Source organism: Aricia agestis, chromosome 4, assembly GCF_905147365.1.
Source record: "Aricia agestis chromosome 4, ilAriAges1.1, whole genome shotgun sequence".
NCBI classification, from domain to species: Eukaryota; Metazoa; Arthropoda; class Insecta; order Lepidoptera; family Lycaenidae; genus Aricia; species Aricia agestis.
Window position 1 is genome coordinate 9,858,216 of NC_056409.1, and position 144,179 is coordinate 10,002,394.

Here is a 144,179-nt window from a genome sequence, read left to right on the forward strand (position 1 = left end):
GGCACGCTGAGCCCCGGCACGGCCCGTCTCAGTGCGCTCACTCCTTAAGTGTATAAGGAGCATCTACTGCCACTTGTTTAGCGAAACGTTGTCAATCCTTACTCTTCCATGAGCAAAAAGTTGGTTTATTCTATAAAATGAATGAAAATATTTTCTAAAAATCATTCGTCGTCTTCATGAGGTACAATAACGACACAAAAACTATAAAAACAAATACTACAAGTCAAGGTATTGTGTGTACATTGTGAACGTATTATATGGCAAGCTAAGGTCTTCATTTCTTGATTCTTCGTTATTTACTGAAGTCTTAAGAGCAATTACAGAGTAGCTATCTGCTTAGTCTACCGGTTTTGCAAAATTTTCCTAAGGCGCCTGCTTATCCTGACGACAGTTCCTTCTCTTGGGGGGTTAGGACACCGCTGGAAGGCAATAGGAGCTTGTGAAGGGCCAGTCTCTGCCACCTATAGGAAGGGAAAAGAAGAGGAATTGGATTAAGCACGTATGTATTAGTAACTTTATGATAGTGGAAGAGGTAAGAAGGAAGGAAAGAAGAAACACAGAAACAGCAAGAAAACATACGCAAACATGCGAAATAGGTAGGTTAGGTTGGGTATGCATGCATTATAATTTTGCACATTAAATTATTATCAAGTTTTAGGTGATAGGAATAAGAATGCACTAAAATATGATGACGTGAACTATATTATTACTATGCAATATACTAAAAGGTATCAAAATATCATCGCGTCGTCGATAGTCGATGTAACCCACAAAGATAGGTATTTAGATGTAGGTGACGAGCTCCGAGTCCGAGAGTTCATCAATTTTACACGCACTTGTAAGTAGTAATTTACGTCTGTCTAGTAAATAATTAAAATAAAATATCTTTTTATTCAAAATGGGTATCACGATACACTTTTTGAAAGTCGAACGAAGAAACTACGTTGGCTACCACCTCTTCGGAAAATACCCCGCCGAGAAGAACTGGCGTAACAAACTCGCAAGTCGCAGTGCCTACGTAGTCGAAATACGATTCGATCAGTAGGTAATTACGATTTTTCCAGATACTCAAGAATCAAGATCCTTCTGACATCTGCACCAAGCACTCCAGATCAGGTAGTCGCAGACCGATTGTTACTTGTAGATAATAATAATGATACTCGTATATTTTGTGCGTAGAAAGGTATGTTAGACTTATGAATTATGATAATAATTATCTAAAAAATATTTTACATAAAAAGCTGCTCCAGTACGAAACGTTGGTCCCTATTCCCTGTAGAAAATGTTGGTTTGATTAGCACGCAAAGTTGTGCATTATTTTATTGATTACGTGTGCGTTTATTGTGCAGTCATCAAAACAAACAGCTCTCGCCGGCCGCTGGCAGTCGCGAGGTCAGTGCGATATCCTCAGATCAACGGCATATTATACGATCGATAAAAAAAATTGATTCACTACACGCTCGCTACTTCAATGGTCATTATTTTATTTCTATTTAAGTAATTACAATAATAATGAAGCAACTGATGTGTTGTATATTGAAAACGTTATTTCACCACATAACCTTTGCATGTATCGTGTTATCAGATAACGACAAACCTCGCTAATTTTATTAGGCCCACTTACCAGATGTAAAACGGTGTTCACCACCTCCCGGTTGGTTACCTGTCCGACTTCAATCAGTCCGATAAGAACTGCGAATTTCAGACTGTCGTTAGTAGTCATTCTAACTACTTCTTCAGGTCTTTTAATGTCACTAAAAGGCGGTGATTTAAGGTCCGCCATGGTTCACTTTGTCACAATGCACTGATACACAAATTTTAATAACACACGCGACGAAAATTCAAGAAAACATTATTTCCTTGACTCACATGATAACACACCGATGTCGCGTTCTGCCATTTTGGAATTAAGCAGTGTTGCCATTAAAAACAACACACCGTTTACCCGACCAATCAATATGGTTTGGGGAGAAATATTTTAAAATATTTTTATTTATTATGACCGAAGAATAACTTATAGTAAATCCTAGGATTTACCAACTCTGAAATCTCTAATCTAGCAGAAAGTTATAAAAAATTAACACTGAAAAGCAATCGTGTGTTACAAGTAAAAATGCTAAAATTTTAGCCTTCGATGTTAATTTTTTGTAGTGACATAGTGAATAGTGATAATCAATTTCGACAGTAATAATAATTATACTGTTTCGATGAAGATTAAGTATCAACATAGGTAATAGGCAATAGCGTAATATTACTAACTAAAAGCCAAACTTTGTTAGGGCTCGCGTCGTCAGAGTTGTGACACCTTGACTGACTGATGATAATAACACATCTACAATATAATATAAATAAAAATTACTATGTTAAAGCGCAAATCAATAGGTGTGATAGTTTTTCCGTAAAGTGTACCACAAAATGTACAGCGGGGCTAAAATGGTCGCTTTGAAGAATCATGATATGATTCATAATATGATTCATTTTTCTAAAATCGCAAAATGCAACACTGCTTGCAATTCATTTTTGTACTTTTGTACTGATTTGACATTTGTCAGTTTGACAGTTTTGACAATTCATTTGCTGAATTGATTGAGAGGAATTGCTAAATGTGACCATTTTAGCCCTGCAGGTTGCGGGATATACTAGGGCTCGCTTTGCTCGCCCTAATTATTTTTTTAATCATTTTTTTATAATAAACGATATTTTAAAATTATGAATAAGTAAATTGTACTTAACATGTGAGTAATTTTATAAATTTACCACATTTTATTAAAGTTTTTTTTTCAGTCGTGTATACTGAATTCGTGTTAAATTAAAACATCAAGATGAGAGAATGATTTATTATTAGAAATATGATACTTCGATCTTTATCTAAGTATGCAAGGCTGCAGCTTAAACCTAAGGTATAATCTGCATGGTACAAAATAAATATCCTATAAATTTCCCTAGAAATGGGAATGATACATAAATACTAGCAACCTTGATCATGGCTACCATCATCAGGAAATTAATGTTTTTTTTTTCAACTAATAGAAGGCATAGAGTTTTATTAATTAAATATTCCAATATTTAACAAAAATGCATAGTGATTAAAACTTATTATTAGCTAAATTTACGGTATTAGGTTATCTCTTTCAATTTTGTTCCAGTTCTCAATTGAATTTAACTCATAGCCTCTATGATATATATCATATTTAAGCACGTTTCCACCAGTCGAAAATAATTTAAATAGGTACCTACTGGGCTCACTAGGCTCTGTGTGTTCAATATTCATTTTATAACGTTGTTCAACCTGTAGCATGAAGTGTGATCCATATTAGCTGCCATTGTCAATGTCAGTGTCAAATTGCTGTCAATTCCCAATAGTTCATTGTTCACTTCAGTCTTCAGTTTCATTTGAGATTTCTTGAAACATGGCGGCGATTGATACCGAACCCGCTAAAGTAAGTAGATATAAAACCTATGTAAAGTTACATTATGCATGCTGAATGTTAAAGTTTAATCTTCATTTTTATTGATTAATGCGCTTATATAATATGTGTGGTTCCTACGTTCCTTGTTTGTTCTGATAATGTGCCCTAGTTGGGCGTTTAGACTGGTTTATAATTTTGTTTATAAAGTAATTAGACCGTTACTAAAGGCGAATTATAAATAAGCATGCTTGCCGAAGTTCCCGATTACTTTTAATTAATATGGAATAACCAAAATTGACGTACAAGTAACTTATACTTTCTATCAAGTGTGGCCTAATTTATTTTATAAAACAACTAGTAAATTATTTTTGTAGATTGAAGCAGCAATGCGCACCCTAAAACTGTCTGGTCATGTCGGCTTCGACAGCCTTCCAGAGCAGTTGGTGAATAAAAGTGTACAGAATGGATTTGTTTTCAACATACTGTGCATTGGTAAGTAATGAATCATTCAGTTAATCACTACCACACTCCCACACACAAGTACTTTTCTCTTCGTGTGTCTTGGATTCACTTTTAGATAAGAAACGCTATATCTGAATGTATTGTTCAGTTGTTGATATGGCATCAGACATAATGTTACTATGATTAATCATTCAATATGAGGAAGAGAGTATTGAAATTATTGTTTTCCTTGATTCTGTATACTATATTATAATATGTACGGTATTAGTGTTTTCTATAAAATAATTACTGTCATCAATTTATTCATTAACAGTCAAATTTAATATAGTAAGTATAAAATTATTATAAAATAATATACATATAGTTTGATAAAACAGTTACTTATATTCAAATTTCTTTAATTTAACTGTCCAGTAAGCAATATAGTTTTTATGAAATAGGTGAAACTGGTCTTGGGAAATCTACTCTTATGGACTCATTATTCAACACCAACTTTGAGTCGGTACCAAGTCCTCATAACCTGCCGACAGTCAAGCTAAAGGCTCACACTTATGAGCTCCAAGAGAGTAACGTCAGGTTAAAGGTGAGTTTCCTATATCTTAAACTTAAATATAGAATAGTAGAATCAAGTCTTCTTAGTATTTTTGTAGTGCATAGGGCCAGAACAAAAATAAGCAGTATGGTTTTGACAGTCTCTGTATATTTCTTAAATCATAATGTCTCAATTCGTAATTTTAAAGAAGATTATGGAAAAGGCCCAGCAGGCTTAGCAGGCTACCATAGAAAGATTTAGTCTTATGGTAAAGTAGAGAGTGTGGTGAATTAATGGAAGTCTGTCAGTTTGTCTGCAAAAACTGTCAGCGTTTCTATTCTTTCGCATTTCTTCTGTGGCCATGCTAAGTCTACAGGTAACATGGCGTATATTATATTCATAGATTACTGATTTACTAATTTTAAAATTTGACTTTTTTAGCTGACGATATGCGACACCATCGGTTATGGGGATCAAGTGAACAAGGAAGACAGTTTCAAGGCAGTGGTGGACTACATTGATGCCCAGTTTGAGGCTTTCCTGCAGGAGGAGCTCAAGATCAAAAGAGCATTGCCGCAGTATCATGATAGCCGCCTCCACGTGTGCCTCTACTTCATCTGTCCTACTGGTAAGTGTTTCTGTTATAATGATAAGAACCACGGTTACCATGACGAAAAAAAATTATATTGATATTTATAAGTCGGGTTTTCCTTCCTGATGCTATAACTCCAAAACGCACCAACCGATTTCCACGGTTTTGCATTCGTTGGAAAGGTCTCTGGCTCCGTGAGGTCTATAGAAAAAAAATATAAAAAAAAACTTCAATAGAAAAGCAGGAAAACAGGAAAAATAATTTTATGGCAAAACAATGTTTGCCGGGACAGCTAGTCATTTGTATAAAAAATTTATTCTAATTCTGAAAGCTACTACTAAGTAGTACTACTGAGTACTTTCAGTATTAATAGAATCTTGCGTGAGATATTTTTCTCTTATGAAAAGTAGCCTTAATCCTTTTATGATTTCCTTTAAACTTATAAGTAGCAATCAAAAACATTTCAGTAGATGCAAAACCTTCTAGATATTCAATTTTTAATATTAGTTTAGTTATACTTAAGTAAAAGATTAGTACATTTATTTGAACAAAAATTTTGATGCAAAATTCAAAAGAACTCTCAAATAAGAACAGACATGTAGTAATTAAAACAATCAGTTGCTTTAAACAAACCATTATATGCACTTTATGTATTGAAAGAAGATAATATTATGGTTTATAAACAAACAGTTTATGCACAACAAAAATTGGTACGCACATTGGAATGTAACATGCATAATTTATTTTCCAATTAACACAGTTATTGGTTTGACCAATATGTAATACTGATTTCACATTCACATTAATATACAATAGTAATGCAATAAGTCAAGTAAACAAAGCTACTTTGCTTAAATCAGGATTTGTGGAACAAAATGTAGTACAATATCCAGTGGTGGGACAAGACCTAAATTTTATGTGGGTAAGATAGATCTTGCTACTATTGGAGGATGACGCAAGAGGATGGATTAGTTGAGAGAAATAATTTTTTTATACTCAAACTTTTACGTTATAATATTTTTTATTTATGAATATTTTTGAGTATAAAAACTCGTAAATCCTTAAAAATAAATAGTCCAACGGGCGCAAGGCCCCTTAGGCCGCGAGGCCGTGGGCGGTCGCCCACGTCGCCTACGCCTTACGCCGCCTCTGGTAATATCTTAAACAGGAATTAAGGGTGTAACAAAACAAAGTGATAGATAATCTATACTAATATTATAAATGCGAAAGTATGTCTGTCTGTCTGTCTCGCTTTCACGCCAAAACTACCGAACCGATTGTTATGAAATTTTGTATACAGATAGTCTAAAAGCCTGAGAAAGGACATACTACTGGCTACTTTTTTACTGGAAAAAAGGGTGAAAATGCGTAAATTTGTTCAATTTAAGTTAGTTCCAAAAATCCATAATAGATGGCGCTGTACGTCTTCCACATCGCGGTGACGCTTGCCCAGACTTCTTTCTATAAGAGGTGGTATCATCTTACATTCGAGTTTCGATTTTTTTTCGATTGTTATTAGTTTTTTACGTTATCAAATAACTCAGTACTTTATCTATGCAGTGACGTAACCTTAAAAGTTAAACCTATCAACGATATAAATAGTTTATGGGTAAAGTTGTGTAATTATGAGCCTAAATAAGCTTACACATTTGGCATAAAATATAAAGTTTAATTTTAAAAAATGAAATATTATGTACACACTGCACAGCTGTTTTGATTTAAGAGGTACCAGGGTTTTTTTTATAAAAGCTTTTGACTCCAATTTTGTTGACATCGCGCGCTATAAACTGAAGTCCACGCGGACGAAGTCGCGGGCAACAGCTAGTAGTTTATAACTTTATACTTTAAAGGTGTGTATGAGTCCCCTGTATACTTTTGGTTACTGTGATTGTGGCAGCACTTAAAAAGTTTTTTTATTATCTTTAAAAGTTACTTCCTTTTTTTGGAAGTCTAATTAAAATTTAAAAACATTAAAAAATGAGGTTGATATTTTTACTTTCTCTATTTTGTGACACGGTGACCTGGAGTGTCCTTGAGCTTGCCATAATCATGGCTGATGTATTCAGAGCGCGCGCGACACAAAATCCTGTCCGCCTTATTCAGTGTAACTGTTTATGTCCTCTCACCTCATATTATTTTCTAATACCTTTTTGAATAAAATGATTCATCCTATGTAGGTATACAATATTTGGTCCCTGTCTGATATTTTAGAAAACCACTTGTCAGACAAGGACTATAACAGCTGTATACTTTGTAAAGCAGTGAAATATTTATATGTAACTGATTTTAATACATATGACATCAGTAGATAGGATTAAAATAATGTGATTAAAGACCTAAATACTATAGCCTTACACTGAGTAATGTGATCTGATTATGTTAAGGTTTAGAATATGCCTAACCTTTTAGATATTATCTTTTGCAATAATAATATTAATAGGTGTATAACATGCGTGTAGTATTGTAACAAAGACTTATTAATGTTTATTTTCATTCAAACACTTAAATTACTTTTAAAAGTGTCTACTAGAATCTACTGACTATAAAATTAATATTAATATTTGTATGAGTAATCATCTCCAATAGTTCTAGTGCAGTAGGAAGAAGTTCTTACTAATTGAATAAGGAGTAATTATCGTGTAGTGTAATAGATCCACTGTATAGTCGTTATACGAGTACAGTCAACTGTATAGTGGTATAAATATGCATCGTATCTCGTGGCGCCGCTAAGTAATCGATGATAAATTACTCAGCGATGCGCCGCCGTCGTCAATGCTATAATTATCGTATTTTATACAAATCTTGTAGAATTCGATCCGTGACCTGACTATAATTAAGATTCATCTTTCAAGTGCCATTCAGACATGATTCCACAGAACGTTATTTCAAACAAATCATCTACAATTATATGCATTTTTAAAAATATATTTCTTTCTCATTTGAAAATCTTTCGTTAATAGTTGCATCAAAGATATAAAGAGTATTCAGTAGAGCTGAATTAAAACTTCCTCTCTTGCCATGGCCGATCCAATATAGACCCTTCATAATATGCAATATCTATTATATTGTGCATTGATAAATTGCATAAACATTGTATGTAGGTATTTATGTTCATTTAAATTTCATTGTTGTCATGTTCATTTAAAGCCTTGTCGAACTGTAACAATATTAAGACTTAAATCTATTTATAATTCCTATTGTAAATAGATTTAAGTCATAATATTGTTACAGTTCGACAAGGCTTTAAATGAACGTAGCGAGAGGGGGAACTAGCGCTGTTTTCATACAAAAACGTCATTTTTGACAGTTCTTCTTTACCAGCAGCGCCCATTGACATATTCATTTAAAGCCTTGGTGCACTATATATGTTCAAATTGTAATTTTCCATCTTTTTAGTAAAAGATGGCCCCGTGCAAGTTTCTTACGCCGGTTCTTCTCGCCGGGTTAGTTCCCGAACCGGTGGTAGGCACCTTAGTATCGACGTTCAGAAATATTTTTGTAAAAAAATTACTCTGAATAAAAAATATTTTGATTTTGATTTTGATTTTTATGTATGTAAAATTCTTGGAAATTTACCATTAGCCTATTTTAATAATTCTTGTTATTATATTGAGTATTTAGCAAACTCATATCCACAAAATTTACAAAAATAAAATGACTAAACCTGTTTTTTTTTTTATTTCAGGACATGGACTGAAATCAATTGATTTGGTGTGCATGAAGAAATTGGACACCAAAGTGAACATCATCCCTATCATTGCCAAGGCTGACACCATCTCCAAAACTGAACTTCAGAAGTTTAAAGTACTAATATACTTATACAGTAATATTTTTATCAAGTCTAGAATAAGAAAAGTATCTAGAATAAGAAATTTCTACATACATGCGCGCACGAAAATATTGCGAACATGTAACATGTTGAACACGATAGCCGCACGCAGATTCATGAGTGATTAAAAGTAAACAGTGGGTCTGTAGTACGAATTTGCTGACATTCTCTGCAGGCATAATTTAATTAAACAAACTATCTCCCTTCACCTGAAAATATTCTTAGGGCCTGTTTCACCACTTCCTGATAAATGCCGAATAGGCTATCCACCACGTAACTTGACAGATAAAGTATGGAGAATCTGTCAAAAAAGTTGTGAATAGCCTATTCGGCACTTTATCAGAAAGTTGTGAAACAGGCCCATAGAGAAACAAATTATCTAATTTCAGTCGAAAATAATGCAAGAGCTGCAGGCGAACGGCGTGGAGATATACCAGTTCCCGGTGGACGACGAGTCCGTGTCGGAGGTGAACGCCGGCATGAACAGCCACATCCCCTTCGCGGTCGTCGGCAGCACAGACTTCGTCAAGATCGGCAACAAGACCGTGCGCGCTAGGCAGTACCCGTGGGGGACTGTGCAAGGTACAATTCTATTTATTGTCAAAGGATATAATATATGGAATTTATACCACAACAAATGACGTTTATCGCACGGGAACCGTATATTTTTCCGGGATAAAAAGTATCCTCTGTCCTTTCCCGGGACTCTCAAAGTATCTCCATGTCAAATTTTAGCAAAATCGGTTAAGCGGCTTGGGCGTGGTAGACAGACATACTTTCGCATTTATAATATTACTATATGGAAGTATGGATGAGATTTATGCCAGATGAGTCACAAAATTTTATACCAATTATGCATTGGTTTGTAAAGTTTTGTGAGTGTCTCCTAGTTTGAACCATAGTAATAAAATAAGTGTACCAAGTAGAACATTAGATTACAATTCCGTTCACTACTTTTACTGCAAAAGTATCTAAAGGTTCTCTTTAGAATAATAATTATAATACGAAAGTCTACAATAAACATTAACACAAATTATAATTAGTTTGAAAGTAGATCATTAGCCGAAAGTGCCGATTAATCGGTTATCACTACCTACGGCCAGATCTAAAGTCTTTGTTAAACATGCCTAAAACCAAAGCTTAGGTCGGACACTATACTAGGCATGACGCTGTTACTTACAGTGGAGAACGAGACACACTGCGACTTCGTGAAGCTGCGCGAGATGTTGATCCGCACGAACATGGAGGACATGCGCGAGAAGACGCACGCGCGGCACTACGAGCTCTACCGCCGCCGCCGCCTGCAGCAGATGGGATTCAGCGACGTCGACGCTGACAATAAGCCGGTACGTCTATGACTCTATGTCTTTGAAATGACTATACAAATATGTAATGATGTACAGGGTGTACCAAAGCTAAGTGATAATACTTTAGGGTGTGTATGTGTTCCTTGTAGAGAGTTCACTGTGAAAGTAGCCACGCTGAAAGAACAAAAATTTTTTTTACTTTTGTATGAGGAAACTCGTGACACTGGCGTGACCACTCTTCGTAGTCATACTATACTTTTGTAAATGTATTTATAATACAGCATAATATTTCACTACAAGTCTTATATTTAGACATTGGTAGCCCACAGCATATTATACTGCTTATGTGCAAGCGAGTGGTAGTTGCTTTCCATCAGGTGACTTATTTTATATTACAAAGATTGTAGTGGATCGAATCAATGATTATGCCACGAAAGTAAAATCTCGGTTCTTTACTACTTTGAGAAAGCCTTAGATGTTATTGTAACATATTTTTTAAATGTCAAGAATTTTATTGTTATGTTGTAGGTAAATAAAGGCTATTTCATTTATTGAACTTCAATACTAACTATACTTGTTGTATATGGATATGGGCGAACAGCCCATAGACGGCCCCAAATTGTGTACATTAAAAAAAAAACTATACTTGTGGTATTGCAGGTGTCGTTCCAGCAGACGTTCGAGCAGAAGCGCAGCGCGCACGTGGCGGAGCTGGAGCACAAGGAGAACGAGATGCGGCAGATGTTCGTGCAGCGGGTCAAGGAGAAGGAGGCCGAACTCAAGGAGGCTGAGAAGGAGGTGGGATTTGGACGATTTTTTCAATCACAAAAGTTTATCATTATTAATTTCTACTTAATGAGGCGCTATGTAATGCCAAAACGATGTTTGGCGCTATATTGTAGCGGTAGGGTTTATCGTGTCAAACAGCTGTCATATTATGTCACGAAATAGCTTCCACAATCTGTTCCACAAATGTCACGATTTAGCTGTCATAATATGTCTGTCTGACACGACATTTGACACAAAAGACCCTACCGTCACTCTGGTGGCGTGGCAAGTAATAATATATCAACAACCCTCATTAATTTATAGTGGACCAAAGTTATTTGTTTGGGTTAATCAAGTCTATGTAATAGAATACAGATCATCACAACTAACATTGACTTGACATAACCCAAACGAATAATCTACGATTTGCAAATGAGGCAACCAAATAAGAAAGATACGCCGTTTACAATATTTACAATAAATTAAATAGCATGCCACTAGTGAGGAAACACTTCCTTTGGGTCTTGCCACAATAATATTCTCTTAACTTCAATATCCTACAGTGATAGAAGAGAAAAATATCAGGTATACTAACTGTAGAGTGGAAGGTATTTTTTAGTTTTATTTCTTCAGTAGCGGTATAAGTTACAATTTATGTTCCAGCTTCACGCTAAGTTTGATAAACTGAAGAAGGATCACACAGAGGAGAAGAAACGTCTCGAGGAACTGCGTAAGAAGATCGAGGACGACACGATCGAGTTCAACCGGCGCAAGCAGCAGGCGCAGTCGCACCACACACTCACTCTCGGCAAGAGCAAGAAGAAGTAGACTCACACTTGTATGGCGTCCTATGGCGATGCTACACGCTCGATATAATCACGATATAATCAGTGTATGTAGGAGCATTGGATAACTGCGTTATCGTAACTATTTGATATTCGATAGCGTATTCAGAAGTGCTCGTTTTCTGTTGTTGCGTTTGGGAAAACTCGCAACGCTAAATCCGCACGCGCAGAAAACGAGCACGTTTGATGCGCTCTTATGATGACGCAGCTGCATAATAATTCCTGCTTACTCATTAGAATGCTAAGTGTGAGTTTTTGTTAGTACTCGCCGTGAAGCTTCGGTTTGTATGGCATATAATCCTCAATCAGTGTGTCTATCGGTAAGTTATAGAAAGTATTTGGATGCCGTACAAATTTTAGTTACATTGTGGTAATGGTGAATAGACATAAAATCACACTCAGCACTAAGAATACGATCAATGGCGTGTGTAGTATTAAGGTTTGAACAAACCTACGCGACCACGCGACTGCGAAGCGGGAGCGTCAATACAAAACACATTTGACAACTTGTCAAATGTGTGTTTTGTATTGACGCTCCCGCTTCGCAGTCGCGTGATCGCGTAGGTTTGGCCTAAGCCTTACGCGACTATTTACTTCCATCAAACTCAATATTCATTTCATTTTTTTAATGATGCAATATTATTTTACATGATGCAGAATAATTGACATCGAAGCCAAAAAAGACCACATCAATTGAAAAATAACGAAATCTATGCCGGTTCAAAGAAAAATGACCGTTGCCGGGCGTTTTACATTTTAAATACGGCTTCGGTATTTTGGTGTGTACGATAAATAATCGGCATAATTTAGTTTAAAATAATATTCAATTTAGATTATTACACAACAGCAAATTTTAAAAGCCAAAAGTTTAAAAACTAAAAAAACCTTTCAAATTTATAGGCAAGGTCCTTTCTACTCGGCTGCCAGGAAAGCTATTATTTTTTCGCATCGTGTCCATAGTGTTTCTAATGAACGAAAACTATGTAGTGTAAGCGCGTGTAGAATAGTACTGCTAGCGACAGTATGTACGGGCAATGAACTTGATTTAACGTAGATTTAGTTTTGCACTTAGCCATATCGTATAAATTTTATACCAAAATTTATTTATATTATTATTTAGGGTAAGTTAAGATGTGCTATGTTTATACGTATGATCTGAATTATAACGCATTATCATCCAAAAATAGATTCCGAGCAAATCGTATAATTTTAAATACATGGATCGGCCGATTGATTCGTAGATATAAACTCACAATAAAATAAATTAATATAATTAATACAGTATTAGTATGAGCACGAAGATAAAATAAGACTTGTTTACTTGCATTCCATTCACGGAAACTTTGATAGTTCTCGATTACAGTATTTGTCATTTCACACGGAATTATAGAATTAAAGCACTGGATTTTGGACTGAAGGCCTATAATAATTTATCTTTTTCTGTCAGATCGTCTTAATATTGTGTACTTTTTGTAACTTTATTAATTTTATATTTGATCTATGTTTATATGTGCTAGTAGTATTTTGTAATACTTTGTATTTTTTTAGTTTTATATGTTTATTGTAATATCAGTTAAAAGCCATGACAAGCTAGTGTATCGTAAATGGCAAAGGCGTGTTTTAGGGGTCATCAAATAAATAAACTTTGAGCTTATTATAATGCACTCAAATGTTGCCAATGTATCAATGATGTACCAGAAATTGTTCTATGAGATTACATAAATTATATGATATACTTACAGTTAAAATATTTTATATTTTAGGGGTGAGGTAACAGAAAAAAATGTAGCAAATACATGATTTATTTATCGTGTAAACTCAAGGTTTGGCAAAAAATACTCTCCTTTAGAGAATGTCAGACTCGAACTCTGTGGACGGACATACGTATCTTGCATTTATTTATTCATTCCTTTTAATTCGCGTTTGCCTTAGTATTATACTTTGTATTATAAAAAATATATAATGATTATAATATATGAAATTGTTTCTTTTCTAAATTTTCCCAATGTTCTTGTAGTAAAACAAACTCAATTTACAAATATAAACTAAATATACAGTTGTCCAGATAAGTACGACTCTAATAGACTTTGATTATGTTATAATATTTTTGTTTGAATCATCTGACTTTATACAGTGTGTAACAAAAAAAGTGATAATACTTTAGGGTGTGTACGTGTTCCTTGTAGAGAGTTCATTTTGAAAGTAGCAGCTCTGAAAGACGAATTTTTTTTTCACTTTTGTATGGGCAAGGGCCCGAGCGTCACGAGTTTCCCCATACAAAAGTGAAAAAGTTTTTTGGTCTTTCGGCGCTGCTACTTTCACAGTGAACTCTCTACAAGGAACGCGTACACACCCTAAAGTATTATCACTTATTTTTGTTACACCCTGTATTGACTGAATTTATATTGTACTCCTGGCGTTTTCCTCCTCCTTCCTTTCGAAGCGAACGATTGAAGCGATAGTGCAGTGGCAATTTGTATTAAAATCTTCCGATACCATAGAGTCTATAGAAGCTCACTTCGAAAATTTAACTTTACAATTCATTTCTTAGTACTTAGTTTTATAATTATTATTATTATTATGATTTTACTTTAAACGAGGGAGACTTTCAATGGGTGGGGTATTTCGTAGGAGATGGGCTTGAACATCTTGTTGTAGTAGGTGTAGCGGCGTCGCAGCGGCGTCACGGACGTGCGTACGGGCACGTACACGCGAACCGCACTCGCGGCGAGGCGCTTGAAACACTAAACAGAAAAAAACAACTGTCAAATGAAATTACTTGTTTTTGACAAAGTTTTTGAAACTTGGAGATATTTAGAATTTGGAAATCGAATTTTAAACTATAGATAGCGGTGAATCGCCTTATAAAATTCTTATTACGACAAGTTTGAAAGCAAAGTATATGATACGCACCCAAAGTGCTGAGACACCAAGCGTGTGACTGTAATTTACCATACCTAAATAAATTTGCAATAAAAGCGGTAACTAAGTACTTACGCTTTGCAGTGCTAAAGCTATGTAGCATCGTGTTCTCCAATGTTGTTTAAATAGTAAATGCCCAAATATTTTAGCTCAAACATTTGATTTGCAATGTGTACTCAATTGTTTTTTTTAGTTAATTAAGTTTATTTATGAATTATGTAAAAGCAAACTTAACTTTTACCATAGACAAATGATCATGGAAAGATTTTGAGTTGGTTTGTATTGTATGTTTGTAAGTTTGTGTTATTAAAACGACGTATAATAAATATGAAAAGTTTAATATCAACCGTACATCACCAAAATTGGCACATTTGAAAGAAAGCATCGTTTCTAGCGACATTATATTATTATCATAATTATTCTACAATTATAACACCATTGTATAACAGTACAGTGGAGTCTAAGTGAGACTTAATTTAATGAAGGGAAGACATGTTTTTGGTAAATTGATTAATGGGGCGTAATATTATTATGGAGTTTGTTGAAGATATTTATATAAAAGATGGTTATGTGAGTGTGTGCAACTTTTGACTTTGTCTTGCCTATTTTCAAAAGAACAAATTCAAAGACTATCACCGATAAGACGAAATAAACGTTTTTTTACAAAGGTTTAATGCTAACAGTCCAAAACTCATATAAGCATTGGTAATTTTTAAATGTAAAGATTATAAAGATGTGATAATGCATTAATTTATGTAATGTAATCAACAATAGTTACTAAATGTCAATGATTTTGATATAAAATGGTATGGTAACTAGTGCTTATTCTAGGTGCAAAAATATGGTCATTTTTATGAAAATAGACATGGACATAATTTGTACCCGATGAGGTCGCTTGTGTGCTTGAGGCCACATTAAATTGCTTATTAATTATAACATACGTGTTAAAGCCTAGCTAAATACAACTTGAATACTATATTTACTGTATCGGCAGGCATCTGTAGGTCTTAGCAATGTGCACAAATACTAGTGATAGATATAATCCAGGTGTAGTGTACTGTGTAGGTTACTAGGACCTACAGATGTTTTTTGTACTTATAGCTCTATAGACAAAATACGCCAAATGTGAAATAAAATAAAATCAAATAGAAAAATGTCAATCCTGATATTTTTAATAGTGAAATATAAATTAAAACGTTAAATAATAGTGAAATATAAACAAAATTAAATTAACTTTTCTAATAGTAATAAAGTAATAATATTTTTTTCATGTAAAGAAATCATATATTGAAATTAAATTAATTACATCAAAATACTTAGTTACAATTTTCTTCGATCGTGAAACAAATTCATTATGACTAGCGTTCCGGTGCCGGAGTATCAACGAACGTGTTATCACCTACTTAGTATAAAACGATAAATATGAGATTGCTTAAGAGATCTACGCTTACATGATATATCGAACCAGCGCAAAATACACAAACTAATTGCACTTTGTATAGTGATGATGCAGGGTGCTGGCCGCGCCCACCGCCTACCCCTGCGTACGTACGTCAACTCTTAAAAGTTATATTATGTAATAATATTATGACCTCTTTGCTATATCGTAAGCAGGTCGGAGGTTCGTTTCCCGCCAAGGAATTATTGGTATTTTGTGTTCCTGGGCCATGTGTATAATATATTAAATGATGATTAATATACGTAGTAGGTATAATAAAAATCTTAAATACTCGATTTAAACTTACTAAAATACCTAATACCCGCACCTGTGGAACAAGTTAAGCGGTCACTTAGTACAGTGCTCGATGCGGGGAGTAATAAGCGTCCGGAGGTATGATTATAAATTAATGGAATGAGTGGCGGTCGCGGAGTTATCTGGGCGGCACCTCCCGCGGCGGCGGACTCCGGTACTTGGCCTTGATGTGGAGGAAGGGTTTCTTGGCGGTCTCGTCCGCGATGCTGGCCTCCAGCGACAGCCGGATGCTCTCCTCTATGGCGGCCTGCGTGATCACGCCGCCCACCGACGAGCTCTTGATGAGCGGCTTGGACACGTCGTACGCCGTCGCCAGGCTCATGCTGCGCGTCTTCTTCACGGGACCGGCGCTCGCGAACGGCCGCTTGGGCTCGTTGACGGGCGTCGAGGCGAGGCTCTGGCTGCGGTTCTTGCGGCCGACGCCGGCGTCCGAGTTGGGAGCGGTCGGGCCCCGGTTCTTCTTGGCCTGGTTGAGGCGGTCGGTGCCGCAGAACGGCCGGCGATCGTCCTGCGCGAGGGCGAGGCTCATGCTGCGCGACTTTTTGGGTGCGTTGAGGTGCGCGCTGGTGAGGGACTTGCGAAGCTCGAGGGGCGGGGTGCGGGCGGCGCGGGCGGTGGGCGTGTTGGGCGTGCTGTGGCTGGCGGGGGCGGGCTGCCGGCGGCGCGGCGTGCGGTCGGCGCCGCCCAGCGGCAGCGTCATGGCGGGCCGCGGCCTGCCGGGCGTGGACGTGCGCCGCGCCTCCGGCGGGGACGTCTTGGCGGGACTCGCGCCCATTTTGGGGTCGACGGGGGATATTTTTCCGAGGGAGGACTTGCTGCTGGCGGGCGAGGCCGTGCCGGAGGAGGCGGCGCGGGTGGCGGGCGAGGCGGGCGGCGTGCGAGGCGCGGGGGAGGTGCGCGGCGGCGTGCTTGGGGAGGGCGGGGAGTGCGGGGAGGGGTCGCGCAGGGAGGAGCGGCTGCTGGAGGCGGAGAGCTGGCGCGCGCGGGGCGGGGGCGGGGCGGGTCGGGGCGCAGCGCGCACGCCCGGCGCCACCAGCCGCACCTGGCAGGGCTCGTGCCGCGACAGGAAGTGCTCCAGCGTGTCCCAGCCGCCTCCCACGCGCACCATCATGTGACGACCCTTCAGCAGCTGTGAACAATATAACAAATTATGAAGTCGTTGCACGTGCACGTTATTAGAATGTAAGTTATGTATAGCGATGGGAAGTGGGAACGTAGATAATTCAATGCAATAGAGTGGAAAAGCTTACCCTGATGAAGACGTTTCTGCCGGCGATGTTGTAGCGGCCCTCGCCCACCTTCTTGACCTTGAGCGACTTAGAGCAGCGGCCCGCGCCGCAGTTGCAGCCGCGCTGCATCAGACGCGTCACCAGTTGCACCTGGAAATTGTGATGGAAAAATAACACGCTAAGAACTTTAAGTAAAGTCCTCATAAGTCTTGTTATAATATGCTTAAGCTAAGAAATGTGGCAAATAATGTGATATCTTAGGTAAGTCCTATTGAAGGAGCTTTATAAACTAACAATCATTGCAGTAGATACAGCCTACAGGTGTCTTAAATTTCTAGCTTATAACGTTAAAAATAATTAAGCTGGCGCAACTGGACCTTAGAAATTAGACTGGCCATAGACGGACCGCAAGTTGCAGTCGGGACCGACTGCTCTAAAGCGTTGAAATTTGCACCAACCGCTCAAGAACTGCTCGAGCGGTCCGTGTATTACGGATATATAAAACTCAAAGGTGACTGACTGATTGACATAGTGATCTATCAACGCACAGCCCAAACCACTTGGACGGATCGGGCTGAAATTTGGCATGCAGGTAGATGTTATGACGTAGGCTTCCGCTAAGAAAGGATTTTGATAAATTCCAACCCCAAGGGGTTCAAATAGGGGATGAAAGTTTGTATAATATAATAATACTGCTTAACGCGAGCGAAGCCGCGGGCAAAAGCTCGTTACGGATATAAATTTAGTATGAAAACTGCAGATCGCCGTGCGGCGACCGCATCTTGCAGTCGGTTTCGACTACAAGATTCGACGGTCGATTTATGGCCGGCCTAAGAAGCGAGCTAAAACAACATACCCTCTTGTCGAGCTCGTTGGTCGGTCGGAGCGGGACCTCGTTGTCGGAGCTGTTCTCAGTTCCCCCGGACTTGGTGCTCTCCGCGTCCACGTTGTCCGGAACACACTCCTCCGCTGTTATAATTATACTTTTTAACACTATAGTTGCCTATTAAAATATTTATACTCTCGTTTATAGAGTAATTTTTCAAACGTATCAAAGACAGCCATGGGCGGGCACAGAATTTTTGCTAGGGGGGGGGGGGCAGCTGCCCCGTGACAATTGTTATTTGTACAATTATTACTAATAAGTGATAACGTCACGTCACTAAAGTAGGTACAAAATCAAAACTTACTCTCGTTAGAGTCAGGCGAATAAGGTGGCTCTTCAATGGCGGACCTAAAACAAAAAAGTACTAAAATTATTAAACTCACTTACGTCTGTATAATGAGAAGGTCACTTTGTACTTGATTGAATTTTCTAGAAATTTAAAAGTTAGGTAGGCATATATTATGATGTAAGTTATAATTATAACCTACTCCGGGATTTCGTCCTGCTGAGCCTCAATTTCACCAACGCCTGTTAGCGTTGACAGCTTGTTAAAATATGACATTCATTCATAAGAAAAACGAAAGAGGTAAATTAGTGATACTAATTGGAGCGTTAACTTTAACAGTCGTTGGTGAAATTGGTGCTAAACCTACTTGTCGTTAGGCACCGGCGAGGTGTCCCGGAACTGCCAGGCGCCGGACATGGCGGAGTCGAGGCCGGAGTCCCGCTCCTCCAGGGCTATCTCCTTCTCCAGCTGCACGAGGCCGGGCGGCTCCACCGCGAACCGCGTCGCCAGCCGCGCCACCTCCAGCAGACAGAGAATCACCTGCCGCGGCTGGTTGTGCAGCACTGGATATTGGAATGGAAACAAAACTAAATTATTGCCAGAGTTACTTTGGATAATTGCAGAACTGGAATGGAGAAGGTTTGAAATTAATTTTATACGTTGGATCAGTATGTTTTTGTAAACATGATATTATGTATGCAGCATTTAAAATCTACTTGTAATGTTTGTAAATTATATTTTAGTTAGAGCATTCTTTAGGTATTTACCGCCCGCTTCTATATCTAAGTAGGTAGGTAGGTATGTAGATAAGAAAAGTCAGCCAGTCCGAGTAGGTACATAAGAAAGTAAAATTAAAATAAAGAGCGGAAATCCATTTCTAACGTAGCCCGTATACCTAATATTTAGAAATTAACTTGGCACATGTTTCCATAATTTACTTAGAACTAGGTTCCTAGTTGACTTAGGTGCGTACCACTGGTATATTATGTAGTACTTTTATCTATAAAAATCAAAAATTATGATAACGAATTTTGCCATTTGTTTGAAATACTTACTTACTATATTTTTACAACTAAAAATTATATATTTCTTTTCTTTATAAACACCTAGCTTATAAAAATCTGATTTGCCCCCCCCTGGCCCAGAACCTAGGTAATTTGCCCCCCCAAGCCCAGATCCTTGGTTCCCCCATGATTATCAACATGATCTCTATTCTCTACAAACTACGTAGAGACTAGAGATCATGTTGATAATGAAATAATCAATGATAAATGATTCTCTTACCCAAATCATCGCTCTCGAACAAAAGGTTCTCATGTACGCCCAGCTCGCGGCAGAATGTGATGAAATTCTCGGCGTTATCTCGTGAGAAGAAACTGCGCCGGGCAGCGCGCTGCCAGCAGCGGCCGCGGATCGCTGGGACCGGCTGTTAAATTGAAACAGAGTAATTACTATTAAACATAAGGATCAAGGACCATCAAATTTTAGGTGCCATACCTACTAGCTATTATATGTATGTATATGCTAACAAGAGCTGTAAATAACCAGGGAGGCGAATTGATTGATTTTTTAGCAACGATAGCTTTCCAATATCTGTCTATTCACTTTCAATACCATGATTTCGCCTATGGACTTTTGGATCAAGAATACATATTTTTCTTATTTGTGCTTACCCCAACAATGAGACCCTGGTCGAGGGACTCCCGCGCTCGCTCGTGGATGACGGCGGCCAGCTGACACAGTTCCGCGCCATTGTCCAGCGCATCCAGAAAGTTCTCGCCAGTCAAGTATGTTATACCTGGAGACAAAAAACATTCTTGATTAGAAAAACAACATAAGTACAGAGAGCTTATCGAGGACAAATCAACAATCAGCTATGTAGTTGACGATTCGCAACATTATTGAAAGAGAATTTTATGAACAGTTCTTGAGATACAGCCTGGCGACACACAGACAGACTGACGGACAAACGATTAAGTCTTAGTAATAGGGTCCCGGTTTTACCCTTTGGGTACGGAATCCTAAAAACTGTCATATTCGGTAAGCTGGCTGCTCAGGGCCTGTAGACAAGTGGCAAAGCGCTAACGCTGACGCTAACGCTAGCGCTACAAAATGTATGCGATTTGACATAAGTCATCGCTTCGCTAGCGAATACTAATGTCAAATCCATATATTTTGTAGCGCTAGCGCTAGCGTTAGCGTAAGCGTTTTGCCACTTGTCTACAGGGGCAGTCAGCTCACACGTCTGTCTACGTATTCGTTTAGTTATCAAACGACAATATCTTCTTATTAGAAGATATAGTTGAACGATTAAGTCTTAGTAATATATAATATTATATTTAATATTATATATTACTAAGACTTAATCGTTTGTCCGTCAGTCTGTCTGTGTGTCGCCAGGCTGTATCTCAAGAACCGCTATAGCTAGACTTCTGAAATTTTCACAGATTGTGTACTTACATCAGTTGCCGCTATAACAGCAAATAGGTACTAAAAACAAAATAATATTAATATTTATGGGGGGCTCCCATACAACAAACGTGATTTTTTGGCCGGTCTACGGAACCCTTGGTGCGCGAGTCCGACTCGCACTTGGCCGATTACTACTTTTATGGTTGTTAAAGTAGATCCGAATGCTGGATTTACCTATAACGTAGCGTCGGAGACGGATACAAAAAGGAGAAAATTATAAGAAACATCGAGATGAAACTTGCAACTTAAAAACTTTATTTACAAATGGATTAAAGTTACATAAAACAAAAATATTGTGACGACTCGTTTAGCAAAATTGATTTCCACAATGTTTTCGCAATGCACACCTGCAATTATTGATCCATTGTCAATTTGCGACGCTTCAGACGATTTTTTACATTCGAATACGGAATTGACGTGCAGGAAATTAATTACTTACACTATAGTGTATAATTAGGAAATGCAATCTCGTTCTCGCGAGATCTCGGCCTTTTTTAGCGTGATTGATCTCGGACGAAAAAAAGGCGAGATCTCGCGAGTTTGACGAGGTTGTACTTGGGCATAAAAACGTCACAAGTTGCGATCACAGAGTCAAAACAAAGATGAGCTGGCCTGCTTAGGCCTGGCACTGTGACTTCTTGTTGTTTTGTTAGTTTTAAAAGAACTATTTTATTACTAGCTAAAATATATGTGTTTGATAGTGCGCTTTTATAATTCTGGACGTTCACGATAAAACGTTGTTGATAGATAGTAGATACGTATGTCAAAGTTTACTACTTAAAAATTATAGACAGATACATCAAACAATGTTTAATGCATAAAATTCTATTGAAAAAAATCGTGAAAATGAATGTTATTCTTATAAAACTTATAATATTTATTACTTGTTTTTCGTAATTTATTCAAATATTGTGATTATTTGCAAAAACTGCTAATCTCGCGAGATCTCGAAATTGGCGTGATCTCGCGGTATTGTATTCACAAACTCGCGGGATCTCGCTTGAGCCCCAATCTCGCGAGATTTGCATTCCCTATGTATAATTTATTGTATTTCAAGAAGGCTTTACCAACTCTTTGTAGTTCTTTTTTCATTTGGGTACATTGGCTACAACTCCTTATTCTGTTACTACTCTAATTCATGATAATTAGGCACCTTACGTTTAAGGACTTGGAAATTGGAATGTCAACGTATCATCTGAAATACTACCAGGATATTTTAGTATACTTTGTTGGAATTCGTAGAGTGCCTGCATACTTTAATTTAAAAAATAATCTCATCTGATAAACATTTTTTATTAAGATCCACTCGACGATCGCATCAAACACTTTCTGAAGGACCCAGAAATCGTATTCTATCAATCGTCATACGTGTACCACCATGGCACCATAATAAACACCACCTATGATAAAAACATTTCCAAGTGGTGCACACGATGCCGTTATAGCTGTACAGCCGTCACGGAGGTTTGAGAACACCTTAAAAACGTATCCCCTTATGGAAAAACGCCGACAGAGTAAACGGAAAACTTGAATCTAGGGCAGGCTAACAGCGCTGCCCATTGAATGATATACCATAGCAGGAAACTAGCTGAAACGATCTTATGTTACTTAATATGTATACATAAGTAACACCAGAGACCAGAATATAATTTATACTACGTCTCTGGTAACACCTATAGTTTGTAACAAGTGGATGTCCTGGATTTGGCTTCCTTTGACTTTAAGGCCGAAAATAAGTGCCTCAATTACTGGACTTCACAGAAAATTATATTATATATATTATTATTTATTAGTTTACTTGAAATATAGTATTCGTATAGTAGGTATGTAATAGTAATTATTATAGTATGTATTTATTACTGTCGATAAAATTGTACTTTGCATCTACCTCATCTTGTCTCAACATCACCCAAAGGTTGGCTGGAAGAAAATGCCTAAAGGCATTAAGCCCGCCTCTGTACCATTATGTGTGCAAGAAGTATAATAAAAAAAATATATATTTACGGTACTGAAAACTATAGGATTCAATGTCGGTGCTGTTGAACTCGTGAGTCGTGGCAACATCTGAGAAACTGAGCTCCATTCTAAGATACTTCCTAACTTTTAGCATTTTAGGGTTCCGTAGCCAAATGGCAAAAAACGGAACCCTTATAGATTCGTCATGTCTGTCTGTCCGTATGTCACAGCCACTTTTTTCCAAAACTATAAGAGCTATGCTTTTGAAACTTGGTAAGTAGATGTAATCTGTGAACCGCATTAAAATTTTGATACAAAAATGGAAAAATTATTAAAAATTTTAGGGGTCCCCATAGGTACAACTAAACAATTTTTTTTTTCATTTGACCTATGCATGTGGGGTATCTATGGATAGGTCTTTAAAAATTATATTGCGGTTTCTTATATAATTTTTTTCCAACCTGAATAGTTTGCGAGAGGGACTCTTCCAAAGTGGTAAAATGTGTGTCTCCCCCCTGTAACTTCTGAAGTACGGGCATGATAATTCTAAAAAAAATATATGATGTAAATTATTATAAAAACTACCAACGAAAATTGGTTTGAACGAGATCTAATAAGTAGTTTTTTTTTATACGTCATAAATGAAAAATTTTTTTTTCATCTTACTTATACGTGTGGGGTATCTATAGATAGGTCTTCAAAAGTAATAATAATAATAATAAAATTCTTTATTTGCACATTAAAAACTTTCGTCTTGTCCAAGTTCATCCCGAGACCGATCCGCCGGGAAGATTCATTTAGGTCGTTCAACATTTCCTGCAAGTCCTCCAACAATTCTGCCAATATGACGATATCGTCAGCGAAACGAAGGTGTGAGAGGTACTTGTCATTAACGTTTATGCCACGTCCTTCCCAGTTTAGGGTCTTGAAGGCGTCCTCTAACGCATTTGTGAACAGTTTCGGGGAAATAATATCTCCCTGCCTCACTCCTCGATGCAAATAGATTGGCCTTGTTGTGGCCCCCTGTACTCGGACGGACATAGACGCGGCATTATATAGACCTTTCAAAACTTCGACGTAACGCCAATCGACTTGACATCGTTGCAGGGCTTCCAGAACAGCCCAGGTCTCAACAGAGTCAAAATCCTTGTCATAGTCCACAAAGGCAAGGCAGAATGGCTGCCTGTACTCATGTGACTTTTGTACAGCTTGCCTTAAGGTGTGAATATGGTCTATGGTGCTAAAGCCTCTGCGAAACCCAGCCTGCTCCGGTGGCTGGCATTCGTCAAGTTTATTGGATAGGCGATTCGTAATGATCCTAGAAAACAACTTATATATGTGACTCAAAAGCGAGATGGGTCTATAATTTTTAAGAAGGGTGTTATCGCCCTTCTTAAAAAAGAGAACCACCACTCTTCGGGGGAAACTCCCCGTTGAAGGACAAAATTAAAGACTGTACGAAGCTCTCTAAAGACGGGTTCGCCTCCCGCTCTCATACAATAATACAATATCTTTCATACAATAATACATCATATAATATAATAATATACTTAATATAAAAAATAAACTACACAACATAATATACACGAATTAATCAAACAGAACAATGAAAAGAAGTAAAAACCACTGAAAGGGAGACAAAAATAAAGGGATTACATTGAGGGGGTAAGGCTTAAGTAATATTCTTTTAATTGTTTCTTGAAAATATTGATTGATTTAGATTTTTGGATGGTTTCGGGTAGTGAATTCCAAAGGAAATGGTGAAAGAAGAGTCATAGAAAGAGGTTTTATGACAAGGAAAAGCAAGAGTGAGTTTGTTAGCTGAGCGAAGAGTAGGATGGTTATGGCCAAGGAAAGAGAATTTTTCTTTGAGATAGTTAGGAGTTGTAGGATTAAAGAGAATATTATAGAGTAGGTGAAGTATGTGAGAATTTCGGCGTAATTTAATAGAAAGCCAATTTACCTTAGACCTATATTCTGAGATATGATCAAATTTACGGAGGCCAAATATGAATCGAATGCATAAATTTTGAAGACGTTGAAGGGAAGACAGAAGAGGTTATCGTTAAGGTCGCAGTAGCAAACATCGGCATAATCAAGAATGGGAAAGAGCAAGGATTGGGATAGAGTTATTTTAGTCTTAAGTGGTAGAAAATTACTTAAGCGTCTGAGGGAAGCAGTGGCAGCAGACATCTTTTTGCGTAGTTCCTCAACTTGGACATTCCAAGTAAAATTGCGATCAAAGTAGACACCCAAATTGCGTTAGAGCTATAAGGGATTATGGATCTATTAAGAGTTATGTCAGGTAGGTTGTTCCAGTCTACTTTAGATATTAGTTGTCTACTACCAATAATTATGCACTGAGTTTTCTTAGGGTTGAGGTCTAAGCCATAAGCCTGGCTCCATTTCAGAATTTTATCTAGATCGGCATTAGTTAAAGCAATTCCATGAGCAAGTAATGATAGTAAGACATGTCTATAAATCTGAAGGTCGTCAGCATACAAGTGATATGAAGAAGAGATGTGGCGAGAAACAGAATTGATGAAAATAGAGAATAAGAGAGGAGACAACACGCTGCCTTGAGGCACACCAGCAAAAATGTCACGCCAGGAGCAAAATATGTTATCAGATTTTAGACGCTGCCGGCGTCCTTTAAGGAAACTACGAAACCAGGCAACAACGTTAGGGGATAGGTTGAGTGAGCTAAGAAGAAATAATAAAATGTCATGATCTACAGAGTTGAAAGCATTACTAAAGTCGAGAAGAGTGAGTATGGTTAGATATTGCTGGTCCATACCAAGCCGGATGTCATCAGAAATCTTCACCAGGGCTGTGGATGTGCTATGCCCGAAGCGGAAGCCAGATTGTAACGGATCTAATAAGTTATGTAAATTAAGAAAAGATTGAAGTTGATGTTGTACTGAGCGTTCTAATATTTTTGAAAGAAAAGGAAGGATGGAGATTGGACGGTAATCTGAGAAACATTTAGGACTGGATTTTTTGGGAAGAGGAATTAAATTAGCATCTTTCCAGGACAAAGGAAAAACTGCGGTGGTTAAGGAAAAGTTACGAATGTGGACAAGAATTGGAGCTAAAATGTCCAGGAGTGGGACTATCATGTTTCGACCAATGTAGTCAGTGCCCACAGTAATATTGAAGTTTCTAATATATTTTTTTCTCACCTGAATAGTTTGCGAGAGAGACTCTTCCGAAGTGGTAAAATGTGTGTCCCCCCCCCTCTAACTTCTAAAGTAGGATCTAACAAGAAGTTTTTTTTATACGTCTTAAATGGTAAACCTTAAATTAACTTTCACTAAATCAACGCAGATATAAAAATAAATCAAAAACCTTTTAATTTCATAACAATAAACCTTATTGCTGCTGCGGAACCCTTCATGAGCAAGTCCAACTCGCACTTGGCCGGTTTTTTTAAACTTGCTAACAATATCTGCGTTGTGAAATATTTTAATGCACTTGGGTGTAAACTACCTGAAGCCTGAAGGTCGATCACTTTCCTGGCGGTAAAAATATTATGACCGTGCAAGCGATTTACAATTATGCACACATAACTAGTTTGCTCTGGGAACTTTGGTCATTTCATAAATATTTATGATTCAATAACGCAACGAGCTTATGTATGAGGAGAACGGTAAAAGCATCGAAATTCGGACTCCGAAGTTAAGTAACCATTTATCAATTGACTGTATTTTTTATGAGTTTAATACCGACATCGTCAAGAATTATGGTATTTGTTATAAGAAAAGTACTTTTAAGTCTTACGAAAAGCACAATAGTAAAGAGTCTTTATCCATGTCTTATTTAAATATTTGAGGTTGTTCATCACCATAATCAACTTATTTCCGACTTTATTTGAATCGTTCACCCTTATCTCAGGTTCAGTCCAAGGTATTTGTATATCTTTATTTATACTTAATACTTTTACTTTCTGCGTAAACAGTACATAAATTATTGATTATAATTTAAGCACCATAAAACAGGCATTAAAATTCGAGACAAGGTTAATGTACTACAAGTAATTAAACCGGTCGATATGAGCCGAGCCTTTACAAATAAATAAAGCAGAGCTAAAGAGCTTATACGTGTTGTAACTATTTTTAAATGAAATGGCAAAATAGGAAAGTGACGAAAGTATATCAACTCTACTTATTAAACCTATGAGCATGAAATTATTTCTTTCGTAGATACCTACTAGTTGCAGCTTCACACCTGATATTTAAGTATTAAATAAATTAATCGAAGCATTAAATACTTAAATAACATACTATTTAATACTTAAATTTTTACTCTGAGACTAAATATTGATATCGACATTCATGATCCAATTAGTGTGTTTTCGGATACTAAAAAGAATTTATCTGTTGCAGTTACCTAACATTTTATCTACAGTTTAATACTTATTAAAAATTAAAACATTATGTAAAGGATTTGCGAAATAATCGAAAAGCGACTCAGGAGTCAGGACTACAAAATAACGAACAGATAATGATAGAATTTTCGTTATGAAGCTAGAATAAAATAAATTAAATAGGCTAAAAAGACCAACATTACTTATATTGTTACGAACAAATTTAAATTAATATAAATTATAATACTTAATCAGATATAATATAATTATAATAAGTAATAACTAATGAATAATATTATGCATCACACCGTCACACGTTGCGGCAAGCCACGTAACGGTGCGGTTATTGCAATTGTGTCACCTAAATGGCTGTTTAGCGACACACATTATCATAATATCGGCAAAATGGACACGCTTAGTACCTACGCATAATATGCAGCTAAAACCATAAAGTTAATATACCTAGCGGAATAGAGACACAATCTCGAGCTGTCAAACGTAACCGAAATTGATTTCATCAGTGTGTAAAAATATGTGTACGTATCTGTACGTATACACTTACACAATCATGATTGAACGTGATTTATATGAGATTAAATTGTCATCGTGCGGCACGTGCCGACTGGACGTCAAAAAAAGAGTGCTGCTGTCATGTATCAAAATTGGATTCTGACAATTTTAATCGCATGTGCCAAAACACAAACAACAATACGACCAAAGCAGAGTAGACAGAATGATAGAGTATGCCGACTTAGAACTGATGTTGAAATTTTTAAATTTGACGTATTTTGACGAAAATCGTCGCTAGGGTTGTTAACTGTTTCCTACGAATTTAAAAATATGACGTATTCGATGGACGGGTTCCTCTTTGGCCTTATTGTTGTTTGTGTTTTGGCACATGCGATTAAAATTGTCAGAATCCAATTTTGAAATCTTTATTTTAAATATTTAAAAATAAATTATATCAGCCAGCGCGGGGCACATTCCGTTCATAATCCTAGTGAAACCCGACGAATTTGACAGATATTGAAACCTGTCCATTTCTTTGCAGTCGAACTACTGGTAGTTATGTCTATTGTGACCAAAGGGGACCACGTCCAGCGAATATGTCATAGTTTTAAATTCGTTGGTAATTTAACAACCCTAGCGACGATTTTCGTCATATTACGTCAAATTTAAAAATTTCAACATCAGTTCTAAGTCGGCATACTCTATCATTCTGTCTACTCTGCTCAGGCCTTTGTTTCTCTATTCCGCTAAGTACCTATATTAACTTAATGGCTAAAACAGAGCAACAATGTCATAGAAATTATATTTAAAATATAGTAGGCGAGGCTTTCCCAAAGTAACGAGACGACTCATGAATCATGAAATTTGGTGAAAATGGTCGCCTTTTATTTGTGGTTTAACAATATTTCCCTTCAATCTGGTCGCTGAAGCTCCTTACTTTTAAATCAACATACGAAACTCAGAAATTAAAGAAAGTTAATTAAATATTTGAAGAAATTACATGATAAACGAATCCGATAACATTATGTTCTTAACTCTCTACCATCCATCTCTCTAAAACCAACACACCTATAGATTTGACGCCATCGAAGAAAGATAGACGAATATAGTACCTCCTTTTTGGCAGTCGGTTAAAAAAGTTATGTCTTTCGAGCGTGTCATCATCGTCCCCTGCGATAAGTTGTCGGTCTTGATACAGTTACCCTCATGACTTGCGACAATCCGCATTGAATATTCATGTTACGTCTGCGACTCACGCCAACCAAATATCTGATACAATATTGTCATGATTATTATTTTGTAACTGCAGCGTGAGTCAACTACGCCCATTAAGGTACAGTATACGGAACGGAAGCTAGTTAGAAAGTAGTCAAAATAAACTCACTTCTAGAGTCGTTTGATACAGGATTTTCGCTTCCTTGTACTTACGTGTGTTTTCTTTCTATAGGCTCTATACTTCCTTAAAGCTTCCTTAGATCTCTATGTGTAGTTGCATTTAACCTAGAACTGTCAGCGCCAACTTATTGTGCCATAATTATATTATCAAAAAGTAAATAATTGCAGCTACATTTTCTACCTCCGCTACTGTTTTAAATATAATGCATTATTTCTCGCCCGTTTGGCTTGATTGCTCTTAAATGTCAGTTAATATAAAGGCATTTAAAATTCAGTGCAGTTATGCCCTGGAATTTACTTGCATAAAAAATTAAAAACAAACACTCGTGTGACGTGTACACTGTACAAGACCGGTTGGACTTTTGCTCTACTTGTGAGTTGTGAGTTGTGCGCTGGGGCCCTGGTACAGTCTAATCCTGGATGAAGGGTATCCTGTTTATAAAGTTATTACACGAGGTTTATAAATATTGCAGGAGGTTTATAATTATTATAGTGTCATGCTAGGCTTCTTTGACTAACTGTATTTTCTTGTTTATCAAATTATTCATTTCTCTCGTAAAGTGGGTTAACATTGAACCTTTCGTTTAAAAAAATAAATACATAATTGCTTTTTTGAAGTATTCTAGATGTTTTTGTCAGTTAATTCTTAAATGGTCAGTAAATCTTTATTTTCCTTAAAATTATGAACACTGAATTGAAATCTCTATAATTCTCTATCTACTAAATTATGCCACTTAAATATCTGCAGCCAGTATGTCTCGGTAGTCCAGTTAAGTGATACTATCGAATAAATTAGTATTTACAACCTGACCTTGAATACGTCCGTAAGTAATGAGACCAACTTGTCTGATGGTGGGCGGTGGTAAGTGGCCACCGCGACGCAGGATTCGGCCTCACGTAGATCTATAAAACCTATCGGTGTCCTTTTAGTAGCCGTTATTTTTACAACTTCTCCTTTTATGAGGAGCTATTATTTTTAAAGTGTCGTTGATATCACAAAATTTATTGCCTGTGGGAAAAAGCAAAACTTTTTTAGAACCAAAGACTCCTCGGGCAAATAAAAGAAAAGAAAGAAAGAAACTAAAAGTACTTTTTTATTGCTTTGAATCTTTGTCCCTAATGGGTACTACTGCTCGTTATTTATGACATAACATTAGGCCTTAAGGCTTTGCTATATTTTAAGGTAGTTTTTTATGTACGTGGTCGATTCTATCGCGAATTGAGTGGGTGGGACGGTTTACGATCGTAGTAACTAAATAGCTTGTACGCTATCTGCATCATAAATAGTCGTAGGTTTATTATTATGTTCGTATTTTGTACTTTTTGTTATAGTAGTCGCACCAGTAAGCACTAGCGCCAAAGCAATTAATATTTAAAGGTTTTTCCCCGACAAAATTAAGTAATCGTTCTTGCGGAAGACCGTAAGGCCACATTAAAAAAAGTCAAGTAAACATTTGGACTGTAGAAACCTTGTTAGTTACATGTGCAATTAGTTGTGGCTGCAAAGAAACAGAAAAAACTTGTATAGCCGGCATTAAACTTGATAGGAATTCCTACTAAGACTACAAAAATGAAAGCATGTCCAGTACCTCGCCCCTTACCTGTAGTTCAAATTAAAAGGTTGTCTATATTGTCTATACCACATTAGTCTATGTCTATACCAAAAGATACAAAGACTAATCAGAAAGAAACAAATGAAGACATAATTAAAAATAGGGGTTAACCCAAGCGGGCCAAGCGCAACCTGCTAACATCAAAACTATTTCTGAGAGTCCCAAAATAGGACAACTCGTGAGAAGTCTGAGAAGGCGCAACTCACACAAGGGTTTCATTGACAGGCCCACGCGAGTCCGCAGCGGACCACCGGAGCGCTATGATGAATGGCGAACAAAAACAAAACCAACATGGCCCGATGACACAATCGCCTCCACGTGCTTAGCTTTTCGCATAATTTGATCCTACAATGCTGTTGATTGAGGCCGGCTTTGAACGTGATTAATATTGAAATATCCATGATCAGTTGACAAAAAATCTACAGTGGCATTGTGTACACACTTTTTATGTTGCGATAGGAAGTTTACTTAACAAGAGCAGAGTAGAAAAAAACCTTAGAACTGTTCGTTAGTCCAAATTTTGTTTCTAATGGCCATAATACCTTTTTTTCCGACGGGAAATGCATTGAAGCATCCCGGTGGGATTGGGGACTCCCCCACGAGTATATGGGGCTCGCTGCGGCCGTAAGGATGGTAAGTGACCGCAGTCCTACCCACTAAAACCCGCTAAGTCAAAAAAGATATAATTGAGTAAACAAAGAATAATCGGCCAAGTGCGAATAATCGGCCAAGTGGGCTCGCACACAAAGGGTTGCGTACCATTATAAAATAGAGCAAAAATAGTAAAAAATTGTGTTTTTGTATGGGAGCCCTTCTTAATTACTTATTTTATTTAAATTTTATTATTAATTATTAAAGTATAAATACAGCTGAGTATTCTGTGTACATTTCAGGTGCCTACCTGCTGTCATTATTGATACCGAGCAAAAAATATTTGAAAAATCACGTTTGTTGTATGGGAGCCCCCCTTAAATATTTAATTTATTTTGTTTTTAGTCTCAATAATAGGGTCCCGTTTTTACCCTTTGGGTACGGAACCCTAAAAAACCAATATCCTTTGATACTTGAATTTCAGCCATTGCAGTAGTAAATTGCAATGCAATTGCAATTCCAACACGCAATGAAGATTGAAGTCCTCTACGACAGTCAAGTGGCTAACAAAGCGGCCATCGGGTGTGCGGGTTCGTTGACATCATCCTATTGTCAATCATATTTGGACGATAGTGCAATACGAGTTCACGTCGTGATGCGACCGTCACGTAAACTGTTTTTAAATAGTAATTCAATCTATGCACTTGAATAACTAAACATAAAATTATTCCAGTCAAACGATGGTTGTCGTATTTGGTGAGGACAAAAATGACTCGATTCACAATCTAGTTTGTCTTCTAAGAAGGCGAGTGCCTACTAAAACTTACCTATAGTTTTGTTGATCCAGTCCGCCAAGTCTTCCTGCAGGGGGAACAGCTGTCTCGCCTGCGAGTACAGTATCTTCTCCCTGTAGAAGTCCTCCTCGTCGGAGCACGGGGTCTGGGCGGCCAGGGCGCAGTCCGCCCGCTCGAAGCTGCTGCTCATCTTCCTGTTGACTACGATGTCGCCGTGGCCCACGTGCCGCTCCTCCTGCTTGCCCTCGAAGGTGCTCCGGACGTACTCGAAGGCATTGGTCCTCTCGAAGGCGTTGAAGATCCTATCGTAGTTGCCGCTGAGCGGTCTGTCGAAGCTCTTGGGCTCCACCGTGGGCGACGTCACCGACCAGGACGCCCGGCTGCCGATCGCCGTTGGACCGCAGCGGTAGTAAGCCATTTTAGCTCAGCAACCTGTAAAAAAAAACAAAATTTAATGACAATACAAGGTGTTGTAAATTTGCAGTGCACTGGAATTTAAATTGAATTCACGACATTTATGCCCAAAGTAAATTAATAATGTAAACGACTTGACAACTCAATTTACGTACTGCTTGCACAAGAACCATTAACTAAAAATGTCGAGTGCTCAAGTAGCAAATACGTCGTAAAACATACACTAATTAATTAATATTCGTTACACTATTATTGAACAATTACAATGGCTGGTTATGACTTATGGGAATGTTTGACTTTGAAATGGCTTTGTTTGACTCTCACAATGGGATCCCATTGTGCTCTCCTTAGCCTTGAATCTTGTGGCAGAATGGCGGTCACGACGACGCTCCACAGTCCCACAAATCTAAATTCGAGTTTATTTGCATGCCTGCGGGCTATTTATTATCCAATACGTATGTATCTTCAGTAGAATCTAAAATGGAAAACAAATTCGCTATCTGCTTTGGTTACAAATTAGTTTTTATTATTCGTAGCAAATTGTCCTTTAAAGATACGAAGCATGAGGAACAGCTGATTATTTTAAAGATTGAGGTAATATGCGTTTTTATGAAATATAATTACGTTCGGAATTTGTACTTAAAACTTACACAGGAGGTAATGTGTCATAATAATTATTGTGGTAAGGTGCAGATTGTGAATTCGTTTCCAAATAGTAATTTTGAACAAACCATATTATTCATATATTTTCCCCCTATTTTTCAAGGAAAATATTAATTATACAGGTGTAACAAAACTAAGTGATAAATTTGCTCTTTCAGCGCTGCTACTTTCACAGTAAAATCTATATTGAGGGACACATATACACCCTAAAGTATTTAAATCATTTATCACTTTAGTTTTGTTACACCTTGTAAAGTACATACTTACATAGGTACGCATTATAAGCCCTATACTAAACCGCGGAAGAATAGAACCTTACCAGCTAAGTATGACCCAATCTTCGATCACTAATATACTAGTGATCGAAAGACCCAATAATAATCTATACTTATAATAAAATCGTAGAGGTAAAATTTTTGTACATTGAAAATAAACTTGAAAAAACGAGTCAGGGGCATGTAAGAAGAGTAGTAGAACACATTTTAACTGTTTTTGAAATTTTTGTTTCTCTGTCTGTTTGTCTGTTTGTACAGGCTGATCTCTGAATCCGCTGGACCGATTTCAATGAAATTTGGCATGATGATACCTTACATCCCTGGTCAACATCTTAGATACTTTTTAACCGACTTTCAAAAAAGGAGGAGTTAATGTTTACTTTACTGTTTGTGGTCAGATTTTCAAAATTCTTTTTTTGTTGTATACATTGCCCGAATTTGATACCATGTTTACAATAAAATCGGCCAAGTGCGAGCCAGGCTCGCGCACGAAGGGTTCCGTACCGTTATAGAAAAAAAAAATAGGCCAAAAATTGTGGTTTTGTATGGGAGCCCCCTTAAATTTTAATTCTATTCTAATTTTATTATTTGTTAATAAATTACACATAATATAATTAAGAATTCTGTGAAAATTTCAACTGCCTGCCTGTTGTCATTATTGATATCGAGCAAAAAAGGCCAAAGAAATCATGTTTGTTGCATGGGAGCCCCCCTTAAATATTTATTTTATTTTATTTTCAGTATTTTTTGTTATAGCGGCAATAGATATACACAACCTGTAAAAATTTCAGAACTCTAGCTATAACGGTTCTTGAGATACAGCCTGGAGATGGACAACGGAGTCTTAGTAATAGGGTCCCGTTTTTACCCTTTGGGTACGGAACCCTAAAAACGGTGACTTGATAAGTAATGGAATTGAAGGAACTCCTCGAAATTAACAACGACTACCAAAGTGATTATCAATTCTAGCAAAGGTCGATCTTTAAAACTTTTCCTAATATTCGTAAATGATTATATCCAAACCCTGGATGGATAATGGATATAGACCACTGCGTATCTTAATTCGTTACCGGCCATGGAAATTTTAAATTCAAACTTTACGGATCTAAGTCACTAGCATCAGTCGAGCACATAGGTAGAAATGGTAGAATATGGACGACCGAAGGCAGTATGTTTGAATAAACCTCTCATCATGTTCTCTGGGAGAGTTTTTTCTGCCAAGACGAAAGAACTACAATGCTAGGCAACCTACAGTGTAAATCTGATGTCGCATACTACGGTGATATCGTGGACAGCGCTATAAGAACTTAATCCGTGCCTTCAAGCGTTTTTGTCACAATAATTATTATTGGCAAACAGTCCACAACAAATTCCAATATTAATTAAGACTGGGTTGCACCAACTAACTTTGACTTTAACCTTAACTATAACCGGAAAAATTGACAGATATCGTATGAGAATATGGGGTGTTTGGACGCCATATTTAACTTTAACTACAACCACGCCTCTGGTGCAACCCAACCTTAGCTATACCTACTGTGGCCCCCATCCCCTGTCCACGCCAAGCGGTCTTCAAAGAAAGGATTTTTCAAAACGATAAGTATCTGAGGTTCAAGTTTCCTGGGTCTTTGATGTAAATTAACAATTACGTGTGTAATATAGATCCAACTAAGATAGTCGTAGATGGGTGTTTAATTTTCTAAATCTCGATTTTAATAACATACATTCACGCGGACGAAGTTGTGGGCAACAGCTAGTATCTAATAAGACTACAGAACTAACTAAGTAGTATAGTATAGTATAAATGATGTACTTTTCATCAAAAATGTTTAAATCAGGGCGGATGGAACGGAGTGGCACCATGGTCGTAATCTATGGGCTCTTGCCACGGAAATATAAAAAATATTGATCTAATCAAATTGGGACTGTGCATGAAAATTGTTGAAAACATTATTATGTGCTTTACTCGAATGAAAATGAATTCAACGCCCACGTTTTAGGGCTTCATTTTGAACGTGGATTTTACAGGAAATATAAAGATGGCACGCAAAATGCAAATATAAAGGGTTGCCGGCGCTGCGGCGATATGGCTTCGATGCTGTGATATTATATCGATTTAAAGTTTACTGAACCTTTCTGTCTGGTGATTCTAAATAGAGCAATAGATATAGGACAGCTGTGTGAGTTAAATGTTGGCTTCAAAGTTCAAAGTAAGGTTTCCCTTTTTCAGTAAGTTTTTTTAAGTAGGTACTTCCGTAATTTTAAGAAAAATTATCTTGTAGTTAGACGGAGTTTTACATAATCACAGCCAACATTCTTCAAGGCTCTCAATCGGGCCTTGATAATGCCAATCAGTTTGCTATTATCGCAAAATCCAATTTCAAATAAACCAATAGCGTGACTGTTTTACGACGGCGAGGTAGAGCTACCGGTTACTACGGTCATATCATAAAATATAGTGCCTTTAGAAGTACCTATAGGTAGATGTGTGCATAGTTATTATGACGAAAAGTTAGTCAAAAGTCGTGCAAAACGTGATCCAAAATTAAACATAAAAATTGCACAGCAACAGTGAAAAAATATTAACGTGAAACATTGCAATTTGCAACCGAACGCTACCAAGAGCAATACAAAAGATGTTGAATTTCGCAAGAGTACTTACTCTAAATAATGCATTCCAACACATTACTACAAAGTACGCCCACCCGGGAGCGGCGCGAGCTCGGAGCACCCTTCACGAGAACGTCTAAGCAATAACGCACCGACTCGTCAACGTCACTCACCAAACAAAAACCTATTATACCCGGGTCAACTCGCAAAATCACGATCACGCGACTGACGCCTATATCAAAACGCATTAAGAAACACAATCGTGTGAACAATTCGGCATTGTCTGCCGGCCCGCCCTTTGTACTCGAAGCCTACGCGGACCTACGAATAGGTCAAGTTGAGCGGGCGCAACGAATAAATTTACGCAAATCACACGTCGCTACTGTAATTTATTTAAAACTCACAGCCATAATAAATCTTGTGCTTCTATATGGTAACGATGAAAAGGATAAATGTGGTACACGAGACACGAATTATTGACTGAAGCGGAGCTCTTGACTCCTGAGGTACTAACATGGGCTTAATTGCACTTAGCTGCGTAAACGCTGAGCAGAGCTTGCTATGAAATACGTCACATCGAAGAGTATCATGTTATGTCAATTGTAAAGAAAACGACCTGTGTGGTTTAATATACGTTTCATTAATTCCAAGCTTTAAATATTCCAACTACAGTCTACAGATCTGATCTTTAAAAATTGAACCAGGCAGATCATCATTAATCAAAACATAAGGCGTGCCTACCTCAGCTCACCGATCATTCCTTGTCACATGAAGCTTGTTTAAAGCCGCGGAAGATTTCGAAGTTAAGAAACCACAGACATATTTATAAGGATCGTGAAATATTCTCGAGCGTATAAGGAATGTCCAATCTAGATGAATGTACGGCTAATCGGCAGACAATCGCAGTGTCCGAGACATTCCCGCGTCTCCAGGCTCGAGAGCGTTGCTCCTGCCTCCAACTCCTTAATTGGATAATAGCATTCACTTCCGCATATCAGCACTGAAGTTAAGATTAATCTCGAGAGTCAAGACCACAATGAGTAATTTGGTACTAGCTACATGTTTGCCCGTAACTTCGTTCGGGCGAAATTCAATTATGGCGCGGAAAGCTTATATTTCCCATCTGTTAGGTACGTCATGTTCTCTCCTAGAAGTCAAAGAATCTACATACCAATACATCCAAACCTCAGCGGTTTCAGTGCGAAGAGTTTACACTTTACAGATAGACGGACATAATTCCGCACTTATAATATTACAATGGATTAGTGATTTCCTTTTGTCCTAATTAATGTCTATTCGTTAAGAACATAAGTAAAGTTTTCACAGAGCCAGTACTGGCTGCCAATAAGACTGGCAGCCATATTGGCTTGGTTTATGCTTATATATTATACTTTAGAACGTCTCACAACTGTGTGCACCCTCATCCGTGATATTCCTGAGAACCACTTGTACTCTCAGAAGGGAGTCATCAACAGTAACAGGGATATACCCTTCACTCTTCAGTGCTCGAGGATGACAATTGACAGTAACCAAGTATCTTTAAAGCCTCGCATAATAGACTTCTAATATAGATAATTGAAGGGGGCTTAAGATGACGTATCCTCCTTACATCGTATTACCTTCTACAAGAAAACATTAGCGATTCGTTGGGCTATTACAGCTCAATCTTGCACCGCTAGCTTGAGTTTTTTCTGAATGTAATAACTAATTTTGTTCTAGTAAAATAGGTGAGGTGCCCGCAGCCGGTTCATTTACCCACTTTTCACCAGATTTCTTGTAAGCTATTGGTGTCCGACCGCAGAACCGTTGTCGACACCGCATATTGTCGCTTTCATCAGTGTATCGGGTTACAGGCTACCGCTAGGTTATGCATCGGATGTCTAGAATTCTAGACAAATGGTAATTGTTTTCTTTATACTTCTCTCGCTCTACGCTAGAAATGAATTCTCTAAAGTTTATTAATAACTAGTGGATCGGCTGATGCTAGAGACATAATATTTAAAGATTGTACTTAAGACTCGTCGTAAAACCGGCTCGTTGAAAACAAAGATGAGGAACAACAAAAGCCAGCATTAAATTCATTATATTTCACAGTTCACACCGAAGTCTAAAAATAGTCGAAAATAACTTGTTCTCGCTAGGGGTATAAAACATGCACGTTACGTAAACGCATCGGGCATTGCATAGCGATAGCTCGCCTTTATGAAGCCGAGAATACGTTATATTGTTTATTTTGTTGGCTGTACGTGTTTGCTCTAGACACAATAGGGCGGGAGCGGTCAATACGGCACAAGTTACGAGATTGGGCGATGTGAAAATTCACAAAATATGTTTGAAGGTAGAGCCTAGAGGTAACTGTACGATTTTTAAATCAAATTGTACTGGTTGTTCTGTTTTTCTGTTGTTAGCTAACTAACTAGCTTTGTAAAAGGCCGGCGGCATTAGATTTTGGTTTGGCGTGAACATACAAAGTCTTATATCACCGAAAAAAGGATGTAGGTACCTAAACCACAAATGCAAGCGCCATACACAATCTTCTATGGCGAATCCAAGAAATGTCCAGCTCTTTGTACTGCTAATCTGATTCTTCTGTTAGACTTAAAAATACCGCGCAGAAATTCAGCCTTCAGCAGCATTGAATTTACAACTAGTGTGCTTGCTCTGTCATTCACGCTCCGCTCGCAACATGTGAGTTGTGACTTGTGAGACTTGTGACCTATACATTTTTTCACAATTGGTCGCTTAAGCTTATGCCCTGTCCCGTATCACAAGGGCGGTGCACCGAGCAGCGGAAGCGCTAGTTCATTGACGGATCGGGCACACTCGCCGACGCAGCACTCACTACACTGACGATGTATTGTTCAGCCCTTCGAAAGAGCAATTAATTAAATGGCCGGAATCGATAAAAACTGTTAGCGCAACTCTCAATTAACTCACAAATAAACTCTGGTGCAACCACCAGAACAAACACCGTAGTGATAATAACGTTTTATTTTATTGGACGTGTTACATACACGTCCAATAAAATAAGTCTCTATGAATACAATATAAATAATAATAATGAGTCTCTATGAATACAAATCTATACTAATATTATAAATGCGAAAGTATCTCTGTCTGTCTGTCTGTCTTGCTTTCACGCCAAAACTACCGAACCGATTGTAATAAAATTTTGTATACAGATAGTCTAAAGCCTGAGAAAGGACATAGGCTACTTTTTTACTGAAAAAAAGCGTTGTAAGGGGGTGAAAATGCGTAAATTTGTTCAAATTAAGTTAGTTAAAAAAAAAATCAAATATATACGTGGGAGAGCCATGCTTCGGCACGAATGGGCCGGCTCGACCGGATAAATACCACGTTCTCACAGAAAACCGGCGTGAAACAGCGCTTGCGCTGTGTTTCGCCGAGTGAGTGAGTTTACCGGAGGCCCAATCCCCTAACCCCTACCCTATTCCCTTCCCTACCCTCAACTATTCCCTTCCCTTCCCTACCCTCCTCTATTAACCTATTCCCTCTTAAAAGGCCGGCAACGCACTTGCAGCTCTTCTGATGCTGCGAGTGTCCATGGGCGACGGAAGTTGCTTTCCATCAGGTGACCCGTTTGCTCGTTTGCCCCCTTATTTCATAAAAAAAAAAAAAAAAAAAACAAAATAGATGGCGCCGTGCGTCTCCTACATCGCGCTAACGCTTGCCCAGAAGCCGTTCTATAAGTGGTGGTATTATCATATTGTCTGTTTTTTCGATTGTTATTTCTTTTATACGTTACTTATTTTTTATATTAAATCAGTACTTTATCTATGCAGTGACGTAACCTTAAACCTATCAATGATAAATAGTTTATGGGTAAATTTGTGTAATTGGGGGGCTAAATTAACTTAAAAAATTTGGCATAAAATATAAAGATTAATTTAAAAAATTGAAATATTATATGCACAATAATATATAGATAGATAGGAAATTATAAATACTAGCGGACCCAACCCAAAAGTCTTTGTCCTGTCTATCCATAACTAGGTACATACATTACACAAAAAATAATTAAAAGGGCATTTTCCAGTGGACCCAACTATGAATCTTAACCATTCTCAAAAGACACACAATAAAGAATCATCAAAATCGGTCCAGCAATTAAGGAGGAGTTCAGTAACATACACAACACACGCACACGAAAAAGATGGATCGCGTATCCATCTTTTTCGTGTGCGTGTGTTGTCCAATATAATTGGACTTTCTGAGATAAGAAGAGAAGGTAATAATATTGTAGAAAATGAATGGTGCATTTTTTGCTACTACGGTGAAAGCAAAGGCCAAAAAGGAGTTGGTTTTCTAATAAAAAAGGATTACAGAACAAGTATAATAGAATTTGTTGCCATCTCAGAAAGGTGGCTCTGCTTGTCATGAACATAAACTGCTTAATAATTTCACTTATACAAGTGTACGCACCCACAGAGCAAAGCACCGATACAGAACTTACAATTATAAACACAAAATTCAAGAAAAAAGTAAATCAAAGATGGACGTGGCTATCTTCCGACGGCTCTACTAAAAATGAAATAGATTACATACCATCAAACATGAATTTTACTAACATAGAAGTTTTAAGAAATATACCCTACCCATCGGACCACAGACTTTCGAGAGGCACTCTAGAACTACAAGAAAAAACGAAGAGCAGAAAATATTTTTCCAGACAAACATCTAAACTTGTCACAGAGGAAGAAAAGTCCAATTACCAGAAACTACTTAAAGAAAAACTAAGTAGAGATGCAAATATAAACATGCCTACTTCCCAGCTCTACAACGTCCTTGAACAATCAATTATAGCAAGCCTAAATGAATGCAAAAGCACAAAATTACAAGAAAAATTTGAAATGTCAGCTGAAACTAAGAAACTTATTAAAAGAAGACAACATCTGAGACTCTTAAATAACAAAACAAGTGAAGAAAAACTTGAATTAAAATATTTGTACAAGAATATAACATTAAAAATGCAAGACGAATATGACCAATTCAAATTTAAAAAATACGAGAAATGTATAGAAAATACACGTGGGATTAAAAGATGTCAGGAATTACTAAACAATAATAAACAATGGATTCCAAAATTCAAAGACTCTGAAAAATGCACTGGAAATAGAGAGGAGCTTATTTCTATTGTGACCAACTTCTACAAAAAACTATATAAGAGTAGACATAAGGAGAGTTTAGAAGCAAATATGACCAACAAAGACTCAAACACGGTAAACATGTTTACTGTCAAAGAAATACAGCTGGCTATTAAACGCCTAAATAACAACAAAAGTCCAGGCTCAGACTATATTTCCAATGAATCTCTGAAAGTAGGTGTAAATGTACTGGCTGACATTATAACATATATATTCAACAATATCCTTGAAGAAAAAACTGTTCGAATACAATGGACACTGTCAGATATCGTACTACTCTACAAAAAAGGAGACCCTACGAACCTAACAAATTACAGACCAATTAGTATGATGTCTTCTCTGTATACGCTGTTCTCTCAATGTATCCTGGCAAGAACTGGACCAAAAATCGATAGCAAGCAGCCAGTAGAGCAGGCGGGTTTCAGGTCTGGATTCTCAACAATAGACCATATTCAAGTTATAAATAAGCCAAGTAGTCGAAAAACACAGAGAATTTAATACGCCTCTTTATCTGGCCTTTGTCGACTATAAAAAGGCATTCGACACTATATCACACGAATCTATTTTAAGAGCTCTACAATATCATGGAATTGACGAGACATATATCCACATAATTATGAACATCTACAAAAACTGTAAAAGTAGAATCAAACTAGACAGAACTGGTCCGTACTTTAAAATAGCTAGAGGCACAAGACAAGGTGATCCTCTATCTCCAAAAATTTTCATAGCTGTACTCGAACTTATCCTACATAATGTAAATTGGGCTGAATCTGGCATAAAAATAAATAACAGATATCTAAGTCACCTGAGATTCGCAGACGACATCGTGATTTTTTCGAACAATGCGTCAGAGATAGAGGAAATGCTCAATACTCTACATAGAAATAGTAAAAACGTTGGCTTAGAAATCAACTTTGAAAAAACAAAAATAATGACGAATTATGTAGAGAAGCGGGTAAAAATAGACGGTCATGAAATAGCTTACGTAACAGAATATATCTATCTGGGAAAATTAATATCATTTCACGATACAGATAGTAAAGAAATTGAGAGAAGAATATCAATCGCATGGAACCGCTACTGGAGTCTTAAGTATGTTTCTAAGTCGAAAATGCCAATAAAATATAAAAAAGAACTTATGGATGCCTGTATTCTACCAACACTAACCTATGCTTGCCAAACATGATCTCTTACTGAACAAAACACGAAGAAGATCCAAATCTGCCAAAGAGCTATGGAACGAAGTCTACTGGGAATAAAACTAACCGACAAATACAGAAACACCTTTATTAGAGATCAGACCCAACTACGAGATATAATAGATCACGCACTAAAACTCAAATGGAGGTGGGCTGGACATATTGCACGATATAAAGATGGCAGGTGGACAAAGTCGATTACTGCATGGCAAGGACCTAGATGAGGGAAATGCCGACCAGGACGTCCACACAAACGATGGGCAGACAGCGTACGAGCAGTGGCCGGCAGTCACTGGATAGATGTGGCACAAGACAGGGAGTGGTGGTCAAATTTGGAGGAGGCCTTTACCCAAAAGGAGGTTCCAAACAAATAAATTAGTATGACGTATCACTATGTGACAAAAATAATTAAATTTTTAAATAATAATCAATAATTATGACTTTGCTAATTTTGTGACATCTTTTTATTTTAATTGTGATGTTTAATTTAAATGTGACAAAAATAATTAAATTTTAATAGTTTTATACTTATTAACTTTATATTAGATTCGTATATATGTTTTAAATTCTCCTTGAAATAATAATTATTAATTTTAATATTAATCAATAATTTTGACTTTGCTAATTCAGTGACATTTATATAATTTAATTGTACTGTAAATATTTATCACTTCTATTATTAAATTGCTATAATGTCTGAAATTTATTGAATATTGTAAATTAATTTTTTGTCATTATTATTGCTGATTCAAAAATGTAATTTATTAATTTGTTAATTGGAACAAATAAAAGGGTTTTTATTTTTATTTATTTTATTATTTATGAGGATGCGGTAACGGTTGAGGAACCCAAAATATTGCGGAAATTCCTCATTATGAGGAAGCGGAAGAGGAATTCTCAGCAACCCTACTGACACTGCACAGCTGTTTTTATTTAAGGGGTACCAGGGTTTTTTTTTATTAAAGCTTTTGACACCAATTTTGTTGACATCGCGCGCTATAAACTGAAGTCCACGCGGACGAAGTCGCGGGCAACAGCTAGTACAAAATATATATGAAAAGCAGAGATGAAATAAGCAATTATAGACCCATATCCATATTAACATCCCTATCCAAAGTGCTTGAACGAATTATGAATAGAAGGCTTATGGATTACCTTGAAAAAAACCACATCCTCTCTACATCTCAGTACGGTTTCCGTGCTAGAAGGTCCACTCATGACGCCGTTCATGATCTTACTGACCACATAATCAAAAAACTAGATGACGGTCAAAAAGTCCTGGGAATCTTCCTGGATATAGCTAAAGCGTTCGACACTATCTCTGTTGCCACCCTTATAGACAAGATGGAAATATTAGGCATTAGCTTCAACTGTTCAAAGATTTCCTAACCGGGCGCACGCAGAGCGTTAAAGTAGATGACTACTTAAGCAGTGAACTCGTCACCACCCACGGTGTCCCACAAGGCAGCGTGATAGCTCCGACCCTGTTCCTAATCTACGTTAACGATCTGTGTGCGCTCAACCTATCAAACGGACAAATTTTCACCTTTGCAGACGACACTGCTCTCCTATTTCACTCGGACACTTCGGATAACGTATACGAGCTCTCTCAAAAGGGCCTAAACACAGTATCAGAGTGGCTACGTAATAATATCCTGTCACTAAACACAGACAAAACAATATACATCCCTTTCTCTATACGCAAATCCCCTTCCCCCAAACCATCCCCCTGCCTCAAAGTACATTCCTGCACTAATCCTCCTACAATGTAATGTTCCTGCAGGACCTTGGTGTGATCCTAGATTCTTCTCTTAGCTTCAATACCCACATGGAGGCTCATGCATCTAGAATACGAAAACTTATTCCAATATTTAAGAATTTAAGAGATGTGGCGGATGAAGCTACAAGAAGATCAGTTTACTTTGCTCTCTGCCAGTCACTGCTCACATACTGCTCTTCTCCAACTGGAACGTGCTCAGAGAGCAGTCCTTATAGTTTCTTATGGCCTTCCATATCTTTCTCCTACCCAAGACCTCTACCAAAAGACAAGGGTACTAACAGTACGACAACTATTCATTCTCCACACAATACTCAAACAGCACAGTCTCCTATCTTACGAACAAACGTCATCCCAAGGGAAGAGACGACACAATCCCGTCAACACTAATAATAATAGACTTTTTCGTACCCATTTAAGTAACCATTTCTTTTGTTTTATTGGGGGATATCTATACAATAAAATAAACAGATGTGAAAAAATACACAACCTTACAAAAGCAGTTTGTAAAAACCGACTTACCAAATGGCTCCAAAATCTAAGCTACGACGATACTGAAAAGTTAATGGCAGTCCCAGATCTATAGACAGTAATTAAGTACACATTCCCACACACGCATGTCGCACACACTCACACAGGCACACACACACACACACACACACTACCTCACACACACCACATGCACACACAAACACACACACATATACGCACACACACAGATGCACATACACACACCTTCTTTACATTTTATATACTACACAATATTCATACTAACCTGACTTCACCATCTCTACCTTTAAAAATATTTTTTCTTATGTAATCTTAAACTGGAACATCTACTTCTAAACATAATTATTCTTTTGTAGAGCTTCTTAATCTGGGATAGAGGCCTGGTGTCCTGAAATACAGGCTCAAGCCCAGTTTAGGCACCAGTCTCCCACATGAAACCTACCGATAATGTGCCATTTGTCGAGCTATTTATGTCTACAATTATACTACTTTAATCTACAATTATAATCATACTACTTTGTGTCTATAATTATGTACCTACTTTCTGTCTTTTAATATTATGTGGTGAGAAATAAATAAAATTATTATTATTATTATTATTACATATATTGTGGTTATTACGATTTGATAGCTCAAGCCTAGATGACCCTTCCTTTGTTATTCGGCGTCTAGTAGCTATTTTGAACTGCCTTGTCTTATTTTGCATTGAAATTGTGACAATATTGGCGCAACATTGGAGTCGCATGTCGGTTGTCGCGGTTCGTGGTAGCGTGGATCTAGTCGCCTCCATCTCTATTCTCTACCACGCTAAAATAGCAACAGTCTCTTATTGTTACGACATTCCCTTCTTTACGTGGATTTTGGGTCATTTGGCAGGCGGCGTTTCCTTCTTTGTGACCATAATAGACACGAGAACCTATTTACATTTTTATGTTGAGAAATGTTTTGATGCTTATGCTCTACAGTCTACAAAGTTACATATATTGTTAAAGTCACCGTTAAAGTAAGTATTTTAAATGTGGCTTAAATCTCAGGCTATTATTTTCGTCTATGAAATAACATGTGCACACAGATCACAGTGCACACGAGTGAGAAAACATGTGAAGCAAAATTCGAGGTATAAGAACCTTATACCTCGAATTTTGCTTAAGGTAGAAGAATTTAATTCCCTCTTAAAAGGCCGGCAACGCACCTGCGGCTCTTCTGGTGCTGCAAGTGTCCATGGGCGACGGAAGTTGCTTTCCATCAGGTGACCCGTTTGCACGTTTGCCCCCTTATTTCATAAAAAAAAAGAATCGGGGCTCTTTGGAAATTCCTGTCAGTGTGTAGACTGTAGAGTAAGCAGTGGGTTTTCGCTTTATTAGACCACCTACACACGACAAATCTTCGCATTATCAAGTAGTAGTGGCAAGCGCTCACTGGCTGCAGCAGTTAGCCTCCTTACTGGGAAACGGCCCATCAAACAGTTAGCCTAATTCTTCACTCAATTGCCATTTGTTTCCAGTCTCTTATTGTTAGGCCTATTTGAAGAATCATTAAAAATATAAGGTTTATTTACTTATTATTAATTGGTTAATGGTTCATAAGACAATTTGTTTTTGTCTAAAACGAGAGAATATAAAAAATTTACCGGCTACGGTACGTTCTTACTTTTTCTAGCTAATACAACCTACTAAACTAGAAATAGGACAAGTGAGTGTATATTTAAATTATTAATTTATAGGCACAAAACTTGCTAGGTCGTTAGCGATGCGTATCAAAATACAAAACCTGATGCAACATAGATAGTTAACGCGTTGGCAAGTTCGAAGTCAAGTCATTGTTTTGTAAACTTTATGTATACCGGGCCAGTGGGGTATTTGCATGTACCGTAGTGCCGTACTCATCATTGTGCTTTCCTCCTCGGAACCACCAGAGCGGCACGGCAGCCTACATCGCCTGGCGCTAAATCAATCAATGTTACGATGAAATTTATGGATACTTCATATTACAGATGCGAAAGTGTGCCTGTCAGCCTAAAATCCGTTTAGGCGTTTGTGATGGGGATTGAGATACTTTGAGTCTCGGGAAAGAACAGGAGAGCTAAAATGGTCGTATAGCAATTCCTCTAATCAATTCACAAAATAAATTGTCAAAACTGTCAAAGTCACGAATGTCAAATTTAGACCAATTCAATTGGTCTAAATTCGTATCGTCTGTCAAGCGCCCAAAATGGGTGTCTTACACTAAGAGCATTTCGATACATTTTCGAAAATGGTTTGACAGTTCGTGACAGATGAAGGGCTAATTTGACATTCGTGAGTTTGACCAATTCAATTGGTTTATATTCGTACTAATTTGACATTCGTGACTTTGACAGTTTTGACAGTTCATTTTGTGAATTGATTGAGAGGAATTGCTATACGACCATTTTAGCCCCGCAGAGTTAGGTTACATTTTATGGGAAAATGTATGAATCCCGTGGCCGCATAATAAAAATTATGCAACGAAGTAGTCGGCAACGTCTAGCCTTCAATATCATTAATTTTAGACGAGTCACATGTTTTGTGTTAGAACACAGAATCTATATATTATATTAATACGTGAGAGAAAAACTTTGTAACCCTTTTTACGAAAAATGGGTAAACGTAGGTGCATGAAAGTTTATATGGTGAAGGAGTGCATCGAGCTAATATTATTTTAAAATTATGCTTTTATCATCATATATATTTTTAACAAATAAAACGTTACACACACTACGACACTACTACTAGGAAAAATGACAGATTTTTGAGTGACAAGCTTATACATACGAATTATACTCTTTTCTTTATGGTTGAAGTCTATTGACAACAAGTTGACAAATTGAAAATGGATTATTGTTTTTTTTAATTTAATTTTAGATACTATTATTAGACAATGCTTAAACGGCCAGTCTGAGATCAGCTGAGTCCCAGAGACAAGAATTGAAAAAAACTATGATGAAGTCAATATTTTTTACAAAATATAGGTAGCAGTCCTAATGTAGTTGCAAGTAAGGTCGAATTTCGACCATTGGGCGATCTCTAGTATATATTAGTTGTACCAAGTTAGAATAAAGAATTGGTATTGCTGAAAAATAATGGTTATATCTTATAAGACACGAGCTTTTGCCCGCGGCTTCGCTTGCGTTAAGAAGTATTATTATATACAAACTTTCATCCCCTATTTGAACCCCTTGGGGCTGGAATTTATCAAAATCCTTTCTTAGCGGATGCCTACGTCATAACATCTACCTGCATGCCAAATTTCAGCCCGATCCGTCCAGTGGTTTGGGCTGTGCGTTGATAGATCACTATGTCAATCAGTCAGTCACCTTTGAGTTTTATATATTACTAGCTGTTGCCCGCGACTTCGTCCGCGTGGACTTCAGTTTATAGCGCGCGATGTCAACAAAATTGGTGTCAAAAGCTTTTATAAAAAAAACCTGGTACCCCTTAAAATGCCTTAAATCAATACAGCTGTGCAGTGTGCACACAATAAGTACTTAATTTTTTTATATTAAACTTTATATTTTATGCCAAATTTTAAAGCTTATTTAGCCCCCCAATTACACAACTTTACCCATAAACTATTTATCATTGATAGGTTTAGCCCCAATTTCACCAACGTCTGTTAGTGTTAACAGCTTGTTAAAATGTCCTGTCTTCTCTTTCATTCATATGAAAAACGAAACAGCTAACGTGATACTAATTCGAGCATTAACTTTAACAGTCGTTGGTGAAATTTGGTCTTAAGGTTACGTCACTGCCTGCACAGATAAAGTACTGAGTTATTTAATACCGTAGAATAGATATAACAATCGAAAAAAATCGAGACTTAAATGTAAGATGATACCACCTCTTATAGAAAGACTTTTGAGCAAGCGTCAGCGCGATGTAGAAGACGCACGGCGCCATCTATTATGAATTTTTTGAACAAATTTACGACCTTTTTTCCAGTAAAAAAGTAGCCTATGTCCTTTCTCAGGCTTTAGACTATCTGTATACAAAATTTCATTACAATCGGTTCAGTAGTTTTGGCGTGAAAGCGAGACTGACAGACAGACAGACAGACAGAGATACTTTCGCATTTATAATATTAGTATAGATTATGTGCACACTGCACAGCTGTTTTTGGGTATTTTGATTAATTAAGGGCCGCGCTACACCGGAATGGCAGCGGCGAGGCGAGCACTTTCAGCGCTGCCATTCCGGTGTAGCGCGGCCCTAAGAGGGGTACCACTTACCAGGGTTTTAAAAAGTTTTTAAATTTGACACAAATTTTGTTGACACCGCGCGCTATAAACTAAAGTCCACGCGGACGAAGTCGCGGGCAACAGCTAGTTATGAATAAAAACAATAATATATAATAAAGTAAGTATGATTAGTTCTGTTACAATAATGAAGTAAAAAATAAAACGCCATCTGTTTTCATATATTAGAATTAAAATGTTGATTGCATTGATATATTTTCTGGATGGAATATAGGCCAACACGGTACACTCGAACTCCTTAGAAATGCAGTAGGAGTTCTATAAGATAAGATAGATTGATTATTATTATACCAAGTGATAATATTATTAAACATAATATTCTAACGTATTAAAAACTATAAACAAAAACATAATAACTAATAAGTATGATTAGTTCTATGTAACAATGAAGTAAAAAATAAAACGCCATCTGTTGAATCGTATTAGAACTAAAATGTTCATTGCATCGATATATTTCTGGATTTTTTATAATATTATACATAAAATATATTTAAGATTTTTGAAATATTATTTTAATACACATCCAAGACCCAGGAACATTGAAAACTTTTTGTTCCGCCTGCGGGACTCGAACCTAGGACCCCCGGGATGAGCGCTGGCCACGCGCAATGCGAATTAATTTTCATTGATATTTTCATGGAAATAAGATATTTTCCCACATCAAAATGTAGCCTATGTCCTTTCTCAGACTCTAGAATAACTGTGTACAAAATTTCATTGCAATCGGTTCAGTAGTTTTGGCGTGAAAGCGAGACAGACAGACAGACAGACAGACAGAGATACTTTCGCATTTATAATATTAGTATAGATATAGATTTCATGGACGAGAGCTGAACACATTGGTAAAGTTAAATAATTGGATAATTCCACTATTTCCACTTACTCGTATAAAGAATCTGCTGAGATTTGAACTTTTTGTAGCCAACACTATGTCGTTATAGACAATGCGCACAGCCACAAACCTACTTATTCGAATTATCTATATCACGAGCTTTTGCCCGCGGCTTCGCTCGCGTTAAGAAGTAGGTATTATTATATACAAACTTTCATCCCCTATTTTAACCCCTTGGAGGTGGGATTGATCAAAATCCTATCTTAGCGGATGCCTATGTTATAATATCTACCTGCATGTCAAATTTCAGCCCGATCGGTCCAGTGGTTTGGGCTGTTCGTTGATAGATCACCATGTCAGTTATTCACCTTTGAGTTTTATATACAGGGTGTAACAAAAATAAGTGATAATACTTTAGGGTGTGTACGTGTTCCTTGTAGAGAGTTCACTGTGAAAGTAGCAGCGCTGAAAGACCAAAAAAATTTTTCACTTTTGTATGGGGAAACTCGTGACGGCCGTTGCCCATACAAAAGTGAAAAAATGAACTCTCTACAAGGAACACGTACACACCCTAAAGTATTATCACTTATTTTTGTTACACACTGTATATATATATATATATATATATATATATATATATATATATATATATATATATATATATATATATATATATATATATATATATATATATATATATATATATATATATATATATAGATTAAGACAAGACTTTCTACGAGCATACGATAATTAAGTCAGCGAGAGCCTCTTATTAATATAGGTATATCTGATGTGTCTGTCTTCGTGCCTAATTAGTGAATGAAAACATAATTACATCACTGGCACAGTTAGTACGCGATCTCTTATCACTTATCTTTTATGGAAGAATCATTAGATCATCTGTCAGTTGTGTGGGCAGGCGGAAACTTTTGTGATGTTACAACGCAATTAAGAACACCACGGGCAGGTGGCTGATGTATATGGAGTATTATAATCAGTTCACTTTGTTACGGAACCGTTACAAAAACTATGCAATGAGTCATCAATGCAAATAAAAGTTAAATTAGTTTTCGTAAACATTAATTTACGTAAGTATGCGATTAGTACAGACATGCAACTTAGCATAGTAAGTAGCTTATATAATTTCATATATCAAAACGATACTATATGTAAAATGTTATTATATGATATATTATAATATTATCTGCAGTAATATTTAATAAAGCAATTTAAAAGCAATAATGTTGTTAAACTCATTAAATTGATAATTGTTGTTGTATAAACTCATTAAATAAAATTGTCTCAGCTTATTATCATTACCTATTGTAAATCGTTCTGTATTGTGAGTGTAAATCGTAACTAAATCTAATTTGGCTGAGAATTCAAACAATGAACAATGCCTGCTCAGTTATTAATAAACCTAACGATTTGCAAAATTAGTTGCAGGAACATTAACACAAAAAACTTGGATTCCAAATAACATTGTTCGAAGGGTGAATTTCCCAAACGGCTTTTTTTTGTCTTCGTTAAAATTACTATTAAAAAAAGGGAATATTGTTGTAAATTATTTGTTTTACTATTCAATGGGTAGCTATAGGGTTGTGGCAAGAATATAATATGCCTAGGACTATTACAAAGGTAGAAATAAATAACTTGAAGATCTATTTTTATCAAATCGGTGCTGTCCCTCTACTTTTTTTACAAACAAAAACGCTTACATACTAGAAAATATGAATAATTTAAGGGTATAACTTACATTATTTCGTAGAATATTAGTTAATCTATTATTATATACCATATTTTACTACATAATTAAAGATTATAGTTACTTAGAGGCACAAATATACTTGTCCTGAGAATTTTCCTCATATCGCTGGATAAAAGAAATTTGAGCATTACTTTTCATCGGCGAGTCGGACAGTCTCCCCACCCCAATTTTAATTTACTCCTTAGTGTGTGCTTCCACGCAGTCAAGACAGATTTTCGTCAAACCGCTGCATATTCGTGCCAACAATATAAGTATGCCATTAAAATGTTCTCGGGCAATTATTTTATAGTATCGGTGATTGAATTTTTTAATGTAATTAATAGTTTTAAAATTGTTGTTTGGTTCTAATGAATGTATTAAGTGATTAAGCTTCATTATCTGTAACCAACTTTATCTTAGATATAATGCATTTTTTATAATTTCCTAAAAAGTACGTTTTTTCTCACGTCGCTGCTCTCATATCGGTGTAATCGGTGGTCATTTTAACCACCGATATGATAATTTACACCGAAATTATAAGAAAAAACGAATCGGTGTCTTAAATCTAATATCGGTGTTTGGAATCATGACCAACGCACAGTTTTGTCGGTGGATTGCTTTATCATATCGGTTGATAATTTTACCATATCGGTGATTGTTTTATCTAGTGGCATTTCGTTAAGTATACAAAAAAAATACAAATGCGCATGATAGTGAAAATTAATGGATGTAAGGATGTATGCATTTAAAGTTTTTTCTTTATTTTTATTTTCAAATCAAGTTCATTTTAATAAAGGCAACGATGATAAATTTTATTATTTTATTTATTCTATATCCCTACATCAAATGACTGGATTTCCCAAACCGCTTTTTTGCGCAGCAAGGCTGAATAATATCTTATTTTTTCAAGATATCGTTTTCATTTTTGATTTTAAAAGTAAAACATAACGCTTATAATTTGGGCCTATCTTTATTTTTTTTTAAATAATTATTATTTTCCAAGAAAATAAACATAATTTATAGGCGATTTCCAATTTTAGTGGCTTGTCGCCGAACTATTTTACTCAATATCTAGACCAATTAACAGAAAACTTGATACTGGATTAGATTTTTATTTTCATGTAGTCGTTTTATATAGTTGACTATTCATAATATATCAATTTTATTGTTCTAACTTCTGTAGTTGAGTTTTTATGATACAGTTTAGGTCTGTCGCGGAGAATTTTTAAATTTTGGTGGGATTTACGAAACGTTGTTTCTCAAAAATACCATTGATCCCTTAAGCATAAAAAATACGCCATTTACTTCATTCAGCCACACGCTAACCCGTTTAGGAGGTGGCTGTGGGCTGGGTCGTACCAATTTCCAGCCAGAAATGAAAGAAAACCGTTTTATCACAAAACCCCCGATTTTATGCAATTTTGGTGTACTTAATTTATCGTACTTGTGGCAATAATATCATGTTGTTATTTTGAATATCGGTAGAGTTTTGGTTTGTTTATAGTTAAGTTAATGTGCTATAACTCGCAAATTCCAATTTTGGTGGGTAAGAGGGTGTGTAAAACATTATTTTTACAAAATACCATTGATTCTTGAAGCATAAAAAATATGCCATTCACCTCATTCTGTCATAAGCTAACTCATCTAGGTGATGGTTGTCGTACCAGTTTCTCGTAAACACCTAATCTCCAATTTTGGTGGAAACAAAAATTTCCACCAAAATTATATAAAAATGCAAGTTGAAATCCACTCAAATATTGTAAAACATTTTTAAAATATTTTAATTTTATTTTAAGCACCATGTTCTTATTTAAAATAAATACATAAATATAATATTATAAAAATAATATTATTATCACATCGCTGGATTAGTATGTCATTTCGGTGGTTAAGCTTATCATATCGGTGCACAGAAATAAAAATCGGTGCCGGTTTATCATATCGGTGGAAACCAGAATTCAAACTGAATTTTCTCCTTAGTCTTAAATGATACGTTAATGATATTAAATTTGGGAATATTTTGTATCCTAAAGAATACATAAAACCTGAAAAGTATATAAAATATGTATTAATAAAAAAGTTCACCGATATGATAAAAAAAAGGTCATTTGTTGAAATTCACCCAGAATTAGTATAAAGTTATTATAGGTAAGTTACTTTGAATATAAAACTATAGTTTATATAAAAGGAAAAAAATCAAATATACAGCTAATTTCAAAATGTTACAAGTACATAAGTAACTATAAATATTTACTTTAATGCAAAGATTAAAAATATTACAAACTGGACATTTTTAAAGAAATTAAGCATAGTGAAGACCATAGAGGTAGAGAAGAATATTGGCTACTTTTTATAGCAGGAAAGTAAATTATGAAGACCGCGGGAAACTCTATTTACACAACAACGAGTAAAATCTAAGCCAATAAAGTGCGTGGAGTATTGACACAAATCACCAAGGTAGATTAGTAGAGCTGTGCTAGTGAAAGAAAGCGATGAACAGATAAAAGTTTTCTTCTAATTATTATCTGTCGGTTCTTTATTTTAACCGCGATTGATGTTTGCGATAAACCGAGAAACGCTCGTGCTTGTTTACGGACGGAAGTTGAACCACGTTTAACTACCAGTTAATGTACCACTTTGTTAACTCTTCCAAATGGATCATTTGTAATGTCTTTGATATCTGTTTACACGGTACTGCTTGTTTTGGGTCGTAAATTCTCTGAAAGGCGGTGGGCGGGAAAGCGAACATTCAAGGAATTTTCCCTTTGACGAAGAGTGTCATCTTTTTGTTTCCTGCGCCTTTTTTCTTGATTTTTAATGACGTTCCAAACAAACCAGGGGGGTGAGTCAAAATCTTTTCGTTTTCGCTTCGTTATAGAATCGCCGATGAAAATGTATGGAATTGACATAAGCGTTCGTTAATATGACGCTGACGTTCGACTCGTCTAATGTTAATTCCATACATTTTGATCAGCGATTCTATAACGAAGCGAAAACGAAAAAGTTTCGGCTAAATGGCCAGATTTATTATGGGTCTAATTTAGATACAAATCCTTAGGCATTACTAGCAAGATGCTCGTAGAGACATGGGACTAAGACTAATCGATAGAAAAAAATTCGCTGATTCCGAATATAAATAAAAAACTAATTTTGACCCCCTAGTGTCGCTTGTTAACTTTTGCCTTTTCACTTTCGACAAGATTGTCATTTCGAAAAAGGAACAGAATATAACTATGGTAATAGAACAATTTTGTTATTTAAAAGCGAAAAATAAGTTGGAAAATAGGAGCACAGCTATAATTATAATCAGTTTCTTATAAGAAGTAAGTAGGGATTGTAACTTTTGTAAATAATTGTAATATGATTCAATACATAAATAATTGTTTTAAAAAATTAATACTTTTAGCTCCTTCCATTGCAAATGAAGTAAATTGCAATTATAGCCTGTGTCGCCGTCCGTCAAAGGCGTCAATGTTGATTGATTGAGAAGTTGCTCTACCAGTCTAATCATTCAACGCAACCATTACTGCTGGATGATAGGAGTTATATGCGATTACTAGAGCCTATCGAGTCGTGACCGGATTTGTGGAGTGACCTCGCGGACAATTGTCTTATCAATCGAGTTAAATTCGTGTCGGCCATTAATTGATTCGACTAAACCGTTCGATTTAAACAATTGTGTCAGCGTAATGATTCAATTCAATATGTGACACGATCGTAAATTGCTTTTGTCGATCTCGATTCTTTTGTGATAATACTACTGCAATACATTTCAGTTGTCAGTTTGATTCCGATATGGCTCGCCCTATGATGTAATTATTTCATTGCAGTTATTGATCTTATTGCAACATTAAAAAATAATAGAGAAAAGTTATGTTCTCATTGAAATTAAGCAATCGGAAATAGGTACCTAGGCATTAACGAGCTAGCAAACGTAAACATTACACGTTTTAAAAAACTACTTTTACTCTGCGTATGTATATGCTTTCTTCTATAATATATTTAAACTGGAAACAACAGCTGTCATGTGTGACGGCTCGGCAGGGCTCCGCGCTCCGCAGGTATGGCGCAGGGGAGCAGATGGGGCTCCCGTGAAATACCGTGACGTGCAAAAACAAAACTGCACACGCATTTATTTAAAGCGGTCGTTTTTTAGAATGTTCGAGACGTTTGCTGCATTTAGTAGAGCAATGAGTAGGGAAAGATATATTTCAGTACCAAATGTTTGTGACAGCCAACCAATCACACAGCCTGAACCGTGTCTTGAGACCGAGATGCATCTTGAGTACTGACTATTTATACCAGCCTAAGTATTTTCATACCATTTGGTTTTCATTTCATCCAAATTTGACGACCTCTGTGGCTCAGTTGGTGGGCTGTTGGTAGCTCAAGCCGGGGGTCGCGGGTTCGAATCCCGCCAACGGAATAAAAAGTTTTCAAAGTTCCTGGGTCATGGATGGGTATCATATAATAAAAATCTTAAATATATGTATAGTATAAAAGTATAAAATATATTTCCGTTGTCTGGTACCCGTAACACAAGTCCATTAGGTACTTACCACGGGGCCAGACTGACGTGGTGTGAAGCGTCCATAGATATTTAAAAATATTTAAATCGCTTTTTCGGTTTAAGCGTAAAGATCTCAGAAGACGAACAGGCAAATATATACTTTCTCATTTTTAATATGTTAAGTATGTATGAAAGGTTCTTTATTATAAGCATTAGGAGATATTTAAAGCGTTGATGAGGCGTTGATGGTTGTGTAGGAGTAGACGTAGTGAGTAGTGACAGATAAAGCTACGCTGACTGACGGCCATATTAACCCGAGATACCTTCATCAAACGATTAATTGATGAAATTATAAATTATGTCAAGTAAGTACATTATAATAGTGTGTCACCTAATACACAAAGTAGTTACTGCTTCAAATGAATAAAATGACTTGCATAAAATTTATTAGTTTGCTCTACATCGTCAGAAATAACGATAGTTTTATGTAAGTCGGTTAAAGTGGTAATTCCTACCGAGTCTATTAATTATATTATAATTACAAGCTTAAACGGCTAAACCGATTGAATTTGGTATGAAGATCCTTTAAGTCGGGAAAGGACAATAGTTTTTGTTTCTGAAAAGTTTACGGTTTCTCCGGAGTCCGGACATCCCACCTTACCGGTAGTCGTAAGTAAATTGAAAAGTTATAAGCACAAAAGTTGTCCGGAAGCGAAAACAAAAGCCGAAATTCGACACCCGTACGTGATTGTACTCTCGAATTTCTTACCGTCACGTTGTCGGAAAGCGGTACCTTTGCGTCATCAGCCATCTGCTGTTGATTAGCCTATTGCCTCACCGATACATTGTCTTCGTTGTGTAATGAGGTGACAGACTAGCTGACTGGGAATACTAAACCCTTCACAATCGCATAAGGCCGCGACTTAACGAGAATAATAATCTTAGAGTTAGCACATTATTCTCTGGAACGACAACGCACTTTGCGTAAAATAATAGTTGAATAGTTATGTGGATTGAGTTTATTCCAAGATTTGGAAGCAAGTTCCTTTAGCGATTCTTGAAAGTTTTGACTCTACACTTTTAACTTTAAAGCGTCTTAACTCGAAATAAACTAAGTTATACGGCTTCTTTGAACGTCGAATATAAAGAAAAGAAACGCCCTAACTACTGAGCGCTTATTACAGTGTAAACACGAGCATTATACAATGTGTAACGACCCAACAATGACTCAATGGACATAAACCGAGCAACGATCCCGCAGTGGACAAACCGGAGAGATATGGGGCACAATGCACTCAGGTAACATTAGATGTGAGATAGCTAATTTAATGCAGTCGACAGACAAATGAACCGTCACGCGGCCGCCTGCTCATGTGGAACATGTATCAAATAAGAGATCATTTAAACCAGTTATACGCAATTGCAATATTAAAATACTAGGTGACGCCCGCAACTCCGTTGAGCTGAAATTCGTTTATCATACATTTTTCCGAGGTAAAAAGTATTCTATGTCCTTTCCCGGGACTCAAAGTATCTCCATACCAAATTTCAGCAAAATCAGTTCAGCGGTTTGAGCGTAAAGAGGTAACAGACAGATACACTTTCGCATGATCGTGGAAAACCAGACACAATAGCTTATCTATTGTTATCGCGGCCGCATGTGGCCGCTTGGGAGTTGTAGCAGCCCACACATTGACTTGATGACCCTTCTTAGTTCACATTCTTCAAGCCCTACATGTTTGACATCTTACACGTTTCACATCGAAATAGCCTTAATGTGGCACATTTACCAAATGATAGAGTCAGTTGCAAGTAAGTATAGTTTTAATTTAAAGATTCAGGGCGCGTAGAGGTAACAGCGGCGCGTGCGGCGTCGGTAATTGTTATATTCGTCCATTACTCGGACACTACTCACTCACTGGGTTAACTATATTCTGTGGTTTGGTGCTGTCTTACTTTGTATTAGTAGGTTCAAAGCTTTGTAGCTTATAGTTGACAAGTCCCAGTGCTCTACATACATCAGAAATATTAACTTGCATTTGTGTGTGTGTCTAATATTTTGTAGATAAAAAGTATTTACTATTTGCTGGACAAACACAAAATATGTTCTCATTATTTAATTTTCATTCCGTGTTGACTGTACTTTAAAATTGGTTTGAGTATATTCTGCAAATTTAGAACATAAACTTAAGTCCTATCTTCTCAATAAAGATAAACATTTCGTTCCAGCCAACACTGGATCGGATTCCGGAAAACAGTATATTATATTATGTGACGACTGGCGATATTGAATTTTATTTATGTAATAGTTTTATGACAACAATTATTGTATAATTAAAAACAAACATGTTATATAAATTTATAAAGTAATAATAAGCATCAAGTGGTTTATAAAATAATAAATTATTTAAGTGCTAAATGCATTACGCAATACATTTTGGACATAGAGTAGGACGTAGGTAGAGTAACCTATTTAACTATTACATAAAATTATGTTTTTCGTGGTCTATAATAATTAAAAGTATTATAATTTTATTCGAACGGACACTACCTATAGAATGATAGTAAGATGAGACCCAGTGCCCTTTATTTTGTCAATTCAGATAGCGTCAAAAATTCAGTTAGTTTAATTTATGCAAATCGCACAGTGATACGTTTACACGCGTGCTGATTGCTTAACTAATCTGAACTTATTATTTGGTTCCTATAATGTGATAAGGTTTAGCAAGTCAAAGTAATTAATTAATCTATAATATATAAAATTCTCGTGTCACGGGGTGCGTGGTTGAACACTTCTGAAACGGCTCGACCGATTTTCGTGAATCTTAGCGAGCATATCGGCTAGGGTTGATAATCGGACAACATCTTTTTATATTTATAAGTGCATTTGTTGAATAAATAATAGTAAATTATTACAACTCGACACTGACGGCGACCATTGTTTGTGCGACGGGATAGCGATGAACGTTGCTATGATGAATTGGTGACATAGGTACTTATTTAATATTTAGTCACATCAACAAAATAATATGGGCGAAATATTTTATATTATGGCGTTTGCCCGAACAGTTAGTATTCATAATAATAAGACATATTTCATTATAAATAAGACTAATTTCCTCGATACTTTAAAAACTAAACAAAAATCAAATATGGTATAAAAATACTTACCGATAGTCAAAATTTGACCATCCTCCAAGCAGACAACTGTAACAAAAATAAGAAAATTTTAGTTTATAATATAATTTCTTATTATAATTTTTGAATTAATATAAAAATGTGTAAATTGTGGAAAGACAATTAGGCCGGTATAAATAGTCAGTACTCAAGATGTATCTCGGCCTCAAGACACGGTTCAGGCTCTGTGATTGGTTGGCTGTCAAATTTTGGATCGATCATAGAGGCGAACCGCGTCTTGAGACCGAGATGCATCTTGGGTACCGAATATTGATACCGGCCCTAATTTAAGTATTATGTTTCAAGCGTACTATTAATTATTAATTTATTATAAATTAAAATTTAAATAAAGAAATATCAAGAAATTCAAATTTTACAGGTTGCAGGTAAAATAAAAAACCGGCCGAGTTGAACTCGCCCATAACGGATTCCGCAGACCGCAGTAGCAATAAGGTTTATTATTATGAAATTAAAAGGTTTTTGATTTGTTTTTTAATCTTATTTCAGTTGATTTAATCATAGACAAGCTGGTCTCTGATTTAATGAAAGTTAAATTAAGGTTTACCATTTATGACGTATAAAAAAAACTACTTGCTAGATCTCGTTCAAACCAATTTTTAACACCCGACCAAAAAGAAGGGTGTTAAAAAAGCAGGTTAACAGTTAACACCAAAACCAAGACACTAAAGTTGTTTTGTGGTTTTGCTTTCAATCAACCACTCAATCTAACCTTACGTGTCACTCGAAGTTCAAGTGTGAGTCCCACGTTCATAATTTATCATTTTAATGCCACTCATATCAACAATTAATTACACAGTAAAAGACGTCACTCACATTGCTGACATGCAAATTAGTGAAATATCGTAAGTGTGGGCATTAAGATGCGTGTGATTGTATTTAAACTCCGCTAAATAAATATTATTCAAAATAACGATAGTAACATATTGTGAAAATATAACATATTAAGGGCCTGTTTCACCACTTCCGGATAAGGCTATTCATCAATTAACTTGACAGATGAAGTATGGAGAATCTGTCAAAAAAGTTGTAAATAGCCTATTAGGCACTTTATCAGAAAGTGGTGAAACAGGCCCTAATAATAATATGTTATCAGTAAAGGTGCCCCATACACGGGACAATTTGTCGTTTCGATCGATCGTCAAGAAAATCGTCCAATCGATCTTTTGAACGTAAAATCGTTTGCGATATTGATACACACGTACAATTTGTCGTTCGATTTTAACATCGAGGAGATAAATCGTTACGATAATTGTCCCGTGTACCTTTATAAATGATTCAGATTACAGTGAAGTTTAATGAGGAAGACGGGTAAGCGCGACGCTAGCGATTGAGAGTCGCTCTCTCAGTACAAGTGAAAATAAGCAAGCACAAGAGTCTAATAAAAGCCTAATAAGAGTCTAATTTATAGTCGGAGTATTATCAAAAATATTGGAGTTTCGGGGACTACTACTACCTAGTGGTAGACTAACGGCCGTTCCCAATATTTGATCTATGTCTGGTTTTGCCCTACTAGAGATAGGAATAGCTCACAATTGACATAAAATATATGTCTCTAATGTCTAATGTGAGCTATTCCTATCTCTAGTAGGGCAAAACCAGAGATAGATCAAATATTGGGAACGGCCGCAATAGAGGTAGTCTACACTACTATTATAAAGAGGAAAGATTTGATTTTTTGTTTGTTTGTTTGTTTGAGTCGAATAGGCTCCGAAACTACTGGACCGATTTGAAAAATTCTTTTACCATTGGAATCCTGCATTATTTCTGCTGAACATAGGCTAATTTTTATTAAATTAATAAAATAATTTTTATTAATTAATATTAAAACTACATAAAGCGTTCATAATAATAGGCCACCAGCAGCACTCGACGCCAGCAAAAAATGTACAAGGCGAATTATGAAACAAATAAGTTGCCGACGCTCGCGAAATAATTGTCCAACAATTAAAACTAGCGAGACGTAAATTTTAATTGCTCGCATTAACATAAGAACGTTGTTAAAATAATTCGACTTTTATTGTACTATATTGTTCTCCTTGAGGCTGGCCTTGTATCTGAGCTGATTACCGAAAAGGACCACCGATTGTAATGAGTTAAGTCATTAGTGTTTTTAAATATTCCGAGTTTTGACGCTACTGCATGATAACGCTGAATCATACCTAACCATTAGCCTGTTTTTCTTACTTTATTATTTTTAGTTTGTTCAAAACATTTTGAACTAAATTCCAAAGTGCAAGGTAATGCTCATAAACATTTTACCGGTCGATCCGTAATGCGGACTTTAACAATACCCAAAACCAAGTTAAGGTGATTGTATTGCTTACATCATTAGATCATTGATAAAGATTTTCCATATCAAATGATATGGAAAATTTAAATAAACTGAATCTTAAGTGGAATAAAAAATCTTTAATTCCTCTCAAAGTAAGTCGTTCATTTCACAGGGCCACGTTATCTACTCTCTTTTGTATCATTAAATTCGAAATTATAGTATTAAAGTTATGGATATTTCTAATATTCCCCCAAACATTAAGGTTGGGTTGCACCAGAGGCGTGGTTGAAGTTAAAGTTATGGTCAAAGTTATGGTTATAGTTAAGGCTAATTTAACTTTAACCTTAACTTTGGCCACAGAATTTGACAGATGACGTTGCTGGTCCGACAAGGCTTTATAAGAACGTGGGCGGGGGCGCTGCTGATTAAGGAGAACTGTCAAAAATTGCGTTTTTGTATGATGACAGCGTTAGTTCCTTTTTTCGCCACGTGCATTTAAAGCCTTGTCGAGCTCTATGGTTATGGTTAAATATGGCGTCTTGATGGCTTCAATTTTTAACTTTAACCAAAGATTTGACATTTTTCATTGTAGTTAAAGTTACAGTTATAGTTAAAGTAAGTTGGTGCAACCCACCCTCACAAACTATAACTTTAATCACTAATTTATAATTTCTCAAACTTTTCTAAACAATATCACAAGCAATGCTATCGACGGTAAAGGCCACTCAATCAATAGGACATTAGCGCATTCGTTTCGCCTCCGTTTCGATAAAATATCAATTACAATCGCTAATGTAATGTTGCTAAACTCCGATTAACCTCGTGCGTGTGGGACGTAATTCATATTAAATAAGATCATTAAGATTTTTATAGGTAACATGTCAAAACATTGGGTAATCTTCGGTATCAGCTTGCCACAAAGCCTGGGGGTAAAATATTACCTTGCTCTATGCTGATCCCTCATACAAAATTTAACGTTTTATGTGAAGTGTTCTAACTCGCTTCATAGTCAAAACCATAGGCATAGCTTAGCAAAATGATAGAGCCAGAGTCTATAGGTCTATCTTGCTTCTTGACTATAAATAATTTCAGACAAATTTTTTCACTGCATTATATTATAAATAATACGAATAATAATTAAAACCAAAAGACATGACGTGCAATTGTTTGAATATTCAGAAAGAAGGAAATTATGATCGAAAACTCATGCTTAACATCTCAATTTCACCACCGTGAAATATAAACTAATTTTTATACAAAAATAAATTCGCAACACTTTCATAATTTTCTACGCTCACAAGTCACAAGATATCGGTTGTAGAGTACTCGCCCCTGGAGTTAACTTTTACTCAAAGAAAGCGAAAGCGACTCAGGAAAAACGCTAACTACAGTTTCGGTAACCGTGGAACAGATGATACATATAGATTAAGTTTACACAATATAATATTTTGGAAATATTCTTAATGATCTTACGTAAGTAATTTGTTGCGTTTGTAATTCCTATAAAGTGGTGTATGATTATATAAATATTTCGTTTGCCACGCATAAAATATGTAGAGCTACGGGGCTTTCGAGTTTAATCAAAAGATCGAGATTTTTGAATATCATTCGATTTTTAAAGTTAAGTGATCTCATTTTACGAGTGAAATTTTGTTATTTTGTGTTATAAACAATATGAGTAACGTGGATCTGGCAGACTGCAAGTAACGCTACATTTTGTTGGGCGATATCGACGCGTGCCCACCACTTTCACATACCTGTAATGATTCGATTTCTTCCTAACAGCATAAATTATTGGAAAACACGATATTAGTATTGTGTAAGTATCATCATCCGTCATCCGGGTTTTGTATACGGAAGTCGTCAGGGAGAAGAGACGGGTTTGAATTCGAAGAGTTAGAAAAGAAATAACTTGCGTACTGCACTTGTCTGATAAAGGTTTAGATGCGTGATAAATATGATTGTTATTTGTATTTTTTTTTAAATAATACGATACGATAATGAACGCAATTTTGTTCTGTAGATAATTTAAGCCATATTTATTTTATGAAGCGCTTGGGAGTCGGGACTCCAATCTTTTTGGTCTTCCATGTTCGTCTGAATCGAAGTTTGACATAGATAGAGCACTAAAATAGACATCAGTGGAAGTTGAGAAATGGCGATCATTTTAAATATTTGAAATATTGATATTTCACTCCTCAGACTATTTCTTTGGAGCCGTTTATATATTTCCGGGTGTTAACTGTATTTGATCTATCAGAATGTAGAATGTATCTTTAAAGTTTGTTACGTGGGAGAGCCATGCTTCGGCACGAATGGGCCGGCTCGACCGGAGAAATACCACGTTCTCACAGAAAACCGGCGTAAAACAGCGCTTGCGCTATGTTTCGCCGAGTGAGTGAGTTTACCGGAGGCCCAATCCCCTAACCTATTCCCTTCCCCTCCCTACCTTCCCCTATTCCCTTCCCTCGCCTATTACCCCATTTCCCTCTTGAAAGGCCGGCAACGCACTTGCAGCTCTTCTGATGCTGCGAGTGTCCATGGGCGACGGATGTTGCTTTCCATCAGGTGATCCGTTTGCTCGTTTGTCCCCTTATTTCATAAAAAAAGTCCTTACACATAGTATGTTATGTCCAATACAAAGGTACTATAAGAACAGAACATTTTAGTACGAGAAAGCTTTTATATTTGTATAGAAAATTGTATTTGTTTTACTCCAACTGCAATGGCCAGTGGCGTATTCGTTCCCTCTACAAATAATTACTTAATTTCGGATTCGATTGCAGGTATTTGCGGGTAAACTGTGGCGGAAATAATACATTCAAAAATACTTAATATGTAGTATGTTGAATTGTTTACGAATTCGAACTCATTACCAAAATTATTGAGAATTTGTTGTACAGCTATTTTGACTTTACTTTGTATCATGTATGTGACAATCTGGCATTAGTAGGAACTAGGAACACACTACTCCACCAAACACTGTATTTGAAAGCTGAGCATCATAAATTATTCCCGGGTTATAGTTTTGATAGGCTCTAAGTTCTAACGTAACAACAACTAAATTACACTATTGATGACATGGGAGCTTAGTCCCAAATCCCAATATAATGACAGACTAAAATGGGATAGGCTCAGAAGTTAATATTTCTGGCTAAAGCTAGGTTATGACCTGGTTATGACTGATAAATGATAATATTACTATGTTTACATAGACTCATGAATGTCATAGAGTTCTTACAAGACTTGGTAGCAAAATATAGCAACAGAAAACAGTAATAATTTTCTACACTATGCATCATAGAAACTCTCGCCCGAGCACGTGTAGTTCCGGCTTAAAATAGTTTCACTCCCATTTTCTTGAGTCGTAAAGGAGCAAACCAAGTTGTAATCGTAAACAATTTTGGTTAGTGAACATACATTTCATTACCCATTAAAAGTTTATATAGAAATTAATCAAGATTTAATTGGAATAAGCGATTAATCTTACACTTGAAATAACAAAAGTTTCTTCAATAAACTTCACTCTTTCTAACTCTTGTTTCGTTTTAGACTTTGGAAAGCTGTCTTGAAAAATGTTATAGCACAGCTGCTGCTCTAGCTCACGTCTCACGTCTCAGAGGTACTGGTTGTTACGAGGCTGTGTAAGTTGATAAGTCTCGTTATCAGCAAGAGATAATTTGTTTTTCTCCGTCTAAACACACGTCACACGTCACTACCAACAATGTTATCAACGCTAAAAACATACATCTTTGCAATCTGATGTAATCGCGATTCTCTGCATCGAGGACTCAGAGTTATGGTCCTCTAACACGTTTGAGAAATTGCTTAACCCACGTAAGGTAAACAGTAAACACACAATAGAAAAAGTCTTATTATTATCATTCATATTCTATAGTGCCAATAAAATGATAACAGCTCTAACGCTTGGGTAGTTCGCCCTAAACTTTAACTACAGTTTAGTGGAAGTTCCACTGTGGAACAAGCAACGGATAACATGTGATTTGGCGAATTCCGAGCTCCCGTGACCTAAAAGTACCCCTGCAACTAATAAAAAGATTAACAATTTGTATACCGACGCCATGGTAATTACATGTTTGTAAATTTTCGGAAGCTCTTTTTTGGTAAAAGGTTAGTAAGTACCCTAAAGAACTCCTTACAAAAATAAAGATAGAAGAGAGAAAGATATGAGGGTCTTGACCTGGTAGCTATTAATCATATCGTCAGGCTAATGTCTGTCACGCTCCGTCGCCGTAATGAAGTTAATACTGAGCTGGAGCTCACTCTGTCGACCATCTCGTGATACGCGCCCATTTCGTTATTCCGATTGCAAATTCCAATTCCACTATAAATTGATAATTTCAACAATTATCGGTAAAGAAAGTTTTCATTCCAAATATGGAAGAATAGACGTATTTACTTCTTATGCAGAAGCTGCGGACAACATTTGAGAATAGGCATGAATGGAGAAGATAAAGACCACAGGGTACAGACCTCTATGTGATTCTGACTAGTCGACTCATTCGCCTCACTTACGACGATATTATATTTATCACTAGATGACGCCCGTAACTTCATTGCGCAAAAATTTGTTTATCGCGCGGAAACCGGTCATTTTTCCAGAATAAAAACTACCTATGTCCTTTCTCGGGACTCAAAGTATCTGCATACCAAATTTCATCAAAATCGGCTCAGTGGTTTAATCGTGCAAAGATAACAGACAGACAGACACATTTTCGTATTTATAATATTAGTATATTATGTAAATTGTACTTTGTTACGACCGCGACTTACGTACAATTTAAAAAGCCGAGAATAAAGGATGCATCATGCGTGGAAGGTAGAGTCCGTAACCATAGAAAACATTTCTCAATTTGTCTATTGTAAAATACTCTCAAGTGTTAACCCAATAATTTAAAGGTAGATAAACTAAAACTAAAAACATTTCGGATGTTTGTCATAAAATTCAACATGAGGCAACATCGATTTCGGCGTTTTAAAATAATCAGAGTAACTTGTATAAAATTTATTACAAATCTCTATGTTGTATTGACTTTTTTGATTGAAAAAAACTAGTGTACCTATTGTTTAAAAATAGTTAAAAATATATTAAAAAAAAACAGCCGAGAAGTTAATTATTAAGTTATAACTATAATAGAGATTTGACGTAAAACATCAAATAATATCATGAAGTTCATGCAATATGTATTTCTAGTGTCTTAAAAAAACGTTAATTTGGTATTTATGATTGTATGAATAAAATAATTACCTACTTAACCCTCTCATGTGAAAAATCAAGTAAAACAAGCAAAAAGTCACAAACTGAACCTACCAGGTGACGCATATGATGGGTGTGTATTTTGAAAATATGTTCGTGTAACTTTTAATTGATGTCGAGTTAGTTTTAGTTTGTCATTCCGTGGGGCAGTGATGTGCCGGCGACGCGGCGCGCACGAGACTGGCTCGGCAGTCGGCTCGCTCACCTCGCTCGCAGCCGGGAGACAGGAGTCGGGAAAGTGGATGGTTCATGCTGCACGGCACCAAGAGAAGGTCAAGTTCATACTTGACGTCGTTACGACCATTTAGCTGACAAACTGAGCCAGATATTTGCGTAATTCAATAGTGTTCATTTGCGTAAAAGTAACCTCAAATGTGTAAAAATGTAAATTGTACTTTTTAACGCAAATGCGTGATTTACACGATTATACAATAATTATGTATTTAATATATTGCTTAAGTCATGCTTCACTGTAAAATTTTAATGATCAATTCAAAGGTATAAAATATTACTGGAAAAAAGTCTTTGTTTCAACAACTATACAGTATGCACTTTATTATGTGTTCAAATTAATTAACTAGGAAGTAAATTAAACCATATTATTGTGTTGAAACTTAAGTAAGTATATATTTTACCGTGATATGATTTATGAAGTCTACTTATAAAGTACTAATAGCTAAAATCCTTATCGTAAAAACCACTAATCACTAATAAATTAGTGACGTTCAACCGTTCGCTACCACATTACAAAAACGTCACCAGCCATCAGCCAGCATACAAATTATAATATTAGTTAAATAAGGGCAGTGACAGTTCTCAATTCAAAAAGCGTCTAGACATGCGTGCATAACCACGTTCCAGCATCCGCATCTCATGAATCAATTCGCTCACTTTCTCTCATTCACTCCCATTAGAGTACGATGGGTGCAAGCGGGATGCACGATGACGCATAGCGCAGGTCCTCCCTCAAACAGCGAGGGAAGTCGCCAGACAAGAAATGATCGCCGGGTTAGAATAATCAATATCACTTAGAAATGTAATAATGGTTGTGGAAAAGTGCTATAATGACGAATGTTTATTTATGGCTAACTCAGGCGTTGGATTTTATCTATCGTGATTGCGAATAAACCATGCGATATTTTAGGGTTACAAATGTTTTAGCTCTATCGTTAGTGTTCAAAGTAGGGCATGGACTTAGTTTAACTTTTTTTTTATTTCAAAACGAGAGGTTTAAAAATTCTGGCTAATATCTATTTGCGAGCTTAAAAAATTGCTTTTTCTATAAACTACAATGAGTTTCTTCAATCTGATATAAAATATATGAATGAGTCTCTACAGTGGGAGGATTAAGATAAGATACAAGACAATTAGTCGTAAATAAAAGTTGTTGTACAAACAAGAGACAATAGTAACTTAATAACTCTGATAACCGAAATATTCTCTCATTGTATTGAAAATAGCTATTTTAATTTTGTATCTCAAATTTGCTTCTATGTTTTTTTTTTGACTCAAGAAGGAAACTTCTGAGTAATATAATCAGAAAAATAATCTATTGTTTGTCTAAAGTAAAAAGACTTTGTAACAGGTATAATAAGTAACAAAATATCTAACAAACAACAATTCAAAACTTATCTAAAAGACGCATTACTCTATGTGTCGTGGTTCCCGTTTGCCGTAGTAAAACTTCTTAAGCATTTAAAAGCTTCTACAGCTTCTTGCTTGTAATTTGTGAATGGGTCTACTCGAAAATGTCAACACTTCCAAATATTGTCTTCATATAAAAGATTTTCAACAGCTTTTCTAAGTTTGTTGCCTCGATGCGACGCTGATACTAAAGTGTCGTGCTTTTATTTTATACAGCTTCTTAGGTAGCTCGTACATGATTAAAGTACTTGAAAATATGTATTAGCAAAATAGTTAAGAAGTAAACTTAATAATATTACAGAAAGTAAGTAACTATTTACTATAAGCTCTGAGTTCTGACCCGCCCGCCCTACAAAGCTCTCACGCCCTGAGCAGTAAAAACATTAAAGACACCTAATTATGATAAAGTATTAAATACATATTAAGATAAAGTACATTTTTAAAACTAAACTATATTTATTTGATATACTATACTATATAACACTTATGCACTAACCACGATAAGTAAGTTCAATATTACCATAGGGAAATGTGTACATCATAAATCCAACACACCCCTCAGTAACTAAATTACACTAACAAGTGGTCCTCGGTTCCCACTATGGTTCCCACGCTCACTCAAAACGAGCCAGTAACTTGAGACTTGAGACCACTTGCTGATGATAACTCACCTTAAGTCCCGACTTGTTTTATGCGGGTAAAACTCGAGTAATGTCTCGAGACATACCCGAGATTGTCTCGACTCTTGAATTATTCTCGAGTCAACTACAGTTAAGCCGTAATTGACATCTTTGAATTATTAATCTGTGCGATTGTGTTTGCTTCGCGCAGTGGTGATATGATTTAGGACTGATTAATATTTCATTCGGTATTACCCAGCAGATCGCAAAATTTTTTAGGTAAGTTAAGTCTGTCTAACTTTTAAACAGGCTCCTCCTACCTTTGTCGTTTCTACATTCAGAACTTTAAAGTGCAGGTATATTTAGCAAACATTTACGGTCCAAGCCTCGTAGAAGTTAGGAATTGAAGCAGTTAGGCGTGTTATGTAGAGTAAGAAGATTTGCTCTACGCCTATATTATCTTTGCTCAATGCTTTGATATTACTTTTTTCCTGCTGTCAAATTAAAGTACGAGAGACGAGAGTATGACGTCAGGAGTGCAATTCTATGACCTAAATAGAATGGCACTTAATAACTTTAGACAATTGACAGCAATAAGTTCGAGCGGCGTGCGCTTGCACAAATCTGTCAGAAACAATTGAGTTCATTTACAGTAGTTAGTTGTTTTAACTTACAGTAGGGACAACAATTATTTAGTTAACAAGATAAGCCTGACCATGATGTCATCAATAAGCGAAAGGGTTTGTATATATATATATAAGCAACTTCCGTCGCCCATGGACACTCGCAGCATCAGAAGAGCTACATGTGCGTTGCCGGCCTTTCAAGAGGGAAATGGGGTAATAGGGGAGGGAAGGGAAGGGAATAGGGGAAGGTAGGTAGGGGAAGGGAATAGGTTAGGGGATTGGGCCTCCGGTAAACTCACTCACTCGGCGAAACACAGCGCAAGCGCTGTTTCACGCCGGTTTTCTGTGAGAACGTGGTATTTATCCGGTCGAGCCGGCCCATTCGTGCCGAAGCATGGCTCTCCCACGTATATAATTACAAATTATATTATGACAAATGGTGCTATTTGTTAACTTAGTACAGAAAATTGAGTGGGTAATTACTAATTTAATATGTATATTATGCTACTTTAGTACGTGATCTCGAGGTGTTTAAATGCTTATTTTTTGTGTGATCAACACTAATTTATTTTTAAATTAGTTATTATTGTATTAGTTGATACATATTTCATTATAATTAATAACATTTAAAACCATGAAGCAAATGACCCTTCCTTTGCCCAAGACGGGACCAAAAGAACTTAAGGCTCTTTCAAATCCTAACTGCCTAAACCTTAGTAAACCTATTTAAACTTTAAAACTGAAATTCCCGCAATGCGTCAAAAAACCAAAAGCCTAGCTGCAGCTAACTGCTAATATTAAGGCTGTTTTCAAGTTTAAAGTGATCGCACACAGCCACTTTGGCTGCACTCGTTTGAAATTAGTTTTTTAATTCATTTCCAACGCCAAACGAATGAAACCACTTACAGTTTTAATAATTTCAAATACTTTAATGCGTTTTGTTGTATATAATAGCCGAGCGTATAGAGCGAAACATATTTGCAATGTGGCAGTTTTTAGGGTTCCGTACCCAAAGGGTAAAAACGGAACCTAATGTCTAAGACTTCGCCGTCTGTTCGTCTGTCCGTATGTCTGTCCCTCTGTCTCCACTCTCCAGGCTGTATCTCAAGAACCGCTATAGCTAGACTTCTGAAATTTTCACAAATTGTGTATATCTGTTGCCGCTATAACAACAAAATATACTAAAAAATCAGCCAAATGCGAGTCGGACTCGCGCACGAAGGGTTCCGTACCATTATAGAGCAAAATTAGGCTAACTTTGTATTTTTTGTATGGGAGCCCCCCTTAATTTTTTATTTTCTTTAAAATTATTATTAAATATTAAGGCATACATATAATTAAGGACTTTGAGAAAAATTCAAGTACCTACCTGTTGTCTTTATTGATATAGAGCAAAAACGGCCAAAAAATCACGTTTGTACTTGTATGGGAGCCCCCTTAAATATTAATTTTATTTTGATTTTAGTATTTGCTATTTTAGCGGCAACAGATATACATAATATGTGAAAATTTCAACTCTCTAGCTAATACCGTTCTTGAGTTACAGCCTGGAGACAGACAGACAGACATACAGACGGACGGACAGACGGACAGATAGACGTACCCTTTGGGTACGGAACCCTAAAAATAAAATAAAGTTAATATTTAAGGGGGACTCCTATACAAGAAACGTGCCTTTTTTGCTCGTAATCAATAATGGTAACAGCTAGGCACTTTCACAAAATCCTTAATTTCATTTGTAAAGTACAATAATAAAATTAAAATAAATTAAATATTTAAGGGGGGCTCCCATACAAAAAACACAATTTTTTGTCTACTTTCGCTCTATACTGGTACGGAACCCTTCGTGCGCGAGTCCGACTCGCACTTGGCCGATTATTATTTCTTAAGATTTTAAAATATCGTAATTGCTACTCTTATGGGCTTGCAACAATAAATGTCAGATGTCTTAAAAGGTAATTGATGTATTCAATAATAACAATTAGGTATAATTTGCAACTCAAATATGCCTTGTGCCTACTGATTATGTAATTAATAATTATAAATATATGTGTTGAATGTTTATCGCCATTTGTGACTAAGCGAAGAAAGTTTACGCTAGAATGGCGACGAAATGTCTTAATGATTGTTGAAGACCACCTACGGCTGTGATTCATGTGGCCCTAATTGGCAAAAACTTCGTTGTTCTTAAACATTCATTCAGTGGCAATTTCTAGAAGGGTCCTTAGACCCTTCTAGAAATTGCCACTTGAGTTACCTCAATTGTTTAAGATTTTAAGTGATTTTAAGAGTCCGATACATTAGAATATTAACTTGACAGATATAAAAAAAAATTCTATAACTTTATTCACATTGTGGATCCTTTTTAATTATTATATTGCAGTAATAAATTATAAAATAGTTCCTTTAATTACATTATTCATTGAGTCATCAAAATATCATACATGCTTATTCGCAACATGGACGAATATTGAAAGTTATAACTAAAACAATAAAGTATGTTATTGGCTTAGTAGCTAGCAATAAATATGATTTCAGCTTGTTGATTTATATTTACGGTGTCTGTCTAGACTTTACACTCTACACATTTAAGGAATGGCAATAAAACTCTCGCAAATTGCCGTCATAAGTTTATTAGAGCGCGCATTTATGTACCCATGTTTAATGTTATGATGTATTTGGTCTACCACAGTCTACAGTTTTACTATTATAGTCAAACTACAGCTCAACTCACTGGAACAGGCCCCTCAGACAAATACCCTTTCGTTAAAAACGATGAGGAAATTCGTTATCAAAATGTATGGGATTCATGTATGAGATTGATAACGAATTTCGTCATCGTTTTTAACGAAAGATACTTTGTATAAGGGGGCAGATAACGTAGACAATGCCGTAGGCGATTTTTGAACAAACTCGTAGACCCGCTACGAGATTTTACAAATCTGAGATTTTTTCTGTTAGCAAGTTTTTGCATTTTTTTTTGCATACGTTCTGAATTATGCACCAGTTTTTTACTTTACACTCGTTTGGAAGCTATTTAGCAGCTAACATTCCAAAGAGCCGGTGTATGCGCGTTAGTTGAATAGCTTTATAATTTCCAACCATTTAGTGACAAAGTTCCATGGATATCCCATTACCTTAACGTCTCAATGGAGCTCGCCATCATGAAAGAAACTAAAATAGTAGAGTCTAAATATAGCCCTCACAGTGTGAGTGACACCGCTGTTCCTGACTGCACCACAGGACACGCTCCATATTAACATGCCTCTAATACCAGCTCATCTAATGTGTGGTTTAAAAGCGAGATAAGTTATTACAATTATAGGTATTGTATGTTATTAGTAGACATAGACATCCACTAGGAATAGATTTTTGAATATACCAAGGTGGTATTTTGAGTAAGGGGTTCGGGTTCCGGGGTTCCATACGGGATCAAAGTTTGCATGACGGTGACTAGGGAAATACGAGTAATTTTTAAGCAAAACAGTTATTAAGTTACGAATAACAAATACTAACTATTATTTATTTTAGAGATGAAGGAAGAATGTGTAATCTTGAGTTAAATAGGTGGAATTGGCTAAGTATCATTGGATAATTTTGTTTTTTGATTTATTTTGCACTAATGATTTACGGTACTTAATCGCGAGTGAAAGAATGAGAAAAGTGTAGATATCGACATTCGACACGATGCAAAGAACTACCTTTTAACCATTAATTTTTAGATAGACGAGACGGAATATTTTTACGGCATAAAATATGAAATGGTAACACGAATAAAGGTATGTTTGGCTCGTTTATAAGCACAAAGCTAAAGGGATCCGCGGCGTGACGTCACAGATCAGGTGCAGTCTAGACACGCGTGCGGTCTAGGTATCGAACCGGCTTGGAGACTATCGCCCGCGGTAATTGCCTTGGAATCTGCACTGCAATTCTTCAGTCTGCTGATACACATTTATTTTTTGCGCTTATCCGACGTAGCCAAACTTTTTTATTTGTCAAAAAAAGAGCCAAAATAATAAAACGATTTTAGATAAGGATTTGTTTCTATTTTTTGATTGTTTCATCGTAACGCAACTATAATAAAGACTACTATGAATCAATTCTTGCTTTTGTCAAACTTTAAAGTTTAGTTAAGCTTATTATTATCTAAATATATACATATGTGATCGCGCTCAACATAAGCCAACCTTGATTACACATACATAAATCATACTCATAAAATATTAATTTTATTTCACATGTCAGAACGCGTAAGTGGTTAAATATTTAGCTTTCAGATAGAAACAAGAATCAAAGTCACATTCAACATCCCGGGCATTCGAATAAAAGCAGCAAAGACAGACATCTTTGATCTGGTGGATCTGTCCGTTACGTGGACGGATATTTGTCTGTACTTGAGCTACGGAATTCCATTTCTCAGTTTATAAACTGCATTCACTGCGGAGGAAGTTTATTTTGTGCTCACATGTGGTAGTGTGTACGAGATTAGAAAAGTTTTACTAGATCGTGAGAGTTAGAAAATATATTACTATGTTAGAAAATTCGAACATTTTGCAATTGATTTGAGTTAAAAATGTCTCAGAGTATTTATTATTTAATAACCACCACCGGCTATTAATAATTTAATAGCTGATGGTGTCCTACTGCTGGGCAAAGGCAAAAAGCCTTCCCTCTTTCCTTCGACACATCAAAGTGTTTACCTACCAACAATAAATATTTCTGAAGTTGTAGTTAAGTAGTGCTAGGGGAAATTGAATTGAAAAACTTTAGTTTACAGTAAGATTTAGTTTTTTGCGTGTGGGGCCATTACAAATTACAATATGCCAAAAATCAAACGTAAGATGCGATCCAGTGGTATTTTACATACCGTATTGTCATTTTTAATTATTTCCTTGCTGCAAACTTGACGTGACTATAGGTAATGAGTATGTCGAAATGGGTAGGAAATGTAAATTTAGAAGCTCTCATATAAATAACCTAAATAAGGCGACAAATAATGTGAACTAGAACGGATAAGCACATTTCCTTTATTTAAGTACGACAAATATTTATTGTTATTTGTGTCTCAGATAACTAGATAATTTGTTTTTGTTACGCACATCCTCCTTTTAAGTGTAACAACATACCTGCCTAATATAGTTTCAAAATAATTTACCTAATTTCTTATATTTTGTGTTAAGTACCTAATCATTTTCGTGGCTTATCCTGTGTTCAAGAAGTTTTTCAACCCCTGTTCTAATAAAGAACTAGATTATATGCAATGACGGTAAAATGTTAAAAATTATTAGAGGAGTAAAAATCCCTAATTTGTGACGTGTAACTTTGGGTGTAAGTGCATTCGTTATATAAATACGAGAACGGTCTATTCCTAAGGCCCGTTCTTTATCGCCCCTATCACAGAAATAGTTCCTATTCGGAAAAATATTTTTATTTTCTGTTTATGTATCAAACTATTTTTTTTATTACGAGCGCGTATTATTTAGGCAAGCGGTGTTGGCAACTGACATATCCCGCTTTACCAACACTAATGACGTCCACGCACTATTTGTTCAGCTGATAGATCGATCTTGTTGCATACTGCATATTTGAAACATAATTATACGAAAAATGACGAAACATTATCGTTGAATATATCTCTATGTTGAATACAATTGAATTTTTGGAATTAAATTCTATGACGTACCTCATCATATTTTTGTAATTTTCTCATGCAAATCTAATGAAAAGACGTTAAATTATGTAAATAACGTATTTTCTTACGAAAATGTTTATACCAACCTTATATTTTACTAATTACTTGTTTCTTTGCTTTATTATAACGAAATTCAACATGCAGGAAGTTGAATAGGGATTTCTGAGTTTTTCTCTTCCAAGTTGGTCCTTCGACTTTCGAGGTTCGTGAAAAGCGGTTAATCAACTCATTCGTCCAGGCTACTCAGCTGTCTTCGTCTGCAAAGTTTAGCTATATCTCAGACAGCTTTGCTGGATTCAATAGGAAACCAAATAAATGATAATAAACTTTCCATACACTTTTGAATTTCGAATACATTTTTGAATTCCAAATTCTGCATTCCATTATGCTTCCTTAATCCTTCCAGCCTTCGTTTTGATACAATAAGTAATTTAAAAAAAACAGAAAATTTTAATCATCCATCTTTTAGTTCCAAAGTTTCAATAGAAAATATGTGCGATTTTGTTCAATACGGATAAGTAATTTATGTTAACATAACTTAAAATTATTATCTTAGTGGTAAATAGCTGCTAGCTTCTAAAAGTACTTTTCTACTTTAAAATTCTGCTAATAACTATAATAGCCTGTCTGCTAGAATAAAATAAACCCGGGGGAGAGAAGGGCGCGTTCATAATTTATTGTCTTCGTTTATGTCTATAACATGAAGTAGGTGGGTTGTAAAAACGTATTAGGAAGATTAAAGGACTAGGACGTCGAACGTTAGACATGCAACTTTGTAATAAGTAAAAGAGGTTCTATTAGAGCCAATAGCGGTTTATAGCTGCAATCAAATTAATAATTGTGAAATGCAGGAAGCCGATGTTTTGCAATATTAAATTTTTGTGCCTTCTTAGCTCTACGTGATAGAATGATTTTAAATAACAATCACTGATCACAAGACATAGCTAAGTAATATTTACTAATAAAAGTGTCGTATGATGGTCGTATGCAATAAAGTGAAGCTACGTGACGCAAAACTGTAATTACAAACTTCTATGAAGCCTAGGCCCTAGCCCTAGGGTGTGTTCACGTGAGTAATTGTGTTGGTAAAACTGAAACCCCTTGTTCGCTCGCGTCACTTGTGTTCCACTACACGACGATTGTGGGGTTAACAAAGCGTCGGGCGTGTCTGAGCCCTAATAGCTCAAGCACAGACGCAGGAGGGGGTCTCCGATACCCCTAAAGAGGAAAAGTAGACGCGACGCACAAAAAATATTGTACCCTAACTAACTTAACTAGGTTCCTATGTATAATGTAAGTTTGTAGGAGGTGTTTAAACAGTGTTTTCGTCGTCTTATTATTATAGTCTATGTAAATACCTAACTATTTAGATGAAATGTTTCTGATGCTTGTTAAGTATATTAAATTGATTAGATACAATAACAAGATAAATTTAAGACAAACAAAATCCAATCAGAAAAACTCACATTTTACACGAATGCGCTTCGCAACTCCTTCGACGTTTTTCCGTCCGCCTGCAACAACAGACGCTAAGTTTAAATACTTAAATATTTAATTAACGTTAAAGTTCTCCATCCATACTAATTACTAATATTATAAATGCGAAATTGTGTCGGTCTGTCTGTCTGTCTCTTACCTCTTCACGCCCAAACCGCTTTAAAACCGATTTTGTTGAAATTTGGTATACTTTGAGTCCCAGAAAAGGACATAGGTAGGATACTTTTTATTTCGAAAAAAATGTACGATTTCCGAGCAATAAATGAATTTTGCAGCAACGTAGTTACGGGCGTCATCTGGTATTCTATACAACTCAATATCGCGAAATGTGTACCACCTAATTCCTACCCCCAAAACAATGGCAGCGTCCCCTTATAACAAGGACGAAGGGACATTGGCATGACCGAAGCTAAGGAGGAAGGACTAGGCCCTTAAAGCCCAGCATAACGAGGCTAATAAGGATGTGGGTGTGTGGGCTAACGAACCGGCTTTGACGTGTCAAGGATGTACACTCCGTCCAAAGTTATTTTGCCTCCGAAAATGATCCTTACGTCGTTAGCATAAAGGTTTAAAAGTAATTCTGGACGCAACGTAGTCTTGAGATTTAAGATGCGCGTAGGAAAAGCTTTAAAATTTTAACACCTTCGTCACGAACGAAACGAGTAGGTACTACAAGTTGCTCGTGCGGAATTGCGGAGTAAATACTTAAAACGGGCAAGCCGAATTTATATTTTTTATTAGTGAAGGCCACATTATTTCCGCCGCCCTATGTACGAAATCTGACGGCCCCCTAAGGACGCTGCCACCCCTAGGCCGCGGCCTATACGGCCTATTTATAAATCCGGGGCTGAAAACGCGTAGATGCGAAATGTATTTTCTTCCAATCAAACGCTAGGAAATTAAAACCCAAATATAAATGGCCCTTTCCATGGTGGGACTTCGGTCATGATTGATAGTTGATACTTGATACCCATGATAACACTATAATCTACAGTAATACAATGTCGAAAGTCGATGTCAATAATTACGGGCTATCATAATCCTCCACCTGTTCGTAATCGCTTGTCCATCATAATTCATGGGCGACGTGGAAAAGCCGCTTGGAATTAAAAAATATTTTATTGAAAATGTTTTTTGATAGGGATTAGTGTTTAATCCCGGTAGGGACCTTTCGGGCGACACGAAAAGTATTTTAAAACGCGCTTCATACTGTCAATGTTATTTTTTGTTCACTAAATAACCATGTAGTACATAAAGGAAATCAAGAACCACTTTTATAGAGATTACATTGAAGATACGACGAAATATTGAACCATCTCTACATATGTTCATAATCTACTTATTTGTGTAATCAGTAGGATATTTTAATAATTTTAATTAAAACAAGGAAATGTCGTAATTATTTTATTCGAAAACGGAGGTAAAACAGTGCACTTTGTCTTTAGAATAAATATCAAAATGTGATATCAATATAATATTTAAATATGTAATATTATTATTATTATTATTATTATGTAATATGACCAGTGAGTACTTACGTATTAAAGGCTTTAGCGTTCTTCCGTATTCTATTAAACCAAATCAAGTATTGAAAGGGGAGAGCCGCTGCCGGCGCCGGCTACCAAAAATATCAGTAATGGGAACCAGCGCTAATAGGCCTGGAGATACTGACACAACATTCTTGGTCATTTGTACCAGTATGGCGGTTTTACAGGGGTATAATTACGTAAAGGCAAAAAGGAAAATTATGGTCATAGCCTAGTCATAGCGCTCGCACTGGTAGCCCAAACGCGTGGGCGTTAATCGAACGTGTCGGATAAATGATGAGTGTCGAACGATTTGTTCCACAAAAATGCTTGTATTTTCAGATAGCCGAAAATAAAGAAAGCGTAATGTCATACTTGTCGGGTGCGGCTTACAGCCCGCCATACCGACGCGAATACGTTAATTTTTGCATAGCTAATCATCGTCGAGTAGCTATTCACGAAAATCACCTTGCTATACTTGTCCAACAGGTCCTAATGGCCGCCATACCACTGCAAAGGTGTAATTTTTTTTTTCGCCAAACGATTTGTACCAGTATGGCATTCAAATTTTTTTTGAAATTCAAATTCAAATTTTGACAAAATATGACCGTTATTATTTTTCCCCTACTTCTAGTAGGTGTAAAAAGAGCTGCCATACTTGAAATACTTATTTATTTGACACGTTTAAAAAAAAACTATAAAATACGTAAAATCATTTTTTACATCATGGCATCATTGTAGTCTCGTCATTTGGGAATTGTACCAAAAAAAATTGTTACAGATTGTAACCATGGGGCGGGATGACTCTCGGACTTGAGCAAAAAAGTGATAAAAATTGGACGATTTGTACCAGTATGGCATTTGGATTTTTGGAAACATACAATACAATGTGACCAATATTATATTTGCCATACTTGTAGTAGAGGGAAGAAGTGGCGCCATACTTGAAAAACCGTTTGAAATTACGTATAAAATCTTAGGATTTTGAAATAATATTGTTCAAATTCGCTGCCTCCCACAGGTATGGCATTATCAGGCTCCTATTTATGATCATACAGCCTACAGGGAACTGTTAAAAAAGTTTCAGGGTGGTACAAATTGTTTGGCGAAAAAAAAATTACACCTTTGCAGTGGTATGGCGGCCAATAGGACCTGTCAGACAAGTATGGCAAGCTGATTTTCGTGAATGGCTACTCGGCGATGATTAACTATGCAAAAACTAGCCTGGTACAAATGGTTCAATTATTTTATTAAAATTAACGTATTCGCGTCGGTATGGCGGGCTGTAAGCGGCACCCGACAAGTATGGCATTACGCTTTCGCCTGCTTATTTTTTTTCGACTATCACAAAACACAAGCATTTTTGTGAAACAAATCGTTCGACCCTCTTTATTTATCCGACACGTTCGATTAACGCTCACGCGTTTGGGCTGCCAGTGCGAGCGCTATGACCATCATTTTCCTTTTTGCCTTTACGTAATTATACCCCTGTAAAACCGCCATACTGGTACAAATCACCAAGAATTTTGTGTCAGTATCTCCAGGCCTATAAGCATACTGCCGGCAGCTGGGATATAAAACAACGGCTGCCGGCGCCGGCGCTCAAAATGGGAACCGGTGAAACGCTAGGTTCCAGTGCCGATAAACAAATTAAAAAAAAAGAAATAAATATATCTCAAATATTCGACTTCTTAAGCAACTTCCAAAGGTGGAGGTTATATGTTCGGCTATGGATATTTTAGTTTTTTAACCGACTTCCAAAAAGGAGGAGGAGGACTGATTTTCAAAATGTTTGTTTTGTTGTATAGGGTATGATTGTGGATTGGTACCATGTTCATAAAAGTGGTGACCTGATGATGGGATCCAGGAGTAATCGAGGGAACTCCTCAAAATTTAAATCGAAACGTATGGCGATTTTGGTTTTATATGAAGTATTTCGGGCATATGTTACCAAAATGGTTCGAAGGTGGTGAACAGAACTCCAACCTCCTTGAAGATACATCTTTGGAGGTTTCGGTGTTGTGCTGTGCCAAAAGTAAGATCTTGCCATACCATGGTTCAAATATGCTGAACAGAACTCCGACTCCTTATATGTACAAGTTTGGGGGTTGGGGCGCTGTTTTAAGAACTGAATGCATATGCTACTATGCAAATTACATTCATCATCACCATCATCACTACCACATCAGGGTCACCAGTGTCACATGTGTATGTTACGCTCTGGAGTTAAGGTTGAATTTGTTATGTTCTAATATTTAGTGAATTGCTTCGATGCGCTTCAATTCTACCTACGCTAGTTGTTATTAACCTTAGTGTTGCGGTTACCACGATAGCAATTTAATCATGTTGTGATCCATGAGGTATGTATAGGAAAGTCGTTTAAAATTGGGACAAATATGGTTCTATTAATGTAGTTTAAAGTAGTTTACGAGGAGTTTCATGCGGAAGTGCTATAATAGAACGAAAGTCAGAGAACAGTTTAGAGATAGGTGTTTGAATATTTCATTTTCAGCATTGCTTGATAAACTTTAACCATACACAGTAGTAATACTACTGTGTATGCTTAAAGTTAAATATTATTATACTTGGACTTTTTTAAGAAATTCTTAAGTCGTAGTGAAGTCAGATAATGAGTTAAGAGTTTTCATATTGTGAAGGTGTACCCTGGATCGAAAGTCACTAAGCAGAACACATAAGTCTTTATAGAATTCCTTATACAAAGTGTAACAAAAATAAGTGATAATACTTTAGGGTGTGTATGTGTTCCTTATAGAGAGTTCACTGTGAAAGTAGCAGCGCTGAAAGACCATTTTTTTTTTCACTTTTATATGAGGAAACTCGTGACGTTCGGGCGCTTGCCGATATAAAAGTGAAAAAAATTTTTGGTCTTTCAGCTCTGCTACTTTCACAGTGAACTCTCTAGAAGGAACACATACACACCCTAAAGTATTATCACTTGTTTTTGTTACACCCTGTATACTTAACTATCTAAAAAGAGTGAAATTACTATTTCTTTAACAAAAAATTTAAACCGGCTTCCAAGTAAAAACAATAACATTACTTACTTATTATTAAATGAACCAAAAAGTGTGAAATAATTCTTACTCTTTACTAGTGCCTCTTTCAGAATTTGCCTAATTTATCTCAACTACTTCTGTACTTATACAATTTTCATAATTTTGAATTCGGTACCAGCTCAGAATTGATGGTTAGATGCACGGAGCTAATACTAAGGTTAGATGTTAGATGGTTCATTTAATAATAAGTAATGTTATTTTTTTTACCTTCAAGTTGCAACTCTTGGAAGTCGGTTAAAATGTTTTGTTAAAAATAATTTGTGATGCATTTTCATGTAGGTACCTTAGCTTTACTACCTTTTTTCAGCTACCAAAAAGTAAGATTTTGCGCCACAGTATACCCCGTGGTATACTTCCGAAGGTACTGAACAGAATTTCGGACTCAAAACCAGACACAATAGCTTATCTATTGTTATCGCGGCCGCATGTGGCCGCTTGGGAGTTGAAGAATTATGCTACTATGCTGATCACATATTTTATCATCATCACCTCTACCATTAAAATATCCATCCTCACATTATGACCTTATTATTTGTACTTTTCATAGTCATTTAGCTCAAGACTGATGTTTTTGATCATTATTCTTTCTGAATAGGCGCCGGCAGTCTATATAGCCTAACTTCGAAAATCGGCGCCCGGCACCGGCAGCCAATTCAGCAACCGGCGCCGGCAGCGGAGGCACTCTTTATTGAAAGACGTTATGTCTTTCATCTTTGGTCCATATACCTCACTGTCAACTTAATGCGAAAGGATTATCACAGTTTGTAGCTAGTAATATCTTATTTTAATTACAGTACTTAATTTGTAATAACTTCTAAAAGTATGTCACTTACTTAATTGACTAACTTAACATAGTAATAAGTATCGTAATCAAAATTAATTTTGTCTCAGAATAAATTACTTACATAAAAATCTAGCGTAAAAAAACTAACACACCAATCTTTTATCTAAAATTACATACATAATTAGAAAGCTTTTAAGTCTTAAATCTGAAAAGTTGTTGAGAGCACAAAATACAGGGTTTAAATTTTTAAATACGGATGTAATTAAATGAAAATCGGGTCAAATCCTTCGTACATTATGAATTATAATACAAAAAAGGTTACGGTTTAATCAAACCAAACCTTTCTATGAAGCCGATCAAAAAGTAGGTATATTTTGAGATTTAAAAAGGTTTACTTTATACCATGGCCTAACTATATAATATATTCGACCTTTATTAACGGACACAACAGGACAAGCGGCGCGGCGACCGCCGACGGGCGACGACGCGGATTTCCGCCACTAGTGAAATCCCGATTCAATTCGTAAAAAAATTAAGTCTTTAGTGTTAAAACTATGCTTGTCAACTGTTTTAGTTACTTTAAAAAATTAAATGTTTACATTGTTAAATAGGGGCATCCATGTATTACGTAAGGCATTTGGGGGGGGGGAGGGCGGGGGGGGGGGGGGGGAAAGGGGCTCAGGCGAAATTTCCGTAGAAAAAAAAGATGTATGCTAATTGCTATTATAATTAAGCAAAATTAAAAATAATTCTTACTACTAGAAATAATATTAAAATAAAATAATAATATTATTTGAAATCTTATGAGACGTGTGCGTTTTGCGTGACTTGTGAGATGAGTTGAGAACTTGAGACGGCCTAAAAATCTTCTTAACCTTTCATATAAAACTATGTAACATAAAATTATAAATTAAACTTATTAATAAAAAATACAAACAAAGATATTTATTGATATTTTGTTAATATCAACTTAATAAATATACTTATGTATAATATCGACTTCATATTATAGATAATAATTACTACTGACAGTTAGTAGTTGCCTCGAAATAAAAAAAAGAACAATGTTTTAAAACATTAAAAACAGGAAACATATCTTTAATGAGTTGTAGCTTTAACTTATATTTTAATAATATTAAATTATTTAAAAGTTTGTTTTGTTATGTAAGGAGATGTTATATCAGGTATCCATGGTTCCCACGCCACGGTAAAAATGAGATATCCTGTCGTAGGACGTACTGTGGTACCTACTTTCATTTTCAATATAAAATGACTTCATCAGCGGCGCTCTAAGGAATTTCACTACAGATGTGGAATAAAAATAATTTATTAAGTTCCAATTAAGCTTAATTATAAATGCACATATTAAGCAAATTATACCTATATATGACATTCACACAAATCTTAGACTAATCATGTTTAAGCGAAAAGTGATAGTGTTTATCCACTCATAAAATATTAAATGTTTTGAAGTCTATTTTTATAAATGTGATAGCACAATCTTCATTTTAAACAGTTTAAATATTGTTATCTAAGAGCATTTCTATACAAATTTCGTTGGTGACCTTTTTGGGTTATCACAAATGTCTAGCTGGTTTTTAAATCTTGTAAATTATCTACTCTCGCCTATGCATAATAATAATATGTTACCGAAGTTTTGTAAGACAAACTTTGAAAGTATACTACCGTCCACCACGCGATAATTATACTTAGTTACTTCGAGCATTGCCTAGAAAACCTCAACTCTCAAGCCACACATTCTAGTGCCGCGTATCTTGAAGTTTATTATTGGAGTGCTACCACTTTAAACTGTTTCTTAAAATTTAACTGCCAGTTATAGTGAGCGTAAAGTCGGCGAGATAAAGACATGTTTGTCAAACATCATTAGCTGAGACAATCGCCGGTTTCACAGAATTTAAAGGGTACGGGCGTCGGGCATACTACAATGAACATAAAGCTTCTATGAATCAGAATATCCGGGGATAAATTTAGTCTGGCAAACTGTTACTTGATCTACTACTTGAGGCCAAAAAAATACATTTAAGTATACCAGAAAAGGTAAGTTAAAATATCAAGTGTCCCGTAAGACTTCTTCCCTAGTCAAGAGATTTTCAACCCTTAAACAACAAATTAAAAATATTTTTAACGTCATATTATTTCAAACTTAACACCTACTCAGCTGGGTTTATACTCGAAGTAAAAGAGCCATCATCAGTTGACTCAGAGTGCAACGACAGCTGACCTGAATATGGCGTGAAAGAAACTCCCGATTCCGGTTCACTTTCCTATAATATTTTAGACGGTTTTTAGCACTAGTTATTTTTAACACACGACATCCTAAAATGAAATATGTAACTAAGGAATGTTATATACAGCTACACATTCGAGACTATACTGAGGATGTTCCTCACATATAAGTACTTAGTTACCTCACATAATATAGTTAGAAAAGTTTAATCTCAATATAAGTACCTACTCAAATCTCTAGTCCCCTTTTACGCACTATAAGGCTAGAATCTCCTATAAGTTGCAAGTAGGTAGTATAAATGATGTTAGTGTATGTACTATGTAGTATAAGTTATAACTTGTAACCTAATGCATGATGGCCAAGAAAAAAGCTGCGTATAAATCAACATAGATGTTAGTACATAATGTAACGTCCATCACTAAGTACGGAAGCATTATTTATATAGATTATTATCCCCTGTTATATTACTTTGTCATCACCTTTCACTCTTTTTGTCTCATTGTAATATGGACTAATACTGAATGTTTTTCATAATATTATATGTAAGTAACTTTGAATTAATTCAGCAGGCTGAATTAAGTCTATAATGCTCCTTACTTTAAGCTGAAAACAATTTAAATACATAACGTGATTAATGGATATCCCCACTGGGAGCACTAAATAATTAAAGAGGATATTGTGTTCTAAGTAAAATATATAAAGAGGATGTGTTCGAAGCGCCGTATTTACCAATTAAGTTAAGGAGTATCCTTAATACAAAGACGCAGGTTGTCGTATATTTACGTGACACAGGATATATTTATCAGCGCTATTTCGGACAGAACTGCCTGACAGGCGCGTACAGTATCCGGGGACGGATGCGCATAGAATTCATTATGAGTCCACCGTTTCTGGTTTTCATAATTTTTATTGATTAATGCTATTAATTGTTTTACCTAATCGAATTTTTTTTGGAATTCATAAAGGTATGAGGTATAATTATTTGAGCTATAATATAGCTTATTTGAAAGAATTAAAACTAATTGTCAAAAATTAAAAATAAACTTAGAAATAAAGAGCACACAGAGGACTGAAACATAAATAGTCAGTTAGATTTATAACATTGCATTTGTGTTAAAAATATATAATCACGTAGGTATAAAATCTGTAAACAACTTTTGTATAGAGATTTCCCACAGCTCAAGGTCTAGGTAAAATTGTGATGAGTCCGCGAATATCATGTTATTACCGAGTAATCATTTCCGTAAAATTATGGAGACGGCTATTTAGTATTTTGTGATCTTTATATTGACAGCGATTAAAATAAATGGTCGTGTCATAAGCTGTTTTTAAACCTTCTTTTGAAGACCCATACAAACTACTGCAAGCATTCAAAAGTAATGAAAAGGCTTTTTCTTTTTGGAGACAAGCTGCTTAAAAACGTCTACTGCAATTACTTTACATAACTAACTATACTATACAATATACCTATATCCTTTATTGAGAAACAGGACAGCCGCACATAATGCTTCTAATGATCATTGAGTAAACATATTATTGGTAATTCTGTAATTAGTCCTCGTTTTCGTATCACCTACAAGTAACAACTTCCTTGTGACTGTAAGTTAGGTTGTGTAACAGTCTTTACTCTAACCTTTGCAGATGCCGACTTCACTGATAAATAGTAAGCAAAGCCGTGGATGTGGTGCACTATATCTTGGGCTGGGCTCGTGCTTTTTGTCGCCGCCGCCTGAATTCCATGTCCTTATGTGGCTGCGAGCCTGGTAGTTTTAACTAAAACATGATCATACCTCCTCCACCTTATACGGGTAAGTGTTTGAACCCGGAACCCAGTTTAAGGTCCAGGATGATAATGTAAAAGATACGTGTATGTTAAAGATACGTTATATGTACCTGATGATAAAATAAACAGTCCTGACCCTATGTCTAAGATGTTTTTAAATCAAAGAAGATACCTAAATATTAATGCTTCTATAGCCCCGTGCGGTGTACCCAGTACCATAGATTATTGGGTAGTAATACGTAACCGATAAATTAAGTTTTAGACTGTAACTTAAATATAGTAGATAATAATAATGTGCCTTTCGATTTGGCAAGTAATAGGTCGTAACTCGTAGCACAATATTCATTAACTCTAATTTAGATCACGAACGAGTTAGTTCCGAACTTGACCTGTATTAAATTTTTTAATTAAAATTAAGTAGGTACGTTTCGCTTATAAGTTGTAAGTTAACACCAATTAACTATCTAAACATAAACAGCATTGTAATTTTACAACATTTTGCGTGAAAAAAAACATGACATGACAAATTACTAAGATCAAATGTAAGATTTGGCTTGACCTCCTTCCCCCTACTCATCTTGCGTAATTTATGGCCACCCCTTAGTAATGTCAAGCATTAAAAAATATGTTAAAATATAAGAAGTTTAATCTATAATATTATATCTGTAAGTAAGTAATAACAATAAACTACATTCCCAGGTTTTGTGGATAGGGAAATTCGAGTAGTTCCAATGTTTGAATTTTTATGGTCATCAATAATATTGCACAAGTAGCAAGATATAATTATTAATTACGTATCTAAAAGTTTTGATAATAATATTATGTAAGTTACTTAATAATTAATATTATGTTAGTAAATAGTACTTACATTAAGTACTATTTACTTCACAGAATTTCAAAATGAATGCCTGATAATAATCAAAAAATGTTTAAGTCAAATTACCTAACCACTTAAAGCGTATGTTATTTAACCTAATAGCATTTTCTTTGTACGGTAATTAGGGTAGAATTATAATTACTTATTTATTTTTGCCTGCCAATATATAATAACATATTTTTTTCCTGTTTCTGGGGGTAGATTGTCAACCTACGTTTACTTTAAACTTTAAAGAAATAGACAAACTTACCTAACATAGCATTTAAAAACTTTGTGTTAATAACAATTAATAACTATAATATAATATTATGATACTTATTAATTAAAAAGTACTTACAAAATGACTTTATAAATACCTAATATAAAATATTTAAAATTTAAAAATGTAAAATGTATTAAAAATACACTGATAAAGTATTTAAATACTTATTAAAAGTAAATATTAACAGACTTGCTCACCGAAATTGTCTTAAAAATTGCTACACATAACTGCAGTTCCACAAGAGTGCCCAAACGTCACAAAACTCTCACTCACTAATTGTATTTAATTGTAACTTTGTAATTTCGCGTAAATTATTACGATCGCGACGTGTTGCTTCAAACAAGCTTATTGTAGACACACGCGCTCACAGTACAACGGCCGCGTGCGATATGAAGCGAGTAGTCAGAGTAGCGACAATCGAGATTCGAGTTTCGAGTTTCGACAGCCGTTCGTACTACGTTCGCAACAAATATGCGGCTGTAGTCGAAACGCAAGATCGCACTGTAGAAGACTCTGCAGCAGACACTAGACAGCAGTTTGCAAATTATCAATCAAGGTCCTCTCGTATGCTTGTAGATTTTTCGTACCCCCTTTCCACCCTTTGGCCTCACGTGAGTAATGGACGACCCCTATTAGGAAGGCGACCGCGACGTTCAAAGGGTACATGACATAATATTATTATGACACGTCTAGCGTACACTAAAAAAATGTGGTTAGCGGATTTATGCAACCGTTTTTCATTATTTTGATGATGTACGCCTAGATTTTAGAATTTAAAGAAAAATAATATTATAATTCAAAATCCTTGTAGCTTTATAGTTTAAACCCAGACCATTGAGATCCTACATCAGTGGTGCCGCTGCGCGCTGACGGCTAAAGCCCAAATTATTAATTTTGTCTCATAAAACGAGGTAAAGGTTTCCAAATTAAGGTCTTACAAAATGCGGCCATTAAACGCGGAGGTCAGATCTTAACAAGGAACGTTACCATAATATTACGAGAAAATTATCCTTTTACAGATAAATTGAAATATCGATTCGGCAGTTCGGTAAATTTTACGATGTACAAATTATTGTTATTTCTGTACTCCGCGTAATTTTGCTACTTGTTAACCGTGGTTTAATCAGTTTTACTCTATAAATTATAAAATATCTCGAGAAGCAACACGAACGTGTCGTTTTACGTTTACGTAGTAACATTTAAGTAAACTGTGGACTGTGGTGTCGTGATCTAATAACAATTAAGTATAAGTAATATGTGTTTTTAAATAAAAACCGCTACACTTCGCGACTTAAAACAGGATTAACAGGCCATATGTTTTCTGACCACCAGGTGGAAACCTATACAACCAAAATTGCCTATACCTACTCGTAACTCAACACCTAAAATCTAAGGACCCCATAAAGCGTGTGGTCTTTTTTGTAAAAAACTAAAATATAAAAATACTAGATGTCCCACGCGGCTTTAATAGTAAATTAGGGATTTTACGAAAACCGTACGTACATTTTCCCGCAAAAAAAAAAGCTTATGTCCCTTCACGTGGTCTACTCTATATCTGTGCCAAATGATATCAAAAATGCTCCAGTAGGTAGTTGTGAGATAAACCGATTCTATAATTTTCCAGGTTTTTTCTACATTTTCCTCTGTTTCTTCGGTCCTATTATTCTTAGCGTGATAATATTATAATATAGTCTTCCTAACTAAATGAGCTATCTAACACTGAATTTTTTTTTAATCGGACCTATAACTGTTCCTGAGATTAGCGCGTTCGAGCAAACAAACAAACAAACTCTTCAGGTTTATAATTAGTACTTATAGATTTTTTTTAATCGCTTGACAAACTCGAGTCTCGATCTAAAAGACTATGAAACGTGCTAATAATAGGGTCATAAATTCATAATAGGTTCATATTATAATCATTCATGGGACGATGTATGATATAATATGGTAGTGACGATGATGATGATGAATATAATTTGCATAGTAGCATCTGCTTTCCGTTCTTATAACAACACCGAAACTCCCCAACTAGTAGGTATATATGTATGTCTAGAGTCTCTGGTCAGGAGTTCCCTCAGCACCTTCCGAACCAGGATATATTCAAAAACTATTTGTAATTTACAATTTTCTTCCAAGGTTTGAATTCTAATTCAAGGCGTACGTCCGCGTCACCATCAGGGGGAAAGGACTACGGGGTCAAAATATTTACAACTCACGTAATTTATGGAGCTCCCTTTCGTTGTATTTAATACGAAAGTCTCTATATTCAACGAAAAGAGGGCACGTTTCAAATTTCATGTCGCAACCAGTTACACAGCTTCCTTCATTAAGAATTAAGAAAACCTAGGCTACCTAGAGTGATTAAAATGGCTTATACATAAAGAAGAATACGACTAATTTAATTATGAAGAATACCTGCTAATTCACTTAGGTGACATAATAATATGAAGGTAATTAAAATGAGCATATTGTGTTTATTAATTAATCACACGTGAATTATCGAGCTATTAAATTGTACGATACCGTGTAAGGGCCGGGACACAAAAACACGACACGACGTCGTATCGTGTTTTTGTGTCCCGGCCCTAACTTGTAAGTTCGTTCGTTCCGTCGTTAGTCGTAAATCGTAATACCTACGTAAATTCTCAGTCAAAAAATTACTTAGGTAATATAATATATTATGTCTACTTATTGATAGATCTGCATCAAAATTTGTTTTGAACGTAGTTTTGAACCAAACCTTAATGTGATAACAATAATTTGTCACTGGCATAATATTATATAATAATATTTTCCTCTCAGTGGCGGCGCAAGACCTAAATTTTATGCGGGTTAAATTTATCTATTTTGCGAGGCCCCCTGATGGATGATTCAAGCAGACGGATTTTGTTCAAGGACTTTTTTGATACTGGTAAGCGCTCTTACAGACGAACGGCACGTGTCAGCGGCATGTGTCGGCGGCAGTCGACGGCAGTCGGCGGCACGTGTCGGCGGCAGTCGACGGCAGTCGGCGGCACGTGTCGGCGGCAGTCGACGGCAGTTGACGGCAGCCGACGGCAGCCGTTGACAATTTATGACGCTTGCAGGGGGCCTACCACGACCTTTCCTAAAACGATCATGTTTCCAGAAAGCTTTGTTGTAAGATTACAATAACATTACCGTACTCACTTTTCAAATATAATTTTACTAAAAAACAGTAAAAAATGCAAAATATTGTTAAATCCGCTGTGAAATATCAACTTTTTAAGATCGATAGCTTGACGTTAAAGTAATTATTGCTTATCTGTCAAACGGTGTCGCTTAGTAGAGGTGGTGGTAGGTAGTTGTGACGTACCGCCTAAAGGTAAGCGGCCACAGGTCAATATCATACGCAACGGACGTCTCGCATCAAACGGATAATTTTTTCACATTACTTTCGCTGAATCGGCAGCGTATGGATAAACGAATAGTTTAGTAAATGAATGCTCAAAAGGGGGGTGTGGGTGGAATAGTAAAAAGCAGAAATTTTGACTTAGAAACTTTGTTTGGACTAATTTGAAGATAAACATATATACTGTATAGTCGGTAATCCGTACGCTGCCGATACAGTGGACGTACTTTAAAAAAATTATCCGTTTGATGCGAGACGTCCGTTGCGTACGATACCGACCTGTGGACCTTTACCTTTTACGCGCTACGTCACAACTGCAAGCGTGATAAACTGTCGACGGCTGCCGTCGACTGCCGCCGACTGCCACCGACACGTGCCGCCGACTGCCGTCGACTGCCGCCGACACGTGCCGCCGACTGCCGTCGACTGCTGCCGACACGTGCCGTCGTCTGCCGTCGACTGCCGCCGGCGCGTGCCGCTGACACGTGCCGTTCGTCTGTAAGCGCTCTAAATCCTAAAAAAAACGCGCTGTCCAAGGTTGTTAAACTAATATGTATTCTGTGTCCAAGGGGCGCGAGGCCCCCACTATAGGATAGGATATGCTGCATGCAGTTTTACGGTGACGTTGCCGTAGCGTACACTTTTTTTTATTCGAATAACATATTTGATATTACCCTAGTTAATGCACAATACTTAGATAAAATTGTACAAGGCACGGCGACGTGCAACGTTGCGACTTGCGTCGTCGTGACGTGCATTTTTACGTTACGTTGACGTAAATTTGCACGTCGCGACAACGTTAAACGTGCCACGTTACCGCACCGTTCCACGTTGACGACGTCGTGACGTGGAGATGTAGACAGGCCGTTACTCGATAGTTTTACTCCAAATCGAGTAAAAATTGTCGTGTGGACCGCAAAACTCACAGCTCGAAGGCTCGCATCGAGATTCGAGCAATCTAATTTCCTTCGAACTTACTCGACGCGACCCGTCAAGCTTTACTCAAGCGTGTGAGTTTTGCGGTCCACACGATAATTTTTACTCGATTTGGAGTAAAACTATCGAGTACTGGTATAGGGGGTTTCGGGGGCGATAAATTGATCTAGCTAGGAATAATTTTCAGAAAATGACATTTTATTCGTGTTTTATCGAATACCAAGCAAAGCTCGGTCAAATAGCTAGTATTTAACTATACAGTTTACATCACTAACTTTGGATAATTGACACAAAGGTACTTCTCATTTTCTCCCTAAATCTATTAACATATTGTGTCACCACTCGCCAACCAGTCTCCTGGTTATAAAATGTATAACCATTAACCGGAGAGTGGTTAGGTTGGTACTTAATGGTACGTGCCAAACTTATAGTCTCTTACAAATGCTATAAAAGAAAGCACTTACTACGAAAGCTGTTGATAGTTCCTATGTGTTAGTGTGTGGCACAAACAGTTGGGGAACAGGTGCGGGCCGCACAGGACGACGCCGGATGTCCGTGACTAGACTCCACACCCTCACGCAAATGAGCGAATATAAATACCACAACAATGTATGGGTAGAGAGTAGACATTGCTGAGATAATATTGCTTGTACCATCTGAGAAATTGAATCATAGACAGATGGACGATGGTGGACGTCTACGTCATTTGGTCGGGCATCAATTCAATTTTGTCAAAATGTGACGACTGGTTTTGACATAATGCAAGTCTGCTATCTGCCTGACTGCCTATAAAGGTGCTCCCTCCCGTGAATGCGACTTAAAAATCAATACGCTAGTAATAGGTAAAATACTCAGTCGAAAATAGGTAAGTACATAGTTAATAATAATCGTGCACGAAGGGTTCCGACTTCCGTACAGTTATAGAGCGAAAAAAAATCGGCCAAGTGCGAGTCAGACTCGCGCACGAAGGGTGCCGTAGCGAAAAAAGGAAAAAAATGTGTTTTTTGTATGGGAGCCCCCCTTAATTATTTATTTTATTTTAATTTTATTATTAAATATTAAAGTACACATATAATTGAGGATTTTATTATAAGTGTGCCATTATGGATTACGAGCCAAAAAGACCAAAAATATCACTTTTTTTTTTATTATTTTTTTTTTTGGTATTTGTTGTCAAAGCGGCCATAGATAAACACAATCTGTGAAAATTTCGGAAGTCTAGTTAAGAGCCGCTCTTGAGATACACACACGAGATACAGACGTCTGTCTGTCGCCAGGCTGTAAGATGTATCTCAAGAACCGGATAGCTAGACCTCTAAAATTTTCACAGATTGTGTATATCTGACAGATAGACAGACAGACAGACAACGAAGTCTCAGTAATAGGATCCCGTTTTTACCCTTTGGGTACGGAACCCTAAAAACTATTATGGTTAGCTATACCATAATAGTTTTTTAGGGTTAGTAGTCTTATAGTTAAACTACTCACTACACAATTATTTCAAGCAAATTAGCTGAAAATTTGGCAAAATTAAAGTACGACTTTTATCTATCAGGATACATAGGTTATATTTTAAAAAAATAACTTTACTCTATACTTAACCCCACGGCTTAACCCACATATCCTGATACTTAGATAAAAGTCGCACTTTAATTTTGCCAAATTTCCCATACATTTGAATTTAATTGTCTTGAACTAAATGCGGGGTCTAAATTAAAAGCATTTTATTTGTTACTTTTGAGTTTTGAGTCTTGTTTATTTGTGGTCTGTTCTTGCGATATAATTACAGTTCATTATGCATAGTTGATAAATAATTAAAATGCTATTTCGCCCACTTGACTGCAGCACCATTTTGCATGGCTTAGGGCAGTTACACACTTGTTAAAGTTCTTTTTCTTCTAACAGCTGAAAATATGTATTTATTTTATATATTACAAACAAAATATACGTAGGTAATCTGCTTTTGTGTAAAATTATTATAGCATATTATGTATTATAATAGGTAGACATTACTATGTCGATCAAAAAGTAATGATAAACGGGTATTTCAAAAGAAGATAAAAATCCAAAAAAAAGTAATTCACTTCTTTAGTCCCTCGCGACTTCCCAGCAAAAAATTTGTATAAATAGGACGTCATTTGGAGGAGCTACGTTCACTTGAATACCAGCAGTCAGAGCGACAACAAGAAGATGGAGAAACTCGAAGTGAGATGCGTTATCAAACACCTCTGTTTGAAAAAAAATTCTATCAAAGATATACACGCTGATTTGGTGGAGATACTAGAAGACTCTGCTTCTCCATATTCTACGGTGGCACGGTGGTGCAAAGAGTTTAAGCTGGGTAGAACATCCACAGAAGATGAACATGGCGAGGGACGCCCAACCTCGTCCCTCACTGAGGAAAACGTGAAAAAAGTCTAAGAAATCATATTAGCAGACCGAAGAGTAACCGTCAGACATTTAGCTGAGGTGACAGGGATCTCATATGGCAGCATCCAAAGCATTTTGACCAGCAAAATGAATATGAAAAAGGTCTCCGCGCGTTGGGTACCGCGAATGTTAACGGACAAACAAAAGCAAAAAGAACAAAGCCGAAGTTGCGATGGCTGCCATTCGAGCAGGCTTCGAACTGGTCAAAAACCTGCCCTATTCTCTAGATTTAGCCCACAGCGACTTTCATTTGTTGTCTCGGCCTAGGAACACCTCAGGGGCAAGAAATTTGAGGATGAGAGCGAGGTGATGGCTGCTGTAGAGGCATTTTGGGAGAACTCTGATTTTTTTTTTATGAGATAAGGGGGCAAACGAGCAAACGGGTCACCTGATGGAAAGCAACTTCCGTCGCCCATGGACACTCGCAGCATCAGAAGAGCTGCAGGTGCGTTGCCGGCCTTTTAAGAGGGAATAGGGAAGGGTAGGGATGGGAATCCGGTAAACTCACTCACTCGGCGAAACACAGCGCAAGCGCTGTTTCACGACGGTTTTCTGTGAGAACGTGGTATTTCTTCGGTCGAGCCGGCCCATTCGTGCCTAAGCATGGAACGTTGAACTAAATGTATCGATTTGTCAGGAGACAACGTAGCAAAATAAATTAAATTTAAACAAGAATCGTTGTTTTATTATACTCATTATCATTACTTTTTGATCGCCCCTCGTATGCTCTCAAATAACAATGTTGCGTGTAGTTAATATATTATACAATATTATATAATTAGCAAACGGTTATTCTTATGCTCTGTGACAATAAAATTATGAGATAAATCTGTAGAACTTACATAATAATTAATACACCTACCCGTTTACTGTAACCAAATATAATATTATAGAGAAGCTATCTGTACCTAGATAGCGATGCAGTCTGCAGTTATCCAGACTCCCGCAATGCGGACATCCATATGCAGATTAAACTGTTTATTTATGTTTTCAAAAATACTTTGGGCTGTATTAAAATATAATTAAGTATAATATAATATTTTATTTTTATTTTTAAAGGACCCGATAGAGTACTCGTGTTTTCATAAAACTTCAAATTGATGGATGGGGCTTCCCCTTCCCGCATCCATGCCTCAAGTCTCGACACGCGTTGAACTTCTTAACACAGAGTATAATTACTAGTACGTCTATGCCTATTGTGCTTCATACTTGTTTCTGTTTTACAAGAAAAATATGTACTTAGTGTAATTTCATTAGGAATACCGTCTCAAAATCCAAAAGTACTGATTTTAGTAGATATAGTTTATGCATATTAGAACGACAAAATCGAAAGAATATTTAGTTACGGCCTACGGGCTTTTTGACTTTTTTAAAGAAGATGCGCAAATAAAGGTATAATTTCTTAATCTCTTATTTCTGTATTTTTTAAATGTTTAAATAACTACACCAAATTCTGAGCTGCCAGATTTTTATAATGTTCTATTCAACCGTTGCCAAAGGGCAAGCGATAAACGAACATTTTGTAAGAGACCTCTTCAGCCTCGACCCACTTTCCGAAATAACTTACAGGTTTCTTTTCAGAGTAAGTAAGTAGATAGTAAAAAGCTGCTATTTTATTTAAATCATTAAGACGAAACATCTTATTTCGTTATTTTTAACCTAAGTAGTATTCTAAGTCAGGACATTCGTTTCTCAACAAACTCCTTCTCCTATCACGAAGCTAAAACTTTGTAATTAGCTTCATGCTCTAAATGTTTTTATTTAACCGACTTCCCAAAAGCAGAAGGTAATAACCTTCTGCTTTTGGTTAATACCTAAATTAATACCTACTATCAAGTCTACGTTTATTTATCCTTCAAATATTCTTCTGATAGGACTGTTCGTGACTTTTTTTACGTATTCAGACCAGCCCGAAATTTGTCAGCCGTTAACTTTTAAAATAAGTGGACTATAAGGTGGTAACTGGTACCTATTTGAGAATTGAGAGATAGGTATATTTTTTAACGCCAAGCAATGCTTTTACGATAATTTACATTTCGTTCGCACCGAATAGAATTAATGTACAAGTACTTAGGAGTTAGGAGTAGGGCCCGCTGCGCCCAAAAAGTTTGTAGTGGACTCAGCCCTTATAACCACGAAAACTTGGTTGTACCTGGCTGTACCTACTCATCGGCTTCAACATTGCCGAAAGTCGAAACCATGCATTTTTGACAATTTCATGTATGCAGTTTAGTATAAAGTCAACAATGTACACTTTTATTCTTGATCTGCTCAGTTCCTGGTTGATGGTGAGTGTGTTATGGTGACGCCATAGCATGTGGGTGATGTGGGTTTTTGTTTACTTCATAAGCAATAGAATATTATAATGTTTTAAAGCATAAAACGCAGTTGCATAACTAAATAGTAAATAAAATATGGAACCGGCCAAGTACGAGTGTAACTTTCAAAGGCCGCAAATCGCAATGCACCTGCAGCTCTTCTAATGTTGCGAGTGTCCATGAGCGACGGTAGTTGCTTTCCATCAGATGACCCCTTTTGCTGGTTTGCCCCTTTATTTTTTATATACTTATACTAGATGTCCCGCGCGGCTTCGCCCGCGTAAATTAGGAATTTTACAGAAACCGTACATTTTCCCATAAAAAATATTTTCCCCGTTTTTCCCGCATTTTCCTGAGTTTCTTCGGTCGTATTAGTCTTAGCGTGATAATATATTATATAATATAGCCTATAGTCTTACTCGATAAATGATCAATCTAACACTGAGATAAGTTCTTAAATCGGACCTGTAGTTCCTGAGATTGACGCGTTCAAACAAACATACTCTTCAATGTTATTATATTAGGTAGGTATAGATTTTTTTTATCTATGGACGCTTCACACCGGGTCAGTCTGGCCCCGTGGTAAGTACCTGATGGACTTGTGTTACAGGTACCAGACAACGGAAATATATTTAATACTTTTATACTATACATATATTTAAGATTTTTATTATATGATACACATATTTAATACACATCCATGACCCAGGAACTTTGAAAACTTTTTGTTCCGTCGGCGGGATTTGAACCCGCAACCTCCGGCTTGAGCTACCAACGCGCTCACCACTGAGCCACAGAGGTCGTTAAACTATTTTTAGAAATAAAATAAAGATTTTTTTTTAATTATCGCTTGACAAACTCGAGTCTCGATCTAAAAGACTATGAAATGGTATAATATGGTAGTGATGATGATGATGAATGTAATTTGCATAGTAGCATATGATTCCTGTTCTTAAAACAACGCCGAAACTCCCAAACTTGTATCTATAAAGAATCAGGAGTTCTCTCAGCACCTTCCGAACCACGGTATACCAGGTATATCTCGGTGCAAAATCTTACTTGTTGGTAGCATATGCTTAGAATACTTCTCACGAAACCGAAGTCACCACACGTTTCCCTATAAGTTTTGAGGAGTTCCCTCGATTACTTATGGATCCTTCATCAGATCACCACTTTTGTGAATATAAAAATCGGGTAACATACGGCGGAGTAATCGTTGAATATAAGAAAACGAACATAACACCTCCCCCATTTTGAAAGTCGGTTAAAATTGTAGCCTATGTGTTATTCTGATGTATAAGCTATATTATTGTAAAGTTTCATTAAAATCCGTTCAGTAGTTTTTGCGTGAAAGAGTAACAAACATCCATACATCCATACATCCAAACAAACTTTCGCCTTTATAATATTAGTAGGATATAGCCTATAATATATTATCACGCTAAGACCAATAGAAGCGGAGCACCAATGAAGAATGTTTCAAAATCGGGTGATTTTTCCTATTGTGCTGCGTAAACGATAAAAGTTTCGCAAAAAATGGCAGAATTTTCTTTATTTACCCATGAATTAGTTACTCTCTCGGGTCTGTGGCTGTTTGGTTGTTCGTTTTGTTCGGTGTTGCTATGTGTCTGTGCGGATGATTTTCTTGCTCTCTGTATTCGATGCCTATCCCTATCCTGGCTGAGGCGAGCCTCACGCTCTACAGATGATTCTCTTTCTCTCTGTATTCGATTTCTATCACTATTCTGGCTGAGGCGAGCCTCACGCTCTACAGACGATTCTCTTTCTCTCTGTATTCGATTTCTATCACTATTCTGGCTGAGGCGAACCTCACGCTCTACAGACGATTCTCTTTCTCTCTGTATCCGAATTCTATCATTTTTCCGACTGAGGCGAGCCTCATGCTCTACAGACGATTTTCTTTCTCTCTGTATCCGAATTCTATCATTTTTCCGACTGAGGCGAGCCTCACGCTCTACAGACGATTCTCTTTCTCTCTGTATCCGATTTCTATCACTATTCTGGCTGAGGCGAGTCTCACGTTCCGTTGACGATTCTTCATCTCTTGCTGAACGTGCTCTTTTGGCATTCACTGTACTACGACCTATGTTCGAACGACGACGTCTTCCAGGCATGATCGTATAGTAATACCCACAAAGCAACAAATAACCCAATCGCAAAGCAAAAACAAAAGTCCGTTTTTCTAACCAAGTCAAATATATTTTTATCGACAATTCAGAAACCAAAGAACCAGAAACAATGAATATCTGAAAGAAAGCGCTGTGGTTGCTCCTCTGCGTTACCGTCTGCACAACCACACAATGACGAAATACACTATCTACTACAATAACATAAGCCCGAAGCTTATGAGAGCCCCCGGCCGGTTCCGCCGTAAACGCTATGTCCCTCGGCCGCCGCCGCGCGACATATTTTTTGATTCCGCGTAAGTTTATACGTTTGAAAACTTCTAAAGTATTGATCGAAATTGTATAGTGTAAAAGACAATTATAATCTACATTTAATGTCTTAGCTTCCAAACATGTTTATTTGGGTAAGGGTTAATGTTGTAAATTGTTAAAATCGCTTCGTAAATAAGCCATTATTTTTCGTAAAAAGTAAAGAACAAAAATGGCTATTGTGAGTTATCCCTAAGAAATAGACATATACCATCGCGGACTTTTTTGTTTACCTTATTAAGGTGTACAATACTGTAGTACATTATTTTGATCTATCTCGTAGGGTTTAGCCAGCGTTTGCAATATAAACGCAAAAAAATGAATTTATTTACGACATAACATTAGAAACCTCTAAAATTATCAGTGTTTCTCTACCATATTATGCATATGTTATACATATAAACCTTCCTATTGAAACACTCAATCTATTAAAAAAAACCGCATCAAAATCCGTTGGGTAGTTTTAAAGATCTAAGCATACATACACACATACATACAGACAGCGGAAAGCGACTTTGTTTTATACTATTTAGAGAAGAGATACAGTGTGTAACAAAAAAAAGTGATAATACTCTAGGGTGTGTACGTGTTCCTTGTAGAGAGTTCACTGTGAAAGTAGCAGCTCTGAAAGACGAAAAAAATTTTTCACTTTTGTATGGGCAAGGGTCCGAGCGTCACGAGTTTCCCCATACAAAAGTCAAAAAATTTTTTCGTCTTTCATCGCTGCTACTTTCACAGTGAACTCTCTACAAGGAACACGTACACACCCTAAAGTATTATCACTTATTTTTGTTACACCCTGTATAAAAACCTTACGTGAATACTTAATATATATAGGATTCTGTACCAACTGTCTTCATTTAAAGGCCTGTATTCACAGTGATTAGTGATAAATGCAGGTGATTAGTAATCAGGTGAGAGCAATACGTGTGGACAGCAACTGATTAGTGCAAGTTCGTTATTTTCTACTAATCACTATAATCACCTGCACTATTCACCTGCACTCGCACTAATCAAAGTAAATACAGGGCTTTGGAACGACTTCCTTATTAATTTTAGTTTAAATGTTTATGATTTTTGCTGCATTCCGTGGTCGTTGATTCAAAATATCGCACCTTTAGAGCCTGTCCAGATGAGACATTTTACGCGCGAGTGAGCGACTCGCGTATTTACGCGAGATACTTACTATCAGAGTCTCAGAGTAGGTATAATAATATTCGTGTATTTGATTGGAGCGTGATAACTTCGAGTCCATGTTTGTAGCGTAAAAACGCGCGTGAAACGCGGTATCTGGATTCTGGATGCAATAGAAATTGAAACACGCGTATGGATTTCGCGCGTAAAACACCTCATCTGGACCGGCACTTAAAGTAAAACCGTGACTAAACGAAATTATCAAATTTTAGAGGGGAGCAAATATTAAAAAAGAGTCACTGTTTTTTTTCTAAATAAAATCTGAGTTCAGGGTTTTTTAATATATTTAATGAGTTTATATGATATATCTCTGTTTATATTATGACATGCATTTAAAAAAGTTAAGTAATTATAATATTTACAGCTTTATTTATTTTGATTTACTTATATTTTTAAAGTAACACTTTACGACTAATTTTTTTGTTCATTATTGTACCTACGTGTGCAACTAATGTTACTAAACAAAAAACTGTTAAAACTTCATCATTTAACATAATAAGTTACGACAGTATCTTCAGCCTGCATTGTCCTGCAAACTTGGAAATAACATGTTTCCAACGCGGGAATCGAACCCACGACCTCCGAGTCAAGAGCCGCGCTCTATATTTAATACCACTAGACCACGGAGGCGTTACAACGTGCCACGTTACTACACCGTTGACGACGTCGTGACTTGGAGATGTGGACAGGCCCTTACAATTCCTGAAACAAAATTATATTCATTTACTTTCCTGTCAGAGACGAAACAAGCGAACTTTTTATTGATTTAACCACCCACATCAATAAAAAATAACCTGTCGGCTGTCAGGCAAGAGTCTCACGTGCCTTGTATGAATACCTTGCACTGCCAGGCACATAATATCTACTACTACCCCATGCTCCAAGTTACTGTTGATAAATGTGATGACGTGACCTAAATACGTGGTACGTTTTACGTGGGAGAGCCATGCTTCTGCACGAATGGGCTGGCTCGACCGGAGAAATACCACGTTCTCACAGAAAACCGGCGTGAAACAGCGCTTGCGCTGTGTTTCGCCGAGTGAGTGAGTTTACCGGAGGCCCAATCCCCAACCCTATTCCCTTCCCTTCCCTACCCTCCCCTATTCCCTTCCCTTCCTTACCCTCCCATATTACCCTATTTCCCCTATAAAGGCCGGCAACGCACTTGCAGCTCTTCTGATGCTGCGAGTGTCCATGGGCGATGGAAGTTGCTTTCCATCAGGTGACCCGTTTGCTCGTTTGCCCCCTAATTTCATAAAAAAAAGTTTATAATAATATTCTCTTTGACCGGAAGATCCGCCGCCGTGTCCGCCCTAGAAAAAGATGGCGCAATGAGCTGGAATACCAGCCAGTCTGGCCAGCGGTGAGTGGTGACACATAGGCTAGAAATATTTTTTTTATAACAGTGCCGGTTTAAGCACTACCAGCACCCTGGGCGAAAATTCTTCGGAGCCTAGAGTGCTGGTAGTGCCCCTTTTGTTTGCCTTCGCTTCTTTTATCCGGCGCCCTGGGCGGCCGGCTTGTGTCGCCAATCAGGAATTTTATTTTCCCTCTTTTTGAACTATAGTCGGGGCATTTTTAGGCCTATTTGACATCTGTCAGATTAATCTCCATAGTGAAGTGAGCTGCTTATACACATCAACCAAAACGAATAAATCGATAGGTACGGACTTGATATAAAATATTTGAATTTTATAAGTTATTTGTAAAACCAAATACGAATTCCTAAACTTTTGTAAATTCAAGGAGCAAAATAAGACAAGTAGGTACATAATTTACAAGAAAAATTGCATTTATTCACTTGAATTATTATAAAAACTGTTAAATTTAGTATTATCATTATTCATTTCACATAAATAATATGTGTTACTTTTCACAACGTGGTTATTAATTTATGGGGATCATTTGGTCGCTGTTAAGCATTAGTGTCTTAACCCACATTTTTTTGTCGTTAAATTTTGAATGCAATCTTATTCTAAATCATCTAAAGAACATAACTGCATTCATAACTCAATACACAATTTTTATGAGGGTTAGTACACGAATGCTTAACAGCGTCCATTTATGGGGATCATTTATGGGAAAAAACCGTTTGAAATTACGTATAAAATCTTAGGATTTTGAAATAATATTGTTCATATTCTATACCTCCCACAGGGATGGCATTATCAGGCTCCTATTTATGATCATACAAGGAACCACGGGCGTATATATAGCTTTGATAAGGGTGGGGGTCCCTAACGTAAAAAAGCGGCCAAGTGCTAGTTGGAATCGCGCATGAAGGGTTCCGCAGCAGCAAATAGGCAACGTGTTTACTGTTTAGTGTTTATTATTGTCGAAATTGGACAAGTAAGATGGATAGTAATGGGGGGGGTCCGGACCCCCAGGACACCCCCCTTATATACGCCCATGCAGAGAACTGTTAAAAAAAGTTTCAGGGTGATACAAATATTTTGGCGAAAAAAAAATACACCTTTGCAGTGGTATGACGGCCATTGGGACCTGTCGGAAAAGTATGGCAAGGTGTTAGGTGATTTTCGAGAATGGCTGTGTGGTGTCACATGTGTCATTGACTTAAAGACAGAGTTGCCAAACTTAAAAATCAACTTAATTAAGTACCAAATTAAAAAGCAGAAAATATCGTTTTTGATACAATTTCGATATTGGATATTTGATATCGATATATCGTAACAAAATATATCGCCCAAAAATATCGATATATCAAATTGAAAATATCGATATTTTTTTTTGTGCTGTGTTTGACGTAGACTCGATCGCACAAAAAGTCTGTCGTCTGCGATCTCCCTATTACTGACTTCGATGTCTGTCTGTCTGTCTCCAGGCTAGCTATAGCTAGACTTCTGAAATGTTCACAGACTGTGTATATCTATTCCCGCTATAACAAAAAATACTTAAAACAAAATAAATTAAATATTTAAGGGAGCCCCAAAATAAACGTGATTTTTTGCTATTTTTTGCTTGATATCAATAATGGCAAAGGTAGGCACTTGAAAATATGTTCACAAAATACTCAGTTGTATACATACTTTAATAATAATAATAATTGATGGTAAAATTAAAATAAACTGTAAACCCTTCGTGAGCGAGTACAATTCGTATTTGTCCAATTTTTTGGTAATTTTTGCCCGATATCAATAATGGCAACTTAAATAATAATTAATGAACTTAAAATAATTAAATAGTTTTATTAAAATCAAGGAGGCTCCTATATAAAAAAAAAACCATATTTGCCTATTTTTTCTCTATGTACAATAATACATAGAGACAAAACAGGCAAAAATGATTTTTTATATAATATAAAAAAAATCATTTTTGATATCAATATAATATATAATATAACAGTACGCTCAGTTACTTTATCGATATCCTCGACAAATATCAACCGAGTGTCCCATCACTATAGACCGCCATGTTTAGTTCTTGGCAATATGGCGCCGGTCACACTTTTTTGTGGTTATGTCACTTCCATCTGTTTCCTGATTCATTGGTTTGGGCTGGCAGTGCGAGCGCTATGACCATCATTTTCCTTTTTGCCTTTACGTAATTATACCCCTGTAAAACCGCCATACTGGTACAAATGACCAATAATTTTGTGTCAGTATCTCCAGGCCTTCGCTTTCGATTTTTAGAGTAACATCCTCAGATTAAGGATATAGGTATCTCCATGGCAACATCCCTACAGTTCGACAAGGCTTTAATTGAATGTGTCAATGTCAGTCAATGTGCGCTGCTGGTAAAGGAGAACTGTCAAAAATGACGTTTTTGTATGAAAGAAGCGTTATTTCCTTTTCTCGCCACGTTCATAAACAGCCTTGTCGAACTCTAGAGTTTAAAAAGAAAAAAGGTCAGCTGACGTAACATTGTAACGACGTACAATAATTATTAAAATCAGAATTTGTTTATTACGTTTAGAATTGTTTATCAGTAATTTAGCAAATCGTTAAATAATTCGTATCGGTCATATTTACAATAAATATGTAATTGTAATTGAAAAGAGTTAATCAATTATTGTGCAGGTATAACAAAACGAAAATATTTATTTTTTATGCAAGTCGCTGCAAGGTTACATTGTGCAATTATTTTGATGAACTGTCAAATGTAACCTATAATGCCCCGACTATTTAATAGACCTTGACGTTGGTGGTTTGCTATATTTTACAAAGTATATCTAGGACATAAAGTTAATATACCTAGCGGAATTATAGAGAAACTATCTCGAGCTGTGAAACGAAACCAAAATTGGTTTTCATCTGTGTGAAAAATATGTGTACGTATACACTTACACAAGCATGATTGAACTGAATTCTATAAGATTAAATTGTTAACGTGCGGCACGTGCCGACTGGACGTCAAAAAAAGAGTGCTGCTGTCATGTATCACACGTCTCTTTTTACCACGCAGTGTTACTGATAGTGGTATACTTGCTCAGGCCTTTGTTTCTCTATTCCGCTAGGTATATTAACTTTATGATCTAGGAGTTTTGCTGGGAATACGAAAGAGTGACGTTGTGTTTTTGTATTATTTTCCTAAAATTTGTTGTATTTCAGTTTTTAATGTGTAATATTGGTAGAATATTAACCATTAAATATTCGATGTCGTGCACAAGTGTGGGCAAGTGATACAACTTCAAGAAACGTGCCATTTTGTGTTCCCTCCAAAACTTCATCGAAAGTTTTAGTAAAGGGTCTACCACCTTACTAAAACAACTGACTTGACTCGTTGACTTTACTGACTACTTTTTTAGACTTTTACTAGACTTTCGACTTGACGAAAAATATTTTTCCCGCCATATTTTACTTGACAATGGCCATGGTTAAAAAGCCAAGCGCCATATTATAAAAAAAATCTGTCAAAATGTGTATGACATTCATTTGACATTGACATTTGACAATTGACGTAGACATTGACAAACGACAGATAACATCATTAATCACTTGTAAATTCAGAATTCTGCTAAACTGAAGTCTGAACACCGCTAAAATTAATAAAATATGAACATTAATATACAGCTAAATTAATATAATATTTAATTGTGCCTATTACTAATAACAAAAATCATCATGTTCGCTAAACCTTACAAGTTGAAGTCAAATAATACTTTAAAAAATTCTGAAAAGTATGGTTACATTTTTCAACATTTTCGCAGTTTATTTTTTATTTATATATTAAATGAACTTATTTTCATACAGGAAACATCTTGCACAACGCATTCAAACATGCTTTCCTGGCACATCAGACGAAAAAGTCAAAGAAATAGTTTCTGTAAAATCGAACACAAGCTGCATGAAATTGATTCTACATTCTGGCGATACAGTAGGCGTGTACGTTGTAGATGGAACGCCTATGATCATTGAACTTGAGGATAGACTTGTGCCAACAGTATGTGCCATGTGGAAAGTACCAGACTTGGTGCCAACTATTGCCATTCATACACCAGTGTTGAGTAAGGTAAACCTTGTACTATGTATATACTTTTATATTATGTGGAAGATATTAAAACAAGATTAAAACTTTTTATCAATTGTGACTTTACTATATATACTATTTTATATACTATTTTTCAGATTCAAGGAGGAGCTCCTTTATATGCACCAGGGGTAGTTTCAGATTCTCTCAAAGGCAAGCGTTTTAACAGGGGTGCTATACTAGCGGTGTGCACAGGTGACAATTATGCAGCAGGCCTTGTTGGTAAAGCAGCTGTATCTTCCACTGATTTGGCTAGACTGCCCATGTAAGTTTGAATTTCACTATTTGTATAAAATACCAGGACCTGTTTTACCATTAAATAAATGTTTTAATTTTTTTTAATGTTTTGTAATTAATAAACAAATTTTGTAATTTACTTCATTTAAAACATTTTTAAATAAAATTCCAGGGGTGTGTGTTTAGAAACAATTCATGTTTTTGGGGATATGCTATGTAAGGATGTTAAATTTAATAAACTGGAGAGACCAAAGCTCGCTCCACCCATATTCTCAGATGATACCAATATTATGACAGAAAATCTAGCTCAGGTAAATAAAAAGTAATCAAAGTTTTTCTTTAATGTAATTTTAATAATAGTAAAATAATAAAAGCCGAATAGTTGCGCTCTTTGCCGACTTGTCGCCGACTACGAAAGTGGCCGGATAGTCGTCTTTACCGACTAGTCGGCACATCTCTAATAAAAATCATTCAAAATAGTAAAAAAAATTACATTAAAAATATTACCTTTAATCTTTCTCATGTAGTTGAATATACAACCTATCAAAGAGGAATGGCCAAGTTTAGTGAAAGAAAACCCCGCAGTACCTGTAGTTAACGAGCCCCAGATTATTGATGACCAGAAATCTCAGAAGGATGAAAAGGAAAAGAATGATGTAGACAAAGATATGGATCACAATGAAACTTTTGCAACTGGTAAGATTTTAGCTATTGTAATCTAATAAATGTTGTTACTAGCATATTTCATTGTAAGAAAGCAAGTTGCCACTTGCCAGCATACAAATTACAAACTATCTCTATGTCTTTTTTATCTTGAAGAATGTCTTTTTTATCTTAATTGCTTTATCTTAAAGAAATCAGTGATTTAAGTGTGAAAAGAAAAATATAGACCCTCTCCTATAAAATATCTTCTGTTGTTTCTGCTTTGTATTTTATAAAAAATCGTTTCAGAATGCTCTGACAATGAAGATGATGGTATACCTAGTGACATGGATGGACTTCTGAGATGGTGCCTACTCTCTTTCCTTAAGCATCAAGCCACAAAAGTTGAACTGCCTCTCAAGACTAACTTGTTTTATAAGTATGTTTATATCTTTGTTCCACTACTAGATGTCTAATAGAAATATTATAAAAACTTTCTTAGAAAAAAATGTTGATCTACACTGTGTATATTATAAGGGTGCTTTCACAAAAATAGGGCAACTTTTGAAGGTATTTTGTCTTCATCATATTTAATTTGTTATTGAATTCCCTCTTAGTGTACATGATAGGTGATCAATTAATTGTATCATAACTAAAAGGGCCAGTCACTTTATGCCTTATTTCAGGAAGTTAGTTAAAAGGAGTTTTGCTAATTTAGGCATCTAGGGACTGACAACTTTATACCCTTCATGTGCGAGTCTGACTCGCACTTAGCCGATTTTATATTATTTTAGGACTACTGGGTCGAAACTTCTTAATATAAAGAGTGGAATTGTGTCACTAAAGTATATATTTTTCAACATTTGGGTCAGACCAAAGCTGTTTGAAATTTGCTGTTCATGAATTTAAGCTTTTGATATATTTTCAATTATTGTTTTTCTTAAGACTATTATATTTTTTCAGTTGAGAAGGCTTAAATAATATATGTATTTCGTTATAGTACTGATGTTTTCATACTAAACGTCAGTCCGAGCGCCTTTAGAAGCTAGGGCCTGATGGTCTAGGGACTGATTATTTGGAATAAAATTGAACTTAAAATTTCTTTTGCAAATAACATTATGAAGTCTAATATGATATTGCGAACAATGCTGACGTATTACTTATAAATATTAATTAATTCATAAGAATTTAATATCAATAAACAACAAAATTACTTAGCTAGGGATTGAACAAGTGACTGGAATTACCACGTGGTGGCCCACGAACTTTCTTTTTGCCCTGATTTATAAAGTGACTGACGCAGAGCGAGTGTTATCAGAGAATAACTTCATGTAATACTCTAAAATTCACCAATAATACTCAACGTACATTCTAATGATGTTGCGAAATTTTAAAATTCGTAAGTGGCTAGGGCCTGACGAATATAGTTGAGGACACTAAACTCATTCGAGAAAAAATAATTATTGTTTATTTTAACTACAAAATACTCACATAATTAGCTGCGAGTACTTAAACATTTTAAAAAATATTAATAAAAATAAGTATAAACATAGTACTTTTTAAAATATGGATTCCTAAACACAACATTTCGGAGAACGGACGCGCCTAGGGCCTGACATTTGGGACATATAAAACAGATTTTAAATATATAATATAATGTTACTTTTAATATAATTTGGGGGATAAATTTAACACATTGTAAACTATTACTTAGCAATTGTGGTATTAAATAATTAATATTGATTTTAACTGAAATGTGCTGCGGAAACGAAGTTTCCCTATTTTTGTGAAACCACCCATAAACAAAAAATTATATATTATGAGGAGGACAAAACATAATACTTTGTATACCTATAACATCATTATACACGGAGGATTTCTTATAACATAGGGGGAAGGTTCTCAATGTAGGTTCTTCAACTTGGTCAATTATTCTTCTTTTAATATTATCTTGGTCTAGCTTGAGATAAGACATCTTTTTGATCAAAATACTCTTGATATGGCATAAATGTGATTATTATTCACCATTTCAGAAACTATTTAATGCCATTATGTCCTGAAAATCACACCCTCGATGTCAAAAAATCTAGTTATAAGAAGATGGGGAAATTCTTGGAAGCCATGCAAAGGGTAAGGGCAATTTAAAATAACACAGAAAATGTTTCTGCATAAATGTGTTTCCAAAAGGCAACACCTTTTTGAAAGAAATGTTGTTTAGTTTGGTCTGAAACATTACTGCCTAATAATCACTCATCATTAAAAAATAAAATTCTAATGAGTTCAGTAACATTGGAATCTATTCAAACTGAATACGCAAGCAAACATTAATATTTTTTTTTCCTGACATTCAAAATTCTCGTGTCGCCCAAAAGTGATGGTATTGAATTTGATTATTGAATTGCAAAATAATGTCATTAATATTTAAAACAAAAATGCTTTAAGGAAGGTCTGGTGGAGACGCGCGAGATAGAGAAAGGCGTGGACGCGCTCGTCAAACTAAACCCCGCCCACCCGCTCGTGCGTGCGCACCGCACTCCACGAACTGCGCCTGCGCCGACGACAGTCGCGCACGCGCCCGCCAGCCCGCCCGTCATTCGCGAGCTGTACTGCGTCACCGCTGCTGTCGCCGCCGCTTTGGCTCCGCACAGGTACTACTTCAAAGCTCAAGATATTATATCGACTGACTTAATATGAACATTCAACATCTATAGAAATAGCTTTCATATATTTTGAAGACGTGACATAACTAACATTTTATAGCATAAGGACAAATACTCATTTTTCCCTTATAATTTTAAATAAACCTTGTAACTTACCCACTTCATTATCTGGCTATACATAAAATCCAGTATTCTTTAATTCAAATCATTTTCCGGTCCTAAAGCCTTCATTTATGCAAAAAAAAAACAATTTTCTAACTGTTACTTATGTGGTTCTTCCACTCACGTCTTCATTTATGTTTTACGTTCAAGGATATGGAGGATATAGCATCTTCTTCATCAGAAGTCAACTACACAGCTAGTTCATTGAAAGATTGTGGGCTAATCTTTTGTTCTTCGTATTACCTAATCTAACCTATTACCTACCAATCCTACTGGATCTTCGTACTAGTCTAAACATCTTTATTTGTAACGAGCTTTTGCCCGCGGCTTCGCTCGCGTTAAGAAGTATTATTATATACAAACTTTCATCCCCTATTTTAACTCCTTGGAGGTGGAATTGATCAAAATCCTTTCTTAGCGGATGCCTACGTCATAATATCTACCTGCATGCCAAATTTCAGCCCGATCGGTCCAGTGGTTTGGGCTGTGCGTTGATAGGTGGTGACCATGTCAGTCGTCTACCATTTACTATCAAATCACTTACAACCGTAATTCGCATTGCAGGAAAGGGACAGCACTATCGGCGAGCGAGGTGCGTGCGACACTGGTGGAGTACGTGCGCGCGCGCGAGTTGACCGCACCCGAGCGGCGCGGCGCCGTCGTGTTGGACGATGCGCTGGCGCAGGCGGCCAACAAGCGGCCTCAGGTACAGTAAAATATTTTTTTCTTTATTTCTTTCGGTTCAATAAGCGTGTATGAAAAATTACTAAGTATTTACTATTGTCGAAAATAATTAGAAATATCGTTACACTGTCACATACTTGCTGTTGTTGGTTGTGAATGTTTTTACTTTGATATGTTTATTATTGTGGTAAATCTAGTGGAGGATCAATAATCACCATCAAATACTATGTTACACGCCCGAAATCATTCATTAAACCTACCTAAACCTGCTATGCCTGATGTATACTACAAGTATCATTATTTTTCTGCCTATCTTAGCATATTTAAGCAGCATTAGTCATGCACCAGTAAATCGTATAGAAAGACATAAATTTAATTGTATTTATTCTGACAAAAGTTTAATTGTATTATTATTATTGCTAATGTATTTTGTTTGTTTTTTTACATAATATGACATCTCATTACTTGTAATAATTATTCTGACATAATTCTAGTATTATTATTATTGCTAATTAGTTTTTACCGATGAACTGTAGTTATTCTGACAAAAAATTAATTGTAATGTTGTTTTTTTTTCTTAATTGCAATGAAATAAAATTAAATATTAGTTCTTCTTATTAATTGTAAGTTTGTTTTTATTAATTACATTAAATATTATAGTAAGTTAAGCATTTCTTATGACACACTTCTAGTAACTTATTTTTAATGTAAGGAGCAAATACCTCTAAAACAGTTGCATACGCCTGTAATTGACTATTGTGTTAGTTTAAAACAAAAATATATTAGTTTTTAAGTTATTAATGTTGTCACAATATGTTGTTGGTGTATCTTTAAATAAATAAATAAATAAATAAGACGATTTTAAGTTTTCTAAATTACCAGGAGGTGCTAAAATGGGAGGAAATTATGACGGGGGTGCTCGGCCGTATGACCCCCAGCACGGACATGGTGTTCTCTGACGGCACGCACAAACTCATCAAGTCCAAGCTCGAGCCCATCAAGATGCAAGTGGCCACACGCAGCGGGAATAAAAAGGTAGACAGAAGATAACCAATTTCAGTGGTACAGCACATAGAATTTTGTGCCTTGAGGCCTTGATGTATGATGTGCGAACACTTGCACATAGAAAAATGAACTAGATGTTACTCACAACTTAGATATACTTTAGAGCCCCTAGGCCTACGTATAAGGACACAGGATAGTTTTTAACCCAAAAAAATATACGGAACATTTTTTGGGATAAAAACTATCCAAGTGTGCTCTTTTGTGTAGGAGCTCAAAGTATGTTTAAACCAAATTTCATCAAAATCGGTTTAGCGATTTAGGTCACGCCTAGAGTGAAGAAGTAACAGACACGTTTATAATACATATTAGTTATTATTATATATAGCACTTCTGAATACAAAATCATCGTCTCCAACTCACAGGTGACGCTGGTATCGAACCTGGAGGCGTTTGGTTACAACCTGGTGGAGTTGGCGCAGGCGTGCCAGCACGGCGCAGCGGCGTCCTGCGGCGTCACGCGCAGTTCGGGCGCTAAGGCTGACCAGCTACTGTTGCAAGGCGACCAGGTAAGAACCTTAAGACCAGTAGGTCTACTACGAAACTGTTTTGAGACTCAAACAATCGGACGAGAATGCCGCGTCCTGCTCTAACAACGTCATTTCACGTTTGTTAGAGTAGGAGGTGGTATTCTCGTCTGATTGTTTGAGTCTCAAAACAGTTTCATGGTACAAGCCCTGGTTCATATTTTTCTATTTCAATTTTGTTGTAAAAGACAAATGAATGAACAAAATAATATGAAGTAAGTAAATGAGTGATTTTTAAATTTCTAGCAGCTGCCCACACGAAACCTAGTTTATATTTAGACCAGTTATTATTATAAATATAATGGTGTTAAGAGGAGACCACACCGCCCTTTTTTCCATACAAACGTTGTCCCCTGTTTCCCTGCGGTATAGGCTTGAGGTAAGGGAGACAGCTATAGATATTACACATACTTTTTTTTCATTTATCTAGCCCCTGGTGTATCCTCTTAAGTGCTTCTATTGACTGACTGTACACTGCACTAAATAGAGATTTGAGTCTGATAAACTCAATCTGTGAAATAATAATTTACAAAAGACAAATTCTAAATTGCTGACAAAAAGATGTTACATTTGATCATAAGGACAACAAACATTTGAAACATTACAATTGAAAAATATACAATAGTGTACTAAATAGTTGTAAATAGTTGTAAATATAAAAGATTTTTTAATTAATGTTTAATATTTATTGTTTCAGACTCACTTTATTGCAAAACTTTTAATAGAGAAGTATGGGCTGCCCAAGAAATTTTTGGAAGGTGCTGATAAAGCTCTCAACAAGAAGAAATAATGCATTAATATTTTTGTGATAATCCTTGTATGTACATAATTACATGTGTAAGGCAAATAAAAAAATAATTTTTATTGAATAAACTTTATTGTTACTCAATTTTATTTTATTACACTTTTAAAACACAGGAAATTAAACATTTGTAAAAAATTGTGGCATCTAAAATTTTAAATCTCATATTATATTGTAATTCATATTATTTCTAAATTATAAGCATGGCGAACAGGAAAACTTATAACTAAAATTAAAATATGTGATAAAGTTTATATAATAATAATATGTTCAAGCTCAAGAGATCATCTTTATTCTATTGCAATTATTTTACAATATAAGATATACTTTTGATTGTGTCATAAAATATGTACTACTATCGATTTAATTCTCTGGAAGACAAAGAGACTAAAATGTAATATGAAAAGGATGAAAAGATTCTATACACTCTTATAAACTAATAAAATTGTTAATATCTTAGACAATAATATAATAAAATTTTTAAAATCTAGGAGTTAAGGTGGGTTCATGTCCGTTATTTTCTTACATTCTATATTATAATCTTACAGAAAAAATCCAAAAGTATAGGATTAAACAGAAGTTATCAAGGTAAATCCACAACCAAACTTATAGCTAGTACCAATATTAAAAAATCTTAATTGCTATGCATGGCAACAAAGTAAGAAGTGTAAAATACATTACACTCGCATATAATTAACTTTATACTTTAGTAGAAGTAGATCTAAACTTAAAAGGAGTTTTGAATGGCAAAAGCGATTTTCGGGTTTTAGTTTTCTTGAATTCAGGTGGAGCTTTTGGTGTTTGAGCAAGGGCCTGTTTAGATGCTAGACTACCACCAGACTGATTAGAAATACCACTTGCTCTGCCTGAGTCAATGCTCCACTCACTAGGACAAGATGTCTTAGAAGTTTTAGATGTTAAACTTGATTTGGATGGAGTTTTTCTCATATTCTTCCTATTTGTTATATCTGTAAAAGCTTTACCTGATATCTTAGCTTGCTTTGAAGGTGATGAATGAGCCCAGTTTTTTGCACTTCTCTTTTCCGAATTTATTTTTTCTGTGTCTAAATACTTGAACTTATTAATATCTCTACAATCAGTACTTTTCGGAAGTGTTTTTTCTTCTACATTGTTTTCTAATTCATAAAATGTTAATGTAACACTATCATCACTTTCAGCAAATGGGTTTGTAGAAGTAAAGTGAACTTTCTTAGTACTAGTCTCAGGAAAAATATTTCTTCTGGGCATGTTGTCTTTTGTAAACTTTGTAGCAGTTATAATCATGCTGCTGTCACCGGTATCTGCAGATAGGGAGCTGTCCAAGTCCTCGTAAGCATAGCTCTTCCTTCTGCCTTTAGGTCTTACTGAGCTTGATTTTCTCTGCCTCCTTCTTGACACCCAATTATTTTGAACTTCACTCGCTCGGGTTATAACTTCTGGCAAAGTTATTCCATTGCTACTGAAACACTCTTCTTCTAGAGAGTCATTATGAGGAACCAACTTTGTAGTCGGACTGTTTACAATTTCCTTTGCAATGAGCTCCCTTTCTCGTTGATTCAGTGACTCCTCTCTTTGTCTAAGAGCAATCATGCGAGCCATCCACTGGTGACTCAGTGTTTCCTCAGAAATTTGCTTAGGACCCTCATAATGGCACAGAGCTTGAGATATTGGTTTCCTACTTCTAGGCACAAATCCTGGCAATTCTAAGGCCAATGCAGCAATAGTCGGTGATAAAGAATTTCTCTCTGATTTTGATTCTTCAATGTCCTCTTCATATGCCTTCTTGGAGATAACATTGCAGTAAATAGGACTATCAAATATGCTCAACCTAGGCATAGGCTCAATTCTATTACATAGCTCTACTGCTTTCTCAGAGTCACATTTGTTGGCTTCAAAGCTTGAGTCTTTGTAGTCTGCGGACAACAGAATGTCAGAAAATGATGTAGGCCTTGAGTTTCCATCTGTATTGGCTAGCACTGTAGGATGATAAATAATCACGTCGGACTTGATGCCAATATTCTTCTCATCCCTCAAAAAACTGATGACATCCACAAGATCGGTACTGTATCTGAATTGCTTTATTTTATCGTCGCAGGCGCCTGGTAGGTAGCAGATCGTGTGCAGGAGTGCTCCCAACTGATGCATGAGACTTTCCGCACCATTTTCTTCCAAACACAGCTCGAAACCATTTATGCGCACGTCACAGTCATGATCGACGAATATACTTTCGGCTCTTAGGCATTTTCTTAAAGCTATGAAATTGTTGTTCTCCACAATTTTACAAGCTCGCGCTACGTTCAGTAAAAGGTACCAAATGAAATTTTCGTTGAAATACTTATCGGTAGACTTGCAGACGGTTATTAGGTCCTGTACACTTTGCCATGATATGTACTCCAGAACAACATACAGAGTCTTCGTAGGGTCGTGAAGGATTGTGTCGAAGTATCTCAGGAAACTTCCAGGCAGAAGTTTACTTATCGTTTTCACTTCATTTACAGCGTTTTGAATTTTTTCATCAGAATACGCGGAACAATTAAACGCCTTCCACGCAAATATGTTGTTAGTGACCTTGTGTCTTACTTTATAGAACGTACCACCAGAGAAAACGTCAAGAACTTGATATTCCTTTAGTTTTTCGGACATTTTACGAAATATTGAATATGTTTTGTAATATATTTTTTACATTTTTACGAAAACAAAGCACGCGAACTTTTAAATGAAACGGCAGTTAAAGTCATAGTGATGTATCATATTCGATAGACGACATCTGTTCATCGAACACAACAATCGATGTTAGAGTACTTTTAAATCGATTTAAAAAATAATACCTAATACATAATTATTAAAAATTTAAAAAACCTGTAAAAGTTATAGGTTTTGTACAAACAAATATACTATATTATGTGCCCATGTTTAAAACTTATATTAAATAATATGTCATGAATCTTGATAAGAATCTGATAGCAAATTTGAATGGCAGATTTTCAAAAAATGTCCTTGATCATTGGATTTATTTGCATGTTTCACACAGAATCAGTCGCTATAAGGAAAAACAAAATATTATTTTGTGTTACAAGGCTTTAAATGAACGTAAACGTGGCGCTGCTGGTAAAGGAGAACTGTCAAAAATTGCGTTTTTGTATGATGGCAGCGTTAGAGCGACCGCAGAATTACAATTTCAAGTTGACCGACTAAATCGTATAGTATACTGCTATGGCGGCTTATGAGAGCTCCATTGCATCCAACTAAAAGTTGTACAATTTAGTTGGATGCAATGTGCGATCTCTCATAAGCCGCCATAGTTAATAGTCATACTATACGATTTAGTCGGTCAACTTGAAATTGTAAGTCTGCGAGGACCCTTAGTTCATATTTTCGCCACGTTCATTTAAAGCACAGAATACAAATTACTCACGGAGATTTAAAGCCTTATCGAGCTCCCATTTTGCGAATTAAAAAAATGAATCATATTATGATTCATAATATGATCCTCCAAAGCGACTATTTTAATTTTTAACCCCGCTGTTCCAATTACCCAGGTATTGCATAATATAGAGTCAATTTCTTTTCCCACTTTTTGCCATCAGATCCTGGTATACCTATAATACGTCTTTTACGACTCAGGCACGTATTCCGCTCATGCATCGCTCCGTTTCTTGACTTACGTCTTACTCAATACTCAATAGATTCTTCTACGACCCCCGCTGATGGCGAATTTAAGAGTAAATGTTTTTTTAACCGCCATGCTTAATAACTAATTCCATAATATATACTTCTCCATTCATTTATCCATTTTCATTGTCATTTTACTAGACTTCTCCAAAATAAACCAAGGCCGATATAAATGGTCAGTACTCAAGATGCATCTCGGTCTCGGGATTGGTTGGCTGTCAAAATTTGGACCAATCACAGAGCCGAACCGCGTCTTGAGACCGGGTCGCATCAGTACTGACTATTTATACCGGCCCTAGTTTGTCTAATGCCGGCTCTTGATATAGGCGAACGCGTTGGCCAACGCGTCTGCAGACGCGTTGGCAGTGCGCTTGCAACGGCGTTTGTGAGTAATCCACACATAGGAAGGTCGTTCAGTATGCTTTGGATCGCGCCAATGTGCGGACGGATTCAAAATGGATGTTTAGTCGCTAACAGCTGCAGCTGTTTATTTATTCACAGCTTATAATTACTTTGTAAATGTGGACAAGAAAAAGTTTTTAAAGAGTATTCTGGAAATAAATAAATAAAAGGCGAGAAAACGTAACAAACAAAGAAATAAACTCACTTTTACATAATATTTTATAATATTAAAATAATATAAGTAATTATTTTATTACCTACTTATTATTTATTAAATTATTACATACAAAAATTATTACTTATTATAATAATTATCATAATTATAACTCCGGGCAAACTGATCGCGCGGCCTATGTGTGGATGGAGCGCGAAGCTTGCGACAAATGTCCTTTGATCTTTTGCCGACATTTCCGACCCGCGCGGCAAGCTCGCAGATGCGTCGGCCAACGTCTAAATACCTACGGCCAACGCGCGAACGCCCGTTCTACACATTGGGCCAACGCGTCTGCAGACGCGTTGGCCAACGCGTTCGCCTATATCAAGAGCCGGCATAACGCAGAGTCCCAAAAGCGCCATCTAGTGTTCAGTAGATCCGACTTTTTTTTTAAATCTAAAATGTTCACTTTCTTTCCGGTGCCATAAATATTTTAAGTAATTATGTATAACTTTGGTATAAGGCTGCGTTTCCACCAGAAATGTGTTTTTAAGATCCAATAGCATCGCCGCGCTGAGCGGTGTCATGGCAAGCTCACGTCAATGAAGCGATTCTATTGGTTATCAAAAACACATTCCTCGCAACACATCTCTGGTGGAAACGCAGCCTAACTCGAGACAATGGTTTGAAGCTGAAGCTACAGAAAACCATTGTCTCGAGTTTAACACTTTTCTTACGGCCGTTCCCAATATTCAATCTATTTCTGGTTTGACATACAACCGATCGCAGCTAACATTGAATATTATGTTACGGCCGTTCCCAATATTTGTTCTATCTCTGGTTTTGCCCTACTAGAGATAGGAATAGCTCATAATTGACATAAAATATATGTCTCTAATGTCTAATGTGAGTTATTTCTATCTCTAGTAGGGCAAAACCGGAGATAGATCAAATATTGGGAACGGCCGTTAGAGACATGTTTAATGTGAGCTATTCCTATCTCTAGTAGGGCAAAACCAGAGATAGATCAAATATTGGGAACGGCCGTTAGCGACGTCTATCGGAAGTGTAGTACGACTTACGAGTTATAGAGTATAGACTTCAGAATAAACAGTCAACCAACCGTTCATAATCGGTCAGTCAAAATGAACGTTATTTATCTAGTCATTTTTATGGTCAGAAACCAGTTGTCAGGAGGTTTTATTAACCTCAGAAACGGGCATAGTTCTTTACACTGTAAAGAACTATTTACTGTACAGAGGAGCTGTGAAGTTGGGGTGTTAAGAAATAAAAAAAAAACAGTTAAAATTATTCATTTATTATTGAATAAGCGTGTATGCGGCACGGCTGACTAGCGGATTTAAAATATCACATGATTATGTTACATAACGTACAACCAAATCATAATTCATGTTAAATAAAATTAAACTACATTATTTATCTATTTCAAAGATAAAATACAACAAAGGAGTCCTGGCTGGCAAATAACAATTTTGTTAAAAAAATATTATTAAAAATGCCAACATAACACAATCATTCACTTTCGTAATAAGTAACTACTTTTTAGCATACATCACGAATTTACTGTATATATTTACGCTCAAAAACTATTACACGAATAATAGCAATTCATGGATTTTTTGCCAAATGTAAAAGCTTCTGAGCAAAATATTACAATAACCGTACTGTAGACTCTTACCCCTTACTAATAAAAATAGTTACACAATGGATACGCTATACTGTGTTTTGCCGTCGTCTATTACATTGAAAAAGCCACTTGTTTTGTGAAGGCTATTTTTAGTAAGGGTGTAAGAGTTACTTACTCAGTATTGTGCGATAATATATAAATAACTACAATAAAACATTATTTACATACTTTGTATAAGAACCATTGACTAGACCATCGGGAATAACATTCTTTATAACAATACAGGAACATGATCGGTTCTCACGCGAATCTGGAATGAATCGTTTCTTTGGTAACACATTTGAACATACAAAATAAATATATATCGATTACAAAATGCCGTTGTCTTTACTACTTAACGCACATTCCATTATAATGATAATCGCTGTACAATATGTATATAACAAACTATCTAATATCACAAGCTTCAAAAAATATTAATCGAAGCCGGAATAAAATTTCCTAAAAACAACGATAAAATATACAAAAAGATACAACCAAATAAGAATAGAACTAAAATTCGGCTAGAAAATCATAATACAAAGAGCACTCACGTTCATGGGCGTACCGAGGGGGGGGGGCAGGGGGGGCGTCCCTACTAAGTATATTATCTAGTACTTTGCTCTATAAAAATCAAAAATTAAGAAAACGATTTTTTGTCATTTGTTTGAAATACAATATTTTTACAACTAAAAATTATACATTTTTATTCTTTATAAACACCTAGCTAATAAAAAATCTGATTTGCCCATGGATCAGAACCTGGGTAATTTCCCCCCCCCCCCCTGGCCCAGAGCCTGGGTACGCCCTTGCTCACGTTCAGAGCACTAACTGGCTTACAAAACAAAAGAGAATGTATAATCCCAGTTGTCTTCGATACATGTCTCAAACTGCAAAAAAAGCTGCGCCCTGAAATTTGTTTTCTCTTCCAATTTCGAAATGAATACTGTGAAAATGTATGAGAGTGAAAATGACGCGGCGACAGTGTTGTCTTCCGTGGGCACACGGCCTTATTTGTTTTTGCCTGCGATCACGAGCTGTCATTGGTCGATCATGTGTCAAAATTCGGATGGTAAAGTTTGGAGCAACAGCGACACCTATATATAGTGCTCCAAGGCTTTAAATGAACGTGCTGGTAAAGGAGAACTGTCAAAAATCACGTTTTTGTATGATAGAAGCGTTAATTCCTTTTCTCGCTACGTTGATTTAAAGCCTTGTCGAGCTGTATGACAATATTTCGAGATCATCTCTGCCTCAATAGTCATGGTACTCTTTTTAAGAACTTTTGATTAATAAGTTTAATGAGATCATTCATTGCGTTGAATAAACTACATCATATAAGTAATAATTTAAATACTTTTGGGCATAAATATAATCTAATGCCTATAAACATTGTGTTATTTAGTAAACATCGAACGTAATATTATAAGACAAACGTTTAAAAAATATTTGCACAAAGATAAAAGATCGAGTAATAATATTATAATTTATAAGTGAGCCAATTTATATCTTAAAGTTCACCGTGTTTGTGACTATCTACATGACATTTTAGCGTCGCGTTTAATGAAGTAGGTTTCTTTTTTGTTACTTTAATTATATATTGTCTAACATTATTATATTTAATGATCTCTTACATTGTTACTAATGTGTAATTCTCCATGAAACCAGTAGTTGTTTACTGGCTAATTCGGTTATTTCCCTAAGGTATAATGGTGTTTACTAAAAATTTTAAAAATATTGGGGCTTTTATAAAGTAATCGGTGAGCAAAACAAAGTAGCTAAGCGCGAAAAATCGCGAACGCTTCATCCATCCATATAAAAATATCGCAAAACATTCACAATTCTGTGTCGAATTAATACCGTATTTTCGAATTACAGTATTTTTACTTTTATTATTTATCATAAAACTATAGATATTTAATAAATATTTTTATTTAGAAAATTGTAGGTAATTAAGGCATATGTGAGAATTTAAGTTCACTGGTAAAATTAAAGAAATATCAATTAATATAACAAGTACATGGCAAGAATCACGCCATCATCATTTCATTTGGTGATCAATTAATATAGCCCAGTAAAGTGTTACACTGACTTAAGAGTTTTGAATTAACCCATAACGAAGATTTTTATGTTATATTTTGACCTACAATACATAGCAATATTCCTAAAAATCATTCGTCTCGCTTGAGTATCAATATTGACATACATATTGTATGTCCATTTTATTAGCTTTGACCAGTCAAAGCAAACGAATAATTAAAATGCACTGGCGGTTAAATATCAGGCGGACGACACAGAGTTTTGTACAGTCGGCTTCTCTATAGCTAAGAATACAATGTACAGTCAGCAAAAAATCCATAATCGACAGAGCACTATTAAATTATTTATTAGCACTAAAGAAGGCATAATTACTAGTTTAAATATTTTAATTTAAAAGGGACTGACTCGGCATGTTTTAGCTTTCTTCGAGTCGATATCGTGACTTTAGCTTACGCTTAAAAGTACGCTCGGCCCATATTATAAATTTTCTGTTGACTGTACCCACTTCTTACAGCGCAAATCGACCATACCTAGATTACTACAGACACGAACATGTCAAGTTGACTGTAAATTGCGACAAGGCTTTCGTGGGCGGGGGCGCTGCTGGTAAAGGAGAACTGTCAATAGTGGAGTTTTTGTATGATGGCAGCGTTAGTTCCTTTCTTCGCCACGTTCATTTTAAACATTTTCGAGCTCCACCTAGGCCCTAGCCCCTAGCGTACAGTATCGAGTACGCCATGTGTCTAATAGTTTTTGAAAGCTGTCATTTTTGCACCTGCCAATTTCTGACCGGATCAAAACCAATCTGAAATCTGCTAAAGGTGTTGATTTCGCCGTACCCATCTAAGTACTGAGACTGTTCGTCCGCTCTACCGCACGCCAGCGGTGCCGAGTCGCGGGTGCGCGGACGGTGGGCGGGGCCGCGCACTACGTCCGCGCTCCAATATCGCCTCCTTCTTGGGTACCACCTCTACGGGCTGGAATTATATTATACGATATGTTATTTATTACATTAAAAAAAGTAAAATACATAGATTAATTATATTAGCATCATGAGTAACCAATTTTGTAACATTTTAAATATTAAATCCTGTTCTTTCCAGGTCTTTTTCAGGAGTTTATTTATTGAACAGCGTCCAGCGTAAGGCAACCAAGCGCTAGCAAATTATTATATTTTAATAATTAGCATAGGTCAAAAATATTGAAATGATAAACTTCTGTTAAAAACCTTACAAACTGACAACAAACATTATTTTCTTATATTCCTAATCACTAACAAACACTGTTATACAAGTTCGCAAAACTAATACCTGCGGCTGCGTTCTCGGTGCGGGCGGCGCGGGGGGCGGGTAGCGGGCGACGGTGGGCGGGAGCGGCGCGGGCCGCAGCGCGAGCACGTTGTCGCAGCGCCGCCGACCCGACGTCGCCTCTAACGCAAGCGTACACATGGGCCGTCGCGCGCCGCTTGCTACAGGCCGCGTGCGGAGGACCTCGGCGCCACTGGCAACGACATTTAAGATATTGTTAACTCGTTGACGACATGCGTCGACGGCATGCGTCGACGACAGTCACTGGTATTTTTTTCATATTTTTTTGATACTAATTATTATTGCCGACGCGTGTGCCGTTCCTCTAAAAGTGCATTTAACTGTGCTCAGGCAGCTCCCAGGTGTCGCTGTCGTCGTTGTACCACGCAGCACAGCAGCGCCGCCTGCAGCGCCTTGTGCTCGCGCCGCTCCTCCATCTCCTCGTTCAAGTTCCAGTTGTTACCTGTGCTCAGGCAGCTCCCAGGTGTCGCTGTCGTCGTTGTACCGCAAGCGGAGCACGGTGGCGCGGCCGGCCTCGGGCACGAAGCCGTCGGCGAGCAGCAGGCGGCGGCGCAGCTCCGCCAGTAGCGCCGCCTGCAGCGCCTCGTGCTCGCGCCGCTCCGCGTCGTGCGCCTCGCGCTGCTCCACCATCTCCTCGCGGAGGCACGCGTACTTCGCCAGGCACTTTTTTAATCTGATTCGAAATTTGAAGTTGTTTAGTTTTTAATAAAACCAGCAAGATTTTTAAAGTCTAGTTCGAAATTTAATTTGTTTACTTTTTATTTTCAGCCAGATTATTGATGCGACCAACTCTCCTTTAATTTTAACGGACTGCCGTGAATGGGCCCCCATTCACGGCAGTCCGCCGACTTATGCAGGATAGTGAATGGTGTCGCAGGCCTCCATGGCGGCCGGCCTGCGACACCATTCACAATCCTGCATAAGCCTGCGGACTGCATGGCGGACTGCAATGCAGGATAGTGAATGGGCCACTTTAGATGGTTAGAATTTTAGTAACGTTTGGTAGACGATAAAAAATGTTGTTATTTGAATTATAAATTGGAATTATAAAATTACAAATTACAATGATTTATATCATTTAATAATACGAGTACTTACCTCTGCGTTTTATGATCAACTTCTTGTTGAAGTGTAGTGAAGGTATTAGTTACTATAGCAGTCGTTTCCTCCTCTAAATCTATCTTCTGTTGCATTTCCACTTCCCTCTTTTTTCTTTCGGCGATTTCGTGATTTCTTTGTTCTAGAATTATTTGGCTTTCGTTGAGGTTATTAATTAGATCTTTGCCTCCGCCTCCTTGAACTAATCTCTCTTCTAGAGCCTTGATCTGAGTCTCGAGTTCCTCTGTTTTAGTTTTCTCTTGTTCTATGGTAGATTCCGCTAGTAAATGTTCATTTTCGATGCTCTCCGTTTCCTCCTCTGTAAAACAAATTGTAAGTAAGAAATGTTGATACGCTAATTACTTTCTACTGGTACGTTAAATAGCGTATGATATATGACACGTTTTAGTTAATGAGGTTTTACTTATTGACAACAAATGAAACATAATACTACGTTTCATAAACATCATGACAAGTCAGCATTTCTTTTACTGGCAACATTAATTTATTGCCTGTGTTTGTTAAAAACAAAGTGTTCCAATTTTTTAAATTTGGAAGTAAGTCATAGACAAACCGTTGGAGGCGGATCGCGGCGCTTTAGCGGGCTTGGGCGTGCGTTTCTTGCGCTCGACCGCCTTGCGTCGCTCGATGAGGGTCCGCAGTCGCTCGATCTCCGCCTGGTATTCCCGAAGTTTCGCATCCTTCGGGTCTTCGTTCCGCACCGGCTTGTTCTTAATTGCTGTAGAAATAAGGCTTAATTTAGTCGAGCCATTCCTTCGTTACCTTTTTTAAAATAAAAATAAAAGGGGTAATATATAAGTTATTAAGTATATTCTATTAAAAAAAATAACTTACCCTTAGCTCGATGGGCGTATCTAAGGGTCGTTATAGTTTCATCGTAGTTGTATGAAGCTGGGCCGATGTTAGCAATCATTATCGTCTTGCTGTTACCACCGAGAGAATCCTGAAGGATCCGCGTAAGCTTTGAATCTCTGTAAAGAAAATATCACGATTTCATTGAGATGAAATCCTGTGTCTTAATTTTTTTACCAATCATTATTTGAATAAAAATGATGTTATTATGATAAAAAGAATAAAAACCAAATACCAAAAAGCGTGCCACAAACTTTGCTTTTGTGTTTTATAAATACTTCTAAAATAATTTCTGTACATATCACAGTAATAAATATATAAATGCATAATAATGATAACTACATACACGAGGACATTATTTGTTTATTTGGTTCTGAACATATTTCTTTTAAACTCACTTAAATAAGTACTACTAAAGCTACTATACACTTAAAGCCAAGATGAAGATAAGACTTTTAAAATATCCATGGTTAACATAATATATTATGATTAATTATTTACATTAAATACTCGCCCATTCCGATAAAAACATTTCTAGTCGTACAGAAGATATAAAGCATTTCAGTGAAATACGGTTTACCTAAATCTAACATTGTGTGATGTTGGGCGTGGCGGTATCTTTTCGATATGTGACGTATTCCGAGTGTTAGTGCCGCTTAACAAAATACATAATACATTAAAAAAAGTCGTAAAAATGTTGCTGTTTCACAGCAATATTTACACTTAAAAGTTTTATAATTCGACATTCGTTGCAATCCTCGCATTCAATCAGTAAGTTGATATTGATATACGATCAACCAGAGACTTGATTCATTGCAATGCCGTTGGCATTGACTTGATTCATTGTAATGTCAAATGTCAATATTAAACTAGAGACTTGATACATTGCAATTCCAACATTCAACTGCAGTGACTTGATTCGTTGCAATGTCAACATTTAACTACAGTGACTTGAATCGTTGCGATTCCAATGTTCAACCAATGACTTGATTTATTGCAATCCAAACATTCAACCAGTGAGTTGATTCATTGCAATTCCAACGTTCAACCAGTGACTTGATTTATTGCAATTCCTTTGTTCAACCAGTGAGTTGATTCGAGATAACTCATTGTAATTATTTAAAATATAACCAGTTAGCAGTGACTGTATTTGTTATATTAACTACTTTTAACTAGGTATAAGTTAAGTTGATTAATTGCAATTCTTATATTCAACCATGAAATTTTAAACTGCTAGAAGTTTCGTTGGCATTTTGATTCGATTCGTTGAAGTGAGTGGCAGTATTATAGCAACATTTAACCCGTAAGCCCCGGCCCCCGTGAGGTTGCAATACGTTTATTTAACCTGTAAGTTTCTCATTACAAAGTAACTCCTACACACAACTATAAATAGTTCCGATTCCAATTTCAACAAGTAAATTTGTTGCAATTCTTTCATTCAAATGTAGAAATTGCAATTATTAATGATTGCAAAATATTATGTTCCCAATTCCCACTGAGAAGCTTATTTTTCTACAAATAGTGAAATAGCAACCTTGCATGCAGAATTAATTTTTATAACCTATCTAGTGTGCTAAAATTTTCGTCATTCTACAACATGCATGATACAATGTACAGAATTTTTATTAACATAATGTAACAGCATTTTGTTCATGTTATCTTTTTGATCTCCATCTACTCATACGAATTTCGCCATTCCATTTTTAGGGTTCCGTAGTCAACAAGGAACCCTTATAGTTTCGGTCTGTCCATCCGTCTGTCCGTTTTCTGTCCACCGTTTTTCTCAGAGACTATAAAGCCTACAAAGCAGTTTGGGGGCGTCTACAAATTACGTGGTGTTTTTTTTTACTTTTTGACCCCCTGGTGAGATTTCGTGAGATTTTATACATCATTTTATACAACCCCCCAAATCTCACGTGAGATTTTTCAAAATGTAGGTTTCTTACGTAAACGTTTAGTTTGAAAGTCAGTAGATTTTCTTTCGAACGAATTTGAAACGAAACCCCCTATATACTAAATTTCATGAAACAAGAATTGCTCGTTTAAATATATAAGATAATTCATAAATCTTTTTTTAAATCTTTTTATTTTACCGATCTCGGCTCTTATAGTAACGCGAAATAGCATTTCGATAGGTGAAATCAGTTTTTACGTGTTCCGCGACCGTACTTACTAGTCATTATACTTAATCGAAAGCAAAACTTCCACCACAGCACAGCTAAGCTGTCGTCGGCAATATCTGCTATTAAGTACTAAGGTTTTAATACCTGTACGGAACATGGGGGCTGTTCTCCGCCAGCGCCGAGATGACGTTGCCCAGAGACGAGAGAGCCTGGTTGATGCGCGACGCTTCCCGCAGCCGGTCCGCCGACGCGCCAGTTTTGCGCTGCCTCTCGCTGCCCGCCAAGTCCACTAGGTTCAGTTTGCCTACTCTGCAAATTAAAAGTTTAGTACATTAGGGATGTAATCTGCTACGTAGGACATACTCAAAGGATGCCTGAAGCCTGAAGGCTGAAATGACAAAAGGACCTTCACGTGGAAAGAAGAGAGCATGGTTATCATGAATGCATGAATATATTATACGGTAGGAATTCTACTTAATATATGCCACCGTCGAATACAAGAAGTCTATTATAATTTTTGTAAGCTAGATTTTAGGTCTAGCTAGACTCTAATAGGTAGAAAAATAATCCCCAACATTATCCCTCACAAAAAGAAGTAAAAAGAAACCTTGAAGTTCAAGGCTTGAACCAGATATTACTAAACAGTTAACGTAACTTGAACTTAGTGGGTTGCTTAACCACTATTTACATAAACATATTGTTACAACGGAAATGAGTATTAGGATCAATATACACAGTCACCGAGGACCCTACAAAGGCCTGTCGGAAACGGGCAATGAGTCTGACAGTCCGAGAGCCCATCCTATACGCAATTGTAGCAAATTGAATATTTAGAGCATAACGCATTACACACGTAGGTACAAGAAATGGTCATCGCGCCTCCAGTACTTGTAGACAAACAGTGAATCACCTAGATTATGAAACTACATAAACATTCTAATCCTAATTAGCGATGTTATCAAAACCAGAATGATGCTATAAGCCTAATTAATAATTATACATCTTATTATAGTAGTATTATTTCATTTAAAAGATCATTATGCTGTTAGGCACTTGAAGCATCACAATCATGTTTTACATCTTGAATCTTACGGTGTATTACGTAAACTGTTATTGTTTTGTAAACGCATTACGCGCTGAAGATTTCTGGACAAACTATTTCTACACAAGAATCGATGTTATGTAGGTTATGAATCGTAAACTTATATTTAGGCTACCATTTTGTACAAAGTGGCTGAAATGGCATTGAAATCTTCATAAAACATTTCTTAAGAGGTTGCCTAATAAAAATTTAATAACAACTATTCAATATTGCATTTCAATTGGTTTTGCTTTTCGGTACCTTGACTCTTCAATATAAAATGTATGTACAATTATTTGCTATCATCTACATATACATCATAAAATCTGTAAGTACATTTATCCCTAGCTATAGCACGCCTACTCTCATAAATTCAATGACTGAATTCGTCATCATGTTTTTACAACAATGATAAGTCGGATATCATCTAGACCTTCGGCTTTATATGGGCTTCATGACCAAGCCAAAGTAAATCTTGAAGCTAACACAAATATTGAGACTCAAGCTCAAATAGACAAATACGTTACAGCAAACACTCGACCGATTGAGGAAATGAAAATCAGCAATGTGTTAATATTCACACTTTTGATATTTACTGACCTTGCATGTCATGGCTCAATAATTGCAAATAAACAGTATGTTATAATAATAATAGTTATAAGTGATTTAGGACAGTTTTCAGATTACTCCTCAAAGAGGAAATACCTCAGGGATTCTACATAACGTTATCCCACCCTAGGCCGAGCCTAGTTTACATTCCTCCCTAAATCTTATTACAATATTACTTAGGACTCTTGATTTTCTAATGATACCTTACCTGACTTGAAAACCTAAGAAATCATCCCATAAAGCACTTAATACGGTGCCCCCATTTCTCAGCATATTTAGGCAGACCGCAGAACTATCAGATGGACTAACATTTACCCCGTTTCTTAAGGGCACAGAATACAGACAGCTATACCGACAATACCACATAAGGAAGTTAGTAAACATTTGATATAATATGTGGGTGAGCCGTGAGTCCCACACTGATAGTAAAGCGTCGAAGTCATTGACGATTGTCCTATGCGTAACGTAGTCCTTGTAGAGGCTCCGGTAGTAATTATAAGTACGGTGTTTGACGCAAAACGCGTAGGAAGTGACAAGTCTTAATAAGTATCTAAGGCTGTAGGTGCTAATACTATGGTATCGCAAAAAACAGCTGGTTCTCAAGCAAGGGCAGGTAGTCGGTAGATTAACGGGACAGGAGAGAACAATATCTTACTACGCCAAGGAACTAGGAGCTTAAGAGGAAGACGATAGAACTTCCAAGTTAAAGAAAAAATATGATTAGGATAGTGGCTTGTTGATGTTGAAGTCATCCAAATAAATCGCAATAATTCTTATTTGGCGTTGGACAAAAAGAAGATACAGATCGCGAACGCAATGTAATGCAATAAGCAATTACAGAAACATCCGAGTTGTTTTTCGTGATTCACGTACAACACTTTCCATTGTTTTTTTTTTATTATTTATCACTGGGCAACGGTGTGAGACGAATAAAATAAAATGTGCCTGCACTTGAAGAGTAAGCCTACTTACGTAACAGCTCTGTTTCGTGCCCAAGAGATCTAAATTATTTCCACTAATTGTACTGACCTATGCGAAAACAGGTTGTTTGTAACAATAACAATACACATTTTTAATTGGATTTACTTGAATTATTACACTTACTTACAAGTTGTAGGGAACTATCGAAGATACCTATGCTTTATCTTAATATCTCTGACACACTAGTTCCTTTAGATTTTCCTTTATACCATTGCCATTCATTTTGTGTTATTCTTAATTAATATATCGCATGTGGTATTTTCTTTATTTGAATTGTGATTTTTCATTGCCACGCATGTAATTACGAGTGACTCATCATTACATTAGAAACTGACGTCTGGCGTAGGTTTTTATATTTGAACTTTTTCTTCGTCTCGTATTATGAATTTCGTGAAGGCTGTACGAGCAACCTTCAGTTCACGCTTGGCTAATCTTCCTGATTACGCCTGAAAAACCAGAACTTTCCATCCCTACCTTCTTGCTCAGTTGAACAATAACAAAAGCATTTAGGTATTGACTGTTCCACATTTATGCGAAATGGTCTTAATAGGTTGCCCCAGTATTGCAAAAGAAGTAACTCTCGACCTTACATAAAAATAATGACCAACGAATGTTACAGACAACATTTAATCCTCAGTTTTATTTTTAAAGTATATTATAAGATTCTTTAGATATCTATCTAATTGCACATCACATGGTTAACCTTAGTCTAGTTATCGATGGGATAATACCTTAAATGTCCTGTAGCCGCGTGAGGAATTGAGGTCAGAGAGCCATAATAAAGCGTACAGCTGGTAATGATTAATGTGAGTCATACAAAACCGCCGAATAGGTGTTACAAAGTCGCATGATCATATAAAATCACAAATAAATTGATTGACTAGTGCTTAATCAATGAAACTTTGATCCCGTAAGATCCCGTGTTAAGTTTCAATTAATAGTCTTTACCATAAGCGTTTAATTTTATTGCTGTTTTATTTAATTTATATGAAGCATTATATAAATGGAAAACTATTAGAAAGTCTTAGGGTACTTAGCCAATATTCTTATGATTACCTTCTATAATTATTTGTTTTTGTCTTAAACTAGGTAATAATGAGTGTGCTAAACACATCTTAATGATGTGGTCCTAATGACCAGCTATTAAGTTTTTTACTCAAATAGGATGTATCGTTTTTTACTATGTACTAGCTGTTTGACCGAGCTTTGCTCGGTATCCGATGAAAATGACATTTTCTAGAAATTATTCCTAGCTAGATCGATTTATCGCTCCCGAAACCCCCTATATACTAAATTTCATGAAGATCGTTGGAGCCGATTCCGAGATATATATACAGGGTGTAACAAAAACAAGTGATAATACTTTACTTTCAGTTTTGTATGGGGAAACTCGTGACGCTCGGGCCCTTGCCCATACAAAAGTGAAAAAATTTTTCTTCTTTCAGCGCTGCTACTTTCACTGTGAACTCTCTATAAGGAACACATACACACCCTAAAAATAAGTATTATCACTTATTTTTGTTACACACTGTATATATATATATATATACAAGAATTGCTCGTTTAAAGATATGATGAGATTAGAAAAAGAGGAACTAATCAATAAATTTTAAATGCTTTCATGACCTTATTCGGTCTTCCTATTAGAAACGTACTTGTTGAATATAAAGGGGCAAAGAAGCATCTCGTCAATGAATACTGTATAGAATATTGCAAAAACAGATTCCAAAACGTTCCTATATTTTAAGTCTGCTTAAAATTTCTTGTTTATTATTCTGGGTAGGTACTGTACCTCACAATTCTTACACAAGAATATATAAATAGTTTTGCACCTCACAAAGTAGAAGTGCATTGATAAAAACACTTTACCTGAAACAGTAATCACTTTGGACGCACGTTACGGTCGCTGGCCGCATTTTGGTCACTACAAAAAATTATAAAAGAACCAATTATAGAACCGATTGAGCAAGTGGACACGTTCTGTAAGAGAGAATCACGATACCAGAATATTGTCTTCGATATGGACTGAGCAGTGCGTCACCACTTAAAAAGATGACTCCACAAGGATGGACTCATTATAGCTGGACGAAAATATTGCAATTTTTCGTCTCTCAATACCACCAGAGATGAGGAAAATGCTCATATAAATGTCCTTATCTGCCTAACGCCTGGGTATTTTCCCATATAGATAGATGGATATATGCCAAAAAATGCCATTACGCCCGGGAATACCCATCTATAAATATCACAATTCCACAGGTTTAGATTTACCAGGTCTTTTTTAAAGACTCAAAGTTTTTATGACAGGATTACCATTATTCAGTTGTTCACCTTTCCGGTGACCTGTTTTTAATTCGATAGAAACAGCAGTCAGCAAATAGATGTTTGTGCCTAGGCATAGTGCTATTATAAAAAGAAACCTTACATGTGCGTGAATTACCTTAGGTACTTCAGTCCTGCGTAAATATTATTATGAATTCTTTATTATTCGTTGCAAATAAATATTTATATTATGCAAGACGCAATATTGTAAGTAAAATGTCGTTCTTGCGTTTACCTGCACCTAGCCTATCTGTTTCATTGTTTTTAGGGTTCTTAAAAATAAGTATTGTTTATTTTTTTTCAACAAAAGAGGTAACAATTTGCAAAATTTGTACCTGATTATTATACGGTTAACCCTGAACATGATTTGATGATATCAGTGTGATGAATTCACTTTTCGAGACGGGCGCGGACTACAATTTAGATCAATAATTACCTCAAAGGTAAAATTTTCACGGCTAGATCAATGATGGACACCAAACGCTTTATAAGCCCCCCACATATTGCTAATTCCTGATGATTTATTGTTGCGTTATTGTTTTTCTTGGCTCCTATTACTTTAGACGGCGTTATTTAAGACTCACCTTATCCTATTGGTAGCTCGGTGGGCTGTCTCCACGGTTACCAGGAACACAGCATGACTTCTGGAGGAATGCTCGTTCATGTCTGTTCTGCCGGAGGCTCTGTTGCGGTTGCCTGCCCGCATAGCTCGAACCATCTCGGCAGCGGATTTACAGACTACAGACGTCATCTCCGGTATATAGAACCCGTTTAATTCCTGAGAAAAAAAGATTTGACTCAATTTGGTGTAAGGACATGTTCGTGGCTACAGATGCATTGGTTTGCCTCTAATCTCTAACAATAGAATCGTCTACCTAAATACTTGAGTGACCGAAAAGATTTCTTAAAATTATTACTAATTAAATTAATATTATTATGTATTATTATTATTCATAGACATAAAAACATTTTTAAATGTCGATTATTTTGATGAAACACTTTTTAATTTGCATTAAAAATGTCAAAGTTACTATACCTATATTTGACCAAAAACATGTTCAGTCTAGGATGTGTAGTAAAAACTTGTTCTAAATAAATTAATGATAATTGAATAAAATGCTGTTCTACCACAAAGGATAATAATATTATTACTAAAATTAAAAAAAACTCAATAGTTAGTGCAACTTGAGTATTGGGTTATTATTAGTTATTACCATTAGCTACCATCAAAAAATAGGACTTGAACATATTCTAGAGGACTTTCAGAGGGGACAAGAGATTCTAGCTTGTACACAAGCGGTAGTAGATAAACAAAGAGATAAAGCCTAGCCTAGACACCAGTCGCCACTCGCCAGGCGCGACACAATGTAGTCGCTACGTCGCGTCGATTGGCGTCTCGGCGCTGTGCACGTTGTTTGCACTGATTCACCTGTTTTTGTAATTAGTACCAACTAGCATTATAATGTTAATGATGCATTATTTATTAATACTGTTCGCAATTAAATACCATAGTATGTAATTTATGTTATAAAATAGTTTTTGCATTAACAGAATATGAGGTGAAACATACGAATGTTTGGCTTAATTAAGTGTAGGCTCTTTGATTATTGTTATTTTCTGTAGACGACTATCAACAATTGCTATGGTTGCTAATCTAGTGTTTACTAATTTTTAGTTGTGTAATTTATTAGATCAAGAATAATATCACTTTTATTATGTTTTTAAAACCACATTATCTGCAATTGTAGCAAATTTTTTTTTTCTGTTGCAAAACTAAGTCTAAGGTCATAATTTTCATTGACCGACAAATTTCAAAACATAATAGTAAAGTCATTAGAAGTACAATAACCATAATAGGTAGTCTGTACTGTACACTACTTTTTCTATTCAGCATTTAGCCGGCCTTGGTAGCATGTGATGGTCTGATTACTCACTACTGCTGACAACACTAAATTGACTTTGAATATATTCTGAATGCTGATTGTCTGTTGAACACCATCAAAATGTATCTTTCATTGATCTTGTGAAAAGGTCATCCATACTAACCACTATGACTCTTACTGAAGATGTCATTTTAATTAATGACTATTAGGCATTGGATACCACACGAGGCTTCAGATGATGTTGTACAGTCATTATTACAATCCATTCATAGTCTTCAATTACACACGATAAAACACAAAACAATTCAGATTATTCAGAACGACCGGACCGCTACGCTCAAGGAACGTCGAACTATCAATAGAAGAGGCTTCCCAGATACTAGCGTAATACATAACGACTAAGTATATCGATTTATCACAGCAGGCTTAGGTAGGCACAGAAGCAAAATAGGCAGTAAAATGAAGTCGTAATATTAATTTTCTTTCAATCTCTGCCAACTTTGACGAAAAAATGTAAGTCTCATTTCGTTCCAAAAATAAGGCAAATATTGGATTGCCAGCAATGTGGGTACATTTGGATGTAGGCCAATGTTAGGTTTTAAATTGACCTTCATATTGAATTCCGTTTTTCAAGGTCTCTCAAATACTACAATTAAAATTCTGAAACTGAAAAAAAAATATTCCGTTAAACAAATCAACACAAGCAAATGCATAAAAAATATTAAGATTAGGAAAATAACATTTTTAACGAACAGGAATTTAGAGAAGAGTATCTAAACTGTACAAGGGACAATGGACGAAGCAGATAAATAATACACAATCCACATAATATTATCATTTGCGTACTAAAAGTAATCGATAAAGATAATTCTGATAAGTGGAATTAATGAAATAAGTATATTTTGTGGCTCAAGGATTCAATCTTAGTTTTTGTTGTAATATTTAAAAAAAAAGAGACTGAAAATCTTCACGGAGAGGATAAGAGCAATAGCCATACTGTAGGGGTCAAAATTTTCACTTAAAAAAAATATTTTTACCTATGAGTTATGACTTAATCTTATATCTTTAAACGAGCAATTCTTGTATATATATAATTGGAATCTCGGAATCGGCTCCAACGATTTTCATGAAATATTTGTATATAGGGGGGATTTCGGGGGCGATAAATCGATCTAGCTAGGAATCATTTTTAGAAAATGTAATTTTATTCGTGTTTTATCGAATACCAAGCAAAGCTCGGTCAAATAGCTAGTATGACTTATGACTAGTTATGAGTTATGACCTTATTTCACTTGCTTCTATCAAATCTGCATTACAAAGCCAATACAATCGATCTTCAGTGACGTCATTACACGTATTGCGTTAACGCCCTATACTAGTTATATTTTATGAATGAACGTAACAATACTCGGATCAATATTCATCAAGGATACCACGCGTCTGGAATAGAGCCAAATTAACTAATAATTGTTGTATGTCACGTCACCGCGACAAAGTTTTAGTTTTGAATGAAGGAAAAGCCAATTACAAACAAACAATGACGGTAGATTAGGCATAATTATAGTGAAGTATGTGTTAAAACTAAATTAATTGCATATTTGAAAACTACAGTTAATTCGAAACTATAGCTGCAGGGTATATTAGTGACATTTGCATTTTTTGCAAACAAAAAACATCTTGTATGAATTTCGAATTGATCATTATTGTAGTTCGAAATCTTCAAAGACTTTCGTCCTACTTTAAATAATACATTTGTGTATATTTGTTATCATTTACTAAAGTCATTGATTTGTTATCAGAACATTACTTATGTGCAGATAATATTATGCACCTATCGTGTACCTATCGTGATAGGTAAGGAAAAAACTCATAATAGTTACGATAAAACAAAACTAAAATAGTATTTTAAATTATATGCTTTAAAGTACATACCTGTCCTCTAATGGTAAGTTTTTTGCAGTCTTTGGAGAGGAGATCCCTTACATCTTCTAAGTACAGCTCCACGTAGGAGCAGGAAACCAGGTGGGTGACGTCCGGCGAGGCGTTGTTCTCTATGTGGGCCCATATGTGGCGGAAGGCACGTGGTATGATTCCCTCGTGCTCATTGGAACCCTCCATAGTGTGGGTTTTGCCTGTGCCGGTTTGCCCGTAGGCAAACACACATCCATTGAACCCGTCCAGGACGGAAGCGACCAGCGGACGGACCTAGAAATAAACAATTGGATAGTTACTCAGGTGCATGATCAAATTCCTTCTCTAGATCTAAATCAAAAGACATCAATATAAAATAGTCTCATACTTTTAGAAGAATATAATGAGTCGATGTTAAAAACAATGATCGATATTTTAATCTAAGTATTTCAGAAAATTTATAAATTATGTAAAGGAAATCCCATAATAGAGTTGAGACTTCTGTTTTACAATTTACATGACTGATGTTTTAACTTTTAATACGATAATCCTAAACCAGGGCAAGGTTTAAACTTTAAACAATAATTTTATGAGCCCGTGTCAGTAAAATTTACTCCTATAAAATATTTAATTGCATTTTGATTATTTTCATAATCAGGTACTTTGTATCGATGCATTGTGGCTTTAAATAATCTTCATAATATAGTTAATTATTATGTTACATATTATGCAATAACTAAACTGTTTCCATTGATACAATTTTAACAGTTTTATTATAAGTATAGATATGCGCGACACACACGACTACTGTAGCTACAAGCTGCAACGTACCTACAAACATAATATTATATTGTAAGTTAAGAATCAAGGCATAAATTAAATCAAGATAAAATCGAGGTTTAATAATAAGATTTATTACTTCTATACTTAATATCTTCTTGAATTTTAAATCCACGTTTATTCAAAATTTAAACGTTTTGGGTTCTTTGAACATCCAATACCGAACAACATGGTCGTTATTTTGCGAGGTCATTGTAATAATTGTATTGTTAATTTTAACGAACTGAACCCAACCACCTGAAAAGGTTACGGCTTCAGAATGTACATAAATATTTCAAGTCCTCATCAACCTGATGACGCAATTGACCTGGATACACTCAGGAGTACTCAGGACTAGGGAGACGCTGGCCTAGTTTATGCACGCAAAAGCATAATAATTTAGCCCCTCAGTATTCATCAGTCCATATCATGTTTATTATCATGGCCCGGGTTTCAAAATGTAGCCACTTACAGTTTCAAGGACCCTATAAAATCATTCCACAAACAGGATTCATGTCGAGTTTCCATTATAATTTACCCCACTTCAGACATGTAATCGAAGAATTACCAGCTCTGTTACAGAAATTCCCAATTGCATTCTTGATACAATAATGAACAGAAGTTTAAATGGTTGTGAACAACGGCTTGATATGATTTGTCGTGAAGGGAAATAGAAATGTGCAAACATCCAGTAGAGTGCAAAGATCCAGTACTCGCTAAATCGGGGAGATGGCACGCGCGGGTGACGTCAACAAAGCTCAGCGTGTGCGCACAACCTTGACTCACTGTCGCGCTAGAACAGTGGAATCACATAAGTACGATTATTATATGTATAATAATTGTTGAAAATAATTGAGGAAACCATCATTATTTATTAATGACTATGATCTTGTAGTCGATATATTATCATGCCTTGACTAAAGTTTTAAAACCACTTCGACAATGAAATTCAGAAAAAGAGCTTAAATCTTTCAAATCTAATATGATGCAAATATAATGGAAATGGAAAATGAAATAACCAGTTGAAAATATCGGTATTCAATCAGTAAAGTGCATGCAAGTTGCATTGTAGGAATGTTGAACCGACTTTTATCGCGTTTGCCATTATATAAACTTCATGGTGCCAACTTTATTACTTAGGAAGTGACCGCGTTCGATACATTGTTAATAAGTTATAACCCAATTGACAACTCTTTCGTTGCGGTCATAGCATTGAACGAACAAAAGGCAATAATATTACATGGAAATATTGTTTTTCTTGGACCGAGCACTGCAAAACATGTCCCAGCGTAAATCATAAACATGAGTCACAAAATACTAATATCTGGAACCTGAACAGATTCATTTATCGTCTAATTTATATTTCTTAGTACTGGATATGTTAGTTCACCCAGCAACTCCAGCGATCAAATCAGCCATGGAATACATTTCAGTCTTATAGTGAACATTACAGCTGTTTTGTTCTTCCTGAATTCATTTTATCAATGTATATTTTATTTTACCATCTGAATCGTCAGCCGTTTATTCACTAGACTATGAAGAGGACCCTAAATCCAAAAGGATTAAAAATCACACTAATCTGTATTAAAAAAGTTTTGTTTCTATTGAAATTCGAATCACAATCTTCAAGTAAATCTCAAAGTTGCAGTTTTTGTTCAGTTGAAAGTTGAAGTAGTTTTTTAAGCTCATTAGATATTTGACTTGGAATAAAACTACAAGATTCTACAATTTCATTGATAAACTTGGAACGTTTTTAATGTTTCGTGACTGCATTATATTGCACGTAATATTATTGACCTACTCGTGAATCGTGTTATTAGTTCGCTTCGTAAATGTTTACGATTCTTACAATAGCATTGTCTTGTAGTAAAACCTCAGTGTGATCTATTGAAAGTAATATCAGTAAAATTCTTTCAGAAACAGGTACGCCACATAATATTTTATCATCTACTGAATTAAAATCGATGTTTTTCACAACATTCACCTCAATAGTGAGTACTTAAAAAAATCAGGTTAAGCTAATATTATCCAGTTTGCTACACGTATCTAGTGACGTGCTTCATAAAAAATTAAGTGGCAAATGTAATCGATTGAATACTTAACCGTCTGACCTTCGTATTACTTCAGTAGTTTAGAATCAATACTCACTTCTAGTTTATTTTTACAAGGCTGAACAGTGTCTAAATATAAGACCTGGGCGTATGAACAATTTACAATTTGTATTGTGTGTATATTGGAAATACCTACCTTTATTATGTCTTTGAAATGAAGTTTACATGGTGATTTTGAATTTTGATTGTGAAAACATAGAACTTGAATGTATCATGCATTAAAGTGTGATGATTGAATTGTGATGATTAATAATATTATAATGAATTTCACAATTTATATCCTCTTTTCTTACCATATTTTAGTTCACATAAACTAATCGTATTTCAGAAGCATTGTCTCTTCCGCGATTATTACATTGCCAAAATATTTTCCTTCCCATATTTCTACCTGTCGCCCACTTGCTGACTCAACAGAGAATTGGATTTGATGCAGATTCAGGAATGACGAAGTGATCCGCGTAGGAAGCCGTTTGCCGATTGATTTAAGGCTAAGCTAAGCAATCGCCAAAAATGCATTTTAATGTGCTCTTCATCTGTTATGTTAAGGTTTAGTCATGGCAAATCTACATAATGTATTAAATAAATTATCACACGTTTTTGTCATTGTAAGAACATAATTTTGTTAGTAGGTGATGAACGTTTTCAATTTAAATAATTTAAAATATTTTTAGTCTTTGCATTTGGCAGTTGAATTATAAACTGTTTCTAGTTTCAGAGAATACTCATACGATTTTCGTCAGTTCTATTTTCGACCTAGCTACTTAGAAATTGATCATTGTTAAATTTAGGACCATTCTGTGTGATATTTTATGCAGATGTAAAAAGTGTACAAATCAAATTTTAAAAGCTGCTACAACTAAGAGGAAGAGAATTATCTAATTTGATGCTCTGAGCCTAGAATCTGTCTGAAAATGTCATGGCCGAAGTGTGAATGATTCGCACATCACCTCAGAATTATTTTTCAGATCTCTTCCTATATTATATTACTAGCTGTTGCCCGCGACTTCGTCCGCGTGGACTTTAGTTTATAGCGCGCGGTGTCAACAAAATTTGTGTCAAATTTAAAAACTTTTTAAAACCCTGGTAAGTGCTTCCGGTGTAGCGCGGCCCTTAATTAATCAAAATACCCAAAAACAGCTACGCAGTGTGCACATAATCCATACTAATATTATAAATGCGAAAGTATCTCTGTCTGTCTGTCTGTCTGTCAGTCTCGCTTTCACGCCAAATTGTTCCGCCTGCGGGACTCGAACCCAGGACCCCCGGGATGAGCGCTGGCCACGCGCAATGCGAATTCATTTTCATCGAAATTTTCATGGAAATAAGATATTTTCCCACATCAAAATGTAGCCTATGTCCTTTCTCAGACTCTAGAATAACTGTATACAAAATTTCATTGCAATCGGTTCAGTAGTTTTGGCGTGAAAGCAAGACAGACAGACAGACAGAGATACTTTCGCATTTATAATATTAGTATGGATAGTATGGATTAGAAATGCAGTAGGAGTTCTACATAAGATAAGATAGATTGATTATTATTATACCAAGTGATAATATTATTAAACATAATATTCTAACGTATTAAAAACTATAAACAAAAACATACTAACTAATAAGTATGATTAGTTCTATCCATACTAATATTATAAATGCGAAAGTATCTCTGTCTGTCTGTCTGTCTGTCTGTCTGTCTTGCTTTCACGCCAAAACTACTGAACCGATTGCAATGAAATTTTGTATACAGTTATTCTAGAGTCTGAGAAAGGACATAGGCTACATTTTGATGTGGGAAAATATCTTATTTCCAAGAAAATATCGATGAAAATGAATTCGCATTGCGCGTGGCCAGCGCTCATCCCGGGGGTCCTGGGTTCGAGTCCCGCAGGCGGAACAAAAAGTTTTCAATGTTCCTGGGTCTTGGATGTGTATTAAAATAAAATTTCAAAAATCTTAAACATATTTTATGTATAATATTATAAAAAATCCAGAAATATATCGATGGAATGAACATTTTAGTTCTAATACGATTCAACAGATGACGTTTTATTTTTTACTTTATTGTAACATAGAACTAATCATACTTATTAGTTAGTATGTTTTTGTTTATAGTTTTTAATACGTTAGAATATTATGTTTAATAATATTATCACTTGGTATAATAATAATCAATCTATCTTATGTAGAACTCCTACTGCATTTCTAATCCATACTATCCATACTAATATTATAAATGCGAAAGTATCTCTGTCTGTCTGTCTGTCTGTCTGTCTGTCTGTCTGTCTTGCTTTCACGCCAAAACTACTGAACCGATTGCAATGAAATTTTGTATACAGTTATTCTAGAGTCTGAGAAAGGACATAGGCTACATTTTGATGTGGGAAAATATCTTATTTCCATGGAAATATCGATGAAAATGAATTCGCATTGCGCGTGGCCAGCGCTCATCCCGGGGGTCCTGGGTTCGAGTCCCGCAGGCGGAACAAAAAGTTTTCAATGTTCCTGGGTCTTGGATGTGTATTAAAATAAAATTTCAAAAATCTTAAACATATTTTATGTATAATATTATAAAAAATCCAGAAATATATCGATGGAATGAACATTTTAGTTCTAATACGATTCAACAGATGGCGTTTTATTTTTTACTTTATTGTAACATAGAACTAATCATACTTATTAGTTAGTATGTTTTTGTTTATAGTTTTTAATACGTTAGAATATTATGTTTAATAATATTATCACTTGGTATAATAATAATCAATCTATCTTATCTTATGTAGAACTCCTACTGCATTTCTAATCCATACTATCCATACTAATATTATAAATGCGAAAGTATCTCTGTCTGTCTGTCTGTCTGTCTGTCTGTCTGTCTTGCTTTCACGCCAAAACTACTGAACCGATTGCAATGAAATTTTGTATACAGTTATTCTAGAGTCTGAGAAAGGACATAGGCTACATTTTGATGTGGGAAAATATCTTATTTCCATGAAAATTTCGATGAAAATGAATTCGCATTGCGCGTGGCCAGCGCTCATCCCGGGGGTCCTGGGTTCGAGTCCCGCAGGCGGAACAATTTGGCGTGAAAGCGAGACTGACTGACAGACAGACAGACAGAGATACTTTCGCATTTATAATATTAGTATGGATTATGTGCACACTGCATAGCTGTTTTTGGGTATTTTGATTAATTAAGGGCCGCGCTACACCGGAAGCACTTACCAGGGTTTTAAAAAGTTTTTAAATTTGACACAAATTTTGTTGACACCGCGCGCTATAAACTAAAGTCCACGCGGACGAAGTCGCGGGCAACAGCTAGTGTTACAATAAAGTAAAAAAATAAAACGCCATCTGTCGAATCGTATTAGAACTAAAATGTTCATTCCATCGATATATTTCTGGATTTTTTATAATATTATACATAAAATATGTTTAAGATTTTTGAAATTTTATTTTAATACACATCCAAGACCCAGGCACATTGAAAACTTTTTGTTCCGCCTGCGGGACTCGAACCCAGGACCCCCGGGATGAGCGCTGGCCACGCGCAATGCGAATTCATTTTCATCGATATTTTCTTGGAAATAAGATATTTTCCCACATCAAAATGTAGCCTATGTCCTTTCTCAGACTCTAGAATAACTGTATACAAAATTTCATTGCAATCGGTTCAGTAGTTTTGGCGTGAAAGCAAGACAGACAGACAGACAGACAGACAGACAGACAGACAGACAGAGATACTTTCGCATTTATAATATTAGTATGGATAGAACTAATCATACTTATTAGTTAGTATGTTTTTGTTTATAGTTTTTAATACGTTAGAATATTATGTTTAATAATATTATCACTTGGTATAATAATAATCAATCTATCTTATCTTATGTAGAACTCCTACTGCATTTCTAATCCATACTATCCATACTAATATTATAAATGCGAAAGTATCTCTGTCTGTCTGTCTGTCTTGCTTTCACGCCAAAACTACTGAACCGATTGCAATGAAATTTTGTATACAGTTATTCTAGAGTCTGAGAAAGGACATAGGCTACATTTTGATGTGGGAAAATATCTTATTTCCATGAAAATTTCGATGAAAATGAATTCGCATTGCGCGTGGCCAGCGCTCATCCCGGGGGTCCTGGGTTCGAGTCCCGCAGGCGGAACAATTTGGCGTGAAAGCGAGACTGACAGACAGACAGACAGACAGAGATACTTTCGCATTTATAATATTAGTATGGATTATGTGCACACTGCATAGCTGTTTTTGGGTATTTTGATTAATTAAGGGCCGCGCTACACCGGAAGCACTTACCAGGGTTTTAAAAAGTTTTTAAATTTGACACAAATTTTGTTGACACCGCGCGCTATAAACTAAAGTCCACGCGGACGAAGTCGCGGGCAACAGCTAGTGTTACAATAAAGTAAAAAAATAAAACGCCATCTGTCGAATCGTATTAGAACTAAAATGTTCATTCCATCGATATATTTCTGGATTTTTTATAATATTATACATAAAATATGTTTAAGATTTTTGAAATTTTATTTTAATACACATCCAAGACCCAGGCACATTGAAAACTTTTTGTTCCGCCTGCGGGACTCGAACCCAGGACCCCCGGGATGAGCGCTGGCCACGCGCAATGCGAATTCATTTTCATCGATATTTTCATGGAAATAAGATATTTTCCCACATCAAAATGTAGCCTATGTCCTTTCTCAGACTCTAGAATAACTGTATACAAAATTTCATTGCAATCGGTTCAGTAGTTTTGGCATGAAAGCAAGACAGACAGACAGACAGCCAGACAGACAGACAGACAGACAGACAGAGATACTTTTGCATTTAAAATATTATATTAGTATGGATAGTATGGATTAGAAATGCAGTAGGAGTTCTACATAAGATAAGATAGATTGATTATTATTATACCAAGTGATAATATTATTAAACATAATATTCTAACGTATTAAAAACTATAAACAAAAACATACTAACTAATAAGTATGATTAGTTCTATGTTACAATAAAGTAAAAAATAAAACGCCATCTGTTGAATCGTATTAGAACTAAAATGTTCATTCCATCGATATATTTCTGGATTTTTTATAATATTATACATAAAATATGTTTAAGATTTTTGAAATTTTATTTTAATACACATCCAAGACCCAGGAACATTGAAAACTTTTTGTTCCGCCTGCGGGACTCGAACCCAGGACCCCGGGATGAGCGCTGGCCACGCGCAATGCGAATTCATTTTCATCGATATTTTCATGGAAATAAGATATTTTCCCACATCAAAATGTAGCCTATGTCCTTTCTCAGACTCTAGAATAACTGTATACAAAATTTCATTGCAATCGGTTCAGTAGTTTTGGCGTGAAAGCAAGACAGACAGACAGACAGACAGACAGAGATACTTTCGCATTTATAATATTAGTATGGATAACAAGTGGGCGTTCGTACATAATCGGTTTATTACATATTGTTATTACTAGAGTAGAACTAGAGCTTCTTTCTACAGTAGATAGATAATATTGAAATATGTTATTGATTGGAATCATTTTAAAAAATATAGTGGCAGCGGTGGACCGCTGCCACTATATTTTTTAAAATTGTATTTTTTTTTAAAGCAGGAGTATAAGACATGTCTTAAGGCTTACCATTTCATCGTAGATAGTCTGTGTGTCAGCTGTGCAGTCGTAGGCGGCATCGTATGTGAACAGCTTGTCCTGGCCCTTGGGATTGTACACCTGGATCGCCCCTCGATCTGGCCAAACTTTCACCACCTATAAAAAACATGTATTAATATTGTTCCAATTAAGAATTAATGATGTGAAGGGACTTTTTAAGAGGATACATCAGGGCCGAGAGAAATTGAAAATAGGTATTTGAAAATGTATTGCTGTCACCAATCACCAATCTCAAGTCTCCCACCGCAGAGCGCGATAGAGACAACACGACAAAAGTTCTAATAAAAGAACAGAAAATCTTCGAATCGTTGTCCGCTGATTCCTTCTCCAAAGCTTAACCGATTTAAGTACTTTTTTCATTAAGAATTAAAGCAAGGCTTGAGCTGTGTTCCTTAGATGTTTTATTTTTTTGTATATATTTTAGACAGTTTTGTTTTCTGGGTGTTTGAACACAGAGAAAAACCTGGCCATTTTTTTGGGTTTTTGGACGTTCTTATCTTTTTTAATACTTAATAAAATTATGAAAAAAAAGAAAACATAG

The 144,179-nt window shown here is 36.1% G+C and overlaps 6 protein-coding genes across 10 annotated transcripts in view; 2 read left to right on the top strand and 4 right to left on the bottom strand.

Annotated features, from left to right (window-relative positions):
* Positions 1-232: 232 nt before the first annotated feature.
* Positions 233-1,898, bottom strand: LOC121725869 (neurobeachin-like). Its single transcript, XM_042113014.1, has 2 exons — positions 1,625-1,898; positions 233-461 (listed from the first exon to the last, which is right to left on the bottom strand). The coding sequence occupies exons 1-2, from the start codon at positions 1,781-1,783 to the stop codon at positions 342-344; spliced, it is 279 nt and encodes a 92-aa protein (XP_041968948.1). The 5' UTR covers positions 1,784-1,898; the 3' UTR covers positions 233-341.
* A 1,455-nt stretch (positions 1,899-3,353) lies between these two features.
* LOC121725866 (septin-2) lies at positions 3,354-13,726 on the top strand. Its single transcript, XM_042113011.1, has 10 exons — positions 3,354-3,440; positions 3,785-3,902; positions 4,313-4,455; positions 4,846-5,032; positions 8,682-8,800; positions 9,215-9,407; positions 10,008-10,171; positions 10,793-10,930; positions 11,564-12,184; positions 12,310-13,726. Exons 1-9 carry the CDS (start codon positions 3,411-3,413, stop codon positions 11,726-11,728), a joined length of 1,257 nt encoding a protein of 418 aa, XP_041968945.1. The 5' UTR covers positions 3,354-3,410; the 3' UTR covers positions 11,729-12,184; positions 12,310-13,726.
* Positions 13,727-15,949: 2,223 nt separating this feature from the next.
* LOC121725864 (GAS2-like protein 3) lies at positions 15,950-88,273 on the bottom strand. Of its 3 annotated transcripts, XM_042113004.1 has the most exons (11): positions 88,081-88,273; positions 77,296-77,343; positions 59,671-59,706; positions 32,552-32,950; positions 20,495-20,619; positions 20,106-20,247; positions 19,189-19,384; positions 18,840-18,883; positions 18,506-18,618; positions 17,671-17,799; positions 15,950-17,549 (listed from the first exon to the last, which is right to left on the bottom strand). In XM_042113004.1, exons 4-11 carry the CDS (start codon positions 32,934-32,936, stop codon positions 16,539-16,541), a joined length of 2,145 nt encoding a protein of 714 aa, XP_041968938.1. In that variant the 5' UTR covers positions 32,937-32,950; positions 59,671-59,706; positions 77,296-77,343; positions 88,081-88,273; the 3' UTR covers positions 15,950-16,538. The 3 variants fall into 3 exon arrangements, with proteins under 3 accessions (XP_041968938.1, XP_041968939.1, XP_041968940.1); XM_042113005.1 differs by lacking the exon at positions 77,296-77,343; XM_042113006.1 differs by lacking the exons at positions 59,671-59,706; positions 77,296-77,343.
* Positions 88,274-105,572: 17,299 nt separating this feature from the next.
* On the top strand, positions 105,573-112,937 carry LOC121726439 (eukaryotic translation initiation factor 2D). The gene is made up of 12 exons (XM_042113816.1): positions 105,573-105,724; positions 105,798-106,056; positions 106,173-106,339; positions 106,484-106,622; positions 106,839-107,007; positions 107,263-107,392; positions 108,987-109,083; positions 109,396-109,601; positions 110,340-110,481; positions 111,342-111,494; positions 111,887-112,030; positions 112,746-112,937. The coding sequence occupies exons 1-12, from the start codon at positions 105,669-105,671 to the stop codon at positions 112,836-112,838; spliced, it is 1,755 nt and encodes a 584-aa protein (XP_041969750.1). The 5' UTR covers positions 105,573-105,668; the 3' UTR covers positions 112,839-112,937.
* A 259-nt stretch (positions 112,938-113,196) lies between these two features.
* LOC121726435 lies at positions 113,197-115,566 on the bottom strand. Its single transcript, XM_042113811.1, has one exon. It carries the CDS (start codon positions 115,491-115,493, stop codon positions 113,550-113,552), a length of 1,944 nt encoding a protein of 647 aa, XP_041969745.1. The 5' UTR covers positions 115,494-115,566; the 3' UTR covers positions 113,197-113,549.
* Positions 115,567-121,434: 5,868 nt separating this feature from the next.
* The window catches only part of LOC121725823 (kinesin-like protein Klp68D), a 30,263-nt gene continuing 7,518 nt past the window's right edge, over positions 121,435-144,179 (bottom strand). For all 3 annotated transcript variants that reach the window (XM_042112932.1, XM_042112931.1, XM_042112933.1), the window contains 10 exons: positions 143,609-143,734; positions 135,036-135,308; positions 131,805-131,998; positions 126,372-126,536; positions 124,087-124,223; positions 123,806-123,970; positions 123,232-123,550; positions 122,576-122,806; positions 122,116-122,305; positions 121,435-121,782 (listed from right to left, as the gene is read on the bottom strand). In XM_042112932.1, coding sequence (XP_041968866.1) covers positions 121,675-121,782; positions 122,116-122,305; positions 122,576-122,806; positions 123,232-123,550; positions 123,806-123,970; positions 124,087-124,223; positions 126,372-126,536; positions 131,805-131,998; positions 135,036-135,308; positions 143,609-143,734 — 1,908 coding nt within the window. In that variant the 3' untranslated portion in view covers positions 121,435-121,674. The remainder of the gene's footprint in view (positions 121,783-122,115; positions 122,306-122,575; positions 122,807-123,231; positions 123,551-123,805; positions 123,971-124,086; positions 124,224-126,371; positions 126,537-131,804; positions 131,999-135,035; positions 135,309-143,608; positions 143,735-144,179) is intronic.

Excerpts from the sequence above, each read along its gene's own strand:
- LOC121725869 (XM_042113014.1), bottom strand. The coding sequence starts at position 1,783 with ATGGCGGACCTTAAATCACCGCCTTTTAGTGACATTAAAAGACCTGAA. Across the intron at positions 462-1,624 it reads TGAACACCGTTTTACATCTG|GTGGCAGAGACTGGCCCTTC; the intron begins GTAAGTGGGCCT and ends CCCTTCCTATAG.
- LOC121725866 (XM_042113011.1), top strand. The coding sequence starts at position 3,411 with ATGGCGGCGATTGATACCGAACCCGCTAAA. Across the intron at positions 5,033-8,681 it reads CTACTTCATCTGTCCTACTG|GACATGGACTGAAATCAATT; the intron begins GTAAGTGTTTCT and ends TTTTTATTTCAG. Across the intron at positions 8,801-9,214 it reads CTGAACTTCAGAAGTTTAAA|TCGAAAATAATGCAAGAGCT; the intron begins GTACTAATATAC and ends ATCTAATTTCAG.
- LOC121725864 (XM_042113006.1), bottom strand. The coding sequence starts at position 32,936 with ATGGCTTACTACCGCTGCGGTCCAACGGCGATCGGCAGCCGGGCGTCC. Across the intron at positions 18,619-18,839 it reads TTCGCCTGACTCTAACGAGA|CGGAGGAGTGTGTTCCGGAC; the intron begins GTAAGTTTTGAT and ends TAATTATAACAG. Across the intron at positions 17,800-18,505 it reads CCAACGAGCTCGACAAGAGG|GTGCAACTGGTGACGCGTCT; the intron begins GTATGTTGTTTT and ends CACAATTTCCAG.
- LOC121726439 (XM_042113816.1), top strand. The coding sequence starts at position 105,669 with ATGTTCGCTAAACCTTACAAGTTGAAGTCAAATAATACTTTAAAAAAT. Across the intron at positions 105,725-105,797 it reads ACTTTAAAAAATTCTGAAAA|GAAACATCTTGCACAACGCA; the intron begins GTATGGTTACAT and ends ATTTTCATACAG. Across the intron at positions 111,495-111,886 it reads CACGCAGCGGGAATAAAAAG|GTGACGCTGGTATCGAACCT; the intron begins GTAGACAGAAGA and ends TCCAACTCACAG.
- LOC121726435 (XM_042113811.1), bottom strand. The coding sequence starts at position 115,493 with ATGTCCGAAAAACTAAAGGAATATCAAGTTCTTGACGTTTTCTCTGGT.